Raw genomic sequence first — 136,030 nt, forward strand, 5'->3', positions numbered from 1 at the left:
TGAACTCATTCCAAACCACTCGGGGGGTGTGGGAGGCTGAGGAAGGATGGTGTGACCTGGATCCTCACCTCTGCGCTTCATCAGCTCCCCTCCAGCTTCTGTGCACGCAAGGATTTCTAAAACCCTTTATATTTGAATCCAGAAGTTTTGACTTTCCCTTCTCCGTGCTTCCACCACGGCTTGCAACAGCAAGAGGCATCGGGAGAAGGTGAGGAGGAATTTAGGGAGGTGCCACACAGAATAATTAATAATGGAAAAGGCAACTTTAACATCATCAGATTCACAGCACCACAGTGTTCAGCTCTAAAGCACAGGCACACCTCTCGAACACTTCCAGGGACGGTGACTCCGTCAGCGGTTGCTCGACCACTGTGCTCCTGCTGTGGGCAGGAAAATCAGAAAACAGCGTCCAGGCTTATTACAATGCACTTTATTACACAATATATAGCATATAATATATTAAAAGCTGTGTATATATAATACATAAACCTTATTGTGCAATGGGGCTGCTGCAGCTGCGCGTGGCTGTGGAGCTCCTCAGCTGTAGCTGTTGTTATCCCCAGCTGCGCCCCAAATTCCACCCCTGCACCCCTGCTTTCAGAGGGGCAGCTTCTCAGCTGTTCCTGCCTCTCCCAAAGGCTGCTGAGCCGTTCTCATCCCGGGAAAAAGCCTCTCCTACGCTTAGGGAAGGAGGGGACAGGGAGCGAACACGGAGCCAGCAGCGCCTTCCTCACCCCTCCCCATCACACAGCCGCACGGCTGGGGCGGGAGGGAAAAGTCACAGGGAATTGTAACAGCAGGAGCCCTGGAAACTCCGGCATCTGCAGGCACCAGGGGAATCCAGAGGGGCCGCGGGTGAAAGCTGACACAGAAAGAAAGCGCTCCTTTGGAGCTACAATTCCTGGCACAGCGGCTGGCCAGAGCCCTTTCCCAGAGCCGAACCATGCCAGCGCGGGGATGGGAATCATTAACGGCTTCGTTTGTGGGATTCAACCGGCTCCAGCTCCCCCGGCGGCCTGGATGAGCTCGGATTCCGCAGGATTTGCAGCCCCCCGATGCTGCGGGGCCGGGGAGGCAGGAAGGGGCTGAAGAGCCACTGCCAGAGCTCCCTCCCCTCCTCCAAAGCCGTGAGAGGCGGGAGCCACAGGCACGTGGGGTAAATGCCCAGGAAAGAGGCCAAGCAGCACCCAGGGGAAACACGGAGAGCTTTGAGGCTCCTTTCAAAGGGCAGAGGCTTGGAAAGCCCCCGGCCTCAGGAGGGGATGGCAATAAAAGGAGCCGGAGCCTTGCAAATCCAGCGGTTGGCTGAAAACTGCCCTGGAAAGGGTGATGTGGAATGGGGGCTGAGGAGGGCAGGGACCTGTGTGCAGAGGAGATGGAACAAAGCCCTGCCGGGCACTGGGCTGGGCACTTTGGCTGTGGCCAGCCGGGCCCTCGGGGCTCCTGGGCTCGGTGGCAGCACCTGGGGGGCTCTGAGCCTCATCTGAGCCCGCTCTGGATCTGAGCCCCCTCGTTAGAGGCAGCAAAGCAGCAGCAGGGAGGGAGGGAGGGACGTGAGAGCTTGCAAAGCATCTCACTGCAGGAGCTCAAGCTGCCAGGAGGAGGGGATGGGTTTCAGGAAAGCCAGAGAGGCAGGAAATCAAGGGAGAGGGACAGTAATTGAGGCCATATGTTGGAGGCGAGGAATGCATCTGGTAGCAGGGAGCAGGCCCGGGGACAAGGCGCATACCGTGGGGACAGCAGGGGACACGCAGAGGCACATTAACCTCCCGGGCCAAGCAGAAGGTGGAATTCAGACCAGCCACAGCTGCTGAGGGGGGTCAGGGCTGCAGGTCTGCGCCTGGGGCGGCTGCAGGCTCAGCAGGCTTCCAAATTTACACTAACATCTGAGTTTCATGGGTAATGTCGCCAAAAGGTGAAGGGAATGGCTGCTCTATTACAAACCGACAGGGTTTGTTCTACATCCGTGTCCCTGAGCGTGCTTGGAGCCAGGCAGCAAAGTGGAAATGTGAAAATACAGGCAGTGCCAGGAGCGAGGCCAGGTCCTCTCTGCTCCCCAAAACTCTGCCTGCCAGGGGAGGATTTACTCACGCAGAGGTAGGGACACATTTGGGGTGATGAAAGAGCCACCTGGGGCTGTCCCACAGAGCCACCCCACTGCTTTAGGCATTCCCAGGCGCAGGCAACAGCCCTGGGAAGGAATATTTATGGGCTGTCCCCCTCCTCCCTTTGAAACCACATTTGAAATAAATGTGCAATGTGTGTGGCTGGAATAGAGGATTCTGGCACTGCACCAGGGCTTGGGAAGAGGGGAAAGAGTTCTGGTGCTGACACCCACCGAGCTCCCCAGGAAATGATCCAGGAGGAGAGGGAGTGCAGGAATGCAGCCCTGAAGGGGGGCACAGGCTTTGGGGTGGGATGCAGATTGCTGCCTTTTGGAGGGCCAAAAAGGCACCGGGGGGTGCTCCCCTCCGGGCTTTGAGAAGGCTCTCAGGTTTTGCACATGGTTGGCTGCTAGGAGACGTCCCTCAGACAAAGGTGGGGCTCTGCAGGCAAACCTGACGTTGCTGCTCTGGGGAATTCTCCTCTCATAAAATGCCCCGAGGCTCCATCCTTGGGAATCCAGCTCCAGAGCATCTCCCTTCATCTGCAGCTCTCTCTGCATCCAGCCCACAGCTCCTGCTGCCCCAAACACCCAGCTGCAGCCCATCCACGTCCTCCAGCTGCTCCCTGCTGCTCTCACTGTGCTGCAGATCGCGTTTCCTGACCGCCCACGGCAGCTTCTGCAGGACAGCAGGGGCAGCTGCTGCGATGGGCGGGAGGGGAAACCCGCACAAAAGGGGTTAAATCCTCTGGGCAAGGGGAAGTGAGGAGCACGGCAGAGCTGAGCAATGGGGCTCTGAGAAATCTGCTCTAGTTAAAGAGGTCATGGCAGGGATGCCTTCAGTTTTATCTTTACTGTATTTCACGTTCTGTGCTGCCCAGGGGCGCAGCTCTGAGCTCACACTCAGCGTCACTCAGCTCTCTGCACACAGCAGCGACACAAAACAAATCCTGCTCCTGCTGCACACCAAGGACAGCTTCCAGCCCCAAAGCACAAACAAGGGTGGCTGGAGGGAGGAACAAGGATGGGACCTCACAGCCTGGAGCTGGAATTGGACAATGAAACCCCAATGTGCAAATGGACCAGAACTTACCAAAGTGTGAGACCTCGTGACCTTTTGTCCACTTTGTGACCATTTTGGGTCCATTTTGTGACCATTTTGGGTCCACCTTGGGTGTAGCCCTGGCCCTGTCCTGCCCCAGGTGTACCCTAAAGGGCTTTCAATAAATCTCTGCTTTATTCTCCAGCTCTGTCCAGTCTCTGTTTCGGGTCAGCCTGCCCAAGGCATCAGCAGGGCAGCTGGAAGTGGGTTTTGGGAAGAAATCCTTCCCTGGAAGGGCAGTGAGGCTCTGGCACAGCTGCCCAGAGAAGCTCAAGGGTGCTCAAAGCCGAACCCAGCCTGATCTGTTCAGTGCTCGGGTGACATTTGCACCTCCTGTGTGTGTGAAGGGCAGACAAGGCGAAACGGGCTCCTTTTGTCACAGCTCACATCCTCTTTCAAACATTTTTCTCCCTAAAAGCAAAAGGATATTGTCAATTTTTCCCCCACAGGTTTGTCACTCTTATCTTATCTGTGTCGGCTGGGACGTTCAGAATATTCAAAATCCATCCTCTTGTCCTGTTTAAGCTTTTCTTCAAGTTCTCAGCAGACGCTGGAAAAAAAAAAAAAAAAAAAAAAGACATAAAAATAGAGAAGGACATTCCTAAAATATTTGCCCTGAGCAGGAGCAGTGTCTATCGTGGAGTCATCAGGACTCCAGATGAACCCTCTGAGAGCCCCTCTGCCCTGCCTGCCAGGACCGGGGCTCATCTCCTCTCTGTGCATCCACGCAAAGATCGTTTTATTCGGGCAAACTCTCGGCGGCAGATCTGGGAAATGTGATCCTGGGCGCGGAGTGTGCTCAGAGCACGGCAAAGCTCATCACGCCGGTGCTCCCCTGCCTTTCCCAGGCACATCTGAGCTCTCCGCAGCACGAACACACCCCAAGGCAGCACCCAGCCTGTCCCCGCGCTTCTCTCACAGTGCTTTGCTCTGGGACACACGCACCAGGGGAGATCTGAATGTTGTCTCCAAGGTGAGAAAAAAAACGGGATTCCTTTGGATTTGCCCGAAGCTGAGAGCTGGGACAGTGAAAAGATTCTGAGAAGCGAGTGCCCAGCTTCGGCCCAGCTTCGGCTCAGCCTGGGGCAAGGGAGAGGCTGGGATTTACTGGCTGTAGGAGAAGGTTTGGAGCTGGATGTCCGTATCAGAGCAGGTAAGGCGGAGCACAGCGCTGGGGGCACACTCAGGGACGGATGCATCTGCGCTCCACATCCTGCTCCTGCTTTCCTTCCTCCCTCCACTGACTCAGCAACAGCAGCAGCAGCAGCCTTCCATCCCGGACAGAACAATAGATGTCCTTCCTCCCGGGCATCACATCCGCTTATCCCGTCAATAATTCCCTCCCCGCGCGGCGCGGCACAGCCACAGCTTTCAGCGGAAGGGGTTCCCACGGCGGCACCTCCGGGATGCAGCCCCGGGCTGTGCACGCTCAGCAAGGAGCTAAAATCCTCTTTGCTCGGAGCTGCCAAGACGCAGCTCCCCGTTCCCCATCCCCAGCAATCCTCGTGCCTTCCCCGGGATCACCTCTGACCCCAGGACTGTGGTTTTTTGGAGGTGGACGGGGGGAAATCCGGTCAGGGAAAAATGTGATCAGGAAAACAGGGCTGTGCAGGAGGCAGTGGGAGCCTGGCCAGCACCAGGTGCTTGCAGGAGCTGGAAATCCTCTGGGTTATTCCTGGGACCCCACCTGGAGCATCCAGCCCTGGGAGCCACAGCACAGGAAGGAGCTGGAGCTGCTGGAGGGATTCCAGAGGCCGTGGGGATGCTCCAGGGCTGGAGCTCCTCTGGAGCCAGGCTGGGAGAGCTGGGGCTGCTCACCTGGTGAAGGCTCCAGGGAGAGCTCAGAGCCCCTGGCAGGGCCTAAAGGGGCTCCAGGAGAGCTGGAGAGGGACTGGGGACAAGGGCTGGAGGGACAGGACACAGGGATTGGCTCCCACTGCCAGAGGGCAGGGCTGGATGGGAGATTGGGCAGGAATTGTTCCCTGGCAGGGTGGGCAGGGCCTGGCACAGGGTGCCCAGAGCAGCTGTGGCTGCCCCTGGATCCCTGGCAGTGCCCAAGGCCAGGTTGGACACTGGGGCTGGGAGCAGCCTGGGACAGTGGGAGGTGTCCCTGCCATGGCTGGGGTGGCACTGGGGCCTTTCAAGGTCCCCCCCAGCCCGGACCCTCCTGTGCCCCCCTGGCAGGAGCAGGGGCTGTGCAGGCACGGGGCTGTTCCGTGCCATCCTCAGCTCCCGCCTGTAGGATCGGGTGCAGAAAGCATTAAATGCCTCCCGCAGCCCCGCGGGCCTCAGCCCCGTCAGACATTTGCCTCCTGCTGACCTGAGGCAGAGCCCAGCACGGCGACAAGCACAGAAATCAGCAGGGGATGAGGCAGAAACCTCTGAGCAGAGACCAAGAGATGCTTCCCGAGCTGAGCCCCACGGAGCACGGCCGTGCCCAGGTCCTGCGGCAGCACAGGCACCTCACCGCGAGACCTTCTGCTTTTTGGAGCCCCACAGGACTGGAAACAGGCACTTAATGAGAAACAGCTGCTCTTGGGCTGCTTCCCAGCTTGTTACAGCAACAGGACCATTTTCTAAACGGGCAGATTCTGACTGGAGAGCAGGTTTGCACTCAGACCCCATCCTTGGGCCAGCTTTTGGGTTGGAAGGAACTTTAAAGCTCATCCCACCCCACCCCAGCCATGGCAGGGACACCTCCCACTGTCCCAGGCTGCTCCAGCCCCAGTGTCCAACCTGGCCTTGGGCACTGCCAGGGATCCAGGGGCAGCCACAGCTCCCTGGGCACCCTGTGCCAGGCCCTGCCCACCCTGCCAGGGAGGAATTCCTTCCTAAAATCGAACCTGACCTTCCTAAAATCGAATCACACCCCGCCCTCGTTAGAAGATCCCAGCCTGAGTGTCCATCACCAGGGCCAGAAATGGATTTATAAGTGTACCCAGGAGCTGAGGAGGAGGAGGAAGGAGGATCTCAGGGTGCCAGCTCCAGACGGGTTACACACCCCTGGGCACAGGAGGTGCTTCCAGAAAGATCCTCAGCCGGGGCTGGATGAATCAGCAAGGGCAGAGCCATCGTCCTTCCCAGAGCGGCCTCAGAGCCCTGAGTGCATCTGAACTGGGTAAAAATAGTGCTCTGATCAATTAAAGGAAAAATAAAAATGACAGCAGCAGCCACTTCCAAGGTGTTCCATCAACTCGTGTTGGGAACAACGCCGGATCCATTTTCCACTCCCCTGTTGTGCTCTGAGGTTTTAGGGAGCCCCATCCCTGGGTCAGGACTCAGCCACGGGCTCCTGCTCTCCCCATTCCCTCCTCACCCCCTTCTCCCCCATCATCCCCCAGCGAGGCTAAACAGGCAGGGAAAAGTTAAAATTCTTCTGCAGGAGACTTTTTTTTTTTAGTTCTGACAATTTACATTTGACTTCTTGCACGGCAGAAAGAAGGGGGGAAAAAAAAAATCACAATGAGATTTTCCTACCGACATTGCACAGCCAAAATTTTTATTTCTTTTTGGAATGAAGTGTTTCCAGAGAAAATTACTTTTTCCACTGGAGTTTTCCCGTTTTAAACACCAGATTTCTCCACTGTGGACAATCCAGGATTTCCCTTAAAAAACCAGGACAACTGAGACCCTCTCAGGATATTTTGGGAAGACAAATAGGGAGCTCTTAATTCTTCTTTTTTCCTTGCCTTTAAAAAAAGCAGGATGGGGGTGTGAAGCCAAGCAACCACATTTCTGAACGGGAACAAGGGCAGGGAACATAGATTTTCTAGAACATATATATATATATATATATAAATATTGCTTGCATCTTCAAAACCCATCAAGTCCAAAACTCCCTGGTGTAGATGCCCCCCCCACATGGAAATGTGATGATAAAGCTGCCTTCCCTACGGGGATAGAGTCAGTTTTTCTGGAAACTGAGGGAACAAAGCTGGAATTCAGCAGCCCAAAGGGAATAATTGCTGTCCGAGGAGGTGAAAGTCATTGGTCTCTTTCTCTCTCTCTCCCTCTCTCTCTTTTTGTTAAAAAAAAAAAAATATATATATATATATATATATTTAAAAAATAAAAAATATTATTATTATTGTTATTATTATTATTATTATTATTGTTATTATTATTATTATTATTATTATTATTATTATTATTATTTAGATAATTTAAATTCACTGCTGGCTGGTCATAACTAAAACCCATTCCCAGGAAGCAGGATGGGGAAGAAAAGGAGACTGCGGAAATAAAAGGCCCTGCCGCCAGACAGTGCACGGGGGCAGGCAGGCCAGGCAGAAGAGATTTTCCAGTGGCTTTTTCCTTGGGAAAGCTGCCAAATCCAGCCCTAAGAGTAACCCCGAGCGCACACAGCGCCCTAAGCCGCGGATCTCTAAAGCTTATCTCGAAATCAGCCCAGCCCGTGCTGTGTGCGGCAGCGATTAGAAGGGTTAATTACAACCGCTCCTCTCCCTTTTCCTGCCCTTTCTTTGTGCTCTGACCTCAGCCCAGGACCCTCGGCGACAACAATGCGGGACTGGGGTCATTAAAACGAGCGCTAAACACGGCCCAGGGCTGAGCTTAGCGCCCAATTAGCGCTGCCGCGTCCGCTCCCGATCAAAGCCCGCTCCGATCAACACCTCCAGCCTCGGGACTGACAAAGGAAAGGTCAAACAGCACTTCAAACCTGGGGACTCCTTGCAGCTCTGGAGAAGGGGATTATTGAGGGAGACTCCTGCTGTTTCTCATCCCGGGTAGCCATTGGGGAGTTTTTCCCTTCCCCTTTTTTTCTCCTTTCTCCGTTTTTTTTTTTCCTCCTGCCCACATCAGAGAAAGGATTGTTGATGTTTAGCACAGGCACCAGACTGGGGGATAAAGGCGTGTGTGTGAGCCTGGCTGGTGACCCTTAGTCTGACACTACAGGGGAAACGCAGAGATGCTGCAAGGAGCACGGAGAGGGAGGTGGAGAGGGGGAAAAGCGGGATAAACGCAAATTTTCTGTTAGCAGAAGGGGCCGATAGGATCTCTGCTTGTATGAGAGGTCACACAGAGTCACAGAATAGCTCAGACTGGAAGAGGCCTTAAAGAACCATCCCATCCCACCCCTGCCATGGCAGGGACACCTCCCACTGTCCCAGGCTGCTCCAAGCCCCAGTGTCCAGCCTGGCCTTGGGCACTGCCAGGGATCCAGGGGCAGCCACAGCTGCTCTGGGCACCCTGTGCCAGGCCCTGCCCACCCTGCCAGGGAAGGATTTCTTCCCTATGTCCTGACTGAATTCCTCCAGTTTTAGTTAAAATCATGAGCCCTTGTCCTGTCCCCACGCCCCTTGTCCCCAGCCCCTCTCCAGGTCTCCTGGAGCCCCTTTAGGCGCTGGAAGGGCTCTGAGGTGTCCCCAGAGATTTCTCCAGGCTGAACAATCCCAATTCTCTCACCCTTCCCTTTTAGGAGAAGCGCTCCTCCATCCATGGATATCTTCAGTGAGATAACCTCGTTAAAGCGAGCAAAAAAACCCCCAAATTTTCTCAACTGGGTGATTAAAATTCTTGTGATAGCCAAAATACTTGATTAAAAAGCTTCAGCAGCCTTGTGACCCACTGAGTTCTCTTGGTTGCCTCTCCCTGCCACCATTGACACTTCTATTTTCCTTGCCATGTTACATTCAAACTCTCCACCCCCCCCCACCAGTATTTTGTATTAAAACCAAAATATTTAGCTCACACAGCTCCCAAAAAATATTGCCAGTGTTGCACACAATTATAGAACTTTGCAGGTGTGAAAAAGGAGCTCAATGCACAGGTGATATCGACCGCATCCACCCTGACACATCCACAGAATCCACCTGCACACCCCAGCTCAGTGCGAGAGCCTGAAATCCAAGGGATTTCTGGAATGGCCCAGGGGAAGGGGAAGTGCTTCAGGAAAGCGTTTGGAGGTTTGGTGCTGGAAAAGCGACCGGGGAGATGCTCAACATCCTCACAGCCCCTAAACCTTTCCAGCCTGGGTAACGCCCCTCCTCTGGCAGAGGAGCCAGGCTGGCACGGACACCCTTCCCCGGGAGCATGGATGATCCTGGGAACGCCACCTGGAAAATGCTCCCACCCTTGTGCCACCCCCTCACTCCACCCCACAGGACGGGGGCACTGGGGCATCCCCTGCCCGGCGCTGGAAAACCCAGCCCGGGCTGGAGGGAGCAGGAACGGGGGCTGTGCCCGTCCTGGGGCGCCCACAAACCAAAACCTGCACCGCGAGCACGGATGATGCCTTAGGGATTTAGCTTTTGTATTTTCCATCTGTTTGTAACCCCGCAGTTCTCCAGTGTGTAACTCCAAACCCCACAGGCAGTGTCAGCTGCTGCTTCCCCATCTTGCCCTGACACGAGAATTCCTCTCCGGGCCTGGGAGCCGAGCACGCCTCACTGTGTCAGGACAGAGAAATCCAAATAAAAGTGAGCTGGGGGGTAAAGAAAAGTGAATTTGGGGTAAATCACTTCATTACCTGAAGCTGTAATTGGAAGATTAACCCCCGATATACAATTGGAGCAAACTTCCAAAAGTGCAAAAAACCCGTGACCCATCGTCTATTTTTGGGTGTCTGCCCGAAATCCACCTGAAGGCCCTTCAATAAATAGAACAACCTTTTTATTCCTTTAATTTTATCTGCCCTCTCTTTCTGGGCAGCCCCAACAAAAGCATCACAGGAAGGAGGAGAAGCCTCCACAGAACCCCAACCACGGGGGGTGCTGCTCGCCCTCGCCAGCCCCCGGAGCCGCTCCCGCCCGGTCACGGGGCGGGGCAGGGCGAGCATCCCCCGCTCGGAGCTGGCCCACGGCCCTGCTGCCCCCCGTGCCCCCCTCGCAGCCCGCCCGGCGCCCGGGGCCGGCGCTCGCCCCGCAGGCGGCTCCGGCACGGAACCACTGACCTATTTCCATCCGGGCAGGCGCGAGATGGCAGACAAAGGGAGCTTTAGCTCGGGAGATTTAAAGGAAATGTCGCTCGGACTGATGTGAGCGTCCCCAGAAACCACAGAGGGATCTCGTGATGTTTGTTTTCTCCCCCGGGAGCGTCCTCGTGCATGCGGGAAGGGGATGGAGCGGCGGGGTGAAAACTGACCCAAAACCCAACCGAGCTGCCAGAGCAGGGCGTTAGGAAAGGAATAAAAGAGTTTGGGAATAAAAGGGATGTAGGATAGGCACAAGGACAACCAGGACGTGGAAGGAGCAGATTCCTGGGATTGGTCCCGCAGGGATTTCTCCCCCCTTCCCTGGCTCTGAGCTGTCTGAGCAGACTCAGCTCAACAGACTGGGACAAATCAGCTCTCCCAGGGTTTTTTTTGTTCCAGTTCGCTGACGGGCTTGGCCCAAATTTGGAAGTATTTAATCCACACCTCGGGCAGGTTTTGGAGCTGGCAGCTCCGGCTGGTTGGAAGCTTGTCGCGAGTGCCGACAGCCGTGATTATCTCTGCGCACGTTCCTGTGAAGCCCAGCACTTCGGCTCTCAGGCGTGAGGTGCCACAAAAAAAATCCCTCCCCAAACCCTGCAGCTGCACTCCCCGGCCTGGAAAACACACGGACACTCCCAAAGGAAGCCTTGGGAAGTTCACAGACCCCTCCTGCAAGGGACAGATGTGCTGTGCTCATCACGGGGCACAGAGGGGCCGGGGCCGGGACGGGACCGCAGCCACCCGAGCCCATCCCGAGCACCCTTGGGTGGGCGGGTGAGGGAAGCAGTTGGGATCCCTGGGCGGCTCCGTATCGCGGGCTGGGGAGAGCCTGCTCACCCCTCAGCGCTGCACAGCACGGAGGATGCAGCGATGAGTAACCAAAAAAGGCTCCCACAAATAGGGACGATGACAAAAATCGCTCAACAGCAACGCTGGGACTCTCCAGGCAGCTGGGAAAGGCGCCGCTGCCAGGATTTGTTGGTCATGGACCTGGGGCAACCACCTCCCCCTCCCGAACGTGAGCAGGCAGGAAGGAAAGAAAGAACAAGGACAGATCTGGGTGTCCCGAACAATGAAAACAGGAAAGTGCCTCTGGGCTGGGGAGCCTGGCAAGGGCTGAAAGCCGAGCTCCATCCCGACTCTATCCTGAGCTCCATCCTGACCCCATCCTGATCCCATCCTGAGCTCCATCCTGACTCTATCCTGATCTGTATCCTGACTCCATCCTGAGCTCTCTCCTGAGCTCCATCCTGAGCTCCATCCTGACTCTATCCTGAGCTCCATCCTGACCCCATCCTGATCCCATTCTGACCCCATCCTGAGCTCCATCCTGACTCCATCCTGAGCTCCATCCTGAGCCCATCCTGATCCCATCCTGAGCTCCATCCTGACTCTATCCTGATCTGTATCCTGACTCTATCCTGAGCTCTCTCCTGAGCTCCATCCTGATCCCATCCTGATCTGTATCCTGACTCCATCCTGAGCTCTATCCTGACTCCATCCTGAGCTCTATCCTGAGCTCCATCCTGACTCCAACCTGACTCTATCCTGAGCTCCATCCTGAGCCCATCCTGATCTGTATCCTGACTCCATCCTGAGCTCTATCCTGAGCTCCATCCTGACTCCATCCTGAGCTCTGTCCTGAGCCCATCCTGATCCCATCCTGAGCTCTGTCCTGAGCCCATCCTGATCCCATCCTGAGCTCCATCCTGACTCTATCCTGAGCTCCATCCTGAGCCCATCCTGAGCTCTGTCCTGAGCCCATCCTGATCCCATCCTGAGCTCCATCCTGACTCTATCCTGAGCTCCATCCCGAGCCCATCCTGAGCCCATCCTGAGCCCATCCTGATCCCATCCCGAGCCCATCCTGAGCCCATCCTGACTCTATCCTGAGCTCCATCCTGAGCCTATCCTGAGCCCATCCTGAGCTGTATACTGAGCCCATCCTGAGCTCTGTCCTGAGCCCATCCTGAGCTCCATCCTGACTCTATCCTGAGCCCATCCTGATCCCATCCTGACTCCATCCTGAGCTCTGTCCTGAGCCCATCCTGAGCTGTATCCTGAGCCCATCCTGAGCCCATCCTGAGCCCATCCTGAGCTCCATCCTGATCCCATCCCGAGCTCCATCCTGTTTCCAGGCACCCTGGGGGAGCTGCTCAGCCTCCCGTGGAGACAGGGGTTAAAAAAAGCAGCCCTGCAGCTGCAGCATCCTGGGGCAGGCAGGGATGCAGGGATGGAGGGAGGGGGGCACCCCCCAGCCCCGTGGGCTGCCAGGGGGGCTCCAGGCAGCATTTCAGCTGGAATTCCACCTCCCCCCTCCCCAGTCCTGCCCTCCCGCCCCTGCAGCCCCTCTCCCCGTGCCTCCCTGGGTACCGATCCCTCTCCAGCCCCACATCCCGCCCCGGCGCCCCAAAAACCTCAGCCAGGCTCTGCCTCAGCACGTCCCGCATCCCCCTCCGGCCCATCCTCTCACCCCCCCGTGCTGACCTTTTTATTTTCTGCGTCAGGAACATAAAATGGAGCCTGCCGGGAAGGGAACCCTTTCCCTAAGATGGCTGAGGGAGAAGCAGGATTTGCACAGCAGTGCACGGGCACCCTCTGCTGCTGGATGAGCCTGGGGGGGGCAAGGAGCTCGCCAGCCCTGCTCCAGCCCCACAGGCCCCAGGCAGCCAAAAAACCCCCAAATCTTCCCAACTGGGCGATTAAATTTCTTGGGATAGTCAAATTATTCGATTAAAAAGCTTCAGCAGCCTTGTGACCCGCTGAGCTCTCCTGGTTTCCTCTCCCTGCCAGCTATTTTACATTTGTACTTTCCATGTTGTGTTACATTCAAAATCTCCCCAAAATTAACGGTATTTTGTATAAACCCCTAAATATTCCATGCACACAGCTCCTGAAAATTATTTCCAATGCCGCACACAATTATAGAATTTTCCAGGTGTGAAAAAAGCCATTAAATTTCATTTATTTGAAGTTCCGCATTAGGATGAGCACCCAAAAGTTGGTGTTTTTTCTTATGGGATGGCAAAAAAGGTTAAAGATGGGTATGAGGGGAGGAGCAGCACTCACCTGGAACGGGGTGACCAGGTGTGGGCCCCAGGAAAGGTTTAGGGATGAAAGGATACGTGGAAAACCCTGCAAGCTGCTCCCTGAATATCCAACTCTTATTTCAGGGCTTAGGCCAAATCCTGCTGGACCTGAGGCTGAAATTCTTTTTGCTTAAAATTATTTCAGCAGCCTTGTCCCCCCCTGAGCTCCCCTGCTTGCCTCTCCTTCTCCTTTTACACTTGTACTTCCCTTGCTGTGTTCCATTTAAAATCCTCAGGAAAAGGAGAGTATTTTGTATTAAATCCAGTGCACGTCACACCCACAGCTCCTAAAAATTATTGCCAGTGCCCCACACAATTATATAATTTTCCAGGTTTGAAAAAAAACTTTTTTTTTTTTTTTTTTTTTTTTTTTAAGTTTCGCATTAGTTTTGGCACCCAAAACTTTGTGTTTCCTCTTGTGGGACGGGAGGAAGGGTTGGAGGTGAACATGGGGGGAGATTCAGCTCCCACCTGAAATGGGGTGACCCCATTTAGGGCCAAATCCTGAGGCTGAAATTCTTCTTGCTTAAAATTTTTCAGCAGCCTTGTCCCCCCCTTGAGCTGCCCTGGTTGCCTCTCCCTTCCCTTTTTTCTCTTCTATTTTCCTTGCTGTGTTCCATTCAAAATCCTCAGGAAAAGGGCAGCAATTTATATTAAAATCAACATATTTCACACACACAACTCCTAAAAATTACTGCCGGTGCCCCACACGATTATTTAATTTTCCACGTTGGGAAAAAAAACCCCTTTAGATTTCATTTAAGTTCCTCGTTAGGACGAGCACCCAAAAGTTTGTGATTCCTCTTTTGGATGGGAGGAAGGTGGACACGAGGGGAGAGTCAGCTCCCACCTGAAATGTTGTTAACATTCAAAATCTTCAGGAAAATGTCAGCAATTCGTATTAAAACCAACCTACTTCACACACAGCTCTTAAACATTAATGCCCCTGCCCTATGCAGTGATGTGATTTTCCATTTTAAGAGAGAAATTTCATTTCATTTCATTCCTATTATGTTCCACGTTAGGATGAGCACCCAAAACTCGGTGTTTTCTCTCGTGGGATGGCAAAAAGTGTTGAAGATGGATAAAAAGGGAGAGCCAGCTCCAACCCGCAATGGGGTGACCAGGTGTGGGCCCCAGGAAAGGTTTGGGGATGAAAGGATACGTGGAAAACCCTGCAAGCTGCTCCCTGAGTGTCTCAAGGCAGGAGTGTGCCAGGGTAGGGCCGAATCCTGCTGGATCTGAGGCTGAAATTTCCAAGGAAATCTCACCAAAAAAATTTCCTGTGATCAGCTCAAAACGGGCCAAAAGGCATCACTCAGGAAGGAGGTGAAAAAACACACGAAAAAAAAAATCCAGGATCCCAATTTTTATTTTATTTTATTTGGTAAGAATTTAAGCGCTGAGGGGATGAGGAAGGAAAGCAAAGAGGTTTTAAAAATTGAAGAGGCGGATGAAGCACTGATGGAGGCGATGGGAGCTCAAATGCCAGCGCTGGAGGATGGAATTCAGGAATTCGGGCAGGAATGGGGACCCCCAGCCCCAACCTGAGCCCCGTGAGCCCACCCAGGCTGTGGGGGGCCAGCCTGGGGTGCGGGGTACCAGCTCCGACCCCCCAAACCGCACAGGGAGAGCCCCTACATAACCGGTGTCATTTATGTAACTGCAGAGAGACCTCCAGGGGCCTTTCCTGGGAGGGAGCAGCGCTTTTTTGGGGATCAGGACGAGGCTGACCCAGAGCTGGAGCTCTCAGGTGATGCCTGGGAGTGAAGGGAGTGGAGGACACCCAGGATGGGGCTTGATTTTATTACTATCGTTTATAAATCATTATTTAAATGATAGGGGCATGTCCCCCTGCATGGCAGAGGACGAGTGAGGGTGGCAGGGAAGCGGGGCTTGAGGAGATGGGGGTTTTGCCGTGTTGCCGCATAAAAAGGGGCATCAGGAGAGGAGGTGCCGGGACAGCTCATCCCACGGGCAACGGGGGACTGAACAAATCGCAAATCTGGCTCCGGGGCTCCAGGCGCGGCCGTGTTCCCTGCACACTCGGTGAATCAGCCCGGCAGCGCCGGGAAAGCACGGGCGGCACATCAGGGTGGCCCCGGGCTGGGCAGGAGCTGCGGGAAGCGGGGTTTGGGATCGCCGGGTGCTGCCGGAGCTCCGGGGGTGCCCCACAACAGGCACAAAGCCCTGCAAATCCCCGCTCCCGCTCCCCAAATGCCCCATTGCCAGGCACCCCAAAGCCTGGGGACGCTGCTTTGTGCCAGGCCCGCGGATTGGGGCCGGGACCCCCCCGTGCCCCCCGCAGCAGAGGGAGACCCACTCCCAATGATGTTCCCGTCACAGGCAGAAGAAAGAAAGACAAATGTCCCAAAGGAAGCACTTTGGGAGGACAAAAGCTGCTCGAAATAGGAGCTGAGCTGTTTTTTCCAGGTTGGGAGCCCGGGGGGGCGGAGGGAGGGGGGATGGATGGATGGGCGGATGGGTGGATGAGGGGCGGGATGCGCACGCAGCCAGCGCTTCCCGTCTTTGTCTGCAAAAGGAGGTCACGGGGGGGGCCGGGGGGCGCAGGGGGGCTGCGGGGGAGGATGCGGGGCCGCGTCAGCGCCACGTCAGGGGAGCAGCTGATCCCGGCTCCCAATCCCGGCGCGCTGAGCTCATCCCGGGAGCGGCGCCAGCGCGGCTCAACTGCGCGCACCTGGCGGGTGAAAGCCACACTGCAGGGACGCGGGGACAGCCGGGGGGCCGCGGGGAAACCCCCCGCTTCCACGGCCGGAACGCCCCCGACAGCCGCAAAAAGCCGGCAGTCCCTTCGAGAACTCCTTGGCCTAGCTCGGGGTTCCGTCAGGGGCTTCTCAAAGCTGAACTTGCCCCAAAAAATCGCTCCTCAGTGGCGATGCCCCAACTCGAGCACTGCGGGGGCTGCGGGGGGCTCTGCGGGCACGGCCTGGCTCCCAGTGCCCCCCAGTAAGCGCCAGGCACCGGCACGGAGCCCAGCAGGAAGAGCCCGAGCGCTCCGTGCCGCGGCAGCGCCCCGGGACGGGCAGGAGCTGCGCCCCAGCAATGGGCGCAGGTGCCACCTGCAGCTCCCCGAAAGTGACGGGTGGCAGGGGACCGTCACCAGGTGAAGCCACCGCAGTGGCAGCAGCGATGGGGACAGCAGCAGCTCCTCATCCCCAAAGATTCATCCCTGGGACACTGCCTGACCTCGCTCCCACTCCCTTTTCCAGGTGTCCTCTGTTAAAAGCCCCCTTTCACTCAGGAAAACGCCCGGGGCAGGAGCGCTGCCGTGGCTGGACCAGGCCGGTGCTGAAAAGGCAGGAAAAGAGCTGCTGGCCCCAAAACAGCAGGAAAAGTCAGCCCAAGACAACCGGGCAGCACCGCTGCCTGGTGTGAGGTGTAAACCTCTGCTAAAAATCTCGGCCGTGCTACAGAGAAGTGGTGAGCTGGGAAGTTCCCTCCAGGCTCTGATAAACACAGGTGGGAATCAGGGGATGCACAAACACTTCCCAGACCAGCCAACACCCTGCCTGGACTTCCAGACTGCGTGTGTGAGATTGGGAATGATTTCAGCTGCCGGGAATTCCAGGGAACAGCCTCACCCCCCTCTGCCGGGGCTCACAGGGAGCAGGGACCCCACACATCCTGCAGGAATCACTCTCACTCGCAAACTCCAGGGAGAAAGTTCTCCAAAGAGAGAGCTCTCTCCTGCAGAAAGCAAAGGAACGTTCATTTCCCACCAGAGCTGCTCCCAGAGCCCTGTCAGAGCACCCTGGAGCTGTCAGTGTGTGCTCCCCAGCACCACGCCGGGAGAAAGGAGGGAGCAGGTGGAGGGGTGAGAGCCACCAGCTCCAGCCAGGGAAATCCCGATTTATTTCAAGAGAATATTTTCACAAGGGTGGTTAAATACCAGAGGAAGCAGCTCAGTCATGCTGAGAGGAGCTGGGACGACGTCTGGCCTTGCAGGGACTCCAACTTGACCGCAAAATGCCCTGAACAATCCCTGAATTTTGGATAGGCCTTACCTGGGGCAGGAGGAATGGGCCTGAGCCCTCCAGAGGACCCTCTGAACCTAAATCATCCCGTGATGCTGGAAGGACCCTGCTGAGCTCCCCCTGTTCCTTGTCCTCAGCAGAAACTTTTGGATTTACCAGCTCCTGGTTTGTGGACAGATTTCTCCATTTTTCCTGAGAATATTCCAGAGGGAGAGAGAAGCTTCTGTCTCTGTTCGCTGCCACATCTCAGCCAACGTTGGCACATCTGGAATGGATGGAGGAAGAGGAGCCACAACTGCAGAATCCCAAAGGTGACAGAGCTGGGGACACTGGGATGGACGAGGAAGGGGAGGGAGGTTTTGGCTGGAGAAGATCCTGTGAGCAAGAGGAAGGGATTCCAGAGCACCCTGGGAATCTGAGGGCACGGGAAGAGCACACAGGGGTGCTGGGAAGAGGAGCAGAGAACCAGGAACAGGAATTTGGGGATTGGTCCCCAGCACTGCCAGGAAACCCCAAAGCTTCAGTCTCAAGAGAAACTTTGATTTGGGTCCGCAGGAGGGTGGATGAAGCCCCCCTGCCCATCCAGGGCACCTCCAGATCCATGTGTCAGGAGCCAAATCCACCCTGGGTCTGACCTTGTGGACCTAAGGGGTCACTGACTTCCAGAAATGCTTTTATGTAAGATGGGTAAGGAATTCCTGGGGGCTGCATCCAAGGAGTCACAGCCAATAGCCCCAGGTCCAACTGGAAACCAGGAGCACGAGGGTCCATACTGGGACCTGCAGTGTTTGATACCTCCCCCAGTGACATCAGACTGGGGACACCGTGTCCAGGGCTCCCCACATTCAAAGGGGCTGGAGAGAGACTTTTGATCGGGGCCTGCCATGACAGGAGGAGAAGAAGGGTTTGACACTGGAAAAGGCAGGTTTGGACTGGACAGAGGAAATGCACAGTGGAGGTGTGGGATAATGCGGAATGGAATTTAATTCAGGTTGTGCTTGGAAGAGAGATTTTAACAGGCCCTGGCACTGATGGAGCTGAGGCAGAGCTTATAGGGAAGGTGGAGAGAGACTCTGAACCAGAGCCTGCAGTGACAGGACGAGGGTGAGGGATTTAAACTGAAATGGGAGCAGTGCAGAGGGGTGGCAGCGGATTTGTCAGGCCAGAAATTCACACAGGGAGGCCACGGATGTGCAGCAGGAGCAAGCTCTGCTCCTGGTGACAGCCAGGCCACAAAGCTGCCCCCGACGGGCTCTGCAGTGCCCTGGCCCCCCCAGCCAAGCCCTCCTGCAGGACCTGAATTGTCACCGACCTGTCCCACACAGACAGGGCTGAGCTCAGCAGCACAGACCTTCAGGGAACACCTCTGGTTTCCCTTCCTGCAGGTTAATTCTGCCCCAGGGAGAATCAAATCCACACTCCCAAGTCCCACGGCCATCTCCACCTAGGAAATTCGGATAACAGAAAACAATCAGGACACTCAGGTGGGTCACTGCCTGCCAAGCTCCCCCTTTGCTCCACACAGAGGGAGGGAGATGGCTTCAAAGAACGTTTCTATCCCCAAACTCTCAGCCCCTAAAAGATCAGAGGAAGGAGGGGATGACATCCCATGGCTGTGCTGCACCTTATCCTGGGACTGGGAACCATCCTGGGCTGAGGCAGTGCCTGCAGGGGCAGCAGGGAATCCTCCTGGCTCCCTGGGCCTTTGGGATGAGGCAGGGGAGGAACAGGGTTCAGGGGGCTGAATGCCAGACCTGGCTGGGCAGCACATCCCAAAATCAGCTCCTGCCAGTGCCCAGTGCGTGCTGGGTGTCTTCCACAGGGAAAGCAGGCACTGGAGAGCACAAAAAACAACAAGATCGTATCCCAGTTTCCTACCCAGGCACAGGGGTGCACAAACCTCCCAGCTCCTGCCACACTTGAGCAGCCTGAGCTCCAGGAAATGTTGCAGTGAGTTCAGTGCCTTGGGGTTGCTGCGTTTTGGGCCCATGGGACCAACAGAGGCAGGACAGAGTCAGGGAAAGCAGGGAAAAGGATGTACTTTATGTGATTCTTTATGAGAAATGAAGACAGAACGTTCATTGCTCCCCAGGAGGGAATGCCTGGGAGATTCTCTGGAGAAAGGGCAGCGCCAGCCTGGCCTTGCTCCTGGTGCCAAGGGATTTGCTGGGCGGCGTGGGAGCTCACACAGGGAAGCCACAGAGGTGCAGCAGGAGCAGACCCTGCTCCTGTGCCCTGCTGACAGCCAGGCCTGACAGCGCCCCAGAACCCCCAGACCTCTCGGGGAGCACAGCCAGGACTCTGCCCCCACCCCAAAACGCCACGCTGGGGGTGCAGCTTCTGCACCCAGGGACTGCAGCAGGGCCATGGAGCTGCCATAGAATTCCAGCGATCCAGCTGCCACCTGGTGTCCGAGCACAGCCCTGCACCCGCAGCGCCCTGAAACGGAGAATCCAGGCACACACACACAGTTCAGCCTGTTTCAGGTGTCAATGTCCTTCCATCAGGGACAATTCCAGGGTTGGGCCAGCCACAGCTGCTCTGGGCACCCTGTGCCAGGGCCTGCCCACTCTCACAGGGAAGAATTCCTGCCCCCTGGCAGTGGGAGCCATTCCCTGTGTCCTGTCCCTCCAGCCCTGGTGAAGTCCCTGCTTTTGTGGTCTGGTACTTGGAGAATCCCTCTCTGGCACTCATGGTTATGACAGGATGATGCCTTTCCCAGCTCAGTTCTCCCTCCTCAGCTGAAGGATCCTGATCCACCAAATCCTTCCTCACACAGGAGCTGTCAGACCTTTGATCATCCCTCAGTCTAATTCTGTCACTATTTATTTCTGAGGGATTTCTCTGGGCACCCATTGGGAGTAACCCTAACTTAGTGCCTGCTTCATGTTTTAGTGACAAGAACTACACAAGAGCCCCCAAAAAGGCTTTGGGACAGTGAGCAAGCAAAGTGTTATAAACACTGCACCCATCACAGTATTTAATCACAGTATTTAAAATAACTGAAGGAAACATTTCCTCAATCAGCCCTGCAGCTTCCTGCAAAGCTTTTGCTGGACTGAGAGGCACAACAGGAGTGTCCACCCCACTTGGCCTCTCGCAAGGGAGCTGAGGGTGCTCCCCTCGTGTGCAGTGATGCCAAACACTCACCAACATTTACTGTGAGGAGAAGAACTCCCTCCATTCCTGCAGGCAGTGGATGACACTACCCTGCCAGGGACACGCTCGACCCTTGGGAGAACAGGAGCCACAAAGGTGTGGGGATTAAACAAACAACAGGTCAGGTAAGAAAAATACTGCCTCTTCTTTAATGTTCAAAGACATCAGTAAACAAACAGAACCGTACAGACAGAGGCTGAACCCCCCCACCTCCCCAAACAGCACGTTCCAAACCACCACAGGTACCAGGTGAGGGCTCGGGAGCAGGAGCAGCGAAATCTGGGATTGGAGGGATGGCCAAGAGAAATCTCTGCTGGGTGAGGGCAGGAACAGAGCACTTGGAGGAAGCAGCTTCCCGCACCCAGCAGCAGAGCAACATCTGCTGGGTACAGCCCAGGGAACTGTTTCCTCTCAGAGCAAACAGCCCGGATCTCTTGCTGACACGCAGGAGCAAGTGTGAACTTGGGAAACGCAGCTGGAAGCTACATTAGAGGTGCAGGACAAACTAAGTGCTGATCTGGGCACCCAAACCTCTGTTCCACGGGGATTAAAGCCTCCCAAGAAATGAACACAGCAGGGAGGTTGTGTCCAAGTCAGCAAAGTGCTGCAGAACTCGTTTGTGACTGCAGATCTGGCTGTGGGGGGAAGGAATGCACGCATCCTTCCATCCCACTCCATCGAGCTGCTCCCTGATCCAAGGACATCCTGACCCCTACCCCACGACGGGCCTGGCCTGCTCCAGTAATTCCAGGAGCCGTGGAGCACCAGCTGTTAGAATGGACCTCAGTGCAGGCTGCAGAGGACAGCGGGCGGTACCTGAGCGGAGGTCAGGGGCAGCAGGATGGATCCTGAGCTGCTGCAGACAGGCAGAGATCGTAGGCACAGCTGCTCCAGCTCCCAGCTGGCTGGCAGGAGCCTCGTGGGAATCATGGAGCGTGGCTCTGAGGGCAGGCACACAGCTGCCAGCCAGCACTCAGCACCGTTCCATCCCCACGGCGGGGACAGCCGTGACACGGCGACAAGCAAGGAACACGCGTCACCTCTGTGCCTCTCCGGCGGCAGGAGCCTGAAGTGGGGCTGTCTCTGCTGCCACCACGTGCGATCCAGGATGAAGAGAGGGCTGAAGTGGCTCCTGCAGGGCCCAGGTATGTGCTCCAATCCGTGTCCAAGGCGGGAGGCCCCGCAGGGCAGAGCCCTCAGATCTCCACGTCGCTCTCTTTGTCATTGTCGTGGTCACCGTCGTAGAACTCGTTGGGAGCTTCAGGCCTGGGGGAAGAGAAATCCCTGTCAGGGAGGAGAGACAGACCTGGAACCCGTGGGACCCGAGGGAATGTCACAGCAGGAGAAGACAGGAGCTCCTTGGGTAAAAGCAGAGACTCAGAAGTGACGTCTCTGCCCATGAGAACGAGATGGGCTTTAAGGTCCCTTCCAACCCCACACTCCGGGATTCTGTGACTCGTTCTAGGACTCGGCTGGATTCCTCTGTGTCCCTCCCAGAGACAGAAAGGGAAGCCCAGAGCTCCAGAACAAGCTCTGGTACCTGCTGTAGTTTTCCTCGGAGCCCCTCTCCTCCGGGTCGGGCTCATCCGTGCGGTCGTAGCTGAGCAGGTCGGAGGGGACGTCGTGGATCTGCACGCTGGGAGCGTGGTTCAGCATCTTCAGGTTCTCAAATATCGTCTGCCTGATCTGATCCAGGTACTACAGGCACAAAACACAGCGTGGGATGTGTCACAGCTCTGTCACCTGCCTGCACCACCTCTGTGGTGGCCAAGAGCAACAAATTGCTGCAAAGAGTCACTTATCAGAGCAGAGGGGCTGGGAGAACTCAGCTATTGACACAGGCACTCAAGACACACAAAGGTAACCCAGCTGTTGTTTCTCATTTGTTTTTTCCCTGAGCTCCAGCTGGTTTCACAGGACAGAGCACCAAGCACAGGGTGTTGGAAGCTCAGAGCTGATTTTGCAGCATGGCTGCGAGCACTCACCTGCCTGGAGTTCTGATTCTCAATCCTCGTGCTGACATCAGGGTGAAGGGTGAAGTCTGGAGCGAAGTACTCGAAGTACTCTGAGATGGAAGGAGGCAGAGTTAGAGCACAGAACACCCAAAGCTGTGCAGAGAGCAGAGCTCACCCTCCCAGCTGCCTGTGAGAGAGCAGAGCTTTAAAAGCACGGTGATGCTCAACTCTGAGTGCAAGGGATTGGACAAAACACCAGGGCAAACAGCAGGGAATGGTGCCAACGAAACCACACCGGACACACACGGCCCTGTGCCCACCGCAGCGGGTGCAGGGAGATCACAGCATGGTTTGGGTTGGGAGATGTTACCCTGGTTTTCCTGAGTTTCTTTATTAGCCTTTTGATTTTCAAAAATGGAGTCAGATCTTTTAGTTACTGTACAATATTAAGAGCAGTTTTCTACCTTTCTCACAGATGTAACATAAACAAATCCTTTGTTTTTCATTCTCTGTCCTTTGTTTGCATATTTCTAACCTGAAAACAATTGTAACTGACAATTGGTCTGGCCACTGAGGCTGAGGGGTGGAAACCCCAAAAAGCCAATCTTCTGCTAGACCCACAAATGTATAAAAAGTAAAAATAAACAAAGGGGTTTCTTCTTCTTCTCTCGGCTCTCTCAGCTGGGAGCTGGTTCGGAAGGACCTGTGCCTTGCAAAATCTCTTGTCTGCGTGTGACTGCTCTGTGTGTCTCGGTGACAGGGAGGGACCTTAAATCCCATCTCATTCCAACCCCCTGCCACGGGCAGGGACACCTTCCACCAGACCCTGGACACTTCCAGGCATCTCCAAGGTCAGGAAGTGCTGACACTTTGGCCCTGGCCAATGCAGAACAGAACATCCCGAGAATTTCAGCTGAGCTAATGAGGGAAAAAGGCAACTCCAGCTTACCACTGTATGGGAGCTCGTCGCTAATTGGTTCATCTACGAGCAAAGACGTTTCGTAAGTCCTGAAAACAGGGAAAAAGAGGAGCTCAGTTCACTGAAAGGGACATGGGAAATGCAGGGACAAATCCCACAGAACTGCCCAAGCAGTGCCCCTCACCGGGCAGAGGACTCACCAGCACCGTGCCACATTCCGGACCGTGTAACCTCCTCCTCCCAGCACCAGCAAGGGGATGTTGAAGCTCTTCACGTACTCCACACACTCCCTACAAACCCCAAACAGGAAAAAGCCAGAGCTGGAAACTGCAGCACAGGTTCAGGTGTCAGAAATGTCCCCCTGAACTCCAACACCACCATGGCTGGTGGGATACACCTGGAGCTTCCAGCCAGAAATCACCGTCACAGGTGGGGTTGGAAAGGACCTTAAGGTTCATCCAGTTCCACCCCAGCCATGGCAGGGACACCTCCCACTGTCCCAGGCTGCTCCAAGCCCCAGTGTCCAGCCTGGTCTTGGGCACTGCCAGGGATCCAGGGGCAGCCACAGCTGCTGTGGGCACCCTGTGCCAGGCCCTGCCCACCCTGCCAGGGAACAATTCCTGCCCAATCTCCCATCCAGCCCTACCCTCTGGCAGTGGGAGCCATTCCCTGTGTCCTGTCCCTCCAGTCCTTGTCCCCAGTCCCTCTCCAGCTCTCCTGGAGCCCCTTTAGGCTCTGAGGTGTCCCTGGCATCTTCTCTCCAGGTGAGCAGCCCCAGCTCTCCCAGCCTGCCTCCAGCCCTCAGAACATCTCCATGGCCTCCTCTTCCTCCTTCACCACCCCCCTGCAGCACCTTCTACAAAGCCTCATCCTCAGCCCCCCTCCAGTCACACAAATGTTAAAAAAAACCCCCAAAACTGCTGTCAGGCCAAAGCCAATGCTCCAGCCTCACAGCAGAGACTCCTCAGAGCCTTCAGGTGGTTTTTCTGTCCCAGCCCTGCTGTACTTACCCATGGCCTCTTATACTGAGGTTAAAACATCCCAACCGGTCACAACCCAGAGAGTCAGCACCACACTGGGAACAGAGAAAAACAAGGGAATTTTGGCACCGCTCTCCAGATCCACACCAGGGGACAGAAGGTACCAGAGGTGCAGCCCTCTGAGCCCTCTGCAGCCCCCCAAGGCGTGGATGTGCGCACTGAGGTTTGCTCCCTTACCTGCAGGACTATGCAGGTGGGCTGATAGTAATCTACCACCTGGTTAATGACTGGCTGGAAGAGGTGCTTATAACCTGTGGAGAGAGAGGTGGGTTTGTCATGGCTCTGGAGCACAAGGACCAGGAAACCCCTGGGGCCAAGGGGAAAGGGCAGGGAGCACCTACTCTGGTCATCGATGCCATCTCGGAGGGGCACGTTGAGGCAATAGTAACGGCCGCTCTCTGCACCAACCTCATACATGTCACCTGCAAAACAGGACAGCCACAACAGCCCTGAGACTCCAGAGCTGTGAAAGGCCAGATCTCAGCTGGCCTGAGCCTTCCCACCTAGTCAGGACCCCTTTCTTACAGCAACCACAGTGTTGGAGTCCAGGGCATTCCTTTGGTTGCCCTGGAGGGTCAGGGACCTGGGCAGGGGGGTCTGGGACCCCAGCCCAGAGCTCAGAGAGACACTGGATTTGATTTCAGTCCATGGGAGAGGCTTCTTGCACTGCAGGAAGCATTGCAGGCCACAAGAGTGTAAAAATAGTAGTTTAGTACATCACAGGGTGAAAAAACAGTGGGTTTGGGATTTTTGGCATTGGAGTGAATGGGGCAAGATGGAGAATTTGGGGCATTGTCTCCTTCTTCTTCCTTCTTGTTCCCTCACTCCATTTCTGCAGTGACGTTGGCACAAAGTAGTTAGTGAGGATTGGGTCAGAGTAAAGATGACCTTTTTAGTAATAGTGATAGACATTGGTAATAAATAGTAATAAAGAATACGTAGCAATTAGTATAAAAGATAAGGACAGCCCAGAGACAGGGGGAGTCACCAGATGTCCGAGCTGCGGCAAACATCTTTTGGACACTGAGAAAATTGTAAGATAAGAACTAATAAACGAAGCATGTAACCTTGAAGACTCTGTCTTTTCCTGCGTTTGGCACAGAGCTTTGCAGAGGGTCAGAACTCTAAAACCACCTGAATGCCGGGGAATTTAAACCCCTGAAAGGGAGCCCCTGACAACTGCCGTCCCTGGGTGGGCAGAAACAACTGGCCCCCCAGATGGGACAGAAACACCACAGCTCCATTCCTCCCTAATCACCCTCTCCCACCACTTCCCCCTGCAGCTCGAATTTTGCGATTTGCTCTGTTCTGCTCCGGCAGAGCTTCCGAGGGATTCTGAAGCAGGTTCCCACCGGAAATGAAACACCCACCTGTGCCAGGGAAGAAATAGTTGCCGTATTTGTGAAATGACACTGTCATGACACGATCCGTCAGGTAGAAAGCCTCCTGCACGCCGTCCCCGTGGTGGATGTCGATGTCGATGTACAGCACACGGGGGTGATACCTGTGCAATACAGCAAAGTTTGGACTCCAGGCGTGTGTACACGCTCAACCATCTTCTTTTGATGGGCTTGGAAATGGGTATCTAAAACATTTTTCTTCTGAGGCGGTTGGAAACAGATATTGCAACAAAAAGGTTCTTAGATGGAGCCAGAAGTGTCTTGGAAAAGAACTTGTTTAAGCAGCTGGGTGCTCAAAAGTTGCACATTCCTGTTTCCAGCGTGCTCAGAGCTAATCTTTAAGAGCTCCAGTGATTTTAATCATATCAGGAAATGAAAGGCAAGCTGGCATGGAGGAGGTGGGAACTGGAGCACTGTGGAGCTGGCGAGCACCAAAAATTCCAGGCTGGGCTAAATTTACTGCAGAAGCAGCCAGAGACACAGAAGCAAACTCAAAATGCAATCACCTGCTGCAGAGATGGCTACTGGAAACAGGCAACAAAAGAGCAGGGACGTAAATAATATCCCATGAGGGGGAACTGGGCTGTATTTGAGGCCGCTGGAGGATGGGGTTAGGAAATGGGAGTGCAGGGAAATCCTGGGGCTCCAAACAGAGCAGGGGAAGGGGAACAAGAAATCCCAGTACATCCCAACAGTCGTGAGCAAGTAAACTTGCCAGCAATCATGTAACTGCTGTTTGATCAACTCCAAATCCTTCCTAATTCCATGACAACTCGTCTGAGGTTCAGTGACAAGGAGGTGCTTTGAAGCAAAAAACAAAAAAACCCCCCTCAGATCAATTCAAGAAACTAAAGGTATTTCTCAATGTTTCCTCTCATTCTGAATTTATTTTTGGTTTTCTAAAATGAAAAATAACCTGACTCTTTTCTGTGGACACCAACTCTCCTTTGCTCATCCATGTGCAGCCCAAGTCCCGTTCTCAAGGTGCTCAAACAACTCCAGAAAGATTTGAGTCACTTTTTGTGTCTCCAGTGAACCAAAACTCGCATTTACTGACAAAAGGCTCACTGTGGCAAAAGAACTGAGCCTCAGGAGCCCCTGAGATGGGAGTGGAGGACTCCTCTGTATCCCTCAAGCTCCCTGCAACAAAACTGGAGTCAGATGTTCCAATTCTCAAACCCTTTCTTGTGTCTTAATGATAAGGTCAGGATAAAAATGAAGGCTTTGGGCTTCCTGGATTCCAGAAAGGCAAATGAGGCAGGGAAACAGGAAAAAAAAGCAGAGGGAAAGCACAAAGCAGCTGGCAGAGTTCAGTCCTCGCCGCTGTCCTTACTTGAGCAGCTCCAGGATGCCAATCACGATGTCATTGACGTAACAAAAGCCCGAAGCCTGGAAGGGAGAGGAACCCCAACAGCTTTAGAATGAGATCACCACAGAGCCCAGGCCCCACAGACAAGAGGAACCCAGAGATCTGCCGCATTACCTCAAACTTTTTGGCGTGATGGAGGCCCCCTGCCCAGTTTATGGCAATGTCACAGATCTGAGAGGAAAGAGAAGAGAGTTCTAAGTGACAAGATGGTGACAACAACCCTATACCCTCCTTCCCACTTCCACCTGCCCATCCCAGGGGTCCACAACACCCTCCTGGCTTTTCCTCCTCCTGCAAAGCTCCAGCTGGGTCCAAAGATCAGCCCCCCAGGCCCCTTACCTTGTTGTTGAGCTGTGTTGCTCCCTGCAGGGAGGCACCAGTGTAACGAGAGCAAAATTCAAAGAGGCCTGGGAACACTGGGCTGAAAAAGAAACCACATTCAAACCCAGAACACCTCACTCCTCCCCTTTTCCCAGAGCACAGCCAGGAATCAACCTGGCCAGGGCTAATGGCTGAGCAAGAATAGAGCCCAGTTCTCCGTGAAAGAGTTAATTTGGTATCAGGATCACTCTGACACTGCTTGTAACTCACTGAGCCCCAGCAGAGGAGTGAGCTGGCTGCAAATACAGTGGGAAACAGGGAATTTGATAATGATTCCCAAAGCTTCCAAACCAGCCTAGACAAGGTTTCCAAAACCTTTCAGAGGCTCTGTTCCAAAAACCTGTCAGTCTGTCCTGCCCACAGCTGGGACATGGTGACACACTGCCTCAGGAGAGGGGGGCACTGTGACAGCTCCCAATCCCAGAATGATTTGGGTTGGAAGGGAACCTAAAGTTCATCCAGTTCCACTCCAGCCAAGGCAGGGACACCTCCCACCGTCCCAGGCTGCTCCCAGCCCCAGTGTCCAACCTGGCCTTGGGCACTGCCAGGGATCCAGGGGCAGCCACAGCTGCTCTGGGCACCCTGTGCCAGGCCCTGCCCACCCTGCCAGGGAACAATTCCTGCCCAATCTCCCATCCAGCCCTGCCCTCTGGCAGTGGGAGCCATTCCCTGTGTCCTGTCCCTCCAGCCCTCGTCCCCAGCCCCTCTCCAGCTCTCCTGTCAGTTCCCTCACGTACTGGAAGGCCACAGTTAGGTCACCCTTTCCCTTCTCCAGGTGAACAATCCCAGCTCTCCCAGCAGAGCTGCTTCATCCCTTGATCATCCTGGTGCCTCCTCTGGATTTGCTCCACCAGGTTGATGTTCCTTTGTCCCCCAGAGTTGGATGCAGCGCTCAAGCTCTTAACCAAGACAGCTGCCACATTCCAGAAGAACTGGAAGCTCTCCCACAACAAGCAGAGTCTGCAACCCAACAACCCCAAACAAAGACCCAAAAAGGAGCACTGCAACATCTCCAGAAAAGGGAAAGGAATCAAGGAGGCTCTGTACCCTTCTCCATCCAGGAGGGACACGCTCCTCACGCTGCCCCAAAGCACGGCAGGAGCAGCTCCTGGGGGCACTCACCAGTCATCGCCCACGTTGAAGGCGTTGAGGCTCTTGGTGAAGCCCTGCATGTTGTTGGGGCTCACCCTCTGCAGGAAGTCGATGTAATCCTCCGAGTGGAAGCGGCACATGTCGTGCTGGGACGCCTGGTAGGGCTTGAACACCTTCCAGAGACAAAAGCAGGAGTTATTTCCCATCCCAACTCCACTTCCCTGGGCTGGAAGAAGTCTCAAGCTAACTGACAAGTGGCCTGCACGAGATACATTAAAAATGTGCTGACACTGGCACCTATGTCCATTTAAATTCAACAGCTGCTCCATGAAACCTGCTCTCCTTTCATCTTTCCCTTTCATAAATCCACCTCCTGCCTCTCCTGACTGCAGCTCTTGCCATAAAATTCCTTCCTGCCCCATGGCACATTCCCCTGCTTGGGCAGCAAAATAAACCACAGCTTTTCCCTCACTGGGGGATCATCCCTTCCTCAGTCACCAGTCTCCCACAATTTTAAGACCTTGATCTAGGGGTGGTTCTGGGCCCTCTTTAAGATTTACTGACAGGTTCCAAATTATTTGAGAGATGGAGGAATTGCAAAAGTTTTGTTTCCTTTGGAAAGGAAAACAGGGGGAATGGTCAGGGAGGAGGATGGATGCAAATCCAGGATCTTGTGACAACACAGATTTGGCACTCAGGGCACATACCTCAGTAGAGGGGAAGTTAAAAATTAACACCACTGGGAGAGGAAATTCAATTGATCAGAGATTTTTTCAGTGATTCCAAATTTCTCTTATTTAAAGCAACCACTTTATAGAAAAAGTGGAACATGAACAGAACAGGAAGATGCACAAGCTGTTCTCCAAAGGGAAGCTCCTCAGGACAGCTGCACCACGTTCCTGTTTTCTGTGCTGAGCAACACTCCTCATTTCCAGGGCCACTATAAACCAAAACAAGCCCCTCTCCTCCTCTCCTGGTGTTTTCCACGTGGGTTTGTGGAATTTGGTGTTTCTCAGAGGCTGCTGCCTCTGACAACTCCAACAGGGGACGAGGGAACTCCATGGAGCAGGCGGGAGGAAGGCAGGAGCTACTCCCAGGGATCCCAATGGTTCATGAAACCAAACCAGACCAAAACTGATGGCAAAGAGGAAAGAAATGGCTCTCACTGACAGCCAGAGACTCTCAAAGTAGGGAGGTGGGAATCAAACAGAAAGGGAGGGGAAAACCAGACTGAAATCCTCCCTCAGCTGCTGGCAGAGCAAACCTGGCTCCTTCCACCCCTCCCAGCAATCCCACCCAGGCTCCTGAGCTGGGAGAGGTGGGAAGAGGCAAACCCAGCCCCACAGGATCACAGCCTTTTATTTTAAGGAGGGAGAAACAATGCACCCGCAACACAAAACCAGCAGGACTTTTTACAGTCCCAACTGCCCCAATCCTGTTTTTATTTGCTCCTAACTCTGCCAGTCCCTGACTGTCTGGGGATGAAGTTTCCAGCTTCCCAGTGGCATCCTGTGGAAAATACAACCTCCCCAAAAAATAATTTCAAGACCGAAAACGTGGAGCTCTGCCCACTGCCTCCTTCAGGCAGGGATTTGTCATTCAATGTGTTAGGTCAGAACAGGTTTTTAGGCTGTTCCTGCAAGGAAAAGCCGAACTCTGGGGAAGTTACCTGTGGAAATCCACACAGACAGTAAAAACCTGGAAGAGAAACTTCACAAAGACTCCCCACGGTCCCACCAGTGCTGCATTTCCACGCAGCCACCGCACTGGATGTGGTTTTATTCGGGAATGGTATTAACTAAGGAAACCTTCCTCACGTCTAAACATCTAAAATCCTTTTTCATACGCTGCGTGACCTCTCCAGCTCCTTGGACTCCACTACAACCCTCACCGAACACTGTCACGCACCGATGCTGCCCCTCAAACCAGCCCTGGGGGCTCAGGTCGGAACCGCCACACTCTGAGCCCCTCTGTGTGTCCCCCCGTCCGCACTCCGCCCGCCCGGCCGGGGACCCGCGCGGCTTACGATCATTTTCTTGTAGAGGCCGTAGTGCAGCACCAGGCTGTGCGTGAGCGCCAGGCGATGCGGCTTCATGGGGTGCCCCGCGCCTGGAACGGAACCGCGCGGGGATTAACGGGGCCGGGCCGGCACAACGGCCACCGGGCACCGCGCTGCACCGCGGCTCCGAGCGCGGCCGGGGGTGAGGAGGAGCGGCGGGGACGGGGAGGGACAGGGAGAGACAGGGAGAGAAGGGGGGAACGGGGAGAGAGGGGGAACGGGGAGAGAGGGGGGAACGGGCTGCGCCGCGCCCCCGCCTCCAGCCGGCGCGGCCCCGGCCCCGTGACGGCCGTTCCGCCGCCCAGCCCCGGTGCCGGCCCGGCCCCCCCGGCCCCGCTCGCACCGTAGTGGAAGTTCCCCACGTCCGGGTCGTAGAAATAGGCCACGGTCTTCGCCATGGCGGACAGGCCGCGCCGCGCGCCGCGCTCCCGCTTACGTCATCACGCCGCGACACGGGGCCGGGGCAGGGCTGGGGGCGTGGCCAGGAACGGGACGGGGGCAGGAAAGGGGCGTGGCCAGGAACGGGGCGTGGTCAGGAACGGGGCGTGGCGTCATGCGGGGGCGTGGCCACCCCCCGCTATCCTGCTTTTCCCCCCAGTTCCTTCAGACTGGTCCCAGTTGCCGCCGGCGCCTCACAGCCGTGCCCAGCTGCTCCCTGGTGCCCCACACCGCACCCCCCATCACCCCACGTGCCCCCAGCTGCCCACTGGTACCCGCAAGCACCACGAGTTGTGCCACAGTCTCACCTGCCTGCCCTGAACCCAGCCCCAGCTGCACCCACTTACTCCCAGCTGCCGGCTGGATTCTCTCCCATAACCCTATGTTGTCTCCCCAGCTCCCCCAGTTATCCCTCACTGCCCCTCACCTACTCCCAGTTACTGCCAGGTGCCCCCAGTTACACCCAGCAGATCCCAGTTCCCCACTGGATTCTCTTCCATAGGCCTGCAGTTGCCTCCCAGTCATTCCCAGTTACTTCCAGATGCCTGCTGGATTCTCTCACGTCATTCTACATCTGCTCCCTCAGCTGCCGCCAGTCACTCCTCCCTCCTCCTCACCTACTCCCAGTCGCTCCCAGCTGCTCCAGTTGCTCCCAGTGAGCCCAGGATCACTGGGATTCTCTTCTCTAGGCCCACAGTTGTCCCCAGTTGCTCCCAGCCCAGCGCACAGGGGATGGGGCAGTGAAATTTCCATGGGACACCCACACCTCGATGGGACTCGTTCCATTCTGGGGGAGCCAGCTCCAATCCCTGAGGGATGGGGACCTGCCACCACCAGCTGTCACCCATCCAGGTCCCACCCTGGGAGGGTGCAGGTCCTCCAGAGCTTTGGAAAGAACCCTTTGGAGGCAGTGCCAGCCAGGAGGAGGACAAAAGCTCGGTGGAAAATTGCTGGGTGTGAGGAGGCAGCAGAATAGGGGAAAACCTGGAGCTGACAAGAGCTGGAAACAGGACCGTGTTGTGAGCAGAGCTGGCTGGGAATGGCAGCAAAAACCTGCTCCCTGTGGGCTGGAGAGGAGGAAGGACCAACAGAGCAGGAAGCCTTGTCCGAAGGCTTGGGAAACCAAGCCAAAATGGATGCTTGATCCTGCCAGTCTCGTGCTTGATGGCTTCCCACAGACGGGAGTTTGGGATGAAGGAAGCCGTGCTGGAGTCCGGCTGCTCAGCCCAGCGGGGTGTCAGGGAGGGGCAGGAGCCCCAGGAGCTGCCTGATGATGGGCACCAGGGCAGACGGGCACTGGGATGTTCCCTGGCACCGCAGTGGGTGCCAGGCCGGGATTTCTGGGGATGGAAACCCTTGGAAGCAGCGAGAGGAGCTTCCCGCCTGTGTGGGGTGGGGCACGGTGGGATGGCAGGGGATTCTTGATGCTGGGCTGGCTGCAGGGGGAAGAGACAACGTGTCAAGGTGTGACTAAATCGTGGGGTTATTAACTGATATTCCTGGCTGTCTCTGCCCCCTCCAGCAGGGATGCTGCCCCACCACACACCGCTCCCTGTGTGGGTTTCCTTTTAGGATCCCACCTCCAGCCGGGAGCAAGGATCATAGGATGGTTTAGGGGATAGGACTGGAAGGGACCTTAAAGATCATTTCATTCCAATCCCCTGCCAGGGGCAGGGACACTTTCAGAGGAGACCCAGAGCCCTCTTGCCGTGAGGGCACAGCTGTGGCTGGGGACACTCCGAGAGGTCACCTGGCACCAAGCCCAGCACCCACCACGGCAAACAACCGGGGTCTGGACGTGCTGAAGAACACGGCTGCGCTGGGAACGTGCGAAGCGCTGACGTCCCAGGTGGGCGCTCCCTCGTGACGATTGTCCTGTCCCTGCTCCTCCAGCTGCTGCCACCAGATAACGCCCGGCCGGGGACATGGAGCCGCCCGGGCAGCACGGCCCAGAGCCCGGCTGGGGGAACGGGGTGACCAGAGGACAAACACGTCCCTGCTCCCGGCTGGGATCACTCTGCTGGCTGAGCTGTCTTTCTGGGAGCCGCTTGCTGCTCCGGGCATCTTCACGGGTGTTGGAGCAGAGCGAGGGAAGTGTCGGAGAGGGATATTTTTAGATGCTCTTTGTGCTCAGAGAGCAAAACCAGGCTGTGGTTTAACGGCCATTAGCTGCTGGGCACGTCTGAAGAGCTGAAGGAGGGCTGAGGATTCAGGGACGCGTTTTGACACTATGGGATGGAGCAGCTTTGCAGACACGACGGCGATTTCTGTCCTGAGCATGGAAGCGAAGATCCCAAGAGGAGCCTGGATGTGGGCAGTGCAGCCCGTTTAGCTGCCACGCGGGGCCAGGGCGGCTGATCCCCAAAAAGGACGTGTTCTCGTTGTTTGTGGGGTGACGTTTGCTCCAATGGCTGCGGAAGAAGTGCGGGGAAAGAGCGGACAAGAGGTAACGTGGAACTCTGCTGGGACCGGAGCCAGCCGAGGGACAGGGTGACAGGGGACAGTGCTGTCCCACCGGCCTCTCCTCGGTCGCACTGTCCACTCCCTCCCAAGCCACCTTCTGACGTGAGAACTTAAAATGTCAGTGTTTCCAGGCAATGCCCAGAGAACGACTGAGGCCTCCAAGGACCTCCAGGATTCCGGGAAGCCCCGAGGGGGTGGCCTGGGAAGGAAGGCAGGGAATGGTGGTGCTGGATGAGGTGGGCAGGCAGAAGGAAGGCGGCTGTCTGTCCCAGAGCTCCAGCCGGATTGTCCCGTGTCTCACATGCCACTGCCTTGGCTGGTGGGGTCCCACAGGACGGGACAGGAGCTGGGGTGGGGTCAGGAGGGACAGAGGGTGCAGGGCTCAGGCTGTGGACGTGCCACAAGCACCCAGCCCGCAGCCATGGCTGCACCTCCCCGGCTGGGTGTGGGGCTTTACCCCATGGGGGATCTGTCCCCACCGGGCTGGACGGACACGGCCAGCCTGCTCGGAGGGGAGAGCTCCCTTGTGTGGATTCATGCCTCGGACACAGGCTGCTTTTGGGGCAGAGAGGAGCCAGGGTGCTGTTCCTGGGTCACCTGTGAGGTGCTGTGTGGGACCATTACGGGGTCCTGCAGCGGGACAGGAACTGGGCCCCTGGAGGGACACTGAAGCTGAGGTGGTGGAAGCGGGATGGGGACTGGGAGCAGGCGGTCCCTGGTTGGGAGAATTAGGAAGAGAAACCCAATCAGCTGGGATAATCCAGCTGCAGAGCCAGGGGGGAGCAGCGTGACAGCAGCAGAACCCCCTCCTCATCCTGGCTGACCCCACCAAGGCCGGGACTTGTCCTCAGGCAGGTGTGGCTGCTGTGCCACACCGTGTCCCCCAGCTGGCGGAAATGCCTCGACACCAGAGGCTGTGGGAACACGGGAATCTCCCCTGGCAGTGGGGAGCCCTGATCAGCCTGGCATGGCTGAGGTCGGGAAAGGGGTGGGATGCTGGAAGGGGGTGGGGAGCTGGAAGGGGGTAGGGTGCAGCAATGCGCTGGGTGGGCGGGAACGCCCCGGAGGAGAAAGCGATTCATTGTGCGGGACAGCGTGCGTGGGCACGGGGAAAACGGGAGAACGCTCGCCATGACTGCGTCCCCTCGGGGCCCTGCAGAAACCCAGACCGGCCAGCTCCCCCTCGTCACAGAAACAAGGGCAGGGAGCAAACTGCTTCTGGGGTTCGCTTTGTGAGGTCTTCCTCAGCAGAGCCTGGCGTGATGCTTGTTGGTCCAGGGTTTGGAGACCTCTCCTCTCCTGTGGCCCAGCAATCCATGGCAGGAGGAAAAATCTTGTTCTTGGCACAGATATCCTATCCTAGGGCCTGTCCCTGTCAGGACAGCGGACAGGTGGGTGTCACCTATGGTGCGGTGACCTCCTGACGTCCCCCAGAGGGAGGAGGCTCCTGAGAGCCGACTTGGTGACCTGTGCAGAGGGACGGGAGCCCTCAGCGAGGCACGGCTGAGAGCCTGGAGGGGTCACGGCGTGTGTGACAGCGAGATAGACTCAAGGGAGATAATTCCCAGGGAGGAATGTGTGCGTGGATGGGTTCAGTGGAGATGGGGTGGATTTCAGGGGCTGGGTTCCTCAAGGTTTGGGTGGAGAACTGAAGGATGGAGGGGAGCAGGTCTAATTTCCAGCAGCAAGGGAGTGGTGGGTGAAGCCTCCCAGAGTGAGGATAATGTGGTGGAGACAGAGAAGGAGGTGGTGGGACCACGGCAGCTTGAGATTTCAAAGGGCTTAGCCACTCCTATTTTAGGAAGGAGGGAGGCACAGGAGTCTCCCGGGGCTCATTTCCCACCATCTCCTCGGTGCTGGGATCCCTGTGGGTGTCTGCACCCCTCCACCCCCCAGTCCTGCTCTCACCGAGCCCCCCTTCCACCCTTCTCCTTGCCATCGCCAGGGCTCAGTGCCCTAAAAATCAAGGGAGGGAGGGTGCCAGGGGAGCTCGGGGCTGGCACGCGTGCGGGTGAGGTTATTCACCCCGGGGCGGGCGGCAGCCTGGCAGCGTCCCTGAGCAGCGCTCCTGCGTGTCCTGCTGCAGCCTCCGGCATCTCCCCGAGCTCCTCTCTGCGCCTTCCTCCGCCGAAACAGCTCCGGAGAGATTTTTTTTTTTTTTTTTTCCCTGGGATCGGGACAGGCGGGTGCTCTTGTGGCGGAGAGCGGCAGAAGCAGCCGGCTCCTCCCGGGGAAGGCAGGCAGGGAGCCGCGGCCCGGGGGCCGGAGGATGCTCGCCGCGGTGGCCAGCCGCGGGGATGCGGGGTTGCTAGGAGGCAGGTGAAGGTGAAGGTGAAGAGGAGAGCGCTGCGGAGGACCGCAGGCCCAGGTACCGCCGCAGCGGGGCCGGGGGAGCGGCGGGGGGGACGCTCTCCGTGCCGGGAAGCGGAGCCGGCCAGCGGGAATGCGGGCGCTGAGCCCTCGGGAAAGGAGCCGGGAGCGGAGGGAGCCGGCTCGGTGCTGCGGGAGGACGATGCGGGAGCAGCCGGCGGCTCGGCCCTCCGCCAGCCCGGCTGCCGCGGCTCCCCGCCTGCCGCTGCCGGTACCGGAGCAGGGCCTCGGCCGTGAGTACCGAGGGCTGCGGGGGAGCGGCGCGGCGCGGGAGGATGCTCGGCCGTCCTCCGGAAAGGGCGAGCCGGGGGATGCCGCTCGCCGCAGAGCCCCGGGCGGGCCGGGGCACCGGTGCCCTTGGGAAGCCGCCTGCAAGGGACGGGGGAGCGCCGCGGGGCCTGCGGGGACGCTGCCGCCACCGCCGCCCTTGGGACGCCTCTCGCCGGGGGCAGCGGTGTCCTTGGGACGCCGCCAGGAGCCACCTCCGGCCGGTGCCGTCCTCCGTGCGGCCCCGCACCGCGCCGGACCTTGCGGGGCGAGGGCTGAGCCTGGGCTGGGCGGCTGCGGGCTGCCCCTGGCCCGGCAGGAGCAAGGGCAGGATGGGCGCAGGGTGGCGGCGAGCGCCGGGGCTCTGACCTGCCGCCCCCCTGCTCCTAGATCCGCATGCCAGACCATAGCCACCCCAGCCATGGGGAGACGGACCCCCAGCACGGCATTACTGTGGTCTTCCTCCTTGTCCTTGTCTTCTTCGTCATGGGGCTGGTGGGGTTCCTGATCTGCCATGTCCTGAAGAAGAAGGGTTACCGGTGCCGGACTTTCCGGGACGAGCTTGACCCAGATGACAAAGATGAGGCGGAGCAGCTCCAGGACGGTGAGTGCCCGGGCCGCGGGGGCTCGCTGGGCGCTCGGCCTTTTCCCCGGTGCGGGCTGGCGCTGCTCGTGCACCCTTCTGGGCTGCGGGATGGGGCTGGGAGGGTTACCTGTCACGTGTGGCTGGGCTGGGAGAAAGGGCTGGGGCGGTGAGAGCAGCGCGGTGTTCCCTGGGGATCGGGAGCGTGAGAGCCAGGGATCCCTCTGATCCACCAGCTGACAACGGCTGGAGCTGACAGGGAGGTGTCTGGCCCTTCCCAAAGGAGATTATCACCAAAAGGGAATTCTGATGAGCATCGAGGACTTGCTGAATCCCCAGCGCCTCAATCATGATCCCGGTTCCCTTGAGGAAAACCTCTCCCAGCTGGAGCACACGCCGTCCCTCGGCCCCTCTGGCATTAGGATGCCTGGCACGGAGCCAGCTGGTGTTTGATATTGCTCGTGTCTTCTTCGAGTCCCTGCTGTGCTCGTGCAGACCAGAGAAACAGGGCTGTTGCTAGAAGGGGAAGGGACCCGTAGGGAATGTTTTCCATCGCCCTGGGGTGGTTGGATTGGGAAGTCACTGCCGCATCGAGCGTGGGTGCCTGGCCCAAGCGAGCTCTGTCATTCGGTGGTTTCCCGAGTCTCTGCTGAAGTGGGGAACACACATTCCTGCTTCCCAGGCTGAGAACAGCCACATGGTGCTGCACATCTCCTCCAGCTCCTGTGTGCCACCGGCAGTGCTGGGGAGGATCAGCACCTCCGGCTGCCTCTGCTCAGGAGGGAAAGGCGGCTCCCAGGCTCACCCATGGATGCAGCCACAGCTTCCAGGTGTCCATGGATGTACTCCTCTGGCTTTAGTCTTGGCCGTACATGACATGGAGACGGTGTCTGAACCTTCCAGGATGGGCTTTGCCCTCTGCAGACACCACAGCCCAGCTGGGAACCATCTCCATGGGCTTCCAAGACCATGGTAGCAGCCCTTGAGCCTCTGAGGCAGCTGCTGCCAGACCACAGCTCCAGCCCGCTTACAGGAACATCTCACAGTGCTGACCAGGCTGGAGGCCCATCCATCCAGGCCTCCTGCCTCCAACAGTGCCTGGAAGCAGGCTGAGGTGAACGCTGTGGATCGATTCCACAGCAGAGCAGGCACCAGCCACGGTTCCTCAGAACAGCACTTTAAGTTTTTAATAGCGTGCAGCTCTGGGGCTCTCTGTCGTCGTGTGTTCCCCCTTCCTGCCTTTAGCGGGTCCCAGTGGGTTTTTTCTGTGGATGTGTGCTGTTTACCCTCGGAGCCCTGAGCACTCGCAGCACCCTGCAGCCAGGGGCTCCAGGGCTGGACAAGGACACTCCTCTTTCGACATTTTGGAGCCTGCTTCCCTCTCATCCCTCCAGATTCTGTTCCGAAGGAGCGGCACCACCCCCTCTCCCTGCACACGCAGCTGCTGGCTCAGCCGTTTCTTTTCCAGGATGAGGGATCTGGTGTTCCCTAGTGGCTTCCCGGTGTGACAGGGGACACGAGGCTTCTCCAGCAACTCTGCTGATGCCGCTGCTCCTTGGAAGGGATGAGTGAGCGTAGCCCCCGAGTTCCAGCCCTCAGTGCCACGTTGTCTCTTTTCAGATGAGGACGAGAAGAACGACGACACCGTGGAGAAGATCGTGAGGTGCATCATCCAAAACGAAGGTGAGCGCTTCCACGGGCCGGCCCGCGGCCCCGCTGACCGCTTTGCCTGACGCATTCCCGTTTTTCCCTCTCTCTTCAGCCAATGTGGAGGCCCTCAAGGAGATGTTGGGGGAAAATGAAGGGGACGTGCCAGTGCCGGTGCCCAGGTGAGGAAAGCTCAGAGCAGCTCGTGGCTGCTGCAGAGCGAGGGACAAGCGGCTCCTTTCCAGCTGCTACAAAGCACCTTCCCAGCGGGGAGTCCCGCTCTCCCGAGGCTTTTGAGGAGCGCTTCACCCCACCGTCAGGTGGAACAGCTCTTCCTCATTCCTGTCCCCAGCAGAGGTCCCTCCCGGGGCTTGCTGCAGCGGGGCTGCACCGGGGCTGGGACACCTCCCCCAGGTGACGCTACCTGTCATGTCCTTCTGTTGCAGCCTCTGTCCCCACAGCAGCAGCCAGGACGGGGGCCCGCCCCATCACCACACGGTGCACCTGGGCTCCACGCAGGCCCCCTGCATCCACTGCAGCAGGAGGAAGAGGCACCCGCTGCAGCGCCAGGGCCGGTCCAAGGAGGGCAAAAGCAGGATGCATCCCGGAGAGACCACCGTCTTCTCAGTGGGCAGGTACCCAAATGAGCTTTGCCAGACGTTTCCCTGCTGGAATGAGCAGCATGGGCTCTCCTCAGTCCCCCCGTTCCTTCCCCCTTCCCCGCTTCCCTCCTGCTGTTCCGCATCGATGCCCCAGCAGCAGCTCTGCAGCTGGAGCTCCTCAGCGCCCAGGTGCTTCCTGCACCTGGAAATGCCTGTGGTGTGTGGCAGGCTGTGAGGCACCGGTGGCTTCCCTCCTTCCCCGGGAAGGTGACTCAAGCTGGGTTTTCCTGCTGAGTCAGTGCTGGGCGCAGCCCCAGCTCCGTGTCCTTCCAGAGCCCGGTGCAAGCAGGGCCCTTGCTGCCCGGCGGGGGGCTTTGGGGAGCTCACCGTGGGGGCAGAGGGGACAGCGTGTGCCAGGTGCCACCCCTCCTCAGGATGAAAGAGGGGCCGTGCCGCTCCAGGTTGCTGCCTCCAAAGGTGTCTGTAATTAGATGACACGGCAGCAGTGCAAGAACTGGGGAGTGTTCCTGATACTTCCCACAAATGCTTTGCAGTCCCCAGCTGGCTTCGCCCCAAGGGACTTCCTGAGCTTCCTGTGGTCGCTGTGTAGTCACGGACCTGTGGAGCAGTGTGCAGGTTCGCCCAGGCTGCCCCACTCCCCAGCAGAAAGCGTTGGGAAAGTCTTCCTGGGCTTGGCTCCCTCCGGCTGGAGGTGACTGGGGCGGGGTGACAAACAACTGCTGGTCCCTGGATGGCCACCGTGGTCAGACACAATGCTCTGTCATGCTCAGATTGTGCACAAGGTCTTCATTCAGGGCCTGAGCCTTGAAGAAACCTCATGTTGCGGTCCACAGAGGCAGTCCTTTCATGGGAACGCTGAGCCAGAGTGGGTATGGAATCGTGGGATGGTTTGTGTTAGAAGGGACCTCAAAGTTCAGCCAGTTCCACCCCAGCCATGGCAGGGACACCTCCCACTGTCCCAGGCTGCTCCAAGCCCCAGTGTCCAGCCTGGCCTTGGGCACTGCCAGGGATCCACGGGCAGCCACAGCTGCTCTGGGCACCCTGTGCCAGGCCCTGCCCACCCTGCCAGGGAACAATTCCTGCCCAAAATCCCATCCAGCCCTGCCCTCTGGCACTGGAAGCCAATCCCTGTGTTCTATCATGTGGATTTTCCCACCACCACGGGCAGGAGCCTCAGCAGGGAGGTGAGCTGGGGCTCTCTGGGGAGCTGGAGAAGCAGGGAGACCTGCTGGACCTCCCCAGGCCGAACTGCAGCTCGGATCACGCCTTGAGGGCTCTGCCAGCTCCTGGCTCCCTCCGTGCCCGCTGCTGTCCTTGGAGGTGGTGCCCGGCAAGCCAGGGCTCTGCAGGGTTGTGTGCTCACCGCTAATTCATTCCCTGGCTGGTGCCCAGCTCCATCCACTGCTCCGTGTCCTTTGTCCGTGCTCTTCCCACTCTCCTCTCGCTCACTTCGGAGTGCTGGACAAGATGGTCTCCTTTCCCAAAGGCACCTTCTCTCAATTCTGTTTTTTTCCTCCTTGACCCTGTTAATATCCCACACCAGCCTTCTCCACAGGGCAGTCATCCCATTTCTCCAAGGCTTTATTTTCAATCCTGAATCTCTTTGGTACAAGGTCCAACTGCTGAAGGACCTGTGTGCCCATGAGGTACAACACCACCTCCAGATTCTGCTCCTTATTTCCAAGCTCGCCCCTGTTCTCTTCCAGGTGCTGCCTGACTTGTCCAGGACTGCCCTTCCTGTGTTAATTATTTATGACAAATATCTTGAAGTACTTTGACTCAGCACTGACCCTACAAAACAGGGTTTCTTTAACCCACCTCTGGAGTTAAAGACACACCCCCAGGTCTTGTTCTCCTTTATTGTTGGTATTGTTTCTGCCTTGGATGCAGTGGTTGAGAATCCAGCCCTCTCCTACATGGAATGAGCCCTGGTCCTGGTAGGCACAGGCTCATCCCTGAGGAGTGGAAAGGATGGGAGCTGTGGATGTCCACCAGGATCACCCAGGGCTGGAGTATGGAGGAGGCATTTTTAGCCCGGAGAATTAGAAAGGGATGATCTAATTGTCCTCTAACACTTCCGAAAGGGTGGGCGGAGTTTGAATGGAGGTGGAACAAGGCTCTCCTTGCCTGGGAAGGGCAGGAGGCAATGGCCATGAGTTACCACAAGAGAAATCCAGAAAAAATGCAATCAGAACAACTGCTCTGCCAGGAGAATGGTGCAGCCCTCGACAGGGCCCTGAAGAGTGGAGGAATCTCCACCCTGAAGATTTCCAAAACCTGACTGGACACAGCTCTGGGCAAAGTGTTTGAGGGTGGGAGAGGGCCCAGATATGAGCAGGGTTCTGGACTGGAGACCTCCTGAGGGCTTTTTGCACCAGAATTGTTCTAACCTTCTGCAGCAATCAGGGATATGTGTGATACAGGATGATTACCACTTAGCTCAGCGCTTTCCCTCAGCCAGTCATCGTGGCAGAGCTTGTCCGTAAAACGTCTGTGTCTGACCTCTGTCCTCAGCCCCATCAGCCAGAGTGTGTCACGTCCCACTGAATCCAAAGCCCCAGGGATGCTGATGAGGCAGGCAGCCAGGGCTCCTCTGCTTTCCCTCACCAGCCGGAGGTTGGCTACGTTACCTCCTGTGCCCTCTCCAGTCCAAACCCTTCCTGCTCTCTGAGCCCGCTCCCGACTCTTCCAGGCTGGCATTGCTCAATGGCATTTCCAAGAGATGATCCCATCACTGGTGTCTCCTTCCTGTCCCTCTTCAGCACCAGAACATTCTCTGGTCTCCCCAGCTCGCAGCGCTGGTGTCTTATCTCCGAGTATCTGGACAGACCTGAAAGGTCACATTTGCTGCTGCTCGGCCTGACCTGAGCAGTTCTCTGGAGCTGGAGCATTTCTGTTCTCGACCCTCTTAATCCTGAGCAGCTCTCTGACCCTGCTGAGCGGTGGCTGCTGTCCCCAGGCTGGGCTCCAGCCTGGAAGTGGGCTCATTCACCTCTCCCAACTCACCTGGCCTCTCTTCTTATCTTTTGGACCTCTCTGCTTTTTCCTTTGGAACAGCAGTGCTGCCACGTGCTGGACCTTCGGGTCTTGCTCTTCTTTCCACACCAGCAGTACTTGAACTTTTCTGGGATTGTGCTTTGCCCTGACACTGACTCGCAGCTGAACCCCAGCAGAGCCAGGCCCATTGGCTTTTCCATGTGTGCTCCAAGTGCAGTGAGAGCAGGGGTGGGGGACCCATGGGCTGCTCCAGGTCCCAGAGGTGGGACTGGAGTGCTCTGGACACCTGGGGGAGATTTCCTGTCTGCTGGTCCAGCAGCAGCTGGCAGCGTGGTGAGGAGGAGTCACGGCTTGTCGCAATCAGCACCATCACAATTCAGACTTTCAGGCTTTGCTGACACCTTACCCCTCCCAGGCTGAGGGAACTGGGAGAGGAGAAAGCTCCAAGGACACTTCAGAGCCCCTTCCAGTGCCTAGAGGGGTTCCGAGAGAGCTGGAGAGGGCCTTGGGACAAGGGCACAGAGTGACAGACACAGGGAATGGCTTCCTGCTGCCAGCGGGCAGGGTTAGAAGGGATACTGGAAAGAAATTGGTGGGGAGGCCCTGGCACAGGGTGCCCGGAGAAACTGGGGCTGCCCCATGATCTCTGGAAGTGTCCAAGGCCAGGTTGGAGGGCTTGGAGCAACCAGGTTGAGGGGAAGTTGTCCCTACCCATGGCAAGGGGTGGGACTGGATGATCTTTTAGGACCTCCTTCCAACCCAAGCCATTCCATGAGCCTGTGATCCCTGACTCCTCTCTTCTCCCCACGTGCAATGTCGCATCACCTCTGATCATTAACCCCCCTCTGAGGGTGTCAGACCCATTTCTGCCCACCCAGGAGCTCTGAGCTGTTCCCTGCTCATGGTGGAACCTCAGTGAACCACTCCGGTACCAACCGCCCCTCCAGGGGATGGTGCAAAACGCGCTCCGGCAGATTTTAGCCAAAGAATTCCTTCAGCCTTTGACCCCTGTATCCAAATCACTGCCAAAGCCCTGTCCCTGCCCCCGCGTAGGGCACGCTCTCATCCGGGTTGTCTCGGAGCATTTCCAAGAGCTGCGATCCATCTCGCTGCTGGGAGGGCAAGCTCTGCCCCAGCCAAGATCTGGATCGAGCTTTCCATCCTTCTCTCTCTGGTTGTTTTGCTCAAAATGAAGGGCAAAATGAGTTTGGGCGCGTGGCTCGCGTGGGTCTGAAAGCAGGGAGAGGAGATGCGGGGCTGGAGGTACAGGCGAGCCGGGAATCCCGCTGTGGGACAGCACGGAAAACACTCCTCCGGTCCTGCCCCCGTCGCAGGTTCCGTGTCACGCACATCGGGAAGAAGCCGCCCGTCCAGGACGGTGCCCTGCCCGCCGGCAGCCGGCAGGCGAGCACGGAGGAGCTGGAGCGCAGCAGCGAGAGGCTCCAGCGGGAGCGGGCTCTCAACGGGACTGTCCCCACGGGCGGCCTGCAGAACGGAGCCATCCACACGGGCACCCAGAGCGCCAGAAGCGCCGAGCAGAGCCTGTCCGCCAGCCCAGCCGCGAACACACCAGCCAGCTCCGGCACCCGTGACAGCCGGCGGGACGGCGGGGGCTCCGGCCCGGTGGGCTCCGGCCCGGTGGGCTCCAGCACGGCGGGGTCCCTGCAGGATGCTGGCTCTGCTCCCGGGAGCTCCAGCCGCCAGCGGAGGCTCATGAGCTTGCCGGCGCTGGGAGCATCGAGTCCCAACATCCCAGGGGAGCTGGCAAGGGAAGGAGCCGGCGTCTGCCTGGAGGAGGTCGGACTGGAGTCGGCGGATGAAGTGTCGGATATTCACGGGAGCCTGAGTCTGCAGGAACAGGCCGATGAGCTGGGGAGAGACGACAGCAGCAGGAAAGAGCCCGGAGGCGAGGACGGGAGGCAGCAGGTACGTTCCTCCTCTCCTGATCCCCGCGGTCCCCTGGGCTGGAGGGGGATTGCTTTTCCCACCCACTCTCCAATGTCTGAGGCGGTGGAGTGACTGGGACGGGTCCTACGCTGCTTCAGTGGGTGGTGCTGCAGCCCTCGGTTCCCCTTGGCCAGGGACTCCTTTTCCTTTGTGGTTGAGCTCTTTGGGGACATCCATTGGGATTTTGACCTGGGAGAGCCCCACCGCTGCACGTGCTCTCCCCAGAACCGTAGCCTCAATGGGGTGCAGTGTGGCCAGTGAGGAACAGGCAGGGACAGAATTCTCCAGGAGCCTTTCTTACCTTGAAGGCCAGGAAATGGTGAAGCCAAGAGGTCATTTCTTGGCTGTTTTTCCCAGCTCCTAAGGAGCTGGGCTCAGACGAGGAACGACCACCCTGCCTGGAGCTCCCACTGCCTTGGTACCTCCCAATATCCCACCCAGCCACCTTGCTGGAGGGGTTGGAAAGCTCCAGGGGATTGTCAGCCTGGAATTACCTCTGTGCTGTTGCCAGTGAGCAAACGAGGCTGGTGGTGGTGGTTCAGACACCCAGCATTTCACTCACAGCCTCACACACCCATCCATGACTCTGCAGCTGGGAGAAGGGGATTTTCACGGAAGGGGGCTGGGAAACACCCCCTGTGTAATGTCAGCAGCTCCAAGAGCTGGCCTTGACTTGCCTCACACAAAACCAGCGCCAGGGCACACTTGGCAAAGCCCTTGGAAGAAAAAGGAAGCCAAATGCCTGGGTAAAATTCCTGGCATGCTTCAAAGCCATGGAGATCCCCTGGGGCTGGTTCTGCTGGAGCTGCACGGGCTGGGCACGGCCCATGCACATGGCAGCAGCCCTTGGCAGGGGGTGGGATGGGGCAGGCCTGGGTCAGCACGGCAGAGGCCTGGGAAAGGTGCCTGGCTGGATGCTGGATGAGGACAAAGCAGGACCCCACTGTTTCCCTCTTTGCTTTCTGGTGACCCGGCTGGAAGGTTTGAGCCGCTCCACGGAGAGGGGCAGCCCACGGCAGGATGGAGCTGATGGGTGCAGCCCTTCCCCAGAGACCTGGGGAGGTGGTGACAGCTCCTCCTGTGAGCCACTGAACCTTGGGTGATCCTCTGATGCCTGGGGAAGCAGCTGCGTGCAGGCCAAGCCCAGGCACACGGTGATTGATGTGTGTCCCCTCGGCAGCGCCTGGCTCTTGCCCTGGGTGCTCGGGGATATGGGGGTCCCAGGAGAACGGTGATGGGCCCTCCCTGGGATGTTCAGTGCCACTCGCACTGTCCCCCAGCCCCTCAGTGGCAGCCAGAGCCAGCACGGGGGTTCTTGGCTGCTGCTCACCACGTCCTGCAGGAGATGGGCAAGGGCAGAGATGGTGCCTGGGCGGTAGTCGCTCCTGAAGACTCACCGGGGTTCTGCTCACTGGTCCTCGGGTCACTGCTGTGGCCAAGGGAGACCCCCCAGCCCAGCAGCCCGCTCCCATGGGAGCGCTGACATCCCTCCTCCATCCCACAGGAGCCCAGCGCCGCGGAGCAGGACCGCGTGTGACGTGAGTGCCTGTCCCCTGCCCCTGCCACAACGTTGGGGGGGGTGGGAGGGCACTGTCAGCGTCCCTGCCCCGGTGGGTCTCAGCTTGAGAGGTGAAGCCGTTCTGCAGGGGGTGGGGAAGCGCCCAGCCGCAGGCAGTGACTCCGGGAAATCCCATTTGCGGGTGGTGGGGCCGCGGGGACAATCCCTATCCCACCTCTCTCCCCACAGCTCCTCTCCGCTCCCGGCTGGAGCGCGGACGGGAGGCGCGCAGCCCCCGGGGCCCTCGGGGCTGGGGGCTGTGCCGTGGGGCAGCCGTCCCCGGGTGGGCAGCTACGCGCTTGGCATGGCCGGAGCGACGCGCCGGCGTCACCGACAACCGCGCTCGGCGCCAGCCTTCATCCCATTGGCAATAGGTACCCGAGTCCCACCCGCCGCAGCCTCCCCGGAGAGCCCCCGAGGGACCCTCGGGCCTGGCAGGGGCAGGACAGCGCCCAGAGCCCCCCCCGGCCCCTCCAGCTCCGGGGGAAGGAAGGAAGAGGGGCTGGGATGGAGGCAGCGGCTTGAGCCCCCCCCGGGGCGGTGGGGAGCACCTCCCACCCACCCGGCACCTTCACCACAGAGCACAGCCCCCTTCCCCGGGCACCCCTGCCACGCAGAGCGGGCACAGGCACAAATCCTGCACCGGCAGGTCCCTGGGAGATGCTGGTGGAGAGAGGAGCTTCCAGCCCCATCCCGGCGCAGGAGGGGCCGGAGCCCGGCCCCGGGGGGAGGACGGCCCCGGGCCAGACCAGCGGGCAGCCCCCGCCAGCGTCGGTGTGTAACGCCCTGTACATAGACGAGCTACAACCATTAAAGCTGCTGAACCCCTCGCCAGGGCCAGCGGGATTTATTGGGAACAGCCCCACACCCCACTCCTGGCCGTGGGGAGGTGCTGTGCGGGCGGGCAGGGTCCAGAGATGAGTCCCCCAGGAACCAGGGCTGGGCTGGGAGTGCACGGGTGATGCCAGGCACGAAGGGCAGAGGCAAGAGGGGGTGAGATGGGGCCTGGCTGTGGCACTGGGCACCCCAAGAAAGGGGCTGTGGCGCTGCAGTGGGATGCGGGACCAGTCTGCAAGCAGCACTGGGCAGGATGCAGCCCCTGGAGAGACCAGCTCAGGGCACGGGGCAGCACCAGCCCCTGCTGCTGGGGCAGCAGCCTGTGCTGGTTTGCTGGGGCAAAGCTTTTAGGGGGCTGGGGGGACCCACAGGGTCAGCTGAAGTGAAGCTCGGGGTCGGGCTCGGGGGCTCTGCCGGGCGGCGGGGGCGGCGCACGGAGCTGCAGGGAGGGAGAGGAGAGGGAAGGGGAGGGGGAGAGAAGTGGTGCCAACATGCTGAGGCCACTCATCCCCCCTCAGACCCCCCAAAACACACGGGGGGCTCCATTACAGAAGGGCTGGGGCAGGTGTTGGGGTCACAGCGCCCCTGTGAAGGGACTTACCGGCCGCAGGCGCGTGGCTGCCAGGTCTGGAGAACTCTGCCCGCTGCCCGTGCCATCCTGCCGGCAACCTGGGAGGGCCCAGCAGCTCAGCCTGGCCTTGTGGGCTCCCCCAGCCCCCTCCCCATTTCCCCAGCACTCACCTCCCAGCGCTGTCTCAGGAGCAGGGCCGGGCACCAGGCTGGCCCCGGGCACCAGGCCAGGAGGGGAGAAGGGTGGAGGGGACGGTGAGGGCAGCTCCTGGGAAGACAGAGCCCAGAGGGAAGGGAATGGTGGGAGGGGGTCTCCACCTCAGCAGTCATGTGTGGGGTCGGCCATGCCAGGGTGACACCGTGACCCTCCTGCTACGCACCTGCCCCGCCGCCTCCCGGGCCCCGGTGAGCTCCTCCACCACCAAGGAGGGGAAGACGCCGATGCGTCCGTCGAAGTCGCCGGTCCAGAAGCCATCGTCCACCTCACCGGCGGCGCGGGGCAGCACCCGGATGATGGCCCCCTCAGGGAAGCTCAGCTCCTCGGGGCTCTGCCCCTCGTAGTCGTACAGGGCTCGCACCAGCCAGGCTGTGGGGAGGGCGGGGCTCAGCACCCTCTGGATCCCGTCCCCCTCCCCGGGGTGGGGGCGATGCCCAGCACTCACCTCCAGGCTCCAGCACCAGTTCTGCAGCCATGATGCTGGAGAGCTGGCGCTGCAAGGCAGAGGGGCCGGGGGGGCCGAGCCCAGCGCCCGAGTCGCAGCCCAGGGACAGCAGGTACTTTTCGGGGACGTAGCCGACATGCCCGGCCTTGTTCCGAGCCTGAGGAGGCAGAAACCACGTGAACATCCCAGGCTCCAGAGTGGGGCCGGCCTGGGCACCTCCAAAAGGGGCACCCCAGTGTGGAGGGGGGCTCAGCCTGCTCCCACCTTCACCCACTCCTCTGCGTCCCCATCCTCGATGATCTCCAGCTCCTCGCCCTGGCTGATGGACAGCTCATCCGCCTGGCGGCCCTGCAGGAGATGGGGACAAAGTGGCAGAGAGGCTGAGGTGCCATCCCTGGGCAGCAGGGTGAGGGCCAGGCAGGCAGGGCCGTACCTGGTAGCCAAAGATCACCCGGCAGGTGTAGGGGTAGGTGCGAGCAGCAGGCCCAGGCTCATCGTCCTCGTCCGGCTCGTCGCTGTCCTCGTAGTCGTCGAACTCAGCTGGGTCCAGCCCCGTGGGGGTCTCCTCGCCTGTCCCCACCGTGGCCCCGGCCAGCCAGGCGTCCACGTCCAGCCCTGCCGCCCGCAGCAGTGCCAGCCGTGCCTCGGCCTTCACTCGGCTCACCTGGGGACACGGCACGCTGTCACAGTCCCCAGGACGCCTCTGCTGGTGTCCCAACCCCATCCCCAGGTGTGGCGGCATCCCCAGCACCGCACCCCAAGCGCAGCATCCCAGCCGCCACCCCTCCCTGTCCCGACACCCTCCACCCTGGGGGCGACAGACCTCAAAGCCGCCCCCAGCTCCCTGACGGGGGCACCCACCTCTGCCTTCCGGATGTTTTCCCTCGCTTCTTCCATCTGCCGCTCCACGGCCGCCGCTTCCGCCTCGGGCCCCTGCTGCCGCCTGGCCTCCAGCCGCTGCAGCACCTGGGCGGGCACCCGCAGCTCAGAGGGGGGTGCCAGCTGGTGAGGGGCTGGAAAAACCCCTCCCCGAGCCCCCTGGTGCTCCGTGGGGCAGGGCAGCACCCACCTCCTCGCTGTACGCCCTGTTCTTGTGGTCCCGGGCCACCCGCGTGGCCCAGCGCCGCGCCTCCTTCTCCAGGCTGGCCCCGTCATCTGCTGGTGGCAGCAGGCACACCTGGGCGAGGACACGGGGGTGACCGGGGGGCGGCTGTGCAGACCCCACCCGGCTGCAATGACCCCCTCCACTCACCTCCTCCACCCCGGAGAGCTGGAAGCGCTGCTCGGGCGCCAGGGAGAAGGCGGGGTGGTCCTGCAGGAAGAGGAGGAGGTCCTGCTCCCGGCACACCTGCAGCAGGGGAGCGGCGTGGGGCCGGGGGCTCACCTGTGCCCTCCTGTCTCACCCAGCCGGCGGGACGGCGCCGTTACCCGCGCGGATGCCTCCACCACGGCCTGGAACCAGTCCCGGCTGGCCCGGCAGGTCTCCACCTCCGTCCGGCTGGCGGCCGACAGGTGCTCCCGCAGCCGCTCGTAGAGGTCCCCGTCCAGTGCCTGGGGAAAAGCGGGTGGGAACTCCCCCAGCACTGCCACATCCCCCCTCTGGAGCAGCCCTGACGCCCCGGGGCAGCCAGCCCTGGCCCGCCCTGCCGGCAGCGGGGCGATGCTCCTTGTGGGACCCTGGGGATGGGGCACAGGGGGTCCCGGCACCTGCTACCTGCATGGCCGCAGGCAGCTCCACACGCTGGTAGTGCTCCAGGTGGGCGGAGGCGGACACCAGGGCAAAGCCGTACTCGTTCTGCACCCCCGCCAGCTGCCTCGAGTGCTCGGCCAGTCGCGCCGAGAACTGCGGGGACGTGCACGGAGCGGCTGGGCCATGGCGCCCCGCGTCCCCCTGCGGCCACCCGCTTGGGTACCCTGCCATCCCCACGCCGCTGACCTTGGCACTGAGCTTCTGCAGACTGGCCTTGGTGTGAAATATCCGCCGGTCGCTCTTCCGGAGGCTGGGGAGGATGGGAGGGGGTGTGAGACCACCCCGCAGCCGCGGCAGCCCCCCGGCCCCGTGCCCCCCGCTCACCGCGCCTCCACATCGGCCGCCTTGTCCTTGGCCACCTCGCTGCTGCGCTGGAGGTGGCTGAACTGCTTCTTTGCCTTGTCCAGCTCCTTCACGGTCTCCAGCAGCTCCGCCTGCGCCTTCTGCAGCCGCTCGATGCCCTGCGGGGAGCGTCAGCTGGAGGGCACGGCCGTCCCCGCCGCCTGGGCACAGGGGACACGTCCTTGCCCCGGTACCTTCTTGAGCGTCCTCTCCTTGGAGAGGCGGGCGCTGCGGGCGGCCTCGGCAGCCAGGGCGCGGTAGCTCTCGGAGGCGGTGACACGGACCTGCCCGGCGTGCGCTGTCCCCTCGATGATGCCTTTCCAGACAGCAGCCACGCTCCTGTGGGCACAGGGTTAACACGGGGCCGGGCACTCCCTGCTCCTTCACAGCTTTTGGGGACGCCCAGCAGGGTCGCCGGGACCCCCAGTCCCAGCACGGACCTGGAGCTGGGGACATCCCACCCACAGCTGCATCCCAGTGACACCCAAATGCCGGCTGGCATTAAGCTTCTCCAAGCTGGGAGGGCCATGGGCAGGCAGAGCCAGCCCCAGCCGCTTGTCCCCAGCCCTGTCCCCGTCCCTGTCCCCAGCCCACCTGGAGTCGCTGGCCTCGCCACGGCCCCGCTGCCAGTCTCTCTTCACGAACTGGCTCGCCAGCCTCTGCAGCGCCTGCGGACAGAGCCGGCATCACTGGCACGCCCCGACCCTGCCGAGCACCCCAGCACCCACCACGCTCCTCTGAGCACAAAACTGGGCTCCCCCAGCCCGGCTGCCCACCCCATGGACCTGGGGACACACACGTGTCCCCACAGACACCGACACCGACACAGACACAGATATCCCTGTGGCTCAGTGTCAGCAGGAATGCCATCATGCTCCCTGTGAGAAAACCTTTTTGAGGGGGCAGCCACCGTAATGAAAGGACCACCCCCGCTGGGGCTTTTGGGGCAGAGCATCAGCGAGGGACACCAGATACAGAGACAGCGTAGAGGAGCCCCAGCAAAGCCAAGCACAGCGAGACCCCGACCCTGGGGGGATGCTCGTCCCCAGTCTGGAGGGTGTGAGGGAGGGGAGTGACATGGTGACCAGCTGCAGGAAGGGGGGGACACAATTCTGCTGCGGTATGTCCCCAAGGGACGCTGCAGGGACATCTCCCATCAAAATCAAACTCTGACATTTCAGAGCAGCGCCCTGCCATGACCCAGCAGACAGCAGAGCCCAGCGGTTTCCTCCCCCCGCAAGGTTTTCCCTCCAGGCTCCCAAAACACCCAAGGTTTGGGCCACGCTGTGCTCAGCAGAGCCCCCAGCGGGTGCTGAACGCGGTCAGGGCCCCTCCGGCAGGATGAGCCATCTGCCCTCCGGGGCCAGCACGGAGCAGCCACGCTCACATCATTTCCGAGGCTGCCCATTGCCTGCATGGGGCCGTGCCCAGTTCCTGCCCCAGGCAGGCAGGACGGGGCCTGCGCCTCCCCAGGACACCGATCCTCAGACCCGCGGCATCTCCTCACCTGCCCGTACTCCCTGTCAATGGTGGCCCTCTGCTTGCTGTAGGACCTGGGGGAGAGGGGACACAGAGCCGACAAACGGAGAGGGCCAGGGATGGGCCAGGGATCACCTCCTGCCACCATCCCCCTGCCATCACCCCCCTACCGCCTCCCCCCGCCACCATCGTGTCCCCATCAGGCCACCCCAGCGGGTGACGGAGCCCGTGACCTCGAGGTGACAGGCTCAAGGTGAGCCGTGCCCGGTCCCTGGCACACCCGTGCAATGAGCTGCGGGGATGAGCCTGGGGACACACACATGCACATGGGACGAGCTGCCTGGTCTCACCTTGGGGACACACACACGTGGCATGAGATGCCCGGTCTCAGCTCGACCCGGGTGTCACACGCGTGTGCCCTACCTGATGTCCTCCAGCAGCTCGGCGTCCCGCTGCTGTTTGCTCTGCAGGCCCGACAGCTGCTCCAGGAGATGGACCCGCAGCTCCTGGGTGAGCTTCACCTGCGGGGTGGTCCCGGCTCAGCCCCGCGGCCCCGGCGGGGATGGGCGCGGGGATGCGTTGCCCCCCCTGCTCGGGTACCGCTGCCCGCCGGCCCCCTCTCCCGAGTGCCACCCAAACGCGGCCTCGCTTCCCCAGCCCCGTGAGGCTCCGCCGGGGGCGAGCCCCGGTCACGGCTGCAGGACACGGCAGCGAGGGAGGACCCGGTCCCGCTGACCCGCCCCGCGGCCCGGCCCGGCCCGGCGCTCACCTTGCGCGGCGGCGGCTGCATGGCTGCGCTGCCCCGGTGCCGCTGCCGATCCCAATCCCGGTGCCGGTCCCCGATCGCCGCCGCCCCGATCCGCGTGTGCGGAGCCCGGAACTGCCGGGCCGGACCCGCCACGCCCACAGGCCACGCCCCCACAGGCCGCGCCCCCAGACCACGCCCCCACAGCCCACCCTAAGGCGAGCCCTGCCCCCGGTCAGGCCCCGCCCACCGCTCACCAGACGGACACGCCTCAGACCACGCCCCCAGACCGACCCCGCCCCCCGCCCCACCCACAGCACAGCAAGCCACGCCCCCAGGGGCTGCAGCGCCGCCTGGTGGTCGGTGCTGCACGTGTGGGCGGGGCGATGGGAACACAGGGACAGGGATGCGGGGACAGGGACACGGGGACATGGGAACACGGGAACATGGGAACACGGGGACAGGGACACGGAGACATGGGAACACAGGGACAGGGACACGGGGACATGGGAACACGGGGACAGGGACACGGGGACAGGGACACGGGGACATGGGAACACAGGGACAGGGACACGGGGACAGGGACACGGAGACATGGGAACACGGGGACAGAGACACGGGGACAGGGACACGGAGACATGGGAACACGGGGACAGAGACACGGGGACAGGGACACGGGAACAGGGACACGGGGACAGGGACACGGGGACATGGGAACACAGGGAGATGAGAGGCAGGGACATGGGGACAGGGACATGGGGACATGGGAACACAGGGACAGGGACATGGGGACAGGGACACGGAGACATGGGAACACAGGGACAGGGACACGGGGACAGGGACACGGGGACATGGGAACACAGGGAGATGAGAGGCAGGGACATGGGGACAGGGACATGGGGACAGGGACATGGAGACATGGGAACACAGGGAGATGAGAGGCAGGGACACGGGGACAGAGACACGGGGACATGGGAGCACAGGGAGATGAGAGGCAGGAACATGCAGACATGAGAGGCAGGGACACGGGGACAGGGACACGGGGACATGAGAGGCAGGAACATGCAGACATGAGAGGCAGGGACATGGGGACAGGGACACAGAGACATGGGAACACAGGGAGATGAGAGGCAGGGACATGGGGACAGGGACACGGGGACAGGGACACGGGGACATGGGAACACAGGGACATGAGAGGCAGGGACCTGCGGACATGGGAGACAGGGACATGGGGGCACCGGGATATGTGACACAGGGACATGGAGAAAGTGGACACAAGGAGACAGGAGGACAGGGACATACATGGGTAACACGGGGACACGGGGATATGAGAGATGGGGATGTGGGGGCACAGGACCACAGGGACATGGGGTGATGGGGGCACTGTCCTTGGGCAGGGGGACAGGGGACATGGGGAGCATTGGGGTGCACAGCACTGGGATCCCTGGGACCCAGCCCTTGTGCATGAGGACACACGGAACACTGGTCCCAGCAGGTGGTGACACATGGGGTCCTGGGATGGGGGGACATTGGCACACTGAGGGGACAGCTCCTAGCACAGGGATGTGTGGGGTCCCACATCACATGGAGGACACAGAGCCCCTGGCTTGGCCGACCCTGCCATGGGGACACGGGCACAGAGCTCAGCAGTGGCATTCAGTGGGGGCCACCTGGAATGATGAAGGGCCCCCAACCAATCCCAGTCTCTCCTGCTGTCCCTCTGTCCCCCTCCCAACCCTTTCCCATCCCCTTCATCTCTCACTTCTCTTTCTGTCTGGATTTTTCTCTGTGGTCCCTGCGCAGCTCGGGCTCTCCCCATTGTCCCATTCGTTCCCTTCTTTCTCTCCCCATGACATTTCTGGGGTTGGCTGCACATGTCCTGGTCCCCCTGGGGTGTGACAGTGCACAAGGCTGGGCTGGGGATGTGTCACCAGCTCTGTTGTTCCCCTTCTTAGCCGGGGAACCGGACTGGAGGTCACCCAGCCGCCCGCTTTGGTGACAAGAATGGAACAATGCAGAGTGACCCCATCTACACCAGACTGTGACACCAGCTTGTCACAGTGATGGATCCTGGGGGTGCCTGGTCCTGGCAGGGCTGGGCAGGCAGGATGCCCAGTGCCCTGGAGAGCTGCAGCGGGGCAGAGCCACGTGTCACCAGGCTGGGAACCGGCTGTCACCTTCCTGTCCCTCAGATGGGGCACAAACAGCTGCATCTTCCAGCTGTGTTTCCCCTGTCTGCCTCCAGCTGCCTCTTGCCCACTTCCTCCTGCCCACGATGTGTGACTGTGTGACGGCAGCGGGAAATCTCTCCCCCCAGATCCCCGGCGGCAGTGACAACCGTCTGTCACCTCACGGTTCAGTCTGGCTGCGCACACCGCAGCGCTGTGGGCAGGACGTTGGTGTGACGTTGTGGAGACAAAGCGGGGTGACAGCAGACAAAAGGACCGGTGACAGTCCCTCCGTGTCACCAGCCCCGTGCCATTTGTGCAGACCCGGCTGGCACAGCGGCCACTCCGCAGAGATGTCCTGGCTGGTGCTGGCACCTGGTTCTGCTGCTGCCTGCGTCACCCTCCTGCTCAGCTGTGCCTGGCTCGGCTCTGCCGCCCAACCACCCTCGGGTAAGTGCCTTGCAGGGTCTGGGGGTGATGGGACACCTCATTGGGACACCCCAATATCACTCCCCATGACGCTTGGAGGCGATGCTTGGGTGTCACGGGGAGAGTTTGGAGCCCTGCTCTGCTGCCTTCCCTCAGTGTCTGCACTGAGAATCTGAGTGAAGACCTGAAACCCAGCCAACATTTCCCCTCTTGGCAGCAAAATTCAGATTGCTGCTCTCGTAACCTGAATTTTCCATCCCCTGGATGTGGAGAGAGGGCAAAGGTTGTGGGAGACCTGTTGGATGTAACCAAAGCCCCCCGGGGTAGGGTGTTCTGGGCACCATCAGGATAGAAACACTGGAGCTGACGTGCAGAGCATTTCTGGGTATTTTTTTAGCAAGCCAGAAAAGGGATTTGATCCTGAGTTGTTTCTCTGATGTCCCAGGGCCTTCCTGTTCTTCACTTTTGTTCTTCACATGCAGCGAAAAACCCCTGACCACAGAAGGATGAGGAGATGTCTCTGGCTGTGGTGGGAAGCTGAGCTGGGGAGATGGCTGGGACTATCCCAACGCCGTGCTGCTGTGGGTTTCCCGTCTGCCCTCCCGATCCCGTTGTGCTGGGCTGGGTAGGACGAGGGACATGAGCAGCACCAGGGGTGCGGGAGCAGAGCCCGTCTGGGCGCAGAGCAGGGCACCCAGCTGGGCTGGCACCGAATGCGGCACGGCTCTGCGGGGTGAGGGCATGCTGGGGGCTCCCCTGCCGCGGGACAGGGAGGTGCCACCTCCCGCGTTTAGTGGTGGCTCTGCAGGGAGGGCTGACAGCTCCTGCTCTCGGCTGAGCCCGATGCTTTGTGTCCCGCAGGGCCGGTCAGAGGGCGATCCCTGCTCCGCCTCACGCCCCAGGAGAAGAACGTGTGCTCCGAGGCCTCCGAGGAAGATTTTCTCAAAAGCACCCTCAGCACCCGCCTCCTGCCTGCCCTCTACTCCCTGGTCCTGCTGGTGGGGCTGCCGGCCAACGCTCTGGCCTGCTGGGTCCTGGCCACCAACTTCAGGAGATGCTCCAGCACCACCTTCCTGCTCAACCTGGCCGGGGCCGACCTGCTCTTTGTCCTCCTGCTGCCCTTCAAGATCTCCTACCACCTGCTGGGCAACCACTGGCTCTTTGGGGACTACCTGTGCCGCACCATGGTGGCCTTCTTCTACGGGAACATGTACGGCTCCATCCTCTTCCTCACCTGCATCGGCCTGGAGCGCTACATCTCCATAGCACACCCCTTCCTGTGGAAGAGCTCCAGCTGGATGAGGGGCAAGGTGGGCATCTGTGTGGGCATCTGGCTGCTGGTGGGGCTGGGCATGAGCCCTCTGCTTTTGCGCTCCCACACACACGATATCTCCAGCCTGAACATCACGACATGCCACGATGTGCTGGAAAAGGAAACCCAAAAGTTCTTTGGCTACTATTTCCTGTGCCTGGTGGGGCTGGGCTTTGGCCTGCCCTTCGTGCTCATGACCGTGTCCTACAGCTGCATCCTGGCGCGGCTGCTGGCCAAGGGAGGGAGCTACGGGCAGGTGGTGCGAGTCCTGGCCCTGGTCCTCCTGGTCTTCATCCTCTGCTTCACGCCCAGCAACGTGATGCTCTTCATCCACTACCTGCTGGAGCCCTCGGGGTGCAACAACGGCACCTACGTCTCCTACGCCGTGGTCCTGGTGCTCAGCGCCTGCAACAACTGCTTCGATCCCTTCATCTACTTCTACGTCTCCCGGGATTTTCGGGCCTGGGTCCGGGATGCAGGAGGCCGCTGCCTGCGGGGGCTCGAGGCCTCGTTGGGGAAGTCCACGGAGAAGACAGCCCTGCCCCTGAGGTCCAGCGGGCAGAGCCAGGGCTGCCAAGATGTGTCCCCCTGCCCCGGGGATGGGGGAGCCTGAAACGTGCCCACCACGAAGGGCTGGCAATGGACTTGGGCAAGAAATCCCACCTGGACCTGAGGTTTGTGAGGATTTTGCCTGTTTTGCTCCCCTGATGACACCAGCGCTGCCAAACCCCATGGGAACCCCCGGCTGGGTGCCTGGCACCCCGATCTCCCCACCTGCCAGACCCTGGCATCCCTCACCGCTCCTCCTGCGGTGACCAAACCCTCCAGAGTACAAATAAACCTTTATTTCTCCCTGCCGGTAGCAGGAATAGGTACAAACACCCTCGCTGAGGAGGGGCTGCCCTCCATCGCCAGGACTGCACGCCAGGCACACACGGCCAGCCCTGCTCCTGCTGCTCCCCCTTTCCCCCCAAAATATGGCACAGTGGATGCAAGAAGAGCAGGGGGGATGGCTTGGGTGTCCTGGCCCGCCCCGCAGGCCCAGTGCTGGAGAGGGACACGCAGTGTTCCCCCGTGCTGGCAGGAACCCTGCCTGGCACACTGCCGTGCTGCCAGAACACGCGGGCACCACGTTCCCGCTTTTGTTCTCCCCTTTGCTCGCGTCCCTCGGTGCTGGGCTCGATGACAGACGTGCCACCCACGAGCAAGAGCACAGGTGGCAGCAGTGCCAGCCCTCCCACGAAGGGGTACCACGGCCCAACATCCTGGTTGCCACTTGTCCCTTTGGTTCCCGATCCCAGCCTGGCTCCGGGACGAGGAGGAGGAGGAGGGTGGGGGTTCCATGACGTGGGAGCGTGGGGCACCCCCCATGTCCGCCACCGGGGTACCCCTCATCGCTGCCACCGGGCACGACTTGACCCCCAGGTCGGTGGCCACCCTTCGGCACAGCGGGTCACGTCACCGGCTGGCCCGGCCCCGGCGCTTGGCCATCGCTCTTCCTGAGGATGACGCTGCTGAGCTCCTGGATCAGTTTGTCACTGATGTGTGGGGGAGGCTGCAAGCTCCTCTTCCTGGGCAGCTCCGGGGAGGTCTCTGCCGTGGGGCTGCTCCCCGGGGTGGCTGCCTGCTCCCAGTCCCTGCCCAGCGCCAGGGAAGGCTCCACGTTCCTCTCCAGGGAGGATGTTTTGGTGGGTCTGAGCCCCGGGCTTGGAGCTTTGTTGTTCTCCAAGTTCAAGCCCCTTTCGAGGGACACGGCTTTGGTGACAGAGGGATCCGTCACCCTCTGGACTGGGCTGGCGGGCAGTGAGGAGCGCAGGGCGGTGGCCGGGGGCTGCTCGGGGAACGGGGACGGCTTCTTGGACCTGTCCACGGGGGGCACAGCCACCAGCTCTGCCAGCAGCCCCTGCCCCAGGTCCAGCGCTGCCAGCTCGGGGAAGTTCCCCACTTCCTCGTAGACAGGATCAGCGTCTGCCTCCTTCTCCTGCTGCTCCTCCAGGGAGTCCTGGTGGATCTTCATGGGCTGGGGAGGGCAGGGGGCAGGGTGAGGGGCACTGCCCACACAGCTCACCTGTACCCCTCTCTCCCCTCACCCTGCCCTCCCTGCACTGCCTGGGGATTTCTGTCCCTCACCGTGGGGCCGATGCCTGCAGGGGACTCGCCCTCCACCAGCTCCCTTGGCTCAGGCACTGCTGCCCTCTCTTCCCCACGGCTGAGGAAGGGGAGTTTTGGTCCCTGCCTGGGCATGGTCCATGCCGCCAGCACAGCACCCCTTGGCAGAGGGCTCCGGGGTGCTGCAGGCAGGCAGATGCCATGCAGAGCACAAGGCCAGGTGAGATGAGGTTCGGCCCAGGGGCCTTTTTGGAGGTAACCTGATGACAAGGCACGCCTACATCTCTTTCCTGCCATTTCTTCCACTGATACCCTATGGGCAATGTGTGCCCAGTGGGAGAGGCGCTGGGAACTGGTCTGGACTGGCGTGGTCCCGCTTGCCCACACCGTGACCCACACCCCCGGGGAGGGAACACGCAGAGCACCGGGCACTCCCTCGTCTGCCACACAAGGTGGGCACACCTCCGAGTGCCCGTGGGAGCTGCGGTGAGCCCTGGCGCAGTGCAAAGCCAGCAGCGGACGCTCCACGTGTGCAGGTACTTACAAAGAACATGGACAAAGTCCTTCGCGTGTGCAGGCGGCGCTAGAAACAGAGGAGACGGACAGGGGTGAGCACGGAGAGCGCAGAGCACGGCCACGGCTGCCTGGGCAGGCAGGGGAGGGGCAGAGGGTGCAGGAGCCTGCAGGCACGGAGAGCTGGCACACGGACACGGGCACGGACACGAGCACGGCACACAGCACACACGGCACCCATCGGCGCCCCAGCCTCTCCAGCCCTGCGGCGGGCACGGGGCCTTGGGCGGGTACGAGGAACAGGATGGGTGCGGGAGCACCAGGGGCAGGGGGAGCCACGGGGGCTTTACCAGGGTCTGGTTGGCAGAGAGCATGGTGGCATCAGTGCTGTCCCCGTGCAGCGGCACCAGCGGCATAGTCCCGAATTTCTGCTTGGCGAGGTCGGAGGAGGAGCGTCGGCGCAGGACCACGGGGCGCAGGTCGTCGTGCTGGGCACAGGGACAGGGTGGGGACGGGGGTCATGCCCTGCCAGCCCCAGCCCTGCCCAGCTGGGTGGCACGACCAGCCTGCACTCACCTGAGCCTTGAGGATGCTGGTGGTCCAGTCCCACAGCTCAGCCTGCCCTGAGCACACCAGGTACCTGCAGAGCAAATTGTGGAAAAGCTGCCAGGGAGTGGGGACAGTGGGGCCCCTGTCCCCTTGTCACCTTGTCACCTTGTCACCTTGTCTGGGAGCCTGGGGCTCTCAGGTTCATCTACACCCCATGGGAATAAACCTCCAAAAATCTCTGCATGCCCAGTTTGCTGCTTTGGGGCAAGGTGAGGGCTTTTTGGGCACCCAGGGGTGCTGGTGTGGGTGGGGAGGCAGGAAGGCTGTGTGGCAGGGACATGGGTGGCCCCTGGAGCCTGGTTCCATCCTGTGCCAGGGACAATGTGACCCCACCACTCTGCCTCCCAGGTGCCCCAGCTCTGCCCTGACCCCAGGGCCTTGTGCCACTGCCCCTGGCTGTCCCACTCCCACTAAAACTGGGCACGGATCTCGACATCCCTCAGCCCCAGGATGGCAGGGGAAGGTACTCACAGCTGCTGCTTGTCCAGGGTCAGTGTGAAACCCCACCTGGAAAGGAACACAAGGCTGTGGAGCAGCACTGCCAAGCTCAGACACAGCCTGGGGTCCGTGGGCAGTGGGGCAGGGGACTGAGCTCGCCCCATGGGCACAGGCTTTGGGTCCAGGTGGAGCCTGGTGTACTCCAGCAGCCAGGCTTGGGTGCCAGGAGCAGGGACTGAAGGATGGATCTGCCCCAGTGCCATGGCTGGGAAGGTCCCACTTACTGAGCTGGTGGCTTCAGCTTCTTCCTAATGCCCATGTAAACCTTGGCTGCGTCCAGGGGCCACTCACGCTCTGGCCTGGCACTCTGGCAAAGGATATCCCGTGGGTCAGCCCGGCTCGGTGCCAGCCTCCCTGCAGGAGGACAGCCACCACCGCGCCGCTGCTGTCCCCAGGCTCCTCCTCCCCGCCTCTCCTCCCAGCCCCGGGGCTCAGGTCCATCCCACAGCATCCCCCCCGGTACCCTCTTCTCCTTGAGCAGCAGCAGCCTCCTGTCCTGGATGACGAAGTAACGCTCCTGGAACTTGCTCCCCAGCAGCTTGGGGGGCTCCTCACGGCATTTCAGCAGCCCACACTTGGGGGTCTCCCGCTTGGCACCTGCCCGGTGTGGGGACACGAGGGTCAGGGGGGCTGGCAGGGTGGGATTGCAGGGGGATCCCACTGTGGGTCTCGGTGATGCACCCCCGAGGGGTGGTGAGCAGGGCAGGAGGAAGCTCAGGCAGAGCTGTCCCGCTCTGGGGACACCCCGAGGGGCTGGGTCCCCTTGTGCTCGCCTTACCTGTGAAGAGACAGCTGCCCTCGCCGATGGGCACCTTCCTCACCAGCAGGTACGCGGCGCTGGGCTCCGGGAGCTTGCACCACTGCAAGGCCTGCTCCAGCACCTTCTCCTTGGGGTGCAGGGGCCGCTCTGGGACACAGGGACACTGTCACCACTGCGTCCCCTCCCCCGGGCCAGTCCCTGTCCCCTCTGCCACCACCAGAAAGCCACCCCCCTTTCGCCACGCCTCCCCCGGCCATGCCAGCAGCACCCCCCGGGCCATCCCCCCGTGCTCACCCAGCTCCCCGTTCTCCAGCGCCTCAAAGGTCAGCCAGATGTCCAGGCTGGCGGCCACGTTGCGCATCTCCAGCACCTGGTTGGTCAGTTCCTCTGCTGTCATCGTGGGGGACACCTGGGGCCGGACACACGAGGAGCTGCAGTGGGTGGCGCAGGACGGACCCCAGGGACGCCAGGAGCCTGCGTCCCTCCTCACCTGCCGTGGCACAACCCTGCTCTGGGACTCACCTTCAGGGTGACGCAGCAGTCGGGCACCCTCTGCTCCAGGTAAACCTCGATGATGAGGTCCCCTGCCTGGGAGAGCTGCGGGGAGAGCGGGGGGCATTGGTGCGGTGCTGGTGGGGGTGCTCAGCACATCCCACCTTCCCCGGGGCTGGACGTGCTTTCCTGGGAAGGTGGGGATGCTTCTCCTCTGCGCAGGAGCCTCAAGGTGGTGGGCACAGTGGAGATAAGAGGGGGAACGTCCTTTCCCAAATGTGGGTATGGGACAGTGGGGACCCAGGCTGGGCGGCTGGGAGTGTCCCCATCCTCCAGTCAGACGCCCAGCCCAGGGGGCCCTGATGTGGTGGGGACCAAGGAGCACAGTCCCAGTACCTGGGTGTCCTTCCAGGTGGTGATCAGGCTGTTCTCCAGATCCATCTGGGATACCTGATCCTCATCAATCTGCCAGAGCAAGGGTGCACAGGGTCAGTGTGGAGCGAGGACACGGGGCCAGGATGGAGGGACACACGGGGAGGCAGAGGTGGGCGGTGGGGGGGGATCCAAGGGGGGCTGGGTCAGACCCAGCATGGAGGGGCTGCAGGGCCCTGCTTACGTTGAAGATGCTGACATAGTTGTCGATGAGATCTTCCATCACCTTGACCTCGTGCTCCCCTTTGCCATCGGTCTGGAAGAGGCTGGGTGCGAAGAGCAGCGACAGGTTCTTGGTGCTCATCTGGTTGAGGTCTGCACATTTCTGCACCCTGGCACAAGGAGCGCAGAGGTGAGGGGCTGGTCCTGCTCAGGGTGGGGTTTCAGCCCCAGCCACCCTCCTCTGCCTCATACAAACTCCCCTGAGAAGCTGCCTGGATGTCCCCAGCACCTCAGCAGTGGGAACTTCAAACTGGGCAGTTCCTGTTTTGAGAACTTCCCTCTGCCGTCAAACCAGACAACAGCGCTACCTCAAACTGTGACTCAAGATAGGAATTGAGTGTTCTCTGTCTTTTTGGGGCACTGCATGACATTTACATGCTACAGGGTGGTGTCGCCTAGTCCCAAACTTCCTGTCGCTCCCCCTTGCTGCAGGATGACTTTGGGAAGGTTCAAGGTGTCCCAGACACGTTCCAGCACCAGCTGTGTGGGTGCAGCAGGGCATGGCCCCCCTGCCGTGTCTTTGGAGTAGGAGCCAGCATTCCCTGGGCAGCAGGGAGACCCCACAGTGCTGGCTGGACCAGGGCGCCCCGAGGGGAGGGCCCCACTGACCGGTAGAGGTGCCCGATGAGCGCAGCCAGGGTTTTGTGGTTGAGGCGAGGCAGGCGATGGATGAGCTCCTTGTACCGCTCCAAGCGCTGCGGCTTCGAGGAGATTTCTGGAGAGAGCAAAACCAGATCCTGGCTGAACCCAGCAGGTCCAGGGATGACGCCAAGGCTGGCACCAGGACCCCATCCGGAGGAACTCTGGCCCCAGTGTGGAGCAGGGCTGGGTGAAGGAGGTACCTGCAGCCTCCTTCCACTGCGGGTGCAGCTCCAGGGTGAAGATGGGATCTTCCAGCTCCCGGAAGAACCTCTTCAGCACGTCGGTGACATCCTCGATGAAGTTGTCGCTGATGCGCAGCTTGACGTTGCGGGCGTCCCGCCGGAACTCCTCCATCAGTACCTTGATCCGGGACTTGGCTCCGTTCTTGCGGTAAATCCCCTCGTGCCGCAGCCCTGGGACAGGGACGCGGGGTCACGGGGGCCGGATGCCGCTCAGAGGATCCCTCGTGGAGCTGGCGGTCCCGGGGCGGCGCCTCCCGCCTGGATCCGTCGGCCATCCCGGGGTGCCGGCGGGTGCTGTGCTCACCGTACTGGGTGATGAAGGCGATGCAGGAGTCCACGATGATGGGGATGTCCCCCCGGCTCAGCTGCTGGTCCCTGAGAGCGTTGCCCCGGCCCCCTGCCGACGCCTGGATGTCGCTGTACCACGCCGCCGAGTCCGCCCGCGACAAGCCCTGCAGGTGAAATGTCCTGAGAACGGCAAGGGCAGAAAAGAGGGGATGAGGGCTGTCACAGGGGCAGGTTATCCCCTCCTGCCCGCGACAGGGAGCGAGGGCCAGCCAGGCTGAGCCGAGGGACACCCTACCCCACCAAAACACCTCCCAGTAACTTCCCCACCAGGAATTTGGGATCGGCATCGGCCCATCCAGCAGCGCCTCTGCCCTGGGCGGCGTGCCGACGTTGCTCGGCTCATTCCCCATCGCCCCCACGGCCAGGACTCACCTCCCCATCTCCACCAGGACCAGCAGCTCCTTCTTCTCCGGGGTGTCCGTGGGGGGAACCAGACCTGCGTCGGGGCGAGAAGCTGAGCAGTCAGGGGCACGCAGGGCAGCGCGCGGTGCCCGCCCCGGGCCGAGCCACGGCACTCACTGAGCTCCTGCAGCCGCCGCAGGTTGATGCTGTCCTCGGCCCCGTCCTCCTCGGCGGGGCAGATGAAGAGGTGACCCTTCTGCAGGATGAAGAAGGCCCGCTGCCAGCGCTCGGGGTTCAGCATGCACTTGTAGCGCAGCTGGCCCACGCGCTGGAACTCGTAGCCCAGCAGGCAGTGGCAGCTCACGGGGGTGAACCACTGTGGGACGGAACAGGAGAGGAGCGGGGTGAAGACAGGGCTCCACCTCCGAGGGCTGACCCCCACGAGGATGGGGGAAGGACACAGCGAGGACGGGAGCCCCCGGAAAGGGAGGAGAGTGCGTCCAAGAGCGGATGGAGCAGGGGGAGCTGTGAGGGATCACAGTAGGGACGCAGGGACGGAGTCTGGGGCCGGCTCACCTTGCCGATGGCACTGGCCCAGGCTTGCAGCGTCTCGGGCCCATCGGTTCCCAGCTGCTGCACTTTTTCCCCAGTGAGGAAGAGCTCGAGGGTGAAGCGAAACCTGCAGAGGATGAACCAGCCCGTGAGGACAACCCTGCCCCTGCGCCCAGAGCCAGAGCAGCCACTGCGCCAAGCAGGGAGCCCAGCCCTGCTGTCTGCGTGCCCCACGCCTTCTGGGGGTACCTTTCGGTGGGGCCGGGGCTGGTGAGTGCCTGGTGGGCTCTGTTGACCCCCAGGGAGATGAGATCCCCGCTGTCAATGTGGCCCAGGGGCTCAGTGCACTTCTCAGTCTCGAAGAAGAGCAGGGCTCTCTCCAGGGAGCACCACGTGCGCTGGAAGTCTGCAGGAACGGGGGGTCAGAGCACTGGGGCGGGCACCCCCCGCCTGCCGCCCCGCGCTGCCCACACTCACCCTCTTTGCTCTTCCTGGCCCCTGGGAGCCTCGGGGGGGCCGTGGCCCGGTACAGGTACCCGCTGTGCGTCACTGGCTGCGTGATCTCATTGTAGACCCCTTCCGGAGCCGGGTCCCGTGTGCGGGGGCTCCCTGGAGGACACAGTACTGAGGGCGGGTGGGGGCAGGCACCCACCAAATTGTGGGTACCAGAGGAGAGCCCACCCGTGCAGGTGTAGGCAACGGGGTGTGCTGGCACGGGGTTCCCTGGACAGGGACTTCAGAGGAGATTCCAGAGGAATCCTTAAACAGGCCGGGTCCCTCAGGGAGCCACGACTCCTGGCACCTGACATCCCTGGAGGGATTTCCTCCAGCACAGCACAGCTCCATGTCCTCCTTACCTGACAGGTTCCTGGGCCTTTTGCTCTCTGGTCCCCACCAGAGGTCGGGCGCTGGGGCCGCCTCGCTGGCAGCAGGATCAGAGGCCAGCGCAGCCTCCGAGGATGAGAAGAACTGCAGGATGGTCTTGAGCAGGGCTGGTCCTGCCACGGCAGCGCACAGCGCCTGGGGTGAAACAGGCAATTTAGGAGACCCCAGCTCCCTCCCAGGGCCGCTCCACGGCAGCCAAACCAGGGTGCGACCTCCCAAAATCTGCTTGGCACGAGGCGGTGTGCGCAGGCGGCCGGGCAGGAGGTGCTGGCACCTCAGCCCAGGAGCTCTGGGGTGGCTGCCAGCCCCTCGAGGGGTCCCCTACCTGCAGCACCTCCTCCTGAGTGGCGTAGTGCGGGTGGGGCAGGCGGTACCGGCCCTCCCGGTACTTGCGGGCGATGAAGTCCCGTCTCTGCTCGGTGCCGCTGTCCGGGCTGATGGCCTCGGTGGCGGGCAGCCGAGCGGCCCAGAACCGGTTGGCTCGGTCGTTTCCCAGCACGATGAAGAGCTGTGGGAGAGGCCCACGGTCACGGCGAGCCGCAGGGTCAGCAGGAGGAGCAGGATTCCCAGTGCTCCTGAGGGAGACTCCATGGGGCTGCTGCCCTGCCTGAGGAGCAGCCTGGCCTCTGGGCACATCATGCCCTGCCCTGAGCATCTCACCGGCATGATTCCACTGCACCCCTGAGTGCCTCACCTGCATGATTTCATTGCACCCCTGAGTGCCTCACCTGCACGATTTCATTGCACCCCTGAGTGCCTCACCTGCACGATTTCATTGCAACCCTGAGTGCCTCACCTGCACGATTTCATTGCAACCCTGAGTGCCTCACCTGCACGATTTCATTGCAACCCTGAGTGCCTCACCTGCATGATCTCATTGCAACCCTGAGTGCCTCACCTGCACGATTTCATGGCACCTCAAGTGTCTCGCCTGCACGATTTCATTGTACCCGTCTCGCCTACATGATTTCATTGCCCTCAAGTGTCTCACCTGCACAATTTCATTGCAACCCTGAGTGCCTCACCTGCATAATTTCATTGCAGCTCAAGTATCTCACCTGCACAATTTCATTGTACCCGAGTGTCTCACCTGCACAATTTCACTGCAACCCTGAGTGTCTCACCCGCACGATTACATTGTACCCCTGTCTCACCTGCACAATTTCATTGCACCTCAAGTGTCTCACCTGCATGATTTCATTGCACTGCTGGGTGTCTCACCTGCACAATTTCATTGTACCCGAGTTTCTCACCTGCACGATTTCATTGTACCCGAGTTTCTCACCTACACGATTTCATTGCCCTCAAGTGTCTCAAGTGTCTCACCTGCACAATTGTACCCGCGTGTCTCACCTACATGATTCCATTGCACCTCAAGTGTCCAACCTGCACGATTTCATTGCACCCCTGAGTGCCTCACCTGCACAGTTTCATTGCATCTCAAGTGTCTCACCTGCACAATTTCATTGCACCTCAAGTGTCTCACCTGCATGATTCCCTTGCACCCCTCAGTGTCTCACCTGCACGATTTCATTGGACCAGACGCTGGTGTCCAGCTTCAGGCTTTGCACCTTGGAAATGTTGGAGCCCAGGCTGCGGTGCTGCCCTGCAGGGAGCAGGAGAGTCAGCATCCCGCACCTGCTGGGGAACTGGGCCCAAGTTTTGCCCACGCCCAGCCAGGGCAGCACCATGCCAGCCCAGCCCATTCCCCCCAGGATGCCCCTGTGCCCCCCGGGAGCTCTCCCACCTGCACACTGCTTGCAGATGACCACGCACAGGTTGATGGATGCCCAGTCGGGACTCGGAGCCCAGCAGTCGGCGCAGTATTTGTTGGCTTTGTTGGACCAGATCTTCTCTGCCACCTCGTAGTCGTAGAGCATCTCGGCGATGGCCTCCTGCAGCGCCTCCATCCACTCCCGCTTCTCCCGCTCCGACTCCGCCACGAAGCTGGGAGCAGCGGCACAGCCGGACCTCAGGGCGCTGCGGCACCCAGCACCCAGCGCCCAGCACCCAGCACCCAGCACCCAGCACCCAGCCCCCAGCACCCAGCACCCAGCGCCCAGCACCCAGCACCCAGCGCCCAGCACCCAGCGCCCAGCGCCCAGCGCCCAGCACCCAGCACCCAGCACCCAGCGCCCAGCACCCAGCGCCCAGGGAGCACCCAGCGCCCAGCACCCAGCACCCAGCACCCAGCGCCCAGCACCCAGCACCCAGCACCCAGCGCCCAGCACCCAGCCCCCAGCACCCAGCACCCAGCGCCCAGCACCCAGCACCCAGCACCCAGCCCCCAGCCCCCAGCACCCAGCGCCCAGCACCCAGCGCCCAGCGCCCAGAGCCCAGCGCCCAGCGCCCAGAGCCCAGCACCCAGCGCCCAGCGCCCAGCCCCCAGCACCCAGCGCCCAGCACCCAGCACCCAGCACCCAGCCCCCAGCCCCCAGCACCCAGCGCCCAGCACCCAGCGCCCAGCGCCCAGAGCCCAGCGCCCAGCGCCCAGAGCCCAGCACCCAGCGCCCAGCGCCCAGCCCCCAGCACCCAGCGCCCAGCACCCAGCACCCAGCGCCCAGCGCCCAGCGCCCAGCTCCCGGCTGCTCCTCCCTGCTCACCCCCGGACGCCGGGATACCTGAACGTTTTGGAGGGCGTGATGAGCTCGAAGCCGCGGCTCTTGGCCTCGCGGATGGTGGAGCCGCGCATCTCGATGAAGCACACGGCAATGCCCATTTTGAAGAACTGCGGTTCAGAGGGACAGCGCTGCTGGTTCTGCGGTGTGAACGCACCGGCCCGGCCGCGCCCGGGGTGCTGGGGCTGCAACAGCCGGCGGCACCCGCAGCACCCCACCCCTGCTTGGCCTGGACAAGCCCCTGCCGCTCTCTCAGCCACCTCTCCTCTGACACAAAGCGCCCTGCAAGCACATTATGCCTTCAAACGAAAGGCAAGCTCTTGCCCACAACCCCTGAAATGGCTACCCGGGTCCCTTCCTTTTGGGGACTTGAGTCAGGGACACTCATAAAACAAACACCGACGTGAGCCAACACCTCAGGGCTGATGCACAGTGCACAGCAGGCAACCTGGAAGTGAGGTGATGGAAACAAAAACAGGGGTGCTGAGAAAATGCAGCAGAAAGGAAGTGAGGCGTCCTGTGGGCAGCAGCAGCAGCGTGGGAGGTGACAGGGACCAGCTGTCACTGCGAGTCCCCCCTGCAGCAGGAGCTGATGCGTCTGCTGCTGATTCCGTGGCCATCGGCCCGGCTCTCCTGGGATGGATTGGGATGCCTGGTGGCACCAGGACCAAACTGCCTGGTGGGGACGATGATAATTTGGTGATAGAAGATTGGGAGGGGGTTCCACTCCTGGTGCCATCACTGCTGCCCTGGGCAGGATCTCCAGCTTCCTGCTCTGCCATTCCCTTTATCCTGCCCACCCGTTTCCTCTCTGCTCTACCTTTTGGCACCAGCCCTGGCTCAGCTCCCTCCATCCCTGTCCTCCCACGTGGGGGTCTGCTCTGGCCACGAACCTGCTCACTCTTGTACAGCCACATCTCGGGCAGGCTCAGCGCTGCGAAAACCTTGGATTTCTGGCCCTTCAGCTCCAGGGTTCCCGACTTCTGGCAGTGGGCAGTGTTGGCAGGCCGGGGCCGGGACCCCACCAGGCGCTGCTCCATCACCTTCTTCTGCAGCGTGGAGCACCACTCATTCCTCTGGGCTGGGGACCAGGCAGGAGGGAGCGGGGCTGAGCCCTTCCCAAGAGCCCTGGCACGGAGCAGAGCACCCAGAAGGCAGGCAGGGGATGTTGTGGGGATGGGGAGAGAGCTGCCAGCGGGATGCTCTGGCTGGAGAAGGGAGGCAGGGGTGGTTCCTTAGGGCTGGTGGGCCCTGGCCCAGGTTTTCACTCACCCTCGTTCTCAGCACGGAAGACAAAGATCCGATGGCTGGTGATGACCTGGAACTTGTTGTCCTTGGTGGAACGAGCCATTTCGATAACAGACAGTGGGATCACTCCTTTGGGATAGGGCTCCTGGAACGAGCCCCAGGCAGGGTCACCCCCTCTGCCCTTCCCTCAGGGCACATCCATGACCTGGCACATCCTCCACATCCCACCCAAGAGCCCCAGGCAGGGTCACCCCCTCTGCCCTTCCCTCAGGGCACATCCATGACCTGGCACATCCTCCACATCCCACCCAGGAGCCCCAGGCAGGGTCAGCCCCTCTGCCCTTCCCTCAGGGCACATCCATGACCTGGCACATCCTCCACATCCCACCCAGGAGCCCCAGGCAGGGTCACCCCCTCTGCCTTTCCCTCAGGGCACATCCATGACCTGGCACATCCTCCCATCCCCTGGGTGCTCTGCTGGTGCTCCCTCACAGCACAACCTGTGGGCACCAGCAGCCAGGTGGGTGCTGGGGATTCAGGAAGGGATGGATCCATGGCTGGGACCCTGTTTCCAGCAGGACCTCCCCTTTCCTGCTCCCTGTTGGCAGAGGGACCATCGCTATCCCGGGCTCCCTGTGCCTGAGGCTGCGCTGGGAGCATTCCAGGCATCGGCTGCTCCAGCCTGGTGCCGGCAGAGCACTGCTGGCTCCTTCCAGAAGGATGAGGGGACGCAAAGGGGATGTGGGAGCTCCCCAGGTGGGGTCGAGGCTCAGTGTCCCCACCCTGCCTCACTCTGCCCCTCGGTACCTTCTCACTGCTGAAGTACATCAGGTTCTTCCCATCGAAACGGACGTAGCGCCTCTGGAAGACATAGTTCCTGTTGGGATGGCAGAAAAACTGTTGGGAAGGGGATGATTTCCCCTCCTAGATCCTTCCTGCTGCCCGGCACGGCTGCACAGAGGGCCTTGCAGCACAGTGGGGTACCCAGGACGTTCCTCTTCCAAGGGGAGCACAGTGACCAGTGCTGCCACCTCACCTTGCCCAAAGGACCTTTACCTACGGGGGCCGCCCCTGGATCCCCGGAATCGCTCCAGGCCAAGCTGGACAAGGCTTGGAGCAGCCTGGGATAGCGGAAGGCGTCCCTGTCCAGGGCAGGGTGTGGAATGAGATGACCTTAGGGCCTCTCCCAGCCCGGAGCCTGCCGTGATCCCGCCCCACGTACCCCTGCGGGGACAGCTTGTCCAGCCAGCCGCCCAGCACGGTGGGCCGGGGCTCGGACAGCGACGTGAAGCTGGCGTACGGCGAGATGGTGAGGTCATCCAGGACCTCGTCGGGGTACAGGTGGGCCGGCAGGCTGAACGGGGAGCCCTGGGCGCGCGGGGCCTCCACGGTGGAATAGCCCTCGGTGTCGGTGTGGGCGATGCGCTCGATGAGCCGGCCGCGGCTCTCCTCGTCCTCGCTGCGGCCCTCGCTGCTGCACTCGCTGCTCGTCCTGCGGCACAAGGGGCCGTGAGGCAGCGCGGCAGGGGCCCGGGGATCCCCCCACCCCGGCCCCGTCTGGGGACACCTGGTGCTGCTCCCGGTCCCGTCCTGACCTGCCCGGGGCACCCGGGGATGTTGGGGTTTGCGTCTCCGTGAGTGCTCAGGAGCCCCGTGGCCACCAGCGGCCCGAGGCTCAGCCGGTCCCACGGGATGGCACAGAGGCTTCCCTGCTTCAGGGAACGCCACACGGGCCACCCCACACGTCTCCAAACCCCTGGCATCATCTCCTTCCTTCCCCTCTTCACAGGCAGCAGAGGAAGCCGGGCAGATCCCCAGCGTCCTGCTCCCTGCTCCACGCCCACCCCAGCTGCTCCCTCCCTCTGCCCCTTCGACATTCCCGGCACCGTGGAACTCCTGCCACGACCCCTTTGTGCCTGCTCTTGTGTCCAGCCAAAATGCTGGGCTGGTGGAAGCCCTGCATCCATCTCCTTTCCTCGGGAAGCCATGCTAACCCCCAGCCAGGCCTGCTGAGGCTCTCCAGCCATAACAATAAAAGGAAATTATAAAAATAAACCGCTGAGCCTGCCCCTTCCCATCGGCCCCCTCAGCCAGGCGTTTTTCTTTCCCTGGAAAGGAAATGCGCTGGAAAATGTCTGGCAGTGCCAGGAGCTCACAGGGGGCCTGCCCAGGTGCAATGGTGGTGGGCAGGCAGACAGATGTGGCAGCTGGGACACCCCAGCACCCACGGGAGAGCATCCACGCTAAATTCCACGGTGGAATCCAGTGCCAGGGGGAAGAGAATGTTCCTCAAAAGGCAACAAGGATGATCCAAGACTTGTCCCAGCTTCTGTCTGAGCAAACTGGGCATCTCCAGGGGACAGGGTGAGTGGTGGGGCAGGCTCATGAGAACTGGAAGGACTCTCCTGGCATCCAATGCTTCAGCCACAGGAGCTGGGTGACATCAGACAAAACCAGCAGGACCACGTGGGAAAGGAGCAGGTGAGCTCTGGGAATTCTCCTTGGAGATGGAGACATTTTTGGAGAAGAAACCCACAGAACGTGAGAAAGCATCTCCAGTGTAAATTCATCGGAAGCCTCAGGACCAGAAGGACCCCAAACACCTCCCCTCATCAATTCTCCCAACACCTGGTTTTGGGCACTGCCTCATCCTAGGACAGGCCCTGGACGGGCACCTTCTGAGGCCATCGGACACCGGCTGTCCCCGATCCACGTGGGACAGGAGCGAGCCCTGCATCTGCCTGGGGAGACGCTGGGCTGGAGCCATCCCAGCGGGGGTCTGCTCCAGAGAAGTGGTGGTGGACGGGGCTGAGGAAGGGATGGAGAGGGAAAACGGCTTGTTAGGCTCCGGAAAGGACAAGAAAGTGCCCGGCGTGGCTGCGAGGCCGGGAGCACAAGGACCATTGCTGTTTAACCAGCACAACAGAGCTCGGCAGCGTGACTCATCTGGCTGCGGCCCCAGCCCTGTCTGCAGATGCTTCAGGAAGGACTGGACAGGGAACGGTGTGGCTGGAGCACTCTGTGAGTCACAGGCTGACAGCAGCCTTGAGTGCCAGGGCTGAGTGGGAGGCAGACCCGGGGAAAGGGTCAGGGCAGGAGGAAAACGGGAAAAAAATCCGTGACAGCCCCTTCCTGAGCTGGCTTCAGTCAATGAAACTGTGAAGAGATGGGGGCACTGAGCATCTGGCAGGGCCAGGCAGAGCCCACGGTGCCTGGTGAGTGACCCAGCCCGCTGAGCTCCGTGGGGTGACACGGACACTGCCGTGCCAGCTCTCTGTCCTGCTGAGAGCCACGGCTGGAGCAGGGCACCAGCATTTCGGGGGGCTGAGCAGCACCAGCGTGGGTGAAGGTGCTCAGAGTCACCGGGTAAATCCCACCCTACGCTCCTGCTGCACGCTCAGAGACCCAGCTCCCAGTTTGTGGGGAGTTTTGCATTCCTCTTTCTGAGGATATTTTCTGGCTGGTGAGGCGGCTCTGCCCACCCCTGACACTGGCACTGCCCACACCCCAGGCCAGGGAGCAGCGTGGGGCTGACAGAGCTCCCCCAGAACAGGGCAAGGGGAGCTACCACAGGCAGGAAATGGGGCAGAAGGGCCCCTCTGAAGTTTGGGATTGGGAAATATTTCCCATGACAAGTGGATTGGTGGGCTGCAGAGGATGCCTGGTCATTCCCAGTAACACAAGGACGAGGAGGGGCTGAGCTGCAGAAACACCAGTGCTGCAGGGGAGGACCAGGAGGTCCCACAGAGGCAGCAGAGCTGGAGCCAGGGCTGGCCAGCAGCCCCTCAGCAGCTGAGCAGATCCCACAGCTCTGCTCCAGGGAGCCGTGGTGGGACCAGCGGGGCTGGCTGTGGGAGGAAAGCGCTGGAGCAGCTGCGTGCTGGCGCCTGGGAGCACAGTGCAAAAGGTTCTCGAAGGATTTTCTGTCTCCTGCTCCGCTCTCCACACCCCAGCCACGCTGGTGCTTGGGCTGGGAGAGAAAAGCTGTGAGCTGCTGCCCTGACACTGCTGATGGTCACATCCTGCCTCTCTCAGCAAGGCCAGCTGCAAATCCCACAGCTGCGAGTGCCTGGCTGATTCCCTTGGGATGTTCTGGATCCCAGCTCCCTGGAAGCCACTGGATGCAGACAGGTCCTCTCTGACCTGATCCAGAGGCTCCACGGGAGATTTCAGCATTTCCCTTTACAGAAGTCCAGTTCCCAGGTGTTTGCAGTTCCCTGTCCGTGGCTGTGATCTGTGCCACACCCAGAGCACGGCAGGGGCTGCGGGGAGGCAGGGCCACGGACACGCGCTGGCCAGCGAGGCCACAGAGCTGCAGCTCACCTCCTCCTCTCTCAGCAGCACAGGAAAAGGAACCCTCCCCATCCGAAATGGGAAGAGCAGCTTTCCTTCCTCTTTCTGAGATGCTATCAGGAGTTATGGAAAGTACATTTCAAAAGTCTTTTAAAGGTGCCCCTCACAATTTCACTGTCCACCACCACAGAGCCACTGAGATGCTAATCTGATGCTGCCGGAGCCTTCAGGGATTGCACAACCCCTCATCTGGAGCTCAGAGCCTTCTAAATTCTGAGTAATCCCCATCCCCTATGGTGTTTCCCTGTTCCCAGAGGCCAGGGAAGTACAGGTGGGTGTACAGGTGCCCAGTGCCATCGGTGCTGCCCCAGCTGTGCACTCAGAAATCTCTTGCCAAGCACTGTCCCCCCAAGGGCCAGCACAGCTCCTTCCCATCTCCAAACCTGTCAGCCCTTCTAGAGACTGCTGACACCATCCCGGACACCCCTGACCAGCTCTGCCGTGGGGAAAAGCCCCCATCCCCTCAGGCTGTCCCCAGGGTGTGCCCTGTCCCCTGACACCCAGCCCAGCCCCTGGTGTGGCCCAGAAGAGCTGATCCCTACCTGCAGCCTTCTCGCTCCAGCTCCAGCTCGGACACGGCCTCGTAGCTCTGCTCAGAGGAGATGCCAGCACCCTGGGAACACAGAAGGGTCACATCTCCTGTCCCCTGTGCCCTGTCCCTTCCCAGACCCCCTCAGCCTGCCTGGCCTACAGAGCAGGGGCTCAGCCTGTGACCCTCAACCCAAAACAGAATCACAGAATCTCCTGAGCTGGGACACACCCTGTCCAGCCCCCGACCCTGCCCAGACCCCCCAACAATCCCCCCTGGGCATCCCTGGCAGCGCTGTCCAAACGCTCCTGGAGTTCTGGCAGCCTCGGGGCCGTGCCCATTCCCTGGGGAGCTTGGGCAGTGCCAGCACCCTCTGGGGAAGAAATTTCCCCAGGCACTGCCGGGCACCGTGACCTCTCCAGCTGCAGCTCCCGGCTTTGCAGCAGCTGGTGGGACACAGAGTGACAGCAGGGGACAGCCAGCACCCCCCCGGGGTCCCCTCACCTTTGGCTCCCGGGGTGGGGCCACGTGGCCGAAGAAGGTCTCGCTGTAGGGGCTGACGGGCGGATCATTCACCTCTGTGGGCAGAGGGAGGGAGGGAAAGGCATCAGCGGTGCCTGCGGTGAGGGACAGAGCAGCCAGGACTCCCAGTCCTCGGGAGGGACCCCCCGAGCCCACCACAGTGCTCCCCAGCACCCAGGGCACCCGACACGGTGACACACGGGGGTTGGGCTCAGCCTGCAAGGCAGAGCAGGGGCAGGGGCAGGGGCAGGGCCGAGGAGGGGCAGGGAGTGTGTGTGACCGCTCTCCCCTCTCCTCGGGGCAGCCGGAGGTCCCCGCTGTGCACCGCTGCCCCGGGGGCTCTCACCTGCTTTGCTGGTGGGTCTCTGTGGGACGGGGGGCAGGGCGCCGCTGGGCCAGCCGGGGCTGCAGGGAAACGGGACAGGGGTTACTGCGGCTGGGCTGGGACAGCCTCTGGTGCCCTGTCCCGTCTGGCTGGACAGGAACTGCCGGGCGCTGCTCCCGAGCCCGGCTTTGTCCCCTGGAATGTGCCGCATCCCCTCCCTGCTCCCAGTGCCCTCCTCGCTCCCTTCTCTTCCCGACCCTGCGGCTGCCGGGCTGTGCTCTCTGGGGCTGTGGGGCCTTTCCCACCCCGGCATCTCCCCCTCTGACCTCCCCACCCCGGCCCCAGCAGGAACCAGCCCCAAAACCCTCCTCAGCCGCGCCTCCCCGTGCCGGGGACCCCCAGCCCTGCTGCCAGAGGGGCAGAGGAAGGGCAGCAGCCTCTCCCTGCATCCAGGAGCCATCGGGGGGCCCAGAGCCGTCCTGTCATCTCAGAGGGATCCCAGCTGCCGCACGCAGAGCTCGGGGAAGGCACGGGGAGGGTGCTGAAAGGGGCCCGTCAGCACCTGGAGGCAGGCAGGGCCAGGCTCTGGGGTGGGTCCCGGGGGTGGGGGGCTCTCTGGATCCTCATCTTTGCCTGCTCTGCCCCACCCCGTCCGCTCCCAGGGCTGAGGGAAAGCATCGGCTTACTCAGGCTTGTCCCCCGGCTGGGTGTGCTCCTGCGGGGACACAGCCGGGGGCTGGGGCACACCCGCACCCCGGGGCCCATCCTCTCCTCGAGGGTCCTCCGCGGGCGCCGGGGGCCGCTCCAGTCCTTCGTAGATGACGTTGGACACCATCTCCAGCCGGCCCTGCCCCGAGCCCGCCTGCGAGGCTGCCCGGGGGCACGGCGAGGGCTCTCTCCTGGCCGGGGCGGGCGCGGGAGGGCTGGCACCCTGCAGGGCACCGCCAGGGCCGGGCTCGGCCGCCGGGGCCCTGTGCCTGTGCCGCGGGGGCACGCACGGCACGGACGGCGGGCATTTCTCCGGGGTCTCCAGGGTTTGTCCGTGGCTCGGGGATGTCCGTGCGTCCTCCCGGGCGCTGTCCCGCCCCCTCAGCCGGGACGCTATCACACCCATGGCCACGGCTGCCCCCGGATCCGCTCCGGGCTCCGGGCTCTCCAAATCCGTGGAGCTCTCCCCTGGCACAAACCCCTCCAGTACCACAAAGGCTGCTGGTGCCCTCTCGCTGCCCGGGCCGTGCGCTGGCACCGCGGAGCGTGCCGGGGGCACGGGCACCGATCCCCGCTCTGGCTTTGAGCGAGGGAAAACCGTCCTGGGCTTGGGAACCGGCTTCAGGGCGGGAGGAGCGGGGTCCTTCTCTCCAGGCGGTGCCCGGCTGGGCACGGTGACGCGCGGCTGCGTCCCGAAGGCGTCACCGGTCCCTCCCGGCTCTGCTCTCATGGCATCCTTGCCCTCCTGGGGGGCATCCGGGACCTCCGTGCCTCGGGAACGGCCGTCTCCTGCCGCGGGTCTCCCCCGGGACCGACTCAGCACCCGCGTCTGCTGCGCCAGGGCGAGGATCCTTTTGCGGTGCCCGGTGGCGGTGATGCCCATCTGCTGCAGGTGGTGGCTGTCCAGCGAGGCGGCGTCTCTGGCCACGTGGTAGCCGTGCTGCTCGAAGACATCGCGGTACCTCTCCAAGTGGATGGTGGCCAGCCAGTCTGCGATATCCGAGTCAGGCCCGCACGGGGAGCTCATGGCCCTGGGGTGCCTCTGGGACGGATGCTCAGCCCATCATCTGCGCGAGGAGGGGAGAGAGGGGCTGAGGAGGCAGCAGGAAGGGAAAGGGGGTGGGTTCAGCTGCCGCGAGGGGCGCGGATGCCGTGCCGTGCTCCCCGAGGTCCCCACGCCTCGCTGCTGTCCCCGCAGCCGCTCACCTCCCAGCTCCGGGAGCCGGCATCCTGTTGTTCCCCAGCCTCCGCACCGCTCCCCCCGGCTGCTGGAGCCGGATCCTGGCCCCGCTGTGTCGGCGGGGCCGTGACCCGAGCCCGGGCAGGAACCGAGCGTGCGGGGGAGCGGGCGGTCCAGCGGATGCCGAGCGCTGGGACATCCCGGGCCCGAGCCGCGCAGCCGCGGGGGTGTCCCGGGCAGATAACGGGGGGAGCAGCGGGGCCCCTCCCAGGGGATGAGCTCCTGTGCCGGCCGGCTCGGGGAGGGCTCTGCGGCCGGAAGGGCCAGACCATAATCTCTCTCTCTCGCTGCTGGCGAGGGCATGGGAGAGGTCAGCATGACTCACGGGCAAACAGAGGGGGGACAGCCTCCCACCCGCCCGCCCACCTCGGCCGGGCCGGACCCCCGCTGCCAGCGCCCGCACACGGCCACGGAGGCACGGCCAGGCTCGGGTGCCAGCAGGGACTCTGCGCCCGGAACGATTCTCCGGCGGGGCCGGGGGACGCAGCGTGCTGAGGGCCTTTTTCCCATGAATCACGCAGCTCCGCGCTAAACCATCTGTGCTGACTGTGCTGCCACCGGGTCTTTTTCCAGTTCCTCCATTTCCCTCTATTGTTCGGAGCAGGCTTCCTTCCTGCTGCCTGCACGCTCCCACGCATCCCCTGCCCCCTCCCGCAGGAGCTGCGTCCCAAAGCCGGCCGGGGAGAGCCGGGCTGAGCCCCGTGCCCGGCACGGGCACGGCCCCGCTCGCCAGCCCCGCCTGCGCCCAGGGGTGCGCGGGTGCCGCGGGGAAGCGTCCTGGGAGGATGCGGAGTGCCCGCCAGCACGTGGGGGACGCTGTCAGCGAGGAGGAGGGACAGTCACGGCAGGGCTGGGACACGGGGAGCGGGACAGCGGGACAGGGCAGCTGTCAGGCGGTGTAGGAGCTACGGAGAAGGCAGGGCAGGGCAGCGATGTCCCAGCGATGGCGGCTGGGTGTCCGTGCCCCGGGGTGAAAGGGCTCTACCCACTTCTGCCCGGCAGCTGGGGCCGAAATGGGGCAATTTCCCCCTTTTTCATGCCTGTGTCACCCTGAGGGATCTGCGGCCGGCTCTGCCCTCTGCCTGCCCCACCTGGGGCTTCTCCAGCGGGGAGATGGCTCCTGAGACCTCTCCGTTCCTGGGGCTCTGGGGCCGTGCCGGGCACCGGGTGTGGTGTGGCGCTCTGGGGCAGCGCAGCCGTGCCCATGGGCAGCGGCACTTCACGGGCAGGTGGGCACCATCCCTGTGCCTCCAAACCCATGCCCAGCCGGCACAGCGGGCAAGGACCGCGCCAGTCCCGGCCCTTCCCCACCGTCCCCAAACCCGTCCCATCCGTCTCCCGCCACCCTCGCGATCGTCCCTCACCTCTCGCGGTCCGCGGCCCCCCGGGAGCAGCACGGTGGCGGTGCCGTGTGAGCCCCGGGGCCGGCCCGCTCTGGGCTCCAGGGTGATGCCAAGGCAGCCCCGTGCAGGAACTGCTGCGGGCTCCGCAGCACCCAGCCTGCGCCTCCCACTGCCGGTCCCTCCTCCAGGCCAACCCTCTGGTCCCCATCCCTGTCCCACCCTCCGTCCTGTCCCTTCCCAGGCATGACGCTGCCCCGGCTGCGCTGTGTCCTGTCCCTCAGCCAGGCTCTGCCTTCCCATGGGCTCAGCTGGGGAAAACAGGCTAAAATATTCATGCTGATGAGGGGAGTCGGGAGGGCTGGCAACTGGGGCTGGGCGAGTGAAATTTGGGGAATATCAAAACCTTTGTGCCGTGGGGATGCCGGGAATGCAGCGCCTCATCCCGCTTCTGGTGCCCGTGGGCAGGGGGCTGTGGAGTGAGCTGAGGGGCGGGATGACGGCAGGGGCTGGGGTGGAAGAGGGACATCCAGTGGGATTCTGTCCTGCAGGGAGCCTGAGCTTTCACCACAGACTGGCCCAGCTGCTTTTAACACAACCCTCCTTGCAAGAGCCCCAGCAGGGCTGGTGGCTGGTCCAACTCAGCTGTTACCCAACCTCGAGGGTGCCGTATCTCAGTCCCGATGCCGTGGCTGATAACCTCTGCCTTCCCTGTGAGGGCCCAGAGCTGAGGACGTCCTTGCTCCAACTCAAGCAGGTCCTTCCCTACCCCAGCGGTGCCCCCAAAAGCCGTCGTAGGGGTGCTGTGGGAGGGGCGCACTCCTCCAACCCCTGTGCGCAGTTCATGGGAAAGGCAGCACCTCAGGGTGCTCCTGCAAAGCAGAAGCGGAATTCAGCCCGAGCCTGGCGAGGCCTCTGCCCTCCTCCCCTTTCCCCAGCAGCAGGGAGTGGCGCACCCCCTGGGCCGGGCATGGCACGGGTGACCCCGTGGACCCCCTTGTGGGTGGGGTGTGGAGACCCTCAGGGTGCACAGGGACCCTCAGGGTGCGCAGGGACCCTCAGGGTGCACAGGGACCCTCAGGGTGCACGGGGACCCTCAGGGTGTGCAGGGACCCTCAGGGTGCACAGGGACCCTCAGGGTGCACGGGGACCCTCAGGGTGTGCAGGGACCCTCAGGGTGCACAGGGACCCTCAGAGTGTGGAGACCCTCAGGGTGCACAGGGACCCTCAGGGTGCGCAGGGACCCTCAGGGTGCACAGGGACCCTCAGGGTGTGCAGGGACCCTCGGGGTGCACAGGGACCCTCAGGGTGTGCAGGGACCCTCAGGGTGTGGAGACCCTCAGGGTGCACGGGGACCCTCAGGGTGTGGAGACCCTCAGGGTGCACAGGGACCCTCAGGGTGTGCAGGGACCCTCGGGGTGTGCAGGGACCCTCAGGGTGCGCAGGGACCCTCAGGGTGCACAGGGACCCTCAGAGTGTGGAGACCCTCAGGGTGCACAGGGACCCTCAGGGTGCACAGGGACCCTCAGGGTGCACGGGGACCCTCAGGGTGTGCAGGGACCCTCAGGGTGCACAGGGACCCTCAGGGTGCACAGGGACCCTCAGGGTGTGCAGGGACCCTCAGGGTGTGCAGGGACCCTCAGGGTGCACAGGGACCCTCAGGGTGCGCGGGGACCCTCAGGGTGCACGGGGACCCTCAGGGTGCGCGGGGACCCTCAGGGTGTGCAGGGACCCTCAGGGTGTGCAGGGACCCTCAGGGTGCGCGGGGACCCTCAGGGTGCACGGGGACCCTCAGGGTGTGCAGGGACCCTCAGGGTGTGCAGGGACCCTCAGGGTGCACGGGGACCCTGTGGCCCTGCAGGGCAGACCGTGCCATCCCCCTGCCTCTTAGAGGAAGCTGTTTGGCCCTGCTGTTCTTGAGAAGGCTGCCGAGGTCTGTGGTGGGGATGGGAGGGACGGGGCGCAGATGCGGTGTCACCGTCTCTGTCCTGCTGTGCTGCAGGCACTGCAGCAGGGAAGCACAGTCTGGCACCCTGCAGCATCTCCACAAACAGAATCCCGGGCAGGGCCGGGCTGGGAGGATCCACAGCGGCTCCTCTGGTCCAAACCTCCTGCTCAGACAGAGCACAGAGGACAGGATTGTGTTCAGAGGCTTCTGGAACATCCCCAGTGAGGAGACTCTACCCCTCTGTGCACGATCTGCTCAGGGCTGGGCACTGCCAGGGCAGAAGCTGTGCCTCCTGTGCAGGGCAGTTCCTGGGCTCAGTCCCTGCCCGGGGCTCTGGTGCCATTGCTGGGCCTGGAGCAGAGCCTGGGCCTGCTCTGCACACAGGGACAGACAGACAGACAGACAGGGACACAGGGACAGACAGGGACAGATAGACAGGGACAGACAGGGACAGACAGGGACAGACAGACAGACAGGGACAGACAGGGACACACAGGGACACACAGGGACACACAGGGACACACAGGGACACACAGGGACAGACAGGGACAGACAGGGACAGACAGGGACACACAGGGACAGACAGGGACACACAGGGACACACAGGGACAGACAGGGACAGACAGACAGGGACACACAGGGACACACAGGGACAGACAGACAGACAGACAGACAGGGACACAGGGACAGACAGGGACACACAGGGACAGACAGACAGACAGGGACACACAGGGACACACAGGGACAGACAGACACAGACAGACACACAGGGACACACAGGGACACACAGGGACAGACAGACAGGGACACACAGGGACAGACAGACAGACAGGGACACAGGGACACACAGGGACACACAGGGACAGACAGACAGACAGGGACACACAGGGACACACAGGGACAGACAGACACAGACAGACACACAGGGACAGACAGGGACACACAGGGACAGACAGGGACAGACAGACAGACAGGGACACACAGGGACACAGGGACACACAGGGACAGACAGACAGACAGACAGACAGGGACACCCAGGGACACACAGGGCTCAGGGCCCCTCTCAGCTCTGAGCTCCTCTCCAGCTGAGCAGCCCCAGCTCCCTCAGCCTCTCCTGGGCACGGAGATGCTCCAGGCCCTTCCCCAGCCCCAGGAGCTCCTGTCCCTGCTGTGCTGAGGATGCAGAGCTGGACACAGCACCCAGAGGTGCCCCCAGGGCTGGGCACAGGGGCAGGATCAGCCCTGACCTGCTGGCAGTGCTTTAGAGACCCCTCAGAAGTTGCTGCTGGGAGCAGTGCTCCTCCCTGCTGCCGGGGCGGGAATGAGCTGCAGGGCAGGGAAATGCTCCTGGGACTTCCTCACAGTGGCAAGGCGCTGTCCTGGCAGGGCCGGGCTGACCAAGGACAGGGCACAGCTGCCACACCCTGATGGCTGCTGACAGGGCAGTGTGGTGCAGAAATCCTTCTCCACTGTTCCCTTCTCCCTCCACAGTCACCTAATCCCGAGGTTCGGGGCTCTGTTCCCTTGGAAGGAGGAACCTCCTGCATTGCACCTCTGCTGAGCCCCGGCACCTGGTTCCCGAGGGAGACTGCTCCTTCCCAGAACCCATCCAGGACATCCCCCAGCCGTGGGGCCACCCTGGAGCCCCAGAGCTGGCACAGGGAGGGGATGGGCACAGCAGGGCACCGGGACAGGGCACAGGGATGGGATGGGATGGGATGGGATGGGATGGGATGGGATGGGATGGGATGGGGTGGGGTGGGATGGGATGGGATGGGATGGGATGGGACGGGACGGGATGGGATGCGATTTTTCCCAAGGCCTTCTTATCAGCCCATGTTTTGCAGAGCAGATTTCAGTCTTTGCTCATTCCCAGTGTTTGCCATCCTGCTGATGGGATCTATATTTATATATATTTGTATTTATATTTAGACAGCAGCATCCTTGGGCAGAGGCACAGAGCCCTGCCTGCCATGCTCACGGGGCAGCCAGGTCGTACCTGCTCCCTGGAGGAGGCAGATGGGCAGAAAACCCCCCTAGGACTGGACTGGGTTTTGAGACGATGCTGGCAGGGCCTGGAGGAAGCAAACATCAGAGTGAAGGTTGGATCCTTCCAGCATGAAGGCCTGTTTGATCCTTCCCTTTTCTGGGCAGCACCCAGGATGACACTGTCCCTCAAAATCCCTGTGTCCATCCATCCATCCATCCATCCATCCATCCATCCATCCATCCATCCATCCATCCATCCATCCATCCATCCCCCCATCTCTCCATTCATTTTCCTTCCCTCCCTCCCTCCCTCCTTTTCTTCTTCCCTCCCTCCCTCCCTCCCTCCCTCCCTCCCTCCCTCCCTCCCTCCCTCCCTCCCTCCCTCCCTCCCTCCCTCCCTCCCTCCCTCCCTCCCTCCCTCCCTCTCCTTCCATCGACCCATCCATCGACCCATCCATCGACCCATCCATCGATCCATCCATCGATCCAGCCCTCCCCAGCCACCAGCTTTTGCTGCCCCTGGGGCAGTTTTTGCTTTTCCTTCAGCCCTACCCATGCGGGTTTGTGCTGGGGGATGTGTGGGGTGATGGTGGCAGCATCTCTGGGGGCAGGGTGAGAGGCACTCAAGGCTCATCCCTAGAGAGGAAATATCACCTTGGGCAGCTGGAAATGTGGGGTTGGGACTGAGCCTGGGGGTGTGCAGGGCACGGCAGAGCTGAGCCCCTGGGGGGGATTGGGGGAAGATGGGAATGGGGGAAACCGGAGCCTTGGACATCTGCTGGACCTCTCCAGGCAAAACACCCTGCTCAAGGCCAGTCCGTGAGGCTGCTGGGGGGGCTCCTCGCTGGAATCAGCGTCCTGCTCTGGGTGGTGGGGCCAAGAGCCGCCCGAGACCTCTCCATGAGCTCAGGAGACGCAAATCACGGGATCCAGGGATGGAGTCACATCCTGCCCCAGCAGGGGCACGTTCGACGCGGTGTGTGGCCAGGATGGGGCCCGTGCCACGCTGCCGCTGTCCCCGATCCATCAGGGGCGGCTGACATCACTGTCTCCGGGCTAATCTCTCGTCCAGCAGCAGCTTCCCGTTTCCTTTCCAATCTCTGCACGGGCGGCTCCTCCGCGCTCGGAGCCGGGCAGGAAGAGCGCCCAGCCGCGCGCTTGTGCGGGGCCGCAGCCCCCGCGTGTCTGGCCCTGGCCCCACCGGGCTCTGGGCCCCCCGCTCCCCCAAAATCCCCGCGGGGGCCCCCGGGGGCTCCCGAGCCCCTGCCTGCTCCGTGCCTCGCTCGGATGCCGGTGGCCGGTCCCTTTCCTGCTTGTGCCACACCGTTCCCAAAGAAATCACCCACGGCGCCCCTCCAGCCCCTCCAGTTTCAGCCTGGCTCACACCGGGCGCCAGGAGCTCTCCTGCAGCCCAGCGCTGGATGCGGAGCAGCGACAGGGACACTCCCTGTGCCACCGCCATCCCGGTGGTTTCGTGTCACATCCCGGGCTGAGGTGTCACCCCGCCGGGCTCTCGGTGCTCCGGCAGCAGCTCCTCACTCCTACTCGGGGCTGGCTAAAAATAACCCGGGGGCAGAGCCGCAGGCTGGATCCTGCGGAGAAACCTCCGGGGAATGCGAGGGGATGAGGCTCCTTCCCGCGGGGGAAGGGTCAGCACCCCGTAACCCGGCGGGCACGGGTGCCATGGGCTCTGCTCCCTCAGGGCAGCACCCTGGGGTGATTCTCCACGGTTCCCAGCTCTGCCAGAGCGGATCTGGGGCAATCTGGGGCTAGGATCTGTCTTTTTAGGGGTAAAATAATCACTGTCTGCCGGCAGAGGTGGGAGCAGCCGTCACTGTGTGCCGCGCGGTGCGAGCTGCACACCCCCCGTCCTTGTTTTCCACGTGTTTTCCTTGTTTTCCTTGCAGAGGTGGCTTCTGTGCAGCCAGCCCAGCTGCAAACCCCGGGATCTGGCTGTCCCGACCGGCAGAACCCGCTGTCCCCTTCCCAGCACTCCGCGTGTGCGCCGTCCCCCGAGGCAGCGCGGGGGACACCCGTCACCTAACTGGGGGGTTAAGGGGACAGCAGGCGTCCATGCCTGAGCTGTCGGGGTGCAGAAAAGCTCCGGGTGTGTGGGAAGCACACACAGGGCAGCTCCCGAGGGGGCCCAGGGGTGTGAAGCTGTGTCAGAGGGACCCCAAAAGCTGCAGTGACATCCCCGTTTGCACCGACCTTGCACAGATCAGGCTCGAACCCAGCCGGGGATGGAGCCCAGCAGCCGCAGAGGGTGGGGGTGAGGAGTGGGTGGAAAACCCCTCGCTTGTCAGCGTATTCCCACGGCAGTGCCTGTCTAGACCAACTTCCCGTTGTCCGGTGGAAGCTGCCCCGTGCCCACGCACGCTCGTGTGGGGGTGGCAGAGCCCGGCATCCCCCTGTCCTGTCCTGCTGTGGCCACTTCTGTCCCTGCTGAGGGTCACCCCAGGGTGCTGGGGCTGCATGGATGGGCCCTGCTGTCCGGCTCAGACCTGGGTGCCGCTGGGTGGGCTCCGTGCCAGCCCCTCCCCGCCCTGTGCCAGCCCGAGGAGCTCTCGCACACACACCAACCCCTTTATTGTTGTGCCAGGAACCACAGCAGCGGCAAACACTGGGAGAGTGGGGACACGGGTGGCCCGAGACCCCACCGCCAGGGTGACAAACCCCACAACCCCCCAGGGGAAGGGGTCCCCAGGGCCAGCTGGGCTAGAGCCGGCCTGCAGAGCTGGGCCTGGTGCGGGGGGTCACACTAAGCTTGGAAGGGCACGGAGGGCTGGAGGGCTCTGACCTGGGCAGAGCTGGACCTCAGGCCAGACGGGGTCGATCCAAACCTTGTGCTGCTGCAAAACCTGGGCAGGAGCCTCACACACCCCCACTTCTGGACCTTCGGGGGTCTTAGAGTGGCAGAACCATATCCTGGTGCCAGGAAAGCTCCCACCCACCTCAGCCTGCCCAGGCTCTCTGGGAACACCCAGTGCCAGCACTGCCAGGCAGGGACAACTCCCCGGGCACAGGGGGCACCGGGGTGCCCATCCTCCCTCTCTCCAGCACCTGTGCCGCACATCCCACGGGACAGTTCCCCGCTGCCTGGGTAGGGAGGGTGTCAGCCATGAAGGAGTTGCAGAGCAGATGAGACTATTGGGAAGCAGGGAGCCAAACTGCCAGCTGTGCCCCCGGGGTGCCAAGCCTCGGTGATGAGGGGGTTCCCCTGAGCGCTGGGGCTCAGGCCTCGTGGTCACTGGTGCTCAGGTGCTCCTCGGGCAGCCCGGTCTCGTCGATGTTCTCCAGGGAATCTGCGTGCTGCACGGAGAGCTCGGCCAGGCTCACGCTGGGCAGCGTGTTCTGCTCGGGGTACACCCAGGGCTTGTACTCGGGGTCGTGCCGGCGCTTCCACTCCGGGTACTTCAGCCCAGCCTTGTAGATCTTCTTCATCGCCTGCGGGCACAGCGGGGCTGGGCTGGGCTCTGGGCACAGCGCCCAGCTCCCCCACTGCAGGTTTTGGGGTGTCGGGAGGGGATGGGGGCCTGGCTGCCCCAGCAACGTGCCCAGTGCATGCCCTGTGCATGCCCTGTGCCACCCAGAACTCATCCTGGGAGCCCTGCATCTCCGAGGATCCACCCTGGGAGCCCTGCATCACTCAGCACCCATTCTGTGAGCTCTGGGTCATGCAGCACCCATTCTTATGAGCTCTGGATCACCCTGCACCCATCCTGTGAGCTCTGGATCACCCGGCACCTGTCCTGTGAGCTCTGGATCACCCAGCACCCATCCTGTGAGCTCTGGATCACCTGGCACCTGTCCTGTGAGCTCTGGATCACCTGGCACCCATCCTGTGAGCTCTGGATCACCCAGCACCTATTCTATGAGCTCTGGATCACCCAGCACCCGTCCTGTGAGCTCTGGACCAAGCAGCACCCATCCTGTGAGCTCTGGGCCTCCCAGCACCCATCCTGTGAGCTCTGGGTCTCCCAGCACCTGTCCCATCAGTTCTGGGTCATCCAGCACCCACCCCGTGTGTCCCGGGTCACCCATCCTGCCCCCACCCAGGGGTAACTTGGGCAGCTCACCCCTGCTGCCCGTGCCTCCCTCCACGCATCCCCCTCCTTACCTTCGGTGCCACAAACTGCGACACGCGGTTCACCACCCACTTCGGCAGCGACCCTGCAAGAGCCCACAGTCACTCGGAAGCAGGGCCGGCGCCGGGGGCGGCACCAGCAGCCGGCAGAGCCCCCGGGGCTGGGGTGGGCTCCCCTTGTTCCTCGGGGTGTCCCCGCCCCCGGGTGCCCGGGTGACGGAGAGCCCCGGGCACTCACCGCGAGGATCCACCTGGGTGAGGTAATAGAGGACGCAGGCTCCGTCGCCGTTCGCCTTGATCAGGTACCCGGTCTGCAGGGACACGGCCCGGACGAAATCCTTCCGGGGCGGGTATTTCTGCGGAGGCATTGCGGGCACCTCAGAGCCTGCCCGGCCCCGCCTGTGCCCGCGGGCAGCCCTGCCAGGGCTGGGGGCAGCGGCGGCTCACCGGGTGCTTGACGCTGTAGTTGATGATCATGTAGTCATTGCCCAGGGGCAGCCAGGAGCGCAGCGTGACGAAATCCCTGTTCTTCAGGGGGCTCGGGCACTTCCCTGCGGGCAGATCGCGTTACCCCCACGGCCCCACACACGGGGTGTGCGGCTGGGGAGGGGGCCACGGGGGTCTCGGGGGCTGCTCACAGGAGTAGTATCCGACATCGGCGTTGACGGTGAGGCGCCCGATGTCGTAGGTCTCGATCATGTTGGAGTCCCACTTCTTGCGGTAGCGGGTGTCGTGCAGCACGTCGTAGAGGGTCTCGGCCGGGACGTCCTTGCAGGAGATGCGGGTCTGTGGGGAGAGGGCCGGGGGGCAGCAGCCAGCCCCGGAGCTGTGCCCGCCCGGGGACGAGGCCTTTGGGCTGTCCCGTGTCCCTGTGCCGTGGTGCGGGACACGTCTGCAGCCCTGAGCCACCGCTCCCGCAGCCAGAGCGGGGCTAGAATGACCTCTGCCCTCTGCCTGTCCCCTACCCCATGTCCTTGCAGGACAAGCAAAGGGGTGCCCGTGCCCCTTCACGAGGGTCTGGGGTGTGGGGTCCGCTCCTGGGGGGTGTCTGTCTGCTCCCGGGGCTGTCTGTCCGCTCCTGGGGGGTGTCTGTCCACTCCCGGGGGTGTCTGTCTGCTCCCGGGGGTGTCTGTCCGCTCCCGGGGGGTGTCTGTCCACTCCCGGGGGCTGTCTGTCCACTCCCGGGGTGTCTATTCCGCTCCCGGGGGTGTCTGTCCGCTCCCGGGGGGTGTCTATCCGCTCCCGGGGGTGTCTGTCCGCTCCCGGGGGTGTCTGTCCGCTCCCGGGGGTGTCTGTCCGCTCCCGGGGGTGTCTGTCCGCTCCCGGGGGTGTCTGTCTGCTCCCGGGGGTGTCTGTCCGCTCCCGGGGGTGTCTGTCCGCTCCCGGGGGTGTCTGTCCGCCCCCGGGGCTGCCGGACCCGGCTGTAACCGGAGCCGGGAGCTGCCCGCCTCCCCGGCCGTGCATTATTGATGAAGCGGCCGCCCTGCTCCGCTCAGCGCCGGGAGGAGGGAGATGTCATCCGCTCCTCGTTAGAGCCCCTGCATCTTTGATGCGGTGCCGTGTAACCGGAGACGGCCCTCGGAGCCTGGCAGGTCCCATCAATCTCGGGCAAGCTTTCCCCGCTGGCCCGGGTCTGGTTCGTGCCCGGCGGGCTGGACTCGCTCCCGGGCCGGGCTCGGGGATGTGCTGCAGTCCGGGGGGAGGGTGGGAGCACCCAGCCCCCCCTGCTGCTCTCCCTCCCTGGCTGCACCCTCCCAGCAGGGTCTGGGGGTGCTGCTGCTGCGGGGTGAGGGGTTTTTCCAGCCGCAGGTGGAGCTCCTGGAAACTCCGGTTGTCACAGAGGGACCATCGCGGCCTTGCAGCCCCAAATTCCGCACCAAAGCCTGCCCACCGTCCCCCTCCAGCCAGGGATGAACAGCCCTGCCGGGCACAGCAGCAGGAATGGGGAAAGCGCAGAGCCCACACCCATCCACAGGGAATTCAGGTGGAAAAATCCAAAGTTCCAGCTCCCTCAGTTAACGAACAGACCGAGGCTCTTCTGACCCCAAGAGAGCTGTGCAGCTCAGACTGGGGGCATCCTCCATCCCGTGTTTTGGGAAGGGGCTCTGGGCAGTGACAACCCCTGCCCCATGCCCAGGCCCTCTCCAGGGCAGGGAAAAACCCCATTATTGCGCTGGACCAGGCTGGTGATGGTCCCTGACTGCCCTGGGCCCGCCTGGGGTCCCCTCTCCATGGGGCTCAGTGCTGGCAGGGGGGACATCACTGCTCCCCCTCTGCCAGGCTGGAGGTTGGACCTTGGCTGGACTCTTGCCAGCCTGTCCTGGTCACTCTGAGCAATTCCAGATCTGGATGTGGCAGCACGGAGACTCTGGGAAAGCCCTGTCCTGGGCTGGGCCTGCCGCATCTGCCCGTGCCCGCGGAGCCAGACCCTGCAGAGGCAATCCGGCTGCTCAGGCGTGATTTACCCTTGGCGGGTCCTTGCTGCTGTCACCACTGCCCTCCTCCTTCAGGACACGGCTTCCAGGGGCAATTCTCCATGTCCTTCCCGGGGATGGAGGTGACACAGCAGCCCGCAGTGGCCCGGAGCTTCCTTTTGGGAGAGGAACGTGATGTTTGCCTCTTCCCAGGGTCAGGGACCTGCTGTGGTCACTGGGACTTTTCAGAGAGGTGTTGGCCTGACCCCTCAGCACCCTCTGGTCCTGTGCATGCCCAGCTGGCTTCAATGCTCCCTGATCCAGGTGCAGAAGCTGTTCCCTGGCTCGTGGCCGCAGGGCAATGTGTATTGCGGCTGCAGCTCTGCCGAGAGCGCTGCTCCTCCCCGCGGCCCCGAAGGGTCTCTGCCCACGGCAGCAGTGTGTGCCCGGCTCCTCCTCGTGCCCCCGGCTGCAGGAGAGGCGCTGCTGGGCGTTCTGTGCTCAGGACAGCGGTGGCAGAGCCTCTTCCGGAGCGCTGTTCCCTCCTCACCAGCTCCCCGTGCCTCCCCTGCTCTCCAGGCCATTCCAGCCCTCCCCTGACACTCCCGGCCGAACGCTCTCCCGCAGCTGGGCTGTCCCGGGGGTCGGATGCTGTGCCTCTCCTCGCTTTGGCAGATCCCACCCCTGCCCAGCATTCCTGGTGACCAGAAGAGCCGAGGTGCGTGGTGCCCACCATGGCGCCGTGCCCCCAGCACCCCGCAGCCCCCCCTGCCGCGCCCAGGGTCACCCGGCACTGTCACTGGGGCCGTGCAGGCGAACGACAAGGTGCCTGAGAGACGGCTGAACCTCCTTGGCCCTCTGCAGCACCCCAGGTCCAGCCCCTGGCAAGGGACAAACCTCCCAAAACAGCGCCTGGGGCTCCTACAGGACCTCATCCCGTGAGGATGCCGGGGGATGCGTCCCAGGATGGCAGAGCCGGGGAAGGGACACCAGGGACGCGTCCCGTGAGCCCGACTGGTGCCCGGGGGCTCCCGGCAGGGCCATCTCCATGATGTAACTGATCCCGGGGCCTCCCGCCCGTGTCGGGAGCGGGGGCAGCCGCCACGTGAGCCCGCAGGGCAGGAGCCTGCGGGGATCCCGGCAGGAAAAGCCCCGGGCGGGCAGCAGGAGCCGGCCGAGCGGCCGAGAAGCACCTTCGGAGTGCTAACCCTGCCAGCCCTGGAACTCGGGGCAGAAGCAGCCCCGGGCAGGCCGGACTGTGCATCTCCTGCTCGGGGCAGTCCCCGGGGACCCTCGGGGGCCGCCGGGCACACGGCGGGGGCGGGGAAGCGTTCCGCTTACCTTGATTTTCTGCACGGTGCAGCTTTCCTCCTGGCCCTGACTCCACACGGTCACGCCAGCCTTGTTATACCGACAGTGCCAGCCCTCCAGGCTCTCGCACTGATCCCTGAAGGAGCTGAAGTCGGAGTCGTCCGGGATATAAACCATCTCCCCTCCTCTGGACATGGGGCCGAGCCGCCGCCGCCGCCCCCCGGGCGCGGGCACCGCCTGCGGGCAGGCTCTGCCTCGGCCTCACCTCCCGGGAAACCCGGCTCTGCCCTTGAGCTCTGCCTCGCCGGGTGCCCGCCGCGGCTCACATCATCGTGCCAGCCCCGAGCCCGTGCCCCCGGAGCGGGCCCCGGGCGCGGAGAGACCCGCGGGCAGCCCGGCCGCGCCGCGCGGGGCTGCGAGGCTCCTGGGCTGCGGTTGCTATCGCAGCTGCCGGGAGCTCGGATGTCTCCCCGGGCCGCCTCGCCGGCATCACATTTCTCTCCGCTGGCTGGCAGCTCCTCTATTATTCAGCAGGTAGCAGCGCGCAGGTGGCTCGGCTTTCAGGGCACGGCTGCCCCCGGCTCCCCGAGCCCCCCGTGCTGCCACCCCCGCGGTCCCCTGGCAATCTCTGTGCCCGACTGTGCAGCAGCGGCCGGCTGGAAGGATCAGCTGATGCCAGGAGCGGCGGCCGGGCCTCCCGGCACCGCGGCTGCAGCAGCCGTGGGACGTGGGCCAGAGGATGGGGGCACGGCCGAGCGCACACGGCCCCGGCTCTCGGGCTGTCCTGGGGCTTGGAGTGTGCTCGGGCGTGCGAAGGGGAAGAATCAGTGAGGAGGAGGTTGCCCCTTGCTGGGCTGACAGCGCGGTGCAGGCCCCGGGGGGAGTCCAGCCCCGCTCCCACCTCGAGCAGGTCACCACAGCACAAGGAACGGTCACCCCTGGCTTGACCCAGCCTGGAGGGATGGCCTTGCCCACCTCAGTGCCACAGCTGTGCCACCTCCCCAGGATAAAATATCGGTTCTACTGCCCAGCCTGAAGCTGCAGTGAATGTCCCTTGTCCTTCGGTTCTGGCCGTGCCCTACTGAGAGGGACTGGCTGTGCCCCCGTGCACCTGCAGGATGTTGGTAGATCCCAACATCTCTCCCAGCCCAGGCTCCAGCCCTGCCAGCAGCATCTGCTGCTCCTTTTCCAGCCCCTCCAGCCGCCCCTGGACTGGGAACCAGTCTGAGCACAGAGCACAGAGCCCTGGTGCTGCACAGGCACCAGGCTGGCAGTCACATCCTCCTCATGCTGCTCAGGATGCAGCGTGTCCCGTTTGTCCATCCTCCTGTCCAGAACTTTATCTGGAACCTTCTCCCCATTCCTTTCACTGGGACCCTGCTCAGCCCCTTGGTCCCCAGCCTGCCTGAAGCCCGAGGTTATCTTGCCCATCTTGTTGATGTCCACAAGTTTTCTCTTGGCTGGAATTTTGGGGTTCCTGAAGTACACCTGGAATGAGGCTCCTCCACTCTCACACCCCTTCCCCCCTGGTTAACCTCACCTGCAAGGCAAGGATGAAATTCCCTCCTCATCCAATGCTGTGAGAGGTTTGGGAACAGCCCCGGTGCTGACCCTGGGACCAGCATCACCGGGGCACTGAGAAATGGGGAAAAAGTCACGGAAAGGAGAGCAGGGAGAAAGCTGGGGAGCTGCAGCTGCTCCCGGAGCCTTGCTGGAGCAGAGGGCTGCCTGTGGCTGCCCCTGCTGCTCCTCCAGGCACGCAGGCTCTCCTTGGGGCCGTGCTTCCCAGCTGGGGCTGCTCCAGGGGCACAGCTGCCCAGGGCCACGCTCCGTTAAAGAGAGCTGCCGCAGTGGGAAGGGAGAGGCAGATCCCGGCTTGGAAAGACCTTGGGGTGGCCTTGGGGCTGGGAGCAAGGAGCGTGTCTGGCCGGACAGATTTATGACCCAGAGCTGTCTGGGCCCGTTGCTGCAGTGTGCCGTGGGGGGTGTGAGGGTGTCCCCGTGCAGGGGGGGACTGGCACCCAGACACAGCCTGGAGAGGCCTCGTGGGATGTGTGGGGTGGGAAGAACCCAAGGCTGGGGGCTCTGGAGCTCCAAATCATGTCCATGGGGGGAAAGAAGGGAGGGCACTGCAGTCCCGGGATGGAGCAGCCCCCCAGGCTCCGTGGGAAGGACGGAGCAGCTGCTTGCACAGCACCACTGAGGTGGAACCAGCCCTGCTCTGCGCCTGAGACATGGGAACGTTTCTCTGCCTGGCTCTTCCAGCTGGAAACTTGAATGGGAAGTTCTTTCTTCCCCTCTGCAGCAGCCCGTGGGGTCAGCGCTCAAGCTGGAAAACGGCGCAGCCCCCCAGGAGCTGGCTGCTCACCATCACGTCCCCCTGCAAGCCACCAGCTGGGCTGAGCTGGGTCCCATGTCCCACTGGGAAGCACTCAAGGCTCCAAGAAACCCCTTTCCCACCACCTTTGGCTCTTCTGGAGGCAGGGTTTGGGTCTGGGTGGGGCTGCTGGGAGCTCCCCGTGGGAGGGGGAAGGTCAGTGTGGCGAATATGGAGCCGCACGTTAATGCTGCCCCTGTCACATCTTGTGACACTTCTCTCCAGTGACCATGGACCTGCTGGAGCCTGGCCAGGAGAGGCCAGAGATGCTCCCAGGGCTGGAGCTCCTGTGGAGCCAGGCTGGGAGAGCTGGGGGTGCTCACCTGGAGAGGAGAAGGCTCCAGGGAGAGCTCAGAGCCCCTGCCAGGGGCGCCAGGAGAGCTGGAGAGGGACTGGGGACAAGGCATGGAGGGACAGGACACAGGGAATGGCTCCCACTGCCAGAGGGCAGGGCTGGATGGGAGATTGGGCAGGAGTTGTTCCCTGGCAGGGTGGGCAGGGCCTGGCACAGGGTGCCCAGAGCAGCTGTGGCTGCCCCTGGATCCCTGGCAGTGCCCAAGGCCAGGTTGGACACTGGGGCTGGAGCAGCCTGGGACAGTGGGAGGTGTCCCTGACATGGCTGGGGTGGGATGGGATGAGCTTTAAGATCTCTTCCAACCCAAACTGTGCTGGGGTTACGATGATTCTTTGATCTCAGAGGCAATTTTGTGATGTGCCCTTGGGCTCTAACGGTCCCATCCTTCCCATCCTGGGAGTTGGAGCTCTGTTCCCTGGGGAACTGGGGCTGCTGTGAGCAGCAGGGCCCTGCTCTTGGCTGTGCTGTCCCTGTGTGGGGATGACACAGATCACTGTCAGCAGTGATCCAGGGATCCTCCGTGCCCTGAGAGGAGCCTGGTGGTGTCAGGGCATGTGGGGCACTACTTGGGGCACAGTGCTTGGAGGAGCACCCAGCCCTGCCCTCTCTGTGTCCTACTTGTCCCTTCCTCCTCCTGCTCCTCTTTCCATTCCCCCGATCCATTTTAAACCCTCCAAGTGTCTTTCCAGACTCCAGAGCTGGGATGTGGGGTTTCCATGCTGGGAGTGGGGTTGCAGGGCATTGCATGTGGGTGTTCACAGCTCCGTTAATGAGCTTGGATGCCTCAGCAGGACGAGCTTCCAGCCTCTCCAGAGCTGGAGAAGAACATCCAATCCCCTCCACAGCGACCACTCCTGCTCCTCCGAGAATTGCCTTTGAAAGCCTTTGCAAATTGGAATGAAAACCTTTTTTTTTTTTCTTATAGAAAATGGTTCTGCTTTGGCTTGATGTGAACCACGGCACTGACTCCTCTCAGATCCTTGTTCTGCCAGGGTTTATCCCCAGGGAATGAACAAGAGAGTCAGGAGGAAAAGCAGAAGATGAGAGTTTCTTATCCTAGAGAAATCCAGCTGGAGCAGCCAGCAGGAAGGGTTAGAGCTGCATCCGGAGATGGGGCTGGGAGCTGAGCATGGGCCCAGGGTGGTGAATACCTGAGAGACATCAGGATCTTTGAGAGACACAGAGGCAGGAAAGCCAGGGAAAAGCGAGATCCTGGTCCAGGAGTGGTGCAAGGCGTCAAACACGCTGGGGCTGCAGGGGGAGATCACAAAGCCCCAGGCCTGCAGGTACCCCTGGAGCTGAGTGGGCTCCCAGGGCCCCAGGACTGCAGGAACTACCCCCGAGTCCCAGGGCTGCAGGGGCCCACAGGGGCTCTGGTGACATCCCAGAGCCTGGGGGCTGCAGAGACCCCGGGGGTCCCAGGGAGACTCCAGAGCCCCAGTGCCACCAGAGCCACAGGGCTGCCCTGAGCCCAGGGAACCAAATCTCTCCTAGAGAGACTGCAGAGCCCCAGTGGGACCCCAGAGCCCTGGTGAGCCCCAAATCTGCAGGGACCCCTGAGTGCCTGGAGAGACCCCAGAGCCCCAGTGAGACCCCAACCCCCAAAGTTACAGGACCCACTGGGTCCTGGGGAGACCCCAGAGAGACCCCAGAGCCTTGGGGGCTGCGGGGCCTCCCCAGCTATGCCCGCACCCAACCCAAGTTCAACCCCATCGGGCAGTGCCACCGCATTCCCTGCGGGAAAACCCTGTCCCCCGCACAGGCGACAGCCCTAGGCGGGTGTCACCGTGCCCGGGGACCGGCGCGTGCAGTCTGGAGCTCGCCCACTGGGTGTCACGCGTGCTCCACGGACGGCAGCGACACGGCCAGCACGGGGAGCGGCCGGGGAAAGGGACGAGCCGCGGGACGGGGAGGAGCAGGGCTCCCCTGCGGCCACCGGCAGCGTCCCCCTGCGCCACGCTGATGTCCCCAGCTCGGCCGGGGGTGGCGGGGGGACGCTCTCCGTAGATTTTACCGGTAAACAGAGGATGGGATGAAAATTTCCCGGCAATTTTCCTGCTCCTCCTTGCTCGCACCCGGCGCTGCCATCGCGTCGCTGCTGCTCCGGGCAGCTCCGAGCAGCCCGGCCCGTCAGCCTCAGACACCCCGAGCGCTCCCAGCGCGGGGACAGAGCGGGGACAGCGGGGACATCCTGCACCTGGCACCTCCAGCTCCAACACGGAGCTTTTGTCGCCACTTCGGGAGTTTCTGACGCCAGGAACGGTGTCTGTGTGTGCGGGGTTGCCCTGCGCAGCCGGGGTGTCCCGCGCTGCTGGGTGCCGGCCGGCACAGCCGTGTGGCACCGGTGGCAAAGCCCGAGGGGGTGTGGGGGACACATTCCCAGGGGCTGGCACTGCCTACAGGGGCAGGGAAGGGCGGCGTGGGCTTCTCCTGCTCATCCATGCGATGAGGTTTGTCCTCAGCTCTGCCCTCGAGAGCCCCGGGGGAGGGCAGTGCATGGGGTGGGCTCGGTCCCACGGCAGCTCTGCCCCACTGCAGGTGGCTCAGGAGGTGCCGTGGGTGCCGTGACTCCATCCATTGGAGATTTGGGAAGAGATGGACTTTAGTGTGCCCTCCAACCCAAGGCATGTCGTGATTCATCTCCAGAGTCCCCCTTTACCCTCTGCCACTCCTTCCTGTCCTCCAACAGCTGCCACTTCCCTCCTGTCCCGGTACTGTGTCCCTGTGTCCCCCCTTTCCTGTCTCTCCTGCCCCCCACTCCTTGTTTTATCCACATCCTCCTCCTCAGCGCTGCTCAGGGGACAGCCAGGCCACTGGAGCATCCCTCCCTGCCCATCCCGGGCCCCTGCTCCACCCCTGGCACCCCAAACTCCCTCCCTGCTCCCCCACACTATTCCCACGCTGGCAGGCAGGGATCTGGCACCCACAGCCCCACGGTTGCCAGGCCAAGGCTTATTTGCACAGAGCCCCAGCCGGGCATCAGGATGATTTAAAAGGACTGTGAAAAATGTAGTTATTTTTTCCCCTTTCAGCTGCAAGTCAATACTCGGGGAAGGATGTTTAATTATCTTTGTCACCCTCCTAAATCTCTTTATGAGAAGGTTTGGCTGCAAATCTCCACATCATTTCAAAGTTATTGGCTAGCGCGGCGCACAGCGGCACAGTAAATTAGCCGGGCGCAGCAGGCGTGGGTGCTGCAGCCACCGCCAGGCCCACACGTGCCTGCTCCCCTCCTCCGGGGCTCCCACGGGGTGGGTGGCGGCAGGGAAGCCCCCTCCAGCTCCGGGGTTAGGGCTGGTGTTCCCTCCGGGGTGCACGCCCCATCCCTGGCATTTCCTGCGGGGTGCGGGATGCAGGGGACATCCGGGCCCAGCCCAGAGTGCCATCCTGCACCCCGAGCTCCGTCATTCCGCCGGGGGATAACCCCAGCACTCCCTTCCCAGCCCCGGGAATGCTCTCCCCGGAGCCGGGCTGTGGTTCCCCGCTGCAGGATCACCCTGCGCTGGCGGATGGAGCGGGGTCCGGCCGAGGCATCCTAAAGAGGCGGGGTCCGCCCGGCTGCGCTGAGCCCCCCGAACTCCCCGGGGCCCCGTGAAGGCAGACGGGAGTGCGGGTGGGCTGGGACCCGGCGCTGGCTCCTCCTGCCGTTCCAGGGCAGGAGCCACCCTGGCTGCTGCAGGGTAGTGGCCACGGGCCAGTGAAAATGCAGGATTGGAGAGCAGGCATGGAAATTGTACTGGAGCTCTCCACCCATCAGCATCCCTGGAGGCAGCACCCAGCGCCCACCGTGCCCCAACCCCTCCCCCGTTCTCATGCAAAACCAGCCGAGCCGGGGCTGGGCTGGAGGCCCGAGATACGCCAGAACAAAATCCCACCTTCCCGATAATGCCTTTTATTGGACTAGGTGACACGCAGGCTTTAGGGGGATAGCGGGAGAATCCTCTCGGCTCATCCGCGGAAAGGATTTCCGCAGCCCGCCCGGCGGCTTGTCAGTCCCTGAGGAGGTATTACCTCCCGACGCGGGGCTGTGTCTGCCGGCAGCTCAGCGCCGGCCCTGCCCCTCTCCGCTGCTTACAAAGATTACGCCGCCTCGGAATAAGCTCCGTGGAGCGCTGCTGCCGTCGCATCAGACAGCGGCTAATCAGAAAATTAACACGGAAAGAAACTTCGTGGCAGGAACTTATCTCCGATGCGGGCGCGGTGTCGCTCCGGCTGCCGCTGCTCCCGCACCCAGCCCTCAGGGCAAAACTTCCTTGGATGCAGCGCTGAAACCGGGTAAAAGCTCATCTAATCTCATCTCATCTCATCTCATCCCATCCCCAGCCATGTCAGGGACACCTCCCACTGTCCCAGGCTGCTCCAAGCCCCAGTGTCCAGCCTGGCCTTGGGCACTGCCAGGGATCCAGGGGCAGCCACAGCTGCTCTGGGCACCCTGTGCCAGGCCCTGCCCACCCTGCCAGGGAACAATTCCTGCCCAATCTCCCATCCAGCCCTGCCCTCTGGCAGTGGGAGCCATTCCCTGTGTCCTGTCCCTCCATGCCTTGGGAATTGTCTCTCTCCATGTTTCCTGCAGCTCCTTCAGGCCCTGCAAGGCCACACTGAGCTCACCCCCAAGCTTCTCCTGTGCAGGTGAACAATCCCAGCTCTGCCAGCCTTTCCTCCCAGCAGAGCTGCTCCATCCCTCTGCTCATCCTGGTGCCTGCTCTGGCCTGGCTCCAGCAGCTCCAGCTCCTTGCTGCGCTGGGCCCGGGGCTGGGGCAGCTCTGCAGGTGGGCTCTCGCCTCAGCACAGGGGCAGAATCCTCCCCTCCCCTGGTGCCCACTCTGGGGCTCAGCCCTGGGCTGGGGGTTCTGGGTCAGGGCAGGTCCAGCTCTCACCCCCAGCACCCCCTGGTCCCTCTCCAGGGCCACTCCAGCTGCTCATCCCAGCCTGGACTGACCCAGGGGTTGCCCCAACCCAGGGGCAGCGCCAGCACTTGGTGCTGTTAAACCTCCTGGGCTTGTCCAGGTCCCCGTGGCCGCTTAGGGGCACCTCAGGACCCCTGGCCGGGTGATGTGCCCCACGTGATGCCACCCAAGCCGTGCCCACCCAGGACAGAGGTGGTGTCACTCCTGCGCTGTGCGACATCAGCCCGCACGCCGCGGTGGCACTGGGGAGCAGCGCTGGGCACGCAGTGCCACCCTGTGCCGTGCCATGGGGCCGGGCCAGGAGCCACCATGGGGGCAGGGATCCCTGCGGGGGATTAGAATGCGCTGTTGGTGGTGCTTTGTCAGGGAGAGTTACAGGGCACTGAGCTAGAAAATGGCATTTACGGCCCCCTCCTCCTGCCGCCGCCTGCCCCGGCCTTTGCGGACTTCATTAGACCCACGTGCGTGTCCAGCGAGGGCACACGCAGAGCGGGAGGGACCCCTCGGGAGGGACCCCTCCCCTCCTCCCCATTGCCCCCAACCCCACAGCCCCTCCCTGGGACCCCAAACACCGCGGAAAGGGAAGGGCAGGGCCCCCTCCCCACTGCCCCAGCCCTACACAGCCTTGTGGGGCATCAAACGCAGCCAGGGGCGTCGGACAGGGACCCCGCTGGCCCCAGACCCGCAGTCCCTCCGTGGCACCCTAAACACAGCGAGAAGGGGCGGCGGGGACCCCTCCCCAGTGCCCCCAGCCCCTCTGTGGGGCCCCAGATGCAGTCACCTCCCGCGTGGGGTCTCGCTGGGATGCTGGGCCCCGTGTGGCTCGGCGCTGTGGCACGGAGGCGTTGGTGGCACTGCGGGCGGGGCACGGGGACTGCGCTGCCATCGCCGTGCCCCTGCCCGGGGCCGGGCGATGCCACAGCCCCGGTTTGGGAATGCCGGCTCCAGCCGTAGCAACAGTTACTACGATTTCCTTTTCCCATTCCCTTTTCCCGACTCCATCGTCTTCCCATGGCAGCTCTGGCGCTGCCGGGGATGTGTTTACAGGCAATTAAAGCTCATTAATTGCACGTAGAAGCAACAGAAGCCCCGCGGCGATATGGGAGGGGCGAGTCCCGCAGGGGACGGAGCCAGCCCCGGCCGTCCCCGGCAAATCCAGAGGGATGTGGGGGGCGAGCGGGGTCTGCACCCCCCGGGGGTGAGGCTGGGCCGGGCCTGGGGCGGTGCGGGGCGAGTGTGGCTGCTGTGATGGCTGTCACCTGCTCAGCAGCCCTGTGGGGACACAAACCCGGCCCCGAGCGCTGCCAGCACCGAACCGAGGGGCAGAGGGGTGAAGCCCGCAGCTGCCTCCTCCTCCGGGGGGTACCGGCCCCACATTCCCCGCTCCAGCTGTGCCCTGGGGATGAATTCAGCTCCCGTCTCGGCAGGAGGGAGCGGAGCAGGGTCCTGCTCGAGGCTCTCTCTGCACATGTCTGAGCTCGGGAAAACATCGGGGAAACAATAGGGTTCGTTAGCAGGAGGAGAAAAACCTTCCCGCGGGCTGAAATGAGGCTTTGATTGGGAACAGATGCGGGAGAGAAGGTACCGGCATGGATCGGGCGCGGGGCCAGCCGCCAGCCCGCTCCTGTTCCTCGGGAAAGGGAAGGGAAGGGAAGGTCCCTCCCCGCTGTCCTGCCCGCCCCAGGGCTGCCGGGATGCCCTGGCAGGGAACAGGAGCAGGTGAGAAATGGCCAGTGCCTGGGATGCACCTGGCTGCCGGACACAGGCCCTTGGATGCAGTCCTGGGTGCCAGGGGGCAGCCAGGGATCCCGCAGCACTCCTGGAGGGATGAGCTGTCCCCAGGCTGGGTGGGGCCGCTGCCGGGGGAGGGTTCATGCCAAGGGTGCTCTGCCCTAGCGGGAAGAGCTGCAAGCCCAGGATTTATCCCCCAGGAGGGATGTGGGGTGTGTGAGAGGCTGAGCCCTGTGCCCTACACGCTGCTGCAGGGCCGGCACGAAAAATGCAGGGAAAATCCTGGTGTGGCTTCCAGCTCATCTTCCTCCTCCTCTTCCTCCTCCAGCGCTGGGCCCAGCAGGACGCCCCAAAGCTCTGCGGGGCTGAGGCCAAGGGCACAGCGGAAAATAAAGACGAATGATGGTGCTGCTGAAATCCCGTGCCCTGCTGAGAGCCTGGCGTGCGTGGATCTGGAACTCGGGGTGCCGGCTGAGGTGCCTGGGGGCGCGGTGCTGTCAGCAGGAGATGGAGAGCGGCTCAGCAGGGCCTGACCCTGTGCCAGCTCCCCCTCCTTCCCTCCCTCCGGCTCTCCTTCTCCTGCAGGGCCGTGACGGAGCCACATGGGGGGAGCAGGAGGTGCAGGAGGGGTGTGGAGTTGCCTGCATTCCTGATCCCTGATTCCCGTTCCCTGCGGGATCTGGGCTCAGGAACCTCCTGCCACCCATGGGAGGGAGATGAGGGCACCACGCTGACCTTTGGAAGCCCCCAGATTCCCCCAACCGGCCCGCAGAGGGTCCTCACCCCCCCCCTCTGAGGCAGCACAACCCTTTCCCCCCAAACAGCAGCCCCCGAGGCGGGGAGGCGGCCATGCCCTCATTCCTGGGAGGGGGCACAGCGGGGTGGGAGGGGGCGCAGAGCTCACCCAGCGAGGCTGCAGCACCCACCCGACCCCGGCTCACCCCGCCGTGCTCGGGGGCGCTGGGGGTGACGGGATCAATACTCACGTGAGCCGGAGGATCCCAGCACCCCAGGGAGTGGGAAGGGCTCCGTCCTCCTCTCCCCCCGGCCCGCCGGCAGCCGCTTGTCCCCCTTTAACCCTTTCCAGCGCCCGGGTCCCCCCGCGCCCCCCGCCCTCGGCAGCGGCTCCGGCGGGAGGCAATCGGCAGGCGCGCTGCGGAGCGGCGCTTTTCTTCTCTAATCTTCTTATTTCATTTTAGCATTTACAATACCGCCAGCCGCTAATCCTGACATCAAACACGCCACGCGCGCTTTCAAGCCGCGCCGACGTCAGGCTGCGCGAGCGCTGGCAGGAGCTGCCAGCTCCGACGGCTCCAGATAACTCGCGGAGGAAAGACAAGGAAAGCGGCTCTGCCAGCTGGATGAGCGGGCACCGCGTCCTCCAGAGCCCTTGGGCCACCCACAAGGTGCCCCTCGGGTGCGGGAGCCACGGCCGGGGTGAGGGGGTGCTGGTTGTGCGGGGCAGGTTTGGTCTGCAGTGAGGGCTTGGAGTCAAATCTCTCCAAGCGGCAGAGGTGGGTGACCCTGCTGGTGCCCACTCACCCACCACCTTGGAGCTGCCAGGACCTCTGGCACCCTGGGGAGCAGAGCTGGACACCCTTAGGTGCTCCCAGTGCCACCCCTTCCTGTGCCAGGGGCAAGGGGCCATGCCAGTGCTCGAGGCTCTTCCCAGTCTCCACCTCACCGGAGCATCCTTTGGTTTCCAGGCTGGACCTTGCCTGGGGTACCCGGGGAATCCATCTGGAATGCGGGAGTGTGCCTCCTCCCCAGCAGGAGGGCAGTGCACGGGTGTGGGGACAGCGTGTGACGCCCAACACCCGCAGGCATCACCCTCGCGGGGTGCCCTGGGCTGGTGGCACAGACCCGAGGGCTCATGAGTCCCTTTCCCCAATCCCATCACCAGCTCCTCTTTGAGGGACACCAACTGCTGGCACAGGAACTCCTGAGGCTGAGGAGGCCCTGGCACAGGGTGCCCAGAGCAGCTGTGGCTGCCCCAGATCCCTGGCAGTGCCCAAGGCCAGGCTGGGCACTGGGGTTTGGAGCACCTTGGGCTGGTGGAAGCTGTCCTTGCCCAGAGGAATGGGATGAACTTTGAGGTGCCTTCCAACACAAACCGAATCTTTCTGGGATTCCGTGAAGCACTTCCCTGCTCCCACTGCAGTGACACAGGTCCGCCAGCCTTTGCAGGGTCCCTGAGGTGGCTTTTGTTTCCCTGCCTGCTGTCCTGAACTGATTTCCAGCTGCTGGGAGTTTCCTGGGCTTTCCCTGGAGGTGAAGTGTTCCGCGGGGCTGGATCAGGGGAGGGCAATGAAGGGTGACAGAGGCAGAAAATGATTAATGCCCTCTCAGGCCGTGCTGAGGATGGGATCCCTGCCCGGATCCCTCTCATGGCGGCTCCTGAGGGCACCTCAAGGCTCAGCCAGGCTTTGCCATGTGCCGGGGTGGTGTCCTGTGCCCACACAGCTTCACCATCCTCTTCCTCAGCCCATGGAGGAGGAAGGAGCCCAGCAAACACAGGCCCTGCCCGGCGCTGGCAGCACCGCGGGACTGAGGAACGAGCAGCAGGAGAAGGACTCGTGTCCCCGTGCGAACCTCAGACCTCCCCCTCGCCCTGCGCCGGGTGGGCACCGCTGCTGGTGTGGGGCCAGCTCCCACGGAGCAGCCCCAGGTCTGATCCACGGCTCATTATTTGGGATTTAACCAGCACTGAAGTAAGTAGCTTCTTTATTTATTCCCCACCCCCCCTCCTCTTTTAAGGCAGCGAAGAGCTGCGACTCAACAGGAATTAATTTGCCTAATTAGTGTCTTTGGGAAGCTCTCCCTGCCGCGCATGCCTCGACTGGGGAGATCCCAGGGCTTGGGGACGCGCTGTGGAGGCTGTGCCTGGTGGGAGCTGCCCGCGATCCCTCCCTCCCCTCTCCCAGACAGCGCTGCCCCGCATCCCGCAGCATCCCGCCCCCATCGCGGGGTGCCCGTGGCCGCGCTGGCACCCCGGGACCGGCCGGGGCGGGCACGGGGCGGGGGCTGGCCCGGGGGTGAGGGAGCGGGCGGCTGCCAGGGAAGATGAATGGTTTTAATCACACCGCTTACAGGGCACCATCTGAAGTTTCGTGTAAGTTATGATAGCGACAGTTTGCACGAAAATTGTATTTCCAGGCTTCATTGACTGGCTTAATGAGAATCTTTACGTGTCAGATATTAAATTAAGAAATTAAAGAGCTGTTTCGGTGTGTATAGACTCCTTCCCTCGCACCGAGCTGCTTCTTCCAGATCAATCAGGAACGCGCCTCTAGAAAAGATGGGAGAAGCCTTTGATTTTCTGTCACCGGGGAAGTGAATCTAATACGCCTTGGCACCTAATTCATGTTTTATTAAAAGGCATGAGGTGGATGCTGCTGGCCCCCGCCTCTGCCCGCTGCCCTCTCCGCGAGGAGGGAGCAGCCCCAGCGCCGCCGCTCTCGGCTCTCCCTGGCTGTCACACGTGTCCCAAATGCCAGCACCCCGGGCTGGGGACACCGGGAGGTGCCAGGCACTGGCTGTGCTAGCCGGAGATTGAGGTCAGCTCGGGAAAAACCACGCTGGAATCACCCGGCTGGAAAATGTTGCTGCTCTCCCGTGTGGCATCCCTGCGTTCCTTCCTGTGCTGGCTGAGTCTGACCTGAATTCCCTGATCCTTTTGGTCTCTTCCCTCTGATTTTGCCACCCTGGAAGCCCCTCCTTTGTGGCTGCTCCTCACTGAGAGGATGGGCCGAGGGAAGTCTGTGCTGTTTTCTGAGCAAGTATTGGGGTTGTGGAAATCACGGCACATCTCATGTTGGGACCTCGGACGGTATTTTAATTGTATTATTTACAGCTGGTAAATAATACACCAAACTGCCTCATTATCCAAGAGGAGGCAGTCAGAGAACTGCTGAAATGCCTGGATATCCACAAATCTATGGGACCAGACAGGATCCATCCCGGGGTGATGAGAGGGCTGGCAGATGAGCTTGCTCAGCCACTCTCCCCATTCTCGGCCAACAACTCCCCAGCTGGCAGGGGGAAGTGGCACAGCCATGGGGAGGGACTAGGGTGGCCCGAGGACACGGAGCAGGGCTGGGCATGGGCGGCTCTTGGGCTGGATGGGGCAGAGAATCTCTGAATGCCACGGGCACTGGAGATAAACACCTGGCACAGGGATGTGGAGGGTAACCCCGAGATCAGGGACCCCAGGGATCAATGTCCCGGGGCAGGGACACGCAGGTACAGCAGGGGTCAGTGCCCTGCGTGAGGACAGCCAGGGAAAAAGCCCCCGGGTGAGGCCATCCATGGACACCAGGGATAAATGGCCCTGGATGGCCTCACCCAGGGACACCAGGGATAAATCCCCCTGTTCAGAGGCACATGGGGACACTGGAGATAACCCCTGGAGCAGGGACATGCTGGGACAGTGCAGACAAGTTGGGGACACCAGCCAGCTCAGTGAGAGTCCAGAGGGGGTGTGGATGTGTGGCTGTGTTTCTTGATCCACCTGGACCCTGTTACGGAGGACCTTGGTGACAGTTTGGTGACAGAAGGGGGACAGGGGCATCAGGCTCTCTTGGATGAGCCCCAATCTCTGGTGCCCAGCCTGGATGAGTCCTGGCATTCTCCCAGTCCCCTCACCACAGCTCCACCTTCCAAAGCCAAAGGTGAGGAGAGGAACTATATGTTCCAAACTATGTGTCAGGGCAGGAAAAATCCCCCCCTGAGCACCACCATCCATCTTCTGCTCCCTGTGTCAGCCCCGGCTTCTCCTTGTGTGGGGAAACTTGGAGCAAACAGCTGAATCTGGCACTAATGTGAGCGGTGACATCTCGTGCTGTGTCACCCATCGATTCCCAGCTGCACAGCCCCATCAGTCACTCGGGCTTTTCCGCTTTTTGATATTGCAGTCGGAAGGGATCAACCTCCCTGCAGGCCTGCTCGCTGTGTGTCCCTCAGCCCCACGCCCCCGGACCCTGTGTCCCTGCAGGAGCCTGGTCCCAGTGTCACCAGCACTGTCCCCATTCCCTGGGACCCTGTGTCCCTGCAGGAGCCTGGTCCCGGTGTCACCAGCACTGTCCCCATTCCCTGGGACCCTGTGTCCCTGCAGGAGCCTGGTCCCAGTGTCACCAGCACTGTCCCCATTCCCTGGGACCCTGTGTCCCTGCAGGAGCCTGGTCCCAGTGTCACCAGCACTGTCCCCATTCCCTGGGACCCTGTGTCCCTGCAGGAGCCTGGTCCCGGTGCCACCAGCACTGTCCCCATTCCCTGGCACTCCGTGTCCCTGCAGGAGCCTGGTCCCGGTGCCACCAGCACTGTCCCCTTTCCCTGGCACTCCGTGTCCCTGCAGGAGCCTGGTCCTGGTGCCACTCACAGCGTTGCTCCCACATCCCTTGGGACACTTGTGGCTGGAAAAGCGGATGTGCCAGGGTGCCTGCAGGGATGATGTCCCCAGGCTCCTGGCCCTGCAGGGGCTCGGTGCCGCTGTCCCCAGGCCGTGGCCAGGCTGGCCGAGGTGCCGTCACCGCCGTGCCAGCCCACCCCGGCAGCCGGGCACCCCGCTGGCCCTGCCTAAACGTCTCATTAAAGGGATTTGCGGGACTGCTGAGCCGGGCTGTAATCTGGCGCTTACCGTTCATTTGTTCCAGCGTCTCAGGCAGCCGGGAAAGCTCGTTGGATCTTTAATTACGGGGAGACGAGCGGCGGGCGCAGCGGGGAGGAGGAAGAGCCGCGGGCGGCGGGCAGGCGGCCCGAGAGCGGCGAGCGCGGATAACGAGGGCGATGCTCTCTGCCCTCGGGACCCGGCGGGCCACACGAGCCGCGCCGTCACAGCGCCGTTGTCACAGCGGCCTTGTCACAGCCCGCCGACCCCCGGCCTGGCCGCGCAGTGACCTCAGCCTCGCCCGGCGTTGCCCCCTCCTCGTGCTCCGCCCAGGGAGCTCCCAGGGATGAGCATTCCCGGGGGCTCAGGGGTGCTCCAGCCCCTGGGGGTGTTACCGAATGTCCCCATCCCGCAGAACACGTGTGGATGCGCGGACACGGCTTCTCTGAGCCGCCTAGGCACGGTGGAAAGCGTCCTGCCCGCGGCAGGGGGTGAGATGGGCTTTGAGGTCCTTTCCATCCCAAACCGCTCTGGGATTCCATGATTTTATGATCCAGGCCGAATTCCGGGTGTGCCTGCGTGCACCTCGCTCCGTGTGTGACCACCGTGGGTGTTGGTGGGGTGTTCGTGCTGCGGGGGTCCCGAGGGTGCCCCGTGCCCGGCAGGGCTCCAAGGAGCGGGTGGCGGCGGGATGAGCTGCAGGGAGTCACCGCACGGCCCCTCCCCTGCGCCGCGGTCACCAGCGGGCTGTCACCTCCCGTGCTGGCAGCGGGATCAGTGCCTGGCACCGGGAGCGAGGCGCTCCGGGGGTCCCGGGGTGACACGCAGCGACCGTGGACTGCGCTGTCACCTCTCTGCCCGTGCCCCCAGCCCGGGGGCGGCCGGGCGATGCCGTGCAGCGCTCCCGCTGTCCCCACGGGCTGCCACGCGTGCCGGGGGGTGCGAAGGCTCTGCCCCCCGCTGCAGGGGTCCCCGCGGCGCTCGGAGTGCCCCCGAGGCTGGCTGCAGCCTGAGTGACAGCCTGTCGCGCTAATGAGCCCCGCTGCCCGAGCCGACGGCTGACACCCGCGGCCACCTCCCCGGGCATCCCCGCGGGCTCGCCACCGTCAGGCTGGGCCGGGGGAGCTCGGGGGCCACGGGGGCGACGCTGACGCCGACCTTTCTGCTGAGCGTCACTGGGAAGCTGCTTGGGTTTGCCCGAGCTCGGCAGTCGGGGGGTTCCAGGAGGTGCAGGGCGCTGCTCGTGAGTGTGCAGGGACTCGGGAGTGATCCCTGCGTGTCCCCGGCCATCCTGGGCAGGGCGGAAGGGGCTGGAGACAGGGCTGGAGACAGGGCTGCAGGTCACGGTGGGCACTGGGCACCCCGAGTGATTCTGGGGCGCAGCATCATCCCCTGCCTCAGTCCCACCGCTCCTGGAGCATCCTCCTGCCTCAGCACCAGCATGTTGAGCACCCTGCTGCCTTGGCGTGGCAGTTCTGGAGCATCCTCTGAGTCAGTATCAGCATTTTTAGAGCGTCCTCCTGCCTCAGTCCTGCCCTTCTAGATCATCCCCTTGCCTCAGCATTTCTGGAGCATCCTCCGGTGTCAGCATCAGCATTTCTGGAGCATCCTCTGCTCAGTTCCTGCATCGCTGCAGCTGTGCCCCCGGTGTCAGTTCCAGCTCCCAGCCCCATCCTTTTCAGCTGTGAGAGTCCTCATCCCGTGTTTCCCTGTCTCCCACCTCTCTCCCTTCCTCCCACGTCTCGCTGGCTCCCTTGAAGGCTCACACGCCTAATCCGCTTGTTAGCCTCTCCCTTCATCTAACACCAATATGCAGCTGAATGCCGGAGATAATTAATTGATCAATTAGATAGAGAACTGCCTGTGCTCCTGGCACCGAACACACGGAGGAGGGGCGGCTGTGCCAGCACACCTGGCAGTGCCACCCCTGAGTGAGGAACAGCTGTGTCCTCCCCTGGGAGTGTTCGGTGTCCCTGCTGGAGGGGACAGGCCACCAGCCAAGGTCACCACGGGCGCAGGTCCATCCCTGTGCCACGTATGCCGTGTGACACAATGACACCAAAGCTGGGAGGGTGCAAGTGCTCCAAATCCTACCCAGGGCGCATCTTCAGCCTGGCATCCCCCAACATGCCGCTGCTCCCGGCTGCTGCTGTGCCTGGGTGTCCCCAGCCATCCCGGAGCACACAGGGGGGTGCTGAGCCCCTGGAGGGGTCCCAGCCATCAGGATGGGGGTCCCAGCTGTCACGGTGGGGTCCCAGCACGCCGAGGGGGGGCTGCCAGGGAGGCAGGGTGCCGCAGGGAAGTAAATAATGCAGCAAACCCGTGTCTGCCAACCCCCTCCTCCCCGGGCTTTGAAAAGCAACACATTACCCTGATCTCCAGACACGAGTTTTTGTCACCAAACAGGGTGATGAGGAGACTTTGAAGCAAATACAAACACCGGGAAAGGGAATACATAAGAAGAGAGTCGCGTGTTCTCTTCAGAAAACAATTGCGGTGTCAACTACACGGAGCAGCTCCGCGGAGGGGGAGCTGCTAACCAGGAACCTGACAGCCCCAAACGCCGGGAATTATCATCCAAGGAACGAAATCATCCCTCTGCTGACAGGGCTGCAGCGTCTTCCCCTTTCCAGGTCCCACAGGATACCCCTTCCCCTCCTCCCCTTGCTCCACACCTTGCTCCAGGTGCTCTGTGTGCCCCCACTTGTGCCCAGTGCGGTGGCATCGCTGTCCCAGATGGGGACAGATCCTCTCTTCTCCCTCCTGTGCTTTGTCACCTGCGTGCACAGTCCTGGCCTGCACCCTGCGGGCTGGCACCTGGCACACCTTGCACCAGCACTCACACCTCACACCACTCTGCTCTCTGGACACCCCCACACCCTGCCCAGGGCACTCGCACCTTCCACACTCCCACCCCACACACTCCCATGAGCTCATTCCCCATGGATGCTCTCACTTTCCCGTGGTCCTGCACGTGCCCCACCTGTGTGTTCCTTCTCCCTGACACCCTCCCTGGAGCTCCCAAAAGAACTTTTACCTGTGTGGGGGGGTAAAGGCAGTGCTATTTACAGCCTGGGAGATGGCATCACCCCGTGGCAGGTCCCTCTCTCCGTCTGGATTTCACCTGCCCATTTAAGATGGGAGTTTGGGCAGGATTTGGGGCTCTGTCCTTGAGCCGGGCTCTGCACTGGGAAGGTTCAGGACAGCCCTTGGGAGCTCGGCTTGGGATTCTGTCCCTTCACCCCTTGGGGGGCCAGTGATGGGCTGTGTGGGGACCCCGGGGATGCTGGGGCACAGGGTGTGCAGCACACAGGCACCTCCTTGCCTGGAGATGCACCTGCACTGGTGCTCTGCGTGTGCGCTTGCACCCCTGCACACTCAGCACGTGAACACACTCACCCCTGCATGAGCACTCCCACCCTGCTCACACTCACCCCTGTGCAAGCACTCCCACCCTGCTCACACTCACTCCTGCATGAGCAAATCCAACTGTTCACACTCACCCCTGCACGAGCACTCCCACCCTGCTCACACTCACCCCTGTGCAAGCTCTCCCACCCTGCTCACACTGACCCCTGCACGAGCTCTCCCACCCTACTCACGCTCACCCCTGCATGAGCACTCCCGCCCTGCTCACACTCACCCCTGCACGAGCAAATCCAACTGCTCACACTGACCCCTGCCCGAGCACTCCCACCCTGCTCACTCTCACCCCTGCACGAGCACTCCCACCCTGCTCACACTGACCCCTGTGCAAGCACTCCCACCCTGCTCACACTCACCCCTGTGCAAGCTCTCCCACCCTGCTCACACTCACCCCTGTGCAGGGACTCCCACCCTGCTCACACTCACCCCTGCATGAGCGCTCCCACCCTGCTCACACTCACCCCTGCACGAGCACTCCCACCCTGCTCACACTCACCCCTGCAGGAGCACTCCCGCCCTGCTCACACTCACCCCTGCATGAGCACTCCCACCCTGCTCACACTCACCCCTGTGCAGGGACTCCCACCCTGCTCACACTCACCCCTGCACGAGCACTCCCACCCTGCTCACACTCACCCCTGCACGAGCACTCCCGCCCTGCTCACACTCACCGCTGCATGAGCACTCCCACCCTGCTCACACTCACCCCTGCATGAGCACTCCCACCCTGCTCACACTCACCGTGAGCCCCCTCTGGCCCTGCATGCCTTGCACACTCACTCAGCCCTGCACACCCCTCACCTCCCAGGCTCACCACCCTCGTGTGCCTCTCACACCCCCTTGCCCCCCCAGCCTTCCCCGTGTGCCCAGAGCCAGCGCCCCGATCCCCCCCTGCCCGTGCCGTCCCTCGTGCCTGGCACACGTGCAGCCCGGGCCACGCTCCGGGGAGCTCCCTGGCCTGATCCCAAATGTGCTCCTTCCCAGCCCTGTGACTCCATGTGCTTCTCACCCCTTCCCGCACCCCTAGACCCCAAACCTTGCTTGGCCCCCACTCACGCCACGCTGGGCACACCGCCCCATTCCCCCACATTCCCTCCTCCCTGCTCTGCTCATCTCGCATCCATCCATCCCTCCATCCATCATCCATCATCCATCCATCCACCAATCCATCCATCATCCATCCATCCATCCATCCATCCATCCATCCATCCATCCATCCAACCATCCATCCATCCATCCATCCATCCATCCACCATCCATCCATCCATCCATCCATCCATCCATCCATCATCCATCCATCCATCCATCCATCCATCCATCCATCCATCCCATCCATCCATCCATCCATCCATCCATCCATCCATCCATCCATCCATCCATCCATCCATCCATCCATCCATCCAATCCATCCATCCATCCATCCATCCATCCATCCATCCATCCATCCATCATCCATCATCCATCCATCCATCCATCCATCCATCATCCATCCATCCATCCATCCATCCATCCATCCTCCATCCATCCATCCATCCATCATCCATCCATCCATCCATCCATCCATCCATCCATCCATCATCCATCCATCCATCATCCATCCATCCATCCATCCATCCATCCATCCATCCATCCATCCATCCATCCATCCATCCATCCATCCGCCTGTCTCCTGACACCTTTCCGCGCCCGGTGCCGTCTCCCTTCTCCTCCCTCTTTATCTCTGGCTCCCAGCTGCTTCTCGCCCCTCCCTGCTGCTCCCTCCATCCCTCCTCTCCCCATCCCTCGCTCTCGCCGCGGTTATCGCTCCCTCGCACACATCCCTCCTCCCTCCCTCCCTCCCTCCCTCCTTCTCCTCATCCCTTCTCCCTCCTCTCCCTACCGCTCATCCCTCCATCCCCATATCCCATCCTATCCCTCTCCATCCATCTCCCCTCTCATGTCCGGCCTCGAGGCCGCCACCCAGCCCGTGTCCCCGCGTCCCGCGGCTCACGTGTCCCCTCGCAGTCCCCTCGGTGTCCCCTCGGTGTCCCCTCGGTGTCCCCGCCGCGCCCCGTTTCGCCCCGCTGCCGCAGCCTTTAAAGTTTCCGTCGGGCTCGGCTGGGAGAGGCGGGGAAGGCAGCGCCTCCCGCTCCCAGCCCCGCGACGCCGCGCTGCCACTCTGAGTGCTCCCGCCTTATAAATTTTACATTATTACCCTCTTTAAAGTATATAAAATAACTATTCATAAATTATTGAGGGGAAATTTAAAATACTACAAATGTTTATAAATGTTTATCAAGAGGTCTTCAGAAGCGAGCGAGCGGAGCCTGAGTGACTTCCCACGGCTGGCAGGAGCGCGGCAGCCGCCCCGGCCCTGCCGAGGGGGGATGTGGGGAGAACCCCCGGCTGGGGACTGGGGCAGACTCCCGCAGCCTCGATAATTCCCGTCCCCGCGGGCGGTGAGGAACAAATCCCGCTCCGTGCTCTGACTCTGAGTTCCAGCAGGGCTCCGTGTCCGGGTGGCCCCATCGCCTGATGCCACCCTGGGGCTGGGGTAGATGCTCTGTGCTGCTGGGAACATGTCCTGCCCAGCTGGGGACGTGTCCTGCCCAGCTGGGGATGTGTCCTGCCCAGCTGGGGACGTGTCCTGCCCAGCTGGGACACGACCTGACCCACTGGGGACACAGCCTGACACACCAGGGACAGGTCCTGACACACCAGGGACAGGTTCTGCCCCGCTGGGACCTGTCCTGGCCTGTTGGAGACATTCTGACCCATTGGGAATATGTCCTGATGCACTGGAGACCTGTCCCAACCCACTGGTGACATGTCCTACCACATTGGGACGCATCCTGCTCTGCTGGGGACACATCCTGACCCACTGGAGATTTGTTCTGCCCAACTGGAAACTTGTCCAGCCCTGCTGGGAATGAGTCTTACCCCAGGGGAATGTGTCCTATCTTGCTGGGGACACATTCTGCCACTCTGGGGACAGGTTGTGCCCTTCTGGGAACATGCTATGACCCACAGGAGATCCATCTTGACCCACTGGGGACATTTCTGCCTTGCTGGGCACATCTCATGACCCACTGGTGATACATCCTGTCGTGCTGAGGACACATCCTGCTCTGCTTGGGACATGTCCTGCCCTGCTGGGGACACATTCTGACCCATGGGGACATGTCACGGCCCAGTGGTGACACGTCCTCCCCATCTGGGGTGACACCCTGTCTAACAGGAGGTGTGTCCTGCCCTGCTGGGGATGAGTCCTGCTCCACTGGAGACACATCCTGACCCACTGGGGACACATCCTCACCCACTAGGGACACATCCTGACACCCTAGGGACACATCCTCACCCACTAGGGACACAGCCTGACCCACTGGGGACATGTCCTGACACCCTGGGGACAGGTCCTGATGCCCTGGGGACACATCCTCACCCACTAGGGACACATCCTGACACCCTGGGGACACATCCTGACCCACTGGGGACACATTCTGATGCCCTGGGGGCATACCCTGACCCACTGGGGCTGTGCCCTTTCCTACTGGGCAATGTCTGGCCCAGCCTGGTGGGGACGTCCTGCCCCACTGGGGCTGTGTCCTGTCCCCCAGGCTGGCCCAGTGTCCCCAGTGAGGGACAAAGGGGCACACAACCCCCTGTGTCCATGCAGTGCCAGCTGGCTCAGCCGTGGCACAGCAGTGGGCACTGCTTGGCCCTGCTGGTGCCTGCTGGGAGCAGGGACAGGTGGCACGGAGTGGAATAACCACAGCTCTGGAAGAGCCGTGGCATGGCCCTGGAATAACCACGGCACCGTTCCGGCACAGACGTGGCACAGGTCTGACACCGTTATGGCACATTCCTGGAATAACGCTGGCACAGCCCTGGCACGACCATGGCACGTCTCTGGCACTCTGAGCAGCGTGCCAAAGCCCCCGCACAGGGATCCTGCCCATCCTCTGCTCCCCTTCTCCAAGCGATCCAGAAGCCGGGCTTCACCCACAGCCAGGGTGGTGCCAGGGAGCTGCCGGGGCAGGACCCACCTCCCCCGGGACAGCCCAGTGACCGGGACAGCCTTGTCCCTGCGCAAATCCCGACTGTCCACAGCCCAGGACACGGCCACCGGGGAGGGACAAATCCCCGGCCTGGTCACCGCGGGAAGGGCAGCACCGCCCGGAGCCCGTGCCCACCACGGGGTGGCAAAGGAGCTCTGCCTAACCCCGGAGTGCGGCTGCCGGGAGCGCAGGAGCCGGGCGGGGACGCTCAGTGATCCCGGCGCTCCCAACAAGAGCCGCCTGCAGGGATTGTGTTTAAAGCGCCGGCTGATTGGGGTAATCACGGGAGCGGGGAGTGCATTAGCTGGGAAGGTTTATAAAGGGAAATTAAAATAAAATTGGATGTGACAGAAAAGTACATGGAAAATTAGGATAAGAATATGAATATTTATGGCTGCGGGAGCACGCATGGGGAACGGGCTCCTGTGCTCGGGGCCACCCTCCCTGCCCTGGGGCTGGGGGCAGGTGCTGGGGGTGGCACCTGGCTGTGGGGCTGGGGACAGCCCTGGCGGGCACTCTGTGCTCCACCCTCGGTCACCGCCGGTCACTGTCGGTCACCACCGGCTTGTCTTCGCAGGGCCTGTGGGGTGACAGAGCTTGTGACACCCCACTTGCATTGCCACGTGCCCCTCGCATCACCCAGGGGTGTCTGCAGGGCTGGCGTGTCCCAGCGTTGGTGGTGGCACCCGCGCGGGGCCCCGCAGCTGCTGTGATGGCGCAGGGACGGGGACAAACACAGCTGGCGGCAGACACGAGGGGGTTGGCACTGCGCGGTGCTGGCACACGCCGAGGCCGCTCCTGCAGGAATTAGGGCACTGGGACGGAGCCTGGGCTGCCAGGGTGGCAGGGCACAGCTGTCCCCTGCCTTCCCTGCCCGGCTCCGCGGGGCTTTCACCACAGCCCGTGACCCTCAGGCCACGCCCAAGGTGCCACCACCCTCCTGGGCACACCAGGAGCGCCCCCACCCCACCCAGAGCAGCGGCTGCCCCCAGCACCCCGCCGGCCCTGCCGGACCCGGGGGGCAGCCATCCCCCTGTCCCCTCCCGCTGTCACACTTAGAAGCCATTAAAATAATTGAATGCTTTAAATATTCAGCGCTCGGCTTAAATATTCATCAGCGAAGTTATTCTGATTGCCGAACTGCATCAGCACGGGCTGGGAGATGGCTCCTCTCAGCAGAGCCCCCCCGGGCCCCCGCACAGCCCTGTGCACCCCGAGCTCACGTGGGCACACGTGGGCACACGTGGGCACGCACAGCCCCGCACACGTGTGCCACACACGGATGTGGCCGTGCACGGAACCCCCCCGAGCAGGGGCGGTGGGCTCCGGGAACACTGCGGGGCACCGGGAGCACGTTTGGGGGGGCTGGTTTGGGGACCTGAGCTGGGGTCCCCCGGTGAAGCTGGGGGAGGTTCTCGGTGCCCTTGGGCACGGCAGGAGGGTTTGCAGATCCGCCCAGCTGGGCCCATCCTTATCCTTATCCTTATCCTCACCCTTCCCACGGCATTACCCCACCCCTCGGGCTGCTGGGGGTTCTCCTCCAGCTCAGCGCATGTGGCACCATGAGCTGTGTGCCAGGGTGGTGGCAGGGGCATGGAATCCCAGAATGGTTTGGGTGGGAAGGGTCCTTAAAGCTCATCCCATCCCACCCCTGCCATGGCAGGGACACCTCCCACTGTCCCAGGCTGCTCCAAGCCCCAGTGTCCAACCTGGCCTTGGGCACTGCCACGGATCCAGGGGCAGCCACAGCTGCTCTGGGCACCCTGTGCCAGGCCCTGCCCACCCTGCCAGGGAACAATTCCTGCCCAATCTCCCATCCAGCCCTGCCCTCTGGCAGTGGGAGCCATTCCCTGTGTCCTGTCCCTCCAGCCCTTGTCCCCAGTCCCTCTCCAGCTCTCCTGGAGCCCCTTCAGGCCCTGCCAGGGGCTCTGAGCTCTCCCTGGAGCCTTCACCAGGTGAGCACCCCCAGCTCTCCCAGCCCGTCCCCTGAGCAGAGGGGCTGCAGCACTTGGAGCATCTCCGTGGCCTCCTCTGGGCTCACCAACAGCTCCACATCTTTCCTGGAGGCAGCTCTGCAGGTGGGATCCCCTGAGGGCAGAGCAGAGGGGGGAATCCCTTCCCTTGACCCGCTGCTCCTCTTTGGATGCAGCCAGGATGTGCCCAGTTTCAGCCATGCCCCCGTGCCCTCGGCTCCTCACCCATGGCCGAGTATTTTGGCCCTCAAATGCCACCCAGCACGGCCAGACTGGGATGTGGGGGGAAGAGAACCAGTGGAGCATCCCTTGCAAAGCTGGGGGTCAAAGTGGGACCCCAAGAGCACAAAGAGGTCCTCTCTACACTGAGAGTCTCAATCCCCTCATCTTCCGCTGGGTTTGACAGCATCAGGGAGTGATCTTCCATCAGGAGACTGAAGATCCTTGCTCAACACCTCTGCCCCTGGCTGAGGGAAGAGCAAGGGGAGGAGAATCAAGAGCTGACATAACCCATGTCCGGGAGCAAGGGACGCCTTGGAAACAACTTGCCAGGGGCAGCGAAACCTCTGGCACCCTCTGAGATGGGTAAAACCAGAGCCAACACCTGCTTTTAAGAGGATTTTCCTACTTCACCAAGGTGAGAGCCTGCAGGGAGCTTGCACATCCCCAGCAAGGAACCAGCTTCCCGTCTGGAGCGTGGTGAGAAGCAGGAGCCGATGTCCAGCACCTTCAGGCCGTGGAGAACAATCCCACCAGGAGCAGCCTCCCAGCCCTCCAGGGAGGCTCTGCAGCGCCCAGAACCTCGTGGGGTGAGTCCTGCAACGCCAGCCCTGACCCTGGGTGTTGCTGCTGGGTAAACACCTTTTTCCTCTCACCCAGGGCTCGTTTCCTCCCGAGCAGAGCTGGCAGGGAGGATATTCCACGTGGCGCTGCCGCTGCGGCGCACCCCGCGTGCACACGGGCGCCGGCATGTGCAGGCGCACGTAGAGGTGGGAACGGCCCCGGCAAAGCCCTGCAAGCAGCCCCGGTAAAATTGTTCCTCAAAGACCTAAAGCAGGCTTAGGTTGAAGCAATCTGGCTCCGAAGACGGCTCCCACATACGTTTCTCGGGCTGGGGCTGCATCTTTAATCCCGAGGAATCGTGAGCTTTGCAGCCGCATTTGCCGTTCAGATTTGCACGGCGGCACCCCAGAGAGGGGGGCAGGAGGGGTTTGGGGGGTCCCAGCCCCGGGGGGCTGCACCCTGCTCACGCCACAGCTCAGCCAGACCCCAAAAACCCGAGCAGGGCTGGCTGTGGCCCTGCACGGCTGCTGAGCGCCGGGAAGGAGTCGCTGGTTTATCTGATATGATTTAATCAGCCCTATAATTAGATTAATTTGTTGATTTGATAGCAACCCATTTCTCGCTGTTAGATTTGTTTATGTGTGTTTTCTGCTCCAGTTTGGCAATAAAATAGGAACTGAGGAGGTGGGAAAAATCCCTCGGAATGCCCACGCTCCGACCCTGTGGATGCAAGGCCAGACGTGTGCATCCAGGGATCCTCCTGCTGGCTCCTCGTGCAGGGTGGGAATGGGCAGCTGCAGGGAACAGCCTGCCACGGGTGGGTACCCGGGACGGGCCCAGGCCCACTGCAGCCCCCTCCCCGCACCCTAATGCCAAAACAACCCCAAGCTGTTCAGCGGGGGAGTACAGAGCGTGCAAACCAGAGGATGTCTGGCACGGCAAGGGGGAGAGAGAGCTTTGGAAGGGCTTTGCCCCCCGCTCTGGGCTCTGCTTGGCACGGCACGGCCTGGCACGGCACGGCCTGGCAGCCAGCAGCTGCTGCTGATGGATGCAGAGGGACAGGGAGCTGATGGTGCCCTCCGGAGCAGCCGTGCACGGCCCCCGCCCTGCCTTGGGGCAGCACCAGGGCCCCCACAGGGATAACGCGATTCCCAATCCCATCCCCTGCTCCCACGGATCCGGCAGGATGGCAGGCGTTGCCTCACCCACGGCTGCTGCTGGCACTGCCAGGCGGGTGCTGGGGACAGCCGTGTCACCTCCTGCCACCGCCTCGGGGCCGCCTCCCCGGCAGGTGACCCCTTCGGCAGCGTGCCAGGCGGGCAGCGCGGCAACCGGGCTGAATAATTCCAATTAAAAGCGCGGATTCGGGGGGGGGCTGCGGGGCAGGGGAAGGGAAGGCAAGGCAGGAGCGACACGGAGCGAGCACCGAGGTTTGCCGGAGAAGCCGGAGCGAGGAGCGCTTTGATGGGCAGCTCCTTTGATCAGAGATCTGAATCCAGCCCTCACGTTTCCCCGTGTGAGCCCGCTGCCTAATTACCACATGGCAGGGCCGCTCCGAGCCCTGGGCACGTTGCTGGAATAGATTTCCCTGGTCCAGCCTGGAGAAGGACATCGATCCTGCCCACAGCCGCAGGCTCATGCTAAACATTGCGTCCTATCGATTTTTTCCTCTCCCCCCCCGCCTTTTCCCTTTTTTTTTCCCCCCCCCCTCCTTTTTCTTTTTCCTTTTTTTATTTTAAATAAGAATTTTCTTTATTTTCATTAAATCATTAATCAGGGAGAAATCTACATTTTTATCATTTCTATGGCTGGAGAGGAAGAGAGGAAAGTTATATTGCCATAGAAACCGCTCCCTACCATTCTCAGCCTCCGAGCAGTCCCTCTTGTGCTGTCTCTTGTCAAAAGGCGTAATTGTTGCTCCTGATCTTCACTGCTCAATTAGCAGTGATGTCTCCCTTCAAGTTAATTGCTGGAGATGGGAGGAAGTAGGACAAATGTAACCTTTTAGATGAAAAGATCTCTCCCCCCTCCCCTGCTCTTTCCTCGCTGGCAGGCACTCGGGGCCCCTCCGCAAGCGAGCTGCGCTGGGGAGAGCCCCCGTGGCCTGGGCACGTTCCACCCATCCCCTGCTCCCCTTCTGGAGACCCCTCCCCATCTCCCCATCCCGTTCTCCATGGCAGGACCCCTCCGTGCCCGCCCTCGGTTCCCTCTGTCTCTTCCAGGTGCATCAGCGCCAGTTCAGCCTCTCCGCGCCGCCGGTGTCACCCAGGCCGGCACCTCCTGAGCTGGGACAACCTTCCCGGGTTCTCCAGGGCTGCCCCAGCTCCCATGGCACCAGCCCCTGCTGCAGCAGAGCTGTGGTGGGGTGACCGTGGCCCAGCAGCAGAGGGACCCCTGCACATGGCCACGACTGAAAACCGGTGAGGGAGAGCAAAACCGGGCTGAGGGCGAAGGGTGGAGGTGGGAGAACAAGCGGGAGGGTTTCATCCTGCAGAAGCAACACCGAGCAGCTCACAAACCTGTTTGATGGGAGCAGCGGCTCCAGGCAGGAGGAGGGCTCAGAAACGCTGCCTGGACAGAGGGTTTGTCACCCTCGAGGGACGACAGACGAGCCAGACAATACATTAAGGACGGGAGAAGTGTGGCAGCTGCCTGGACCTTGGCAGTCTGAAGAGGAGCCCTTAAACACTGCCTCGAGTGTCTGTGAGACACAAATCACCCAGGCCTGCGGCGTGCAGGGCACAGACCCAGGTGGCACTGCTGGCACGGGGACGGGCAGGGACAGCGGTGGGGACAAGACAGCCCGGTCAAACCTGCGGCACAGGACCTCCTCCTTGTGCCACATCATGATAGGAATGGCCCCTGACGCTCAGGATGGAGGGGAAGGGAGCGTGGACGCCGGGAGGCTGGAGGGTGTGAGGGCATCCAAAGGGCTGTGACAGCCAGGAGCTGGACACAAGGGAAGAAGGTGCCACCGCCCTTGGGGGACTCTGGGGCACCCTGTCAACCCTGGGAGACACCAAGAAGGTCCAAGGCAGGCCCAGGCTGACACGAAGAGATCTGATGTTGCCTCCTGACAGCCATGGAATCGGAATCATGGAAGAGCTGGGGTTGGGAGAGACCTTAAAGCCCATCCAGTGCCACCCCCTGCCAAGGGCAGGGACAATTCCAGTGTCCCAGGCTGCTCCAACCTGGCCTTGGGCACTGCCAGGGATCCAGGGGCAGCCACAGCTGCTCTGGGCACCCTGTGCCACGGTCTGCCCATCCTCTGAGTATAGAAGGTGTCACCAATACCCTCGGACACCTCTGACATCTCCCCTGCAAGGACCCTGCTGCTCCCAACGGAGCTGGAGCAGGGAGAGCCCTCACATCCCACCCTGCCTCTGCCCGAGTGCACCCCAGGAGGTGTCAGCCCCTGAGGCCATGGCAGCAGAGCCAGCACGGAGGGGCCTGTGTGGAAGCGGCCCTCATCCAAACCCTTCTTTGGGCAGCGCTGTTCCGAGTGCCAGGTCCAGGCAGAACCTCTGCTGGAAATGCCCCAGGGATGCTCTGAGGAGCAGCCCACGCCACTCCCAGAAGGTCTGGGCCTGAGCTGAGCCGAGGCAGACCCAGGAGGCCGAGCCAAACCTGCTGAGCACGAGCAGCCCTTGTTAAAGCCGAACCTCGCTGTTGCTCAGCAGATCACCGAGAGGAGACTGCTGAGAGGCCAGGGGAGCCTGTTCAGCCCTGCTCTGCTCTTGGGGCTCCCCCAGCTCCAGGCTGGTTACTGCTTGGATAGGTTTATCACGGAATCATGGAGTACCCTGAGCTGGAAGGGGCCTACAAGGATCGCTGAGTCCAACCCCAGCCCTGCACAGACACCCCAACAATCCCCCCTGGGCATCCCTGGGAGAGTTATCCAAAGGCTCCTGGAGCTCTGGCAGCCTCGGGGCCGTGCCCATTCCCTGGGGAGCCTGGGCAGTGCCAGCACCCTCTGGGGAAGAACCTTTCCCTGATTTCCATCCCAACCCCTGGCCCAGCTCCCTGGGTGCTGTTCCTGTCCGAGAGCAGAGCTCGGAGCTGTCCCTGTGCTGCCCCTCGGGAGGAGCTGCAGTTTGGGTGGGGATGGAGGTGTGAGGGTGAGAAATCATGAAGCAGGGCTGTCCTCACCTTGAGACGCTGGCAAGGAACGTGGACACCACTGCTCACCCCTTGAGCCGGGGCAGGAGCTGCTCTCCAGCCCTCAGTGATGGTCCCCAGAGCCGGTGGCCTTGGCCCCTCTGGCTGGTTGTGTCCTTTGTCCCTCTGCCCAACAGTAATTCCTCATTTTCATTGCACGGAGTGGGACTGGGGGAGCCAATCTCCCAAACCCAGAGCCAGGTCACTCTCCTGGCTCCCATCACTCCAGGGATTGCTGAGCAGACCCACCCTCAGCCCCTGCTCCATCCCCACCTTCCCAACCCACAGCCCCGTATCTCAGCTTGGGTGCTGCTGTCCTGAGCAAATCCCACTCCAGTGCCACCTGTCCTGGCTCCTCCTGCTCCGAGACCCATCCCACCCCACACCGTGCATCAGGTGCCCCAGGGCCACCTCCCAAACGCTGCCCTGGCCGTGCACCCGCCTTCTCTAATGCTTGGCATGCTCCTTCTGCGAGGCTTGGGAAGCTCTGGAAGGCCTTTTAACCAGGTATAAAACCACCATGAGAGGCTGCAAAGCCACATTTTGGAGCTGAGCACATGGAGGAATCACTCGAGGACGCTTTCCTTCTTGGATGAGCACTTCCCCGTCTCCGGAAGGTGCGGAGGAGCAATCGGCAGCCGGGGCTGCGCTCCCGCTTCCCTTCCGCTGGATGCAAACAAGCCCTTAACATTTCAGCGAGTGGCTCCGCTTGTGGAGACGCGCGGGGTGCCGAGAGCTCACTTGAGAGCACCCGTGACCGCCGCCCTCCAGGGGAAGGTCGGGAGGAGGCTGGCGGGGTGAGAGCATCCAGAGGCTGCGGGGGACGGCGGTGCCCATCCCCTGCCCCTGGCCCCGCCGCCGGCCCCCGGCTCCTCGGCTCCGGCTGCAATTAAAGCTCACCCTGAGCGCTGCATTAATGTCAGGTTTGCATCTCATTTCCCCAGCGCCAGGTAAGGAGGGGCCGGCAGGCTTGGAGAAGGATCACACGTGGCAGCTTTTAATAGAAACCCGCCCGCCTGTCACTGGCGGCTCATCATCCCTCTTGAAACGGTTGCTAATTACCAACGAGCCGTGTTTGTGTTTCGGGTGTGACGTTCCCCTCTGCAGCCCCGCTCCCGCTCCTCCTGCTCCGCAGCCGGGCTGGTGGCAGCGCTCGGGGGGCTCCGGGGGAGGTGGGAGCTGCGGGGAGGGCTCCAGAGGGGCCGTAAGGACACGGTTCCTTCAGGGATGGGCTCAGGGGTGGCTGGAAAATGGCTCCCTCCGCTTGCTCTCTCCTCCCTTCCCATTTCCCATGAAGGACAATTCCTTTGGAACTCTCTGCAGCGTGAAACCTGATGACTTAAAGCTTTGGGACCACTCCTGCCACCCCCTCCCATCCTGGTGGTGCTCTTCTGGACCAGGACAGCCCTGCCAGCAGCTGTGCCCCAGGAGCAGCCTGCCCCATGCCACTGTCCCCCCAGAGCCATGGGCTGTGCCCGAGCTCCTGAGGACGCTGTGGCCCGAGTGGTGGCACCATCAGGCGCTCTCCTCTCCCAGCTGCTTCCCAGGGGTGTGCTGCCTGCTCCTCCCTGGCTGCCGGGGCAGGGGTGGGATGGGATGGGATGGGATGGGATGGGATGGGATGGGATGGGATGGGATGGGATGGGATGGGATGGGATGGGATGGGGTGGGATGGGATGGGATGGGATGGGGTGGGGTGGGATGGGATGGGGTGGGGTGGGATGGGATGGGATGGGATGGGATGAGGTGGGATGGGATGGGATGGGATGGGATGGTGATGGGATGGGATGGGATGGGATGGGATGGGATGGGATGGGATGGGATGGGATGGGATGGGGTTGGGATGGGATGGGATGGGAGGGGGGTGGGGTGGGATGGGATGGGGTGGGGTGGGATGGGATGGGATGGGATGGGATGAGGTGGGATGGGATGGGATGGCACCCACTGCGGTTATGCTCTGTGGGGACGGAGGGAGCCGGTCCTTGGGGCTCTGACTCCACGGGATGTCTCCTCCAGCTCTCACCCGGGTTTGGGACCCCTCCTGGGGCAGAATGAGCTGAGGGGCTGAGGAGAGGCATTGGAGCGGGGAAAGCACAGTTGGGACAGGAGCTGGAGCCGTTCTAGAGGTGTCCCTGGGAGGTGCGATGCTGAGTGGCTCCCAACACTCTGTCTCTCACACTGTCCCACCCCTGGGCCCCTTCTCGTGCCCACTTTGATGTGGCAATGAGTGCTGGAGCACCCCCACATCACATTCCGAGTCTGGAGAGGGGCTGGGGACAGGAGCTATTTGCTGAGTCCAGTTCCAACCATTCCCAGTGCAGGGCTAGCTCCTGGGACACCCCAAAGTGGGAGATCCCTGTGAGGCCTCCTCCCTCTCTGTGCCAGCCCCGGGAGCTCCCTGCTCCCCTGCACATCCCAGCTGTGTGCAGAGCCCAGGGGTTCTCCCTCGCCCCGGGGGCTCAGGAAGGCTCCTTGATCCCGGTGAAATCCATTCCCTCCTCCCAGCGGGGATGGTGTTTGGGGTGGGAGAAGGGCGGGAGTTCTACAGGAGACCCCCAGCTTTACCTGAACACTGGGGCAGGAGCGGTGTCAGCGGCTGGAAAGGGGCCAAGGCGGGTGCCTCTCTGGCTGGGGAGCCCACCCGGCGCAGGGAGAGGGTCCCGGGGCACCCAGCTGCCGCAGGGCTGGCCGGCTCCTGCTGCCACCCGGCTGAGCGACAGCTCCCAGCCCCCCAGCCCACCTCCCCCCTTGTCAATCCACTGGGGAGTTATTTATCCTGACAATAGCAATTGTCTGCACGGGCCCTTCCCCCTCTCCAGCACCTACCCCAACAAAGGAAATCATCCTGATATGAAAGGGAAAATTAAATTACCCCAATAAAGACTTAGTGCTGCTTTAATGACATCACCAGACTCAGGCGCTAATTAGCTGAGTACAAAGGAAAGCTAAATGTGAAAACGTGAATTTCTGTTCCCTTTTCTCCTGTCGTACGGTCTCGGGAGTGGGAGTCTTGGCAGGCACGGCAGGAGGAGCCGCTCCCACCCGGCCGGGCAGCAGCTGCTGCGTGCCCTGCCCCTGCCGAGGGGGAAGAGCTCCGGGAAGCTTTAGGGAGACGGGTCCGGCGGCTGGATCCACCCAGGGATCCCGGGCTGCCCGTTCCCGAGTCCTGCTCGGAGCCATCGCTGTCTGCTGCGGCCCGTGCTTGTCTCGCCGAGTTCATGCGCCCGCACACCTCGCGAGGTGTGCAGAGCTCACACGCGCCTCACACCGCGCCCAGCGCTCGGCCCCGTGCCCGAGGTGCCCGTCCCCGTGCCCGAGGTGCCCGTCCCTTGCTCTGGGCCAGCATCGGCTGCGGGGACACGTCCCCAATCCGCCTGCCTGGCCCTGGCGCTGTCACAGTGCCAGCGCCCGTCCCGGAGCTCTGTCACCCGTCCTCCTCCCTGCAGGCACGCATTTCTGTTTGCTGCACCCAGCTCTGGCCGCCTCCCGTGCCGTGTCCCCGCCGCGGCTGCAGCCCCCAGCCCCCGGGGTGACCCTCGGGCCCCAATCCTGCCGGGAACGCACTTACCGGAGCGGCTCCGCGGCTCCTTCCAGCCCAGGGCGGTGACAGCGCCGGGCAGCGCCACGGAGCTGCTCAGCCGCGGGTGCCGGCCTGGGGGGGACCCCCGGGGGGCCCGGGGACAGCTGGCCACGGGGAGGGACAGCAAACACCCCACGAGCTGCCAGCTGGCCCTGGGGCTGCCCTCTGGAACCAGAGCGTTCCCGGGAACACCGAGTGAGTGGGGAGGAATTCTGCATCCACTGTTTCCCTCTTTATTTGGGGCTGGTTTTCCCTGTTGGAAGGGCTGCTACATCTAACCCCACCCGGGGTAATTCCTCCCTCCAGCAGGGCCCTGGGAATGCGCAGGGGATTCCAGCAGAGGCTCCAGAGCTGCCTGCAGGTGCTGAGAGGCCGAGCTGCTCCTGCTGGTGGCTGCAAAAGGATGGGGGACGGGGTGGGGGGGGGGGGGCTGCTAACACGTTCATTTAAACTAAACACTTCATTTTAGCTACATCTTCAATGATCCCCAAATCCTGGATAATCCTGCTTTCACCGTGAACCTCACCCCAGCCCTCGGTCAGCACTCACAGCCCTTCCCCAGCGCACGGGACCATCCCCGAAAAATTGAGGGGGGGCACGTTCCGGCCTCTGCTCCGCGGGCTGTCCCCATCCCCGGCTGAGGCGGGGCTGGCAGCGCCATTGCTCTGTCCCAGTGCCACCAGTTGCTCCCAGCTGGCCCCGGGGCACGCCCTGGGCAGGCAGCCCTGCCTGCAGCCTGGCTGCCGGGTCTCACGTGAGGTGGCACCTCTGGGGACCAGCCGAACCCCCCGGGACGCGAGGGGGTGCGGGTCACCCCCAGCCCGCCCGCTCGCCTCCCGCTGCTGGGGTTCATCCTGCAGGGATGGGTGCGAATGCCTCCGTGCCTCCTTAAAATGACATAGCCGGTCTCCATGGAAACCCTTCTCTGCCTTTCGCCTCAGACCAAGAGCATCATCTGCTCCATCATCCCCGCAGGCCGGGCCCGGCGTGCCTGCGAAAGGGCCGGTGGGATGCTCGGGCCGTGCCCCCCCCGCCTGCCCCACGCCTCTGCCCTGCTGGCACTGCCAGCTCTCCTGGCGCTCCAGCCAGGCCCGTGTCCCGCAGGAGGGGACTCGCTTGGCCGCAGCATCCCGGTCCCAGCTGCCTCCAGGCTCCTGCAGCCCCCAGCCCTCCCCCGCGCTGCCGGTGCCGCGGGATGCCCGTGGCACGGGGCTGCGGGAGCGGCAGGGCCGCGCCCGGGTGGAGCTGGGACGGCCGGTGGCCTGTCCCCACCCCAAACGCTGGCAAATCCATGGCAAAGCCCCTTGCTGCACGTCCACCTGCTCCTGCGGACAAGCTGGGCGCGCTGGGGGTCGGTGAGCGGCCCCGGTGGAGCGCAGGGGGCCGAGGCAGCGATGCCGAGCCGCCCGTCCAGCGCTCAGCCCCCGCAGCCGCAGCGAGGGGCCAGCACTGAGAGACCGCCCGGCCCCGCAGCAAACCCCGAGCGCCGGGCCTGGCCCCCGGCCTGGCACATCCCCGCCTGTCCTTAAGCCTCTCTAAGCCGGGTGTGAGGGCAGCAGGGCTGGCGGGGCTGGGGTGGCACGGAGCCACCCGTGCCTCCAGCCCTGAGGATGGAGGCACGACCCTGGGGATGGCGGCTGCCAGCCCCCTGGGCAATGTGAGCATGATTTTCTGCGGGGAGAGGAGGGAGAGACCCTCGGGGACACACGTGGGGGGACCACAGGTCCTTGTGCTGGGGGCTCAGGGGATGTGAATTCAGGGGTACAGGGAGCTGGCACATGGGATGGAGCAATGGAGAGCACGTGTGTGTGTGTGTGTGTGTGTGTGTGTGTGTGTGTGTGTGTGTGTGTGCGCTCAGCGACAAGCAGGGCGGTTCGTGTCCCCTAAGGCCACGTTGTCCCCTCAGACACTCTCCTGCTGGGTGGCTCCAGGGCCGCCTCAGCTCTGTCTGTGCCCTGCAGAGCCACAGCACCGCCGGCTCCTCTGGGAGCGTCCTTCCCCCTCCTCCCGGCTGCTTTGCCAGGTGCCTTTTCCTGATACCCGCTCCTGATCTCCCTGTGCTCGCCGTGTCCCGTTATTCCCGTGCTGGATCCGCACGCAGCCACCCCCTCCCCTCAGCATCCCGGCGTGTGTCGCGCTGTGTGGGTGTGTTTATTTATAGGGCTGCTGCAGAGCCCGGCTGCTGCGTGGGGCCCGCAGCCCCCCACCCTGCTGGGCTCCCTTCCCCGCTTCCCAGCCTGGGCACGCATCAGCCGTGATGTCCCGGTGCCCACGGGGGTGCATGTCCTGGGATCCTGGAATCACAGGTGGGGAGGGACCTCAAGGTTCATCTCGTTCCACGCCCTGCCATGGACTGGGACACAATCCACCATCCCAGGTCGCTGCACGCCCTGTCCAGCCTGGCCTCGAAGATTTCCAGGGACTGAGATGCGAAGGGAGTCTCGTACCAGGGATGGGATGGCTCCGGTGCTTTCTCCCAGCAGCACCATCCTCATCCCTCATCCTTCCACGCCGTGTTTCCAGCTGGACCGGCCCTGCTGCAGCCTCCAAGGAGCCACGTGTGTCCTGTGGTCCTCTCCTGCAGCCTCACTGAGGTTTTCGGAGCGCACCTGGTGCTCCCAACTTGTCCTTGGCCACCCTGTCCCTCCCTGCCCGTTCTCTGGGCACAAGGAGCCTGCCGCTGCCCAGGGGCTCAGGGCTGTGCTCCTGCCAAGCGCTGTGTGCTCGGCCAAGGCTCTGATGTCCTTTGGATCACCGGAAGAGCCACACAGGGATGCTGAGGAGAGCGTTGTGCTTTGGGTCCGGCGGTGCAGCTGGGTGGGGCACAGAGGTGGCAGTCCCCATGCCCTGGGGTGCCCAATGGGCACCGGCAGCTCTCGAGCTGCTCAGAGGGTAACAGGAGGCTCAGCAGGTCCAGCTGGCATCCAGGTCCCTCCTGCAGTGGGATGGGCTGCGGGGGATAGGGCTGGGCAGGGCAGGACCTGGCTTTAATGGAGCATCAGCTCCCAAAAGGACTTGGAAAGGGGCAAGAGGATGGGGTTGGGAATGGGGCTGGGTTTGGGCTGGTGCCCAGTGCCCTGCAGAGCGCAGGCTGCTGCAGAGGGGCACGGTGGGGCTGGCAAACTCTGTCCTGATGCCAGAGCTCGCTGGCACAGGGGCTGAGCTGCTGTGTGCAGCCCCTCAGTCCCGATGGTCGCGGTCACCAGATCTCCGAGGGCACCGTGCCAGAGCCGGCACGCGGGACGGGGTCTGGACACCACGGCCCAGCCCCGCACTGGCTGGCCTCTCATTTGTCCTCATTAAGGGCTGGCAGGGTGTCTAATTAGGCGGCGTGAGTGCCAGCGCCCTGCTGACAGACACCTGTGCAGACAGCCCTCCTCCTCGGCCTGCTCGTAATTACCCTGCCGGATGCTGCCGTGCCGCCCGGCAGGACCTGCTCAGCCTCGCCGGGCTGTGGCACCGTGCCAGGCCCGGCTGGCACCGCGTCCCCGTGGCACTCAAACCCCGCCACATCCTCGGGGGCATCGCCCTGTGGCCCGTCCTGGGGGGTACCACCAGCACCCCGCCACGTGTTGGTACCTCTGTGCATCCGAGGCACGGGGCAGAGTCACCCCACCCACGTTTTGTGTCCCTTTATTCCCCCTTGGTGGTGCCCTGGGTACCTCGGAGCCACGGATGGAGCGAGTCCTGCCCGTGCCCACCCTGGGCACCCACCCGAGCAGCTCGTGGGCAGGACAGGCTGCCCGTGCAGCCTCGTGGGCTGTGTAGGGATAACGAGCCAGTGGCTGCTTTAATTAGATTAATTGGCTCCCATTCGGCTCCAGAAGAGCTGTCAGGCTGCAAGTGTGTTCCTGCTGTACCTGGCTAATTACGGCGCCGCGGCCGCCGAGAGCTGGCACCGGGCAAAGCTGTGCCAGGGAGGAGCTGCCGGGCAAGGAGGGGACTGGAGCAGCTCTGGCTGCCAAAACACAGGGGAGAAGAGAATGGGGAAGATCAGGGGGTCCTGAGGATGCTGCAGGCCGTGCAGAGCTGCACGAGAGCCAGGGCTGTGAGGAGCTGGAGCACAGCGATGGACTTTGGGGAGCCCCAAAGGATTGGGATCAGAGCTGGGGAAGGTGTCGGGACAGGAGCCAGGGCACGGGGTGTCCCGGGTGGGAGGGTACCCAGGCTGGAAGCTGCTCCCAGGCTCTGGGGCTGGCAGGGATGGGTGGGCGCCGGGATCAGTCTTTGTCCCTGCTGTCCAGGCCCTGAGGAAGAGGATGGCAGCAAGCAGGGGTTGGGCACCCTCCGGGCAGGCTCTCTCACAGCCGTGCCAGGCACAGACACATCGAGCTCCTGCCTGGCGCTGGAGCCGCCCAGAGGCACTGGCTATTTATAAAAGCCACCCATGAGAGGAGCAAGGAGGTGACAGCCTAAAAATAAGCGGCTGGGCTGGGGTGACGAGGCAGCGCTTCCCCACAGAGCGGAGAGTGGGAGGCAGCGCCGGGGGATATCTTTATCCCTCTTATCCCCAGGCTGTCATTACTGTGCCCACTGCAGCCGGTGCTGCAGCCTTTGCCCACGCACTTGACCCGTGCTCCAGGGCATCATGTCTTCCTGGAGGAACAGCCCAGCCTTCTCGGAGCGCCACTGGGGCTGGCAGCAGGACAGAGGGAAATCATGGAGCCCAGACCCCCTGCACATCCCCAGCAGACGCCCCACGGCCCCTCTGGGGATCAGGACAGCGGCACCCCGAGGGTTTGCCCAGCTGTGGGGTGGGAGCAGCTCCCTAGGGTGTCTCCCAGGAGACGCCAGCACACAGGGATGTGTCGGGAGGACACAGCTGCACGTAGGTGTGTGCAGAATCCCTCTGATCCTTGGCAGAGGGTGGGCTGGAATCTGCGTGCTCTGGGGGCACCCACCTGCTGCTCGCAGGTGCACCCTTGTCTGTGCCAGCTGTGCCAGAGCTGTCCTGGCATCCCTGGGGGATCCGTGGGGGATTGTGAGGGTGGGCTCATCACACAGCTCAGCGAGGAACCCCCCAGCCCCACCGCAGCTCCCCAGGATACCCCAAAGCACCTGCACGGACCCTGCAGCCCCCGAACCCCACCAGACCCTATCAGATACCAACCTGCCAATCTCCTGACCACAGAGCACCTCCCTGCGTGCCAGCGCAGTGCCCGGGGCCGCTGCCCAGCCTCTGCCACATGCTGGCCCTGCACCTCCCCGGCGCTGCGCGCACACGGCTGCCCGGCCGCGGTGACGGCACTGCCGGGCGACAGACGCGGGCAGCAGGCGGGAGAAGAGCGGGGAGGAGGCGAGGGCGGCCGGCTGCATCCTCAGGTGTGCGTAGGACACGTTCAGCGGGGAGCTCGTTAGCCGAGGCATCAGCAGCCCTCGCAAAGAGCTGACGCGGCTGCAGCGCGCACATCCCGGGGGCTCCCAGGGGATGCTGCGCTTCCATTCGTGCCGCACACGAGGCCCCCGGAACAGACGCAGCTCGCATGGAGTTATTTTTTCGCTGGTGAATGTTAATCCTGGCTCAGTTAATGCTTCTGGAGCGCCTCGCCCGGACCCCACCCCCCGCTCCAGGCTGGATCCCACCCGGATCGTCCCGGGGCTTCCGTGGGGATGGGGAATCAGGGGGGCCGGGTACCGCCGGCTCCGTTCCCGGGGTGGATGTGGAAAAGAGCGGGATGGTGGGAGCGCAGAAAGGGATTCCCCAGCCGGCGAGGAGGAGGAGGAGGATGTAATTGTACGGTACAGATTGAGCCTGTCAGGCGTCCCTCCGACAGCGCATCCCGGGGCACCTTCGCCGTAAATAATAAAGAACAGCCCGGGGAGGAGGGGATTAACAAGGACAGGCGAGGCACTTATTCCCTAATTGATGGGTTCGTATTCCTGCGGAGGCTGCAGCCGCAGACACCCTGATGCCATCGCGGGGACAGGGAGCCTCAACCCGCGGCTGCTGGGGACAGGCAGGCAGGGGAATGCAGGCAGGGAAATGCAGGAAGAGGAAATGCAGGCAGGAAAATACAGGCAGGTGTTACCCTGGTTTTCCTGAGTTTCTTTATTAGCCTTTTGATTTTCATAAATGGAGTCAGATCTTTTAGATACTGTAGAATATTGGAGCAGTTTTTCTACTTTTCTCACAAAAGTAATATAAACAAATCCTTTGTTTTTAATTCTGTCTTTTGTTTGCATATTTCTAACCTGAAAACAATTGTAACTGACAATTGGTCTGGCCACTGAGGCTGAGGGGTGGAAACCCCAAAAAGCCAATCTTCTGCTAGACCCACAAATGTATAAAAAGTAAAAGAATAAACAAAGGGGTCTCTTCTCTCCGCACTTTCAGCTGGGAGCTGGATCAGAAGAACCTCTGCGAAAATCTCTTGTCTGCGTGTGATTTCTTTGTATGTCTCGGTGACAGGCAGGGAAATACGGGCAGGGAAATGCAGGCAGGGGAAATGTAGGAAGAGGAAATGCAGGCAGGAAAATACAGGCAGGGAAATGCAGGCAGGGAAATGTAGGAAGAGGAAATGCAGGCAGGAAAATACAGGCAGGGAAATACAGGCAGGGAAATGCAGGCAGGGGAAATGTAGGAAGAGGAAATGCAGGCAGGGGAATACAGACAGAAAAGTGCAGGCAGGTTAATGCAGGCAGGAGAATGCAGGCAGGAGAATGCAGGAAGGGGAAATGCAGGCAGGAAAATCCAAGCAGGGGAGATGCAGGCAGGGGAAACCAGGCAGCTCCTGGGCACAGCAGGATCTGGGGCAGAGCACCAGCATGGAGAGGGGATGAGAGCCCCATCCCATGGGATTCACCATCCCCTGGATCTTGGGGTCCAGCCAGGTCTCAGTGTTTTTCCTCTCATCCTCGATTTAACATCTTTTCTACAAAATCTTTAGGGGAGGAACCAAATTCTTGGTGTCTTGCCCCATCCCTTGCTCAGAGAGGCTGGGATCTGGCTCTTCCACCTGCTTTTTCCAGGATTTGGGGCATCCCAGCTGGGCAGGAGGGGGAAGCAGGATGGGGTCCCAGACAGCTTGAATTTGCACGTGGGTTTAGCTGAGCTAAAAGCAGCTCTGGGAGGAGGCTGGGCCACTTTGGGAGATATAATTATGTATACAAAAAGCTCATTCCGGTCGCTGCAGGGAGGGGCTGTGTCCAGCTCTGCCTCCCGGGATGTGCTGGGACCCCAGGCCCGGCTTGGCCGCTGTGGGGGTGTCCCCTCCCGGCCGGTGCCGGGGCTGGGGCCTGTTCCAGCAGCGTGGCCCGGTTCCCGTCCTGGATTACCCTCTCCCCACCAGCGGGAGGGGGAAGAGCTCCCCGAGTGCCAGATGGTGCCATTTAATTCCTTTTCTGGGTGAGGCTGGAATCTGTTTGTGCCCGTGTGAGCAGGACCCCAGGAGAGCAGCACGGGCTGAGAGCCTCCAGCCTTCGGGCACAGCAGTTTCCTCTCTGGAAACGGGAGCAGAGCATTTCCAAAAGCATCTCCTGAGCTGCAAACACCCCTCCGTGCACGGGGCAGGGTGAGCCTGGTGTCCCCAGCTCATTCCGGGGGGACTGGGCCTGGTGATCCCTCCTCCCTGCCCGCAGCCCCGCCAGCTCGCCCAGAGCCGGACAAGCAGGCTGGGATGCGGGAGCTGAGGAAGAGGAGGGGCTGAGGAAGGCCGGGAGATGTCCGCGGAGGCAGCGGTTTCCCAGGTGCTGCTGCCAGATTGGTGCCCGTGGCCTCCGCTCAGCTCACAATTATCTGGGGTAATGGCAGGGGAGGGTGACCCAGATAGCGCGGGGAGGAGGATAATAGGGAAGATGTAACCGAGGCTTTGGAAAAAGGGAAATGAGCGGGGGGGGGGACATGAGAGAGGGAGGAGAGAAGCTCCGGGATGAACTCTGAGCTGGGATGCTGATCCAGCACTGCTTGGAGCATCCCCATGGCCCATGTCATCCCTGATCCAGGTAACGCTCCCCCGGTAAGCAAAATATCCTTTCCTGCATCGATGCCCCTGGGGGTTTGGGGTGGAACAGGGGGCAGGCAGAGGACAGGGCTGGCAGCTGTGTCCCAAATGGAATTTTCCTTCCCCGGCGAGTTGGGGTGAGCGGAGGGGGGGCTGCGTGCTGGGATGCAGCTCTCAGCATGGAGCCGTCCCCAGGTGTCACAGCCCCAGGGGCCTTTGCTGGAGGGCACCTTGGGGACAGCACCTGCAGGGCAGCGCAGAGGGCCTGGGGCTGCTGCCCTGGCTGGGCGCCTCCCCCTCCCGAGGGGCCCACGCAGCAGTTCTGGCCCCGCCGGCACAGCCCCAGTGATATTCCACTATAAATCTCCGGCCCTCTGCTCCACGAAGAGCTGAGGAAGCAGAGGTGTGAGCCAGCGCTCGTCCATCACATGCAGAGGTGTCCCCACGCTGCTGCCACCTGCTCCGGCCACCTTGGCAATCTGCTGGGGCTGCTTCCTGTTCCCGCCCCTGGGCTGCAGCTCCTCTCCCTCGATTTTCCCCCTGGCCCGTCCTGGGCTGGGGCAGAGCTCACTGTCCCCTCTCCAGTGGGACTTTGGAGCTGATTTTCTGAGCCCAGGAAGGCAGAGGACCGAAGGCAGGCACTGCCTGTGCTGCTGGGGACTCGCCAGCAGGGCAGGGCTCTCCATTTAAAATCCGAGAAGCTGGAATGCTGTGGGATCAGGACAGCAGTCCTGTTGTAGGAGGACAGCCCTGACTTGTCCCCAGCCTGGTGGCTGGCCGTGCTTGAGGTGCTTGGAGGGTCTTTGTCCCAGCACGGTGACACAGAGGTGACACATCCACAGCACGCAGCAAGGCTCCAGCATCTTTGGCTCTTGGCTCTGAGCTGCAGCCCCCAGCGAGCCACAGGGTCTCATTCCAGGCTTTATTTGGGAGCAGAGTCTGCCGTGACCAGGAGTGTGCTGGTGTGGAGATCGTGGCTCTGGGCACGGCAGGGGATCCTGTGGAGCAGCAGCAGCATTCCCAGCAATCCTGGCTCATCATCGTGTGATATTTAAGTGGCAGAAAGGAAAATAAAAGCAGGGGAGGGTGGGATGAGGATGAGCTGGAGGGAAGGAAGGAGCTGCCCCCCTTCCCTCCCACACCTCCCCACGGCTTCGGGGGACCGGGTGGGCTGGGGTGATGCTGTGGGGGGCCAGGCTGGGATTTGAGTGGGGGGGACACCAGGGAAGGAGGACGACGTGTTCTGTGACAGGCTCGAACGTGACTCAACATCACCTACTTTCCACCACGACAACTTCTGCTGCTTCATCCTCTCCCTGCAAATCTGGGGCTCGGGGAGCTCCAAACGTGCCTGTGGAGGGGGGTGAAGGGTAGGGCTCGTGAGGAGGAGGAGGATGAGCTTCTTCCCCCTTCGCTCTCCTCTTGAGCTGCCTCCGAGGGTGCGTCCGCCCCAGGGAAGGGAGCACCGAGAGCCCTACAAAGCCACACTTTTATTAATTGAATATTCAATATTCAAAATAACCTTGAGGAACTAAATGAAGAGGCTGGGAAGAGATAGCTAATTGTCAGCTGCACCTGCTCCGCACACAACCACGAAAATGCTGCTTCCAGCTTCCTTCCAGCCCACTCACACGATTTAGAGGATTTTTTTCCCCCCCAAGGCGTTTATGTCAATGCAGAGGGCGCACAGCAGCCTGGCAGGGCTGGGCACCGGTGTGGGGTGTGAGGGGAAATGGGGCTGGGCAAGCTGGCAAGTTGCTCATCTGCCTCGGGGGGATTTTTGGTAGGGCTGGGAGGGATGTGCAGGGCTGTGTGGGTGCCACATCTTGGGGTGCCACATTGCCAGTGCCCCCAAACTGCGCTGGCTCCTTGTGGGGTGCAATGGCTGCAGGGGCTGGCAGGGACTGGGGACAACCCAGAGTCACCAGGACAAGGCTGGGGCCCTGCCCCATGACCACCCACAGTGCTGGTGCAGGCTTCACCCTCCTTCCTTTGGGCAACCTCCCCATCCCTGCACCAGAGCCGCATCCTGAGCCTGCCCTCACTCTGGGAGAGTCCTGGTGTCCCTCTGTGCCAGCTGTCTCCATCCATGGCCCAGCAGGAGCAGCATGACTGCTCTTCCTGGGGGTCCTGAGCCCCCCAGCCTGGGCATCCCAGGGGGTTCTGAGGTCACCCAGCTTGTGCATCCCGGGGGTGCTGAGCTCTTCACTCTGGGTGTCCCAGTGTGGTCATCGAGGGGGTTTCTGAGCCCTCCACTCTGGGTGTCCCAGGGCTCCTGAGCCCTTCCAGCCAGGATATCCCAGGATGTTGAACCCCCTGCCCCAGCTGGGTGTCCTGATGGTTCTCATCCCCTGCTACCCCAGGATATCCCAGGGGATCTGAGCCGGTTTTTATTCCAGGTGTTCTGAACTGCCCTGCCCATCCTGGCAAAACTGGGGGTTCTGAGCCCCCCCCCAGCCTGGCGATTCGGGGTTCTGAGCCCCCTCATCCCGGCCACTCCTGGGCAGAGCCTTCCGTGCCCACCCGAGCGGGAGCTGCAGGCGCAGGCAGGAGCCCGGCTCACCCCTGCGGTCGCTGCAGCGCAGCCCGATGCCCGGGGACGGGCAGGACTCCGCTCCCACGGCGGCAGGGAGCGGGCAGCGCCCCCCGGCAGGGCTCCGGCCCCGGGGGCTCCGGCCCGGGCCAGCTGCTGCCTCGCACCGGCCCCGTTCTCCCCGACTCGCTGGCTGCCTCCACACTCGGCTGCATTAATAATCAGCCGGCTGATGGGGAAGGATTTACCAGCTGTTTTTCATGACTCCATTGGCCTCAGATAAATCAGGGAGGGGGTGTCGCGCGGCGCTTGCCAGGGCCCTGATGGATGGTGCCGAGCGAGCGGATCGCTCACACGCTGACACTCGCGGGCTCCGTCAGGCTGCCGGGGAGCGCACGGTTGATTAATGGCCCCGATCGAGCGCGGAGGAATCGCCGGGGTGGTACCCGGCCCTCGCCCCCTCCCCGGCTCTGCCCCGCGGGGGAGCTGCTGGAGGGACCCCTCCCCTTCTCCCCCGGCTTGCCCAGTTTGCCCAGCTCGCCCAGCAGCCGGGCTGGCGTGGGCAGCTCCGCCAGGCGCGGCTGCAGGATGGAGATTAGCTCTAAAGAGCTGAGCACACACAATATTTCCAAAGCAATTGCAAGCGAAGCAGGGAGCAGCTGTGGGCTGAGCGGCCCTGCCTCCCTCCGTAGCGGCAACATCTGGACGCGGCAGCTGTGCCGGCGAGCGAAACCTGTTCGGGGCGAGGGGGAAGGGTGCGGGACCCCATCGCTGGTGACGGGAAACCTGCCCGCGGCTCCGGCTCCCTGCGGGCGGCAGAATTCTCCGGAGGCACCATCCCCTCCCTGTGCTCCAGGGCAGGGTGCGGGGGGAGCCCCTCCTGCACCCATCACCCCGGGAAGGCACCGGCCCCGTTCCCCGGGAGCTGGGGGAGCTCCTCCTGCACCCATCGCCCCGGGAATGCACCGGCCCCATTCCCTGGGATCTGGGGGAGCTCGTCCTGCACCCATCGCCCCTGGAATGCACCGGCCCCGTTCCCCGGGAGCTGGGGGAGCCCCTCCTGCACCCATCGCCCCGGGAAGGCACCGGCCCGGTTCCCTGGGATCTGGGGGAGCCCCTCCTGCACCCATCGCCCCGGGAAGGCACCGGCCCGGTTCCCCGGGATCTGGGGGAGCCCCTCCTGCACCCATCACCCCGGGAAAGAACCGGCCCCGTTCCCCGGGATCTGGGGGAGCCCCTCCTGCACCCATCGCCCCGGGAAGGCACCGGCCCCGTTCCCCGGGATCTGGGGGAGCCCCTCCTGCACCCATCACCCCGGGAAAGAACCGGCCCCGTTCCCCGGGAGCTGGGGGAGCCCCTCCTGAACCCATCACCCCGGGAATGCACCGGCCCCGTTCTCCGGGAGCTGTAGGAGCCGCTGCCCTGGGACCGCGCAGATGGAACAGCGCTCCCTGCTCAGGCTCGTTTTCGGTCCCTGTGGGGCAGGACCCGCCCGTGGGGTGAGTGCCCGTGGGGTGAGTGGGGAGGGTGGGCGCCCCAGGAGGGGCTCGGGGGGTCTCCTGGAGAGCTCCGACCCTCTGGGCAGCATTCCTGGGGCTGGAGGATGTTTTAAAGGAGAACTTTCCGGTGAGGCCAAGCCCGGGGTGGGGGGATGTGGTAGCTCAGGGATTGCAGTCGGGTACCGGGGGCTGCTGTGACCCCCCGGCAGAGAGGGGGTCCCAAAAGCAGGGTCCCCAACACAGCAGGCCTCGGTACTGTTGGTGGGAGTGCTGGAATGCCAGTGTTGGGCGGCTGGTGCCGCCTCCCAGCCCCGCGTGGGGACGGGCAGAGCAAGCTGCTGGCACACAGGGGGCTTCCCCTGTCCCTCTGCCCTGCCCTGGGGCATTGGGGGCATGTCCCCGCTGAGCCCCACTGCCCTCCTGGGGACAGTCCGTGGGGACGGGCAGAGCCCATCTGCTGGTGCCAGGGAACAGGGTGGCACCAGGGAGCGGCTGCGTTTCACAGCGAGAGCCTCCTGGAGGCCAAACCAGCGGAGCTGTTCCATTTAATCGGGGCCAGGAACAGCGGTGGCAGCGCCACTCCCCTGGGCACAGCAGGCTCTCTGACCCCTGTGCCCCTCAGTGCCCGATGGGCTCTGTCGGTGCCCGTGGGAGCTGCCACCCCTGTGGCATGGGATGTGTGGGCACAAGGGGCGGGAGAGGAGCTGCTTGGGGGGCATTTCCCCGGCCATCACAGGGGACAGCTGCAAGCAGGAGCCACTTGTGGGCACTCCATGGGGCTGGGGACAGGGGCTGCAGCCCCTCGCTGTCCCCAGCTGCGGACGGGCAGTGCCACCCCTCACAGACGGGCAGTGCCACCCCTCACAGACGGGCAGTGCCATTCCCTCACAGACAGGCAGTGCCACCCCTCACAGACGGGCAGTGCCACCCCTCACAGACGGGCAGTGCCATCCCTCACAGACGGGCAGTGCCACCCATCACAGACAGGCAGTGCCATCCCTCACAGACGGGCAGTGCCATCCCTGCACAGACGGGCAGTGCCACCCCTCACAGACGGGCAGTGCCACCCCTCACAGACAGCCAGTGCCATCCCCGCACAGACGGGCAGTGCCACCCCTCACAGACAGCCAGTGCCACCCCTCACAGACAGGCAGTGTCACCCCTCACAGACGGGCAGTGCCACCCCTGCATAGACGGACAGTGTCACCCCCTCACAGACAGGCAGTGCCACCCCTCACAGACGGGCAGTGCCACCCCTCACAGACGGGCAGTGCCATCCCCTCACAGACGGGCAGTGCCATCCCTCACAGACGGGCAGTGCCACCCCTCACAGATGGGCAGTGCCATCCCCTCACAGACGGGCAGTGCCACCCCTCACAGACGGGAAGTGCCACCCCTCACAGACGGGAAGTGCCACCCCTCACAGATGGGCAGTGCCATCCCTCACAGATGGGCAGTGCCACCCCTCACAGACGGGCAGTGCCACCCCCGCACAGACGGGCAGTGCCACCCTTCACAGACGGGCAGTGTCACCCCTCACAGACGGGCAGTGCCACCCCTCACAGACGGGCAGTGCCATCCCCACATAGACGGGCAGTGCCACCCCCGCACAGACGGGCAGTGCCACCCCTCACAGACAGGCAGTGTCACCCCTCACAGACAGGCAGTGCCACCCCTCACAGACGGGAAGTGTCACCCCTGCATAGACGGACAGTGTCACCCCCTCACAGAAGGGCAGTGTCACCCCCTCACAGACGGGCAGTGCCACCCCTCACAGACGGGCAGTGCCACCCCTCACAGACGGGCAGTGCCACCCCTCACAGACGGGCAGTGCCATCCCCTCACAGACGGGCAGTGCCATCCCCTCACAGACGGGCTGGTGGAGGGCACAGGCAGCGCCCGGCTCAGCGCAGCCCTGCTGGGGGACAGCAGCCAGGGGACAGCAGCCAGGGGTGCTGCCCAGGTGCTGCCCTGCCCAGGTGATGCCCTGCCCAGGCTCCTGCCAGGGCTTTGATCCCAATCCCTGCTCCGGGCAGACGTGCCCGGCTCTGATCGCTGCTGCCTCG

General features: G+C 62.2%; 6 protein-coding genes and 1 long non-coding RNA gene across 11 annotated transcripts; 3 read left to right on the plus strand and 4 right to left on the minus strand.

The window, feature by feature from the left end:
* Positions 1-20,503: 20,503 nt before the first annotated feature.
* HDAC3 (histone deacetylase 3) lies at positions 20,504-31,065 on the minus strand. Its single transcript, XM_040077954.2, has 15 exons — positions 30,939-31,065; positions 30,563-30,645; positions 28,567-28,709; positions 27,403-27,484; positions 27,178-27,234; positions 27,028-27,083; positions 25,665-25,798; positions 24,636-24,716; positions 24,472-24,545; positions 24,265-24,329; positions 23,455-23,544; positions 23,285-23,343; positions 22,366-22,445; positions 21,921-22,078; positions 20,504-21,646 (listed from the first exon to the last, which is right to left on the minus strand). The coding sequence occupies exons 1-15, from the start codon at positions 30,991-30,993 to the stop codon at positions 21,577-21,579; spliced, it is 1,287 nt and encodes a 428-aa protein (XP_039933888.1). The 5' UTR covers positions 30,994-31,065; the 3' UTR covers positions 20,504-21,576.
* Positions 31,066-32,945: 1,880 nt separating this feature from the next.
* RELL2 (RELT like 2) lies at positions 32,946-45,941 on the plus strand. Of its 3 annotated transcripts, none has more exons than XM_040077956.2 (8): positions 32,946-33,479; positions 36,524-36,737; positions 38,337-38,399; positions 38,479-38,545; positions 38,810-38,998; positions 43,318-43,909; positions 45,435-45,468; positions 45,678-45,941. In XM_040077956.2, the coding sequence occupies exons 1-7, from the start codon at positions 33,441-33,443 to the stop codon at positions 45,465-45,467; spliced, it is 1,197 nt and encodes a 398-aa protein (XP_039933890.1). In that variant the 5' UTR covers positions 32,946-33,440; the 3' UTR covers position 45,468; positions 45,678-45,941. The 3 variants fall into 3 exon arrangements, with proteins under 3 accessions (XP_039933890.1, XP_039933892.1, XP_039933893.1); XM_040077958.2 differs by lacking the exon at positions 32,946-33,479 and adding an exon at positions 35,370-35,864; XM_040077959.1 differs by lacking the exon at positions 32,946-33,479 and adding an exon at positions 36,007-36,099.
* A 357-nt stretch (positions 45,942-46,298) lies between these two features.
* FCHSD1 (FCH and double SH3 domains 1) lies at positions 46,299-52,019 on the minus strand. 2 transcript variants are annotated; one of them, XM_040077952.1, is made up of 19 exons: positions 51,898-52,019; positions 51,552-51,649; positions 51,157-51,202; positions 50,244-50,317; positions 49,844-49,988; positions 49,632-49,768; positions 49,494-49,557; positions 49,272-49,400; positions 48,986-49,108; positions 48,810-48,905; positions 48,627-48,734; positions 48,419-48,523; positions 47,991-48,221; positions 47,822-47,905; positions 47,558-47,714; positions 47,276-47,481; positions 47,067-47,163; positions 46,927-46,994; positions 46,299-46,764 (listed from the first exon to the last, which is right to left on the minus strand). In XM_040077952.1, the coding sequence occupies exons 1-19, from the start codon at positions 51,916-51,918 to the stop codon at positions 46,699-46,701; spliced, it is 2,055 nt and encodes a 684-aa protein (XP_039933886.1). In that variant the 5' UTR covers positions 51,919-52,019; the 3' UTR covers positions 46,299-46,698. The 2 variants fall into 2 exon arrangements, with proteins under 2 accessions (XP_039933886.1, XP_039933884.1); XM_040077950.1 differs by having other exon boundaries at positions 48,627-48,905.
* Positions 52,020-54,394: 2,375 nt separating this feature from the next.
* Positions 54,395-56,426, plus strand: LOC120759071 (proteinase-activated receptor 3-like). Its single transcript, XM_040077960.1, has 2 exons — positions 54,395-54,491; positions 55,332-56,426. The coding sequence occupies exons 1-2, from the start codon at positions 54,395-54,397 to the stop codon at positions 56,393-56,395; spliced, it is 1,161 nt and encodes a 386-aa protein (XP_039933894.1). The 3' UTR covers positions 56,396-56,426.
* Positions 56,427-56,611: 185 nt separating this feature from the next.
* On the minus strand, positions 56,612-77,474 carry ARAP3 (ArfGAP with RhoGAP domain, ankyrin repeat and PH domain 3). The gene is made up of 34 exons (XM_040077931.2): positions 77,336-77,474; positions 74,710-75,798; positions 74,045-74,103; positions 73,681-73,754; positions 73,190-73,260; positions 69,517-69,786; positions 69,102-69,171; positions 68,319-68,439; positions 67,940-68,127; positions 67,050-67,156; positions 66,176-66,375; positions 65,949-66,034; positions 64,754-64,936; positions 64,401-64,563; positions 64,021-64,152; positions 63,793-63,949; positions 63,568-63,670; positions 63,169-63,367; positions 63,022-63,085; positions 62,606-62,769; positions 62,260-62,472; positions 62,027-62,132; positions 61,380-61,527; positions 61,160-61,228; positions 60,794-60,868; positions 60,566-60,680; positions 60,290-60,418; positions 59,975-60,108; positions 59,736-59,818; positions 59,485-59,520; positions 58,981-59,044; positions 58,755-58,892; positions 58,436-58,474; positions 56,612-57,802 (listed from the first exon to the last, which is right to left on the minus strand). Exons 2-34 carry the CDS (start codon positions 75,756-75,758, stop codon positions 57,236-57,238), a joined length of 5,376 nt encoding a protein of 1,791 aa, XP_039933865.1. The 5' UTR covers positions 75,759-75,798; positions 77,336-77,474; the 3' UTR covers positions 56,612-57,235.
* A 6,344-nt stretch (positions 77,475-83,818) lies between these two features.
* Positions 83,819-89,289, minus strand: LOC120759072 (START domain-containing protein 10-like). Its single transcript, XM_040077961.2, has 6 exons — positions 89,091-89,289; positions 85,974-86,121; positions 85,783-85,886; positions 85,574-85,691; positions 85,369-85,421; positions 83,819-84,695 (listed from the first exon to the last, which is right to left on the minus strand). Exons 1-6 carry the CDS (start codon positions 89,253-89,255, stop codon positions 84,483-84,485), a joined length of 801 nt encoding a protein of 266 aa, XP_039933895.1. The 5' UTR covers positions 89,256-89,289; the 3' UTR covers positions 83,819-84,482.
* A 6,488-nt stretch (positions 89,290-95,777) lies between these two features.
* LOC120759073 (uncharacterized) lies at positions 95,778-101,366 on the plus strand. 2 transcript variants are annotated; one of them, XR_005703120.1, is made up of 4 exons: positions 95,778-96,067; positions 99,630-99,867; positions 100,915-101,141; positions 101,233-101,366. It is a non-coding gene; the product is annotated as an uncharacterized LOC120759073 (long non-coding RNA). The 2 variants fall into 2 exon arrangements; XR_005703119.1 differs by having other exon boundaries at positions 99,630-99,836.
* The last annotated feature ends 34,664 nt before the right edge of the window (positions 101,367-136,030 follow it).

Source organism: Hirundo rustica, chromosome 14, assembly GCF_015227805.2.
Source record: "Hirundo rustica isolate bHirRus1 chromosome 14, bHirRus1.pri.v3, whole genome shotgun sequence".
NCBI lineage: Eukaryota > Metazoa > Chordata > Aves > Passeriformes > Hirundinidae > Hirundo > Hirundo rustica.

Bases quoted from the DNA above. Each gene is read 5' to 3' on its own strand.
- HDAC3 (XM_040077954.2), bottom strand. From the start codon at position 30,993: ATGGCGAAGACCGTGGCCTATTTCTACGACCCGGACGTGGGGAACTTC. The intron at 30,646-30,938 runs GTGCGAGCGGGG...GTTCCGTTCCAG, and splicing joins CGTGGGGAACTTCCACTACG to GCGCGGGGCACCCCATGAAG. The intron at 27,084-27,177 runs GTAATGCGGCAG...TCTCCCTTCCAG, and splicing joins ATCACGCCAAAAAGTTTGAG to GCTTCGGGCTTTTGTTACGT.
- RELL2 (XM_040077956.2), top strand. From the start codon at position 33,441: ATGGCTGCGGAAGAAGTGCGGGGAAAGAGCGGACAAGAG. The intron at 38,400-38,478 runs GTGAGCGCTTCC...CTCTCTCTTCAG, and splicing joins GTGCATCATCCAAAACGAAG to CCAATGTGGAGGCCCTCAAG. The intron at 38,999-43,317 runs GTACCCAAATGA...CCCCCGTCGCAG, and splicing joins ACCGTCTTCTCAGTGGGCAG to GTTCCGTGTCACGCACATCG.
- FCHSD1 (XM_040077950.1), bottom strand. From the start codon at position 51,918: ATGCAGCCGCCGCCGCGCAAG. The intron at 50,318-51,156 runs GTGAGGAGATGC...CTCTGTCCGCAG, and splicing joins TTGACAGGGAGTACGGGCAG to GCGCTGCAGAGGCTGGCGAG. The intron at 47,906-47,990 runs GTACGGCCCTGC...CATCTCCTGCAG, and splicing joins GGGTGATCTTTGGCTACCAG to GGCCGCCAGGCGGATGAGCT.
- LOC120759071 (XM_040077960.1), top strand. From the start codon at position 54,395: ATGTCCTGGCTGGTGCTGGCACCTGGTTCTGCTGCTGCCTGCGTCACC. The intron at 54,492-55,331 runs GTAAGTGCCTTG...TGTGTCCCGCAG, and splicing joins TGCCGCCCAACCACCCTCGG to GGCCGGTCAGAGGGCGATCC.
- ARAP3 (XM_040077931.2), bottom strand. From the start codon at position 75,758: ATGAGCTCCCCGTGCGGGCCTGACTCGGATATCGCAGACTGGCTGGCC. The intron at 62,473-62,605 runs GTGAGCACAGCA...TCCCTGTCCCAG, and splicing joins CGCCTTCATCACCCAGTACG to GGCTGCGGCACGAGGGGATT. The intron at 59,819-59,974 runs GTACCGGGGGGG...ATCCTTTGCCAG, and splicing joins TGCTGCTCAAGGAGAAGAGG to AGTGCCAGGCCAGAGCGTGA.
- LOC120759072 (XM_040077961.2), bottom strand. From the start codon at position 89,255: ATGTCCAGAGGAGGGGAGATGGTTTATATCCCGGACGACTCCGACTTC. The intron at 86,122-89,090 runs GTAAGCGGAACG...CTCTCCCCACAG, and splicing joins GCACCGTGCAGAAAATCAAG to ACCCGCATCTCCTGCAAGGA. The intron at 85,692-85,782 runs GTGAGCCGCCGC...ATGCCTCCGCAG, and splicing joins ACTACAGCGTCAAGCACCCG to AAATACCCGCCCCGGAAGGA.